Genomic DNA, 144,179 nt, shown 5'->3' on the forward strand with positions numbered 1-144,179 from the left:
TATTATTATTATTATTATTATTATTATTATTATTATTATTATTATTATTATTATTATTATTATTATTATTATTATTATTATTATTATTATTATTATTATTATTAATAATAATAATAATAATAATAATAATAATAATAATAATAATAATAATAATAATAATAATAATAATAATAATAATAATAATAATAATAATAATAATAATAATAATAATAATAATAATAATAATAATAATAATAATAATAATAATAAAAAACACCAGGCACAGTCAAAATTATAAAAACATTGACTTTTATTATATAACAGATACAAGTTTTAGCCAAAAACCTAAGTACTTGTAAAATATCAGCACAGTATGTATACTGTTCCTAAGATTGCTGCTTTTTTGTAGCTCTGATGGTGTGATTTCTGAGATCTGCAACAGCTTATAGTGCTGTTTGAAATTTCTTGATATTATTCCCAAAGCTCCAATGACTATGGGGACCACTGATCGGTATTTCATCTACAAGTGAGACATTACAATTGTCAGGTCTCTGTACTTTCTTTATTTTCAACTCTGACATCCCCTGGAATTGCAATGTCAATGATCCAGAGATTTCTTTGTTCTATCTCTACTATGTCTGGTGTGTTACGTTCAAGGTGTCTATCAGTTTGGATCTGGAAATCCCACAAGATCTTGACTTCCTCATTTTATGTCACCTTCTCTACCTGATGTTCGTATGGATTTTTTGAGGCTGTTGAGCTACATTTTTGCATAATGACACATAATGTCATTATGTGCACTAATTTTGCCACTGTGTGCAGAATTTTTTAGTCTACCGTATAACATAGTTATTAATCCAATATGGATTAATTCCATAAGTAGAGGGCCCACATAGTTGTTTAGGCACAATATATCACATAATTTTATTCATAGTGTCTTTTCTAAAATCTGTATTTCTGGCCTTAAAAGAACATGTAGATTTTTTGTCCATCATAAAGGACTCAAAGGTAGCCCACCTAGCATAGACTGAGCATCTAGTTAGTAGGCCTTGTAAAAGTTACCTTTGTACACAGCTCCCAGAAATCTCAGCTCACACAGTGGTTGTGTTGGGTGGTCATTCTGGGCATTACAGTCCCAGAAAGTAACTTTGGCAAGAAGCAAGGCAATATCTCTGACTCTTTGTTGCTGCTTCCTCACCATGACTATTCAATGGCATGCCATTTCTGAACATGGAGGGTCGATATAGATTTCTTAGTTAACAGACTTGAAAGGCCTATGGTGCATTAATTTCTCTCATCCTTTCTGAAAAGAAATGGAGCTAGATAGTGGCATATGCATTGTACCTAAATCATTCATCATCATGTTTGGTATCTTGGAAGAATCGCATCCTTCAGTCTCAAGAGACTGTGGTAATGTGCTCTGTATGGAGGACTTGGAGAGTGCCCTTTCCAGAGCACGAAGCCTGGGTAAAATAATGTGGAGGATAGGCTGCAAATCCCCCCTCTCCACATCACTGAAACAGTCCAATGGGAAGGCAAGAGCCAATACAACTGGTTCCAGCAACGTCGCAGTAGTTGCCAGAACGACACAAACTGCCTCTGGGACTCCGGCTCTGGATTTTGCCTTGAGGTTAACTCCTGAAGCCTTTTCCATCAGTGGATATAGACTCAAAGCAGTGGAGGTTTGAAAATGGAGTTTTCCTTCTTCTAGATGGGCTGCCTTCCAAGGCTGATGAGCCCCACCTACCCAGCCTGCTCCCTCAGGTCATGGATCTTGGAAGAACACTTATGATAAAAAACTCACAAAAATCTCCTTAAAACCATTACCATTGCCTCAGGCCCTGCCTCTCCCAAAACAGTTCCTATCCCAGCTATTCTAGGAATGCCTTAACTTGGCACCTAAGTTTCCTTGGCTTGTTTTTCTTGCCTGCCCATCTCCCTTCTCTTTTGTGTCTTGTCATTAGGTTGCAAACCCATGGCCAGGGCTGTTTTGTGTTGATCTGCAAGCCACTGTGGAGCCTTTTCATCTGAAGGGCAGGGACAAAAATGCTTCAAATAAATCAGCAGTGACTACTAGGTCCACCAGGAAATTATTTCTGGGTATAATCCACTTTACGTTGTTGTCCTTGGTTGTCCTGGGGATGTCCTGAGTCTAGTATTTTTTTACTTCAGATTTGAATAGATCATCATGGTGCTGGTTTCCCCACATGGGAAGTTGCTGGATGCACTGGGTCACTCTGGTCTCACTTGTCCACACACACCCAGAGTTCCTCTTGGGGGTTTCACTTGTGACACAGATTGCCATCTCCTTTGACCTATCTTCTTCTCTCTCTTCCCACTTGCTAGACACTCTCTCCACTTCACCTGCCTGAAATGCTTTCTAATTTTTTTAATTGGTGCAGAGGTTATAACAGAAGGAACAGAAGCTCAATAGGAGGAGCAGTAGTATCTATCTATCTATCTATCTATCTATCTATCTATCTATCTATCTATCTATCTATCTATCTATCTATCTATCTATCTATCTATCTATCTATCTATCTATCTATCTATCTATCTATCTATCTATCTATCTATCTATCTATCTATCTATCTATCTATCTATCTATCTATCTATCTATCTATCTATATCCCGCCTATCTGGTTGTTGTTGCAGTAGTGGGGTTGGAGGAGTGGAGACCGACCAGCAGAAACAAAGCTCCAAGGAAATGTCTTCAAATGACAAGACACACAAGGTGAGCCTTGCATCAAAGCTGGTGCGTGGATCCATGTGACCAGAAAGAGCACTGAAGCAAATTGGAGCCAAGGATAAATAAAAATACACTACCACTTATTGATGGTGTTGAGAAACTTGAAAACTGAAGTGGGGTAGTTTCATGCTTTGACTCTGTTGACTTTAGTTTCAGCCTTCTGGCGTGTTGGAATTAAAATGCGGTATTGGTATCATTTGTGGAAGGAAAGGAAATAAATGTTCAGTGCCGACCATCTGCTTAGTGATGAACAGAGCTTGAAACATTATTTTTAAAAACAATCACTTATAGAGATTTAACACCACCCAATATACCTATTATTTAGTGAAGCAACTGTTTACTTTCTAATTTATTGGAAGTAGCTAATTATTTTTAGCTAGGTTTTCATTCACCAACACATGGATCATTACAAACCAGCATTCAAACCATGCAATATTCAAACCACTCCCTTAACTGGAAAGGTAACTGAAACATTAGTTATACTTCGAAACATGTGAAGTTAGATATCATGTTAGCTTACATGCATATTGCAATATAACCTGGTTACTGGGTAAAGGAACTGATGACAAATAAAGATATGTTTACAACTATTTATTTCCAAGTGCTGGTAATTACTTTGTTGAGACGAAATTTAATTTGTATTATAACAATTTAATTGCATAACATGGAATGACTTACTAATTTCAACAAGTTTCCTGAAGAATACACAGACAAACACAGGAAAGAAACCAGCGTTTAAAAACCAGGTGTGAAGACTACAGAAGCACGTGTGTTCCCACATATCTCATGTGTCAAAGTTATGCTACATCAAAAAGATACCAGAGTCAGATGGAAGAGCTCAGACCTAAAAAGATGCGGCTTTAAGTGATTTCAAGAGAGTAGAGTTTCATGTACTGAATGAGGGAAGGGCCAGCTGGTATCACCTGTCTTTTCTGAAAAGAGTAATAAGATACCAATTAAATAGGGCAATTATTTTCCAAAGCAAAAGAAATAGAAAGTGGGACTGTGATGTGCTTTTGGAAGATGTCCTCTTGAGACTTTGCGAAGCTGTTTAATTAAAATTGTAAACCGCCCGGAGAGTGCTTGTAGCGCTGTGGGGCGGTATATAAGTCCAATAAATAAATAAATAAATAAATAAATAAGATTGAAGGAATATAAAAGAAGTGCTTTAAATAAGAAGATGAAATTAAACAAAGATGTTGGATTTTCTTTCACAATGGTAAAGTACATAATAGGGATTCTAGGTCCAGTCCATCTTCATAGATTGAATGGTGCTATGAGCATTCAGACTAGTGCTATAAAAATGGGAGAGTATTTCCTTTAAGGCAGAAAGTGGATTTGCCCATTGTTTGTATTCATGTTGATAGGAAGAACTGCTGGGTTTGGGTAGCTGGCTGTGGAGCTGGAGGTTGGAAGTTCAGTTCCCCACTGGGCCTCCTTGACAGGGGCTGAACTTGATGATCTGTAGCATCCCTCCCAGCTCTGCAGTTCTAAGATTTTTCAGCAGCCAGACTTGCAGATTAAACCTATATTAACATTCCATGCACCAATTACAAAAAAGTGCACTGAGTAACAATAACAACAATAATCTTAGAATTTTAGAGCTGGAAGGGGCCCTATGGATCATCAAGTCCAGCCCCTGTCAAGGAAGCACAGTGGAGAATCAAACTCCTAACCTCCCCAGTCGGATGCCTAAACCATTGAATTATCTAGCAGTTCTGGATACAATATAGTTGAACAATTAATATAACATGCTTACATATATATTTGCATGAATATAGTAGATTGTGACATGCCATATTTGTTATTTTGGGAAGTTGGGAACATTTGTGGTATAAAACAGATGACAAAAATGTTGCCATTCTGACCTGCAGGACTGTAGCACTACCCACTAACTAAATAGATAGTTGAATTTGAGGTGAAAGGGTTGCTGAAAGTAAGACAATTCTGGCAAGTGACGAGTTCACCAAGCCACACTGCAACCTGCATTTCTTCTCATGAGTATCATTTCTGAGCTGTGCTGCCTCAGCTTTTGTGTTTGCAGAAATGCAGGCCCGCTCTGCATGCATTGCTAGATGTAACCTTACAGCAGTACACCCACCAATGACTTATTCAGATTGTAATGCTCACCTTCTGTCTACGCTATTATAGCAGTCTGCTTCCACTATAATTGCCATGAGTCCATCCTATGGAATCGTCTGGTTTGTAGTATGTTGAGTTAGTTCGATTTATCTGCTTGAGAATTTAAATACACTCCCCTGAACCACTGCTTCAACCAGGTAGCAGAGACATGTTCAGTGGCTAACTGCAATGTAGAAATGGAGGTCTTGTCCAACAATAGATTTGTTTCTTTCCATGTGGACCAGCACTTCTACTTAAAAAAAAAACCACAAACTTATATGTGGAGAACTGTCAAGCATATCATCACTTGAAAGAAGCTTGCTGGCTTAGCTTCTGCATACAGAAATACTTTTGGCTTTTATTTATATTATATAGTGACCCTAACTTTCAAGGACTGGAGATTTTGCTTGCTCAGTAATGGATTGATGGTGGTATGGTTATATTATGCTGGCCATGCAGAATTAAAAGCATATCTAGCATGAGTGCATGGAACTATTGACCAATTTTCATGACACAGGGTTCTCCCTTGGACCATCAGTCAGTGACATGGTTTCAGTTGAAGAGGCAAAAACACATAATTTATTGCACTGCAGTTGCATCAGTTTATTGCTTAGTGAAGGGGTCCAGAGAAAGAAGTGTGAATTCAGCAATATTAAGAGCTCTTGAAAACTCAACAGTTCCCTTTCAGAAAAGGTGGCAAGTTAATGACAACTGCTCAGCCATGGGAATTTATAAATGTATGTGTACATACAGGAAAGATTGGCAGGAATTTGGCAGGAAAGATCTCGTTCTCTGCAAAGTGAGAGATCAAAGCCAAAGTTTGGCAAAGTTACTTTTTTTGATACATGATCCAGAATCCCCTAATCAGCAGGACCAGTGGGCATGTTGGTTGGGAATCTGGGGAGTTAGAGTCCGAAAAAGTAGAATTGCCAAGCAGCTATGAAGACTTAAGATAAAAATAGACAATAGCATTTTAAGACAGGAGACTGTCATAAATTGGTGTATAACTGCCGTGACGTACACATACATTTATTTTGTGGGCCTTTTAGTCCAGAGATTATATCTGGTATTACAGGTTTTGTAGTGTTGCAGACTGCTGCAAAACCTGTAAGCAGAGCTGGCTATGAGCGCACAGGAAGCAAAATCTCTCTGGCTTCTTTGATGTTACCTGCATATCCTTGACAGAGAAATCTATCAGAATACTAGAATAGTGATGTCAATGAGATCTTAGCTGTGAGGGTACTTAATGAAGCCAACAACATCTCATGTAAGGTTGTTCTCTCTTCCTACTGCCCCTTCCTCCAAGCTATATTGTCTTTTCCAAGAAGTTCTGCTTAGGACTTGAAAACCAACAGCTACAGCTTCCTTTAATGAAACTATCTGTCTCGTTTTAGGAAGCTGAGTCATGGCAACTGGACTTCTTACGTGTTAGGTTGTTAGGTTGAAACATTTCGCTACAAGCACCTTCATCAGTCTAAGGAGAGTTGATAGGAGACTCCTCCATGTTGGTTTCACTTCCCCCTGGTCTGAATAGGCTCATTAGAAGGACAAAGGATTGGGGGTGAGGGATAATCCCACTTCTCCACCCATTGTCATGGGTCATTGAGGGTTGTTAACTGTGATTGGATTCTGTACTCTCCTTGGGCAACCCCTCATTTTCGGCAGGAAATAAAACTGGAGACTTTTTATAACTTTCAAACTGTCACTTTTATTATTGTCACTCTCCTCCAACACATTATTTAACGGACTGAAACTTCTAAATTCTGGCAACAGGCCATAACTAGGAGAACCAAAACTCTTTCCATATTCCCAGGGGCTCAGTGGGGGGTTTGCCCACGCCATTCTCGGTACATCAGTCTTCAGGGATGAGTACTCCTTAGGGCACAAATCATCCCACAGCACAAGTATCTCACCCACCCCCGCTCATCCGGCCTATCATAGAAACGATTGTGAGCTCTCTCTCTCTCTCTCTCTCTCTCTTTTTCTCTGGAGCTCCAACTCACGCGGTGGGTTAAGAATTGATTTAGGAAGTGTTACTCAAAATAATAACACTTATGGTGGCAGTTTTTCATATTTGATTTATAGGAATTGTAATTTACAGGAGTTGTAAAAGCAATAGAAGTTTCCATTATAAATGTTCTGTATATTAAGTTCTTTAAACTTACTACACAAGCAGAAGTCAGTTGTTTATATTTGAAGGGAAATGTAAACATCTGAGAGAAATAAATACAACTGTCCCCTATATCCATGGGGGATCAGTTCCACGATCTACCATGGATGCCTGAAACTGTGGATACAAGGGAACCCTAAGACAAAGGCTACAAAAGGGTGGGACAAAGGTCAAAAGGGAACACCTTTATATGTTGTATACAGAGCTGTGGCAAGCCACGGATAAGTGGGACTGCTGACATCAATCCTGAGGATATGAGTCCTACTGTTTAGGAAGGCAAGAGACATATACATGCAATGTAACACTACTCAACATAGCACATCACACACATTGGATACCAACAACACTGATACCAGGGAGCTATGGCAGCAGCAGCTCAAAGCAGATGAGGACTACATGGATTTCCTCCACAGAGTCAAACTGGTTAGGCTGGGTGAGAACTTACAATTATTTTCTGCACACCTCTATTATAATATGCTTAAAGGCTAAACATTATTTAAAGCTATAATGCCTTCTAAATGATGTGTTTTAGAGTTCCATTATCTGCTCGTTAATTGTGCTTTTTAAGGCTATAAACTTCTGCATTTTTAGAATGTAATTAAAACATTCTTTTTAGTACTGTATTTTATTGTACTTTTTTGCTATTGTATTTTGGATTGAATTCTGATTTAAGTATTTGCCTGCAACTTGAGTTTAGTTTTCATATATTTTTAAGCATTTGTGCCTGCAGATTTTCCATAATTGTAAGACTTTTGGATGTTCTTAACAACTCTGAAGTATTTTTGTGCTTATGGAACAGACAGTAGAAGCAATGTAGATGAATAAAGCTTGTAGAAATAGACAAGATGATGTTGCCTGGAATCGTTGCAACCATGAAAAGACTTAAACCTCATACCCAGATGATTTTTGATATGATTGAAAATGGTTATCTGATTTCTTTTCTGGAATTAACCTTTTTTGGGGATAAATGCCAGCTGTGGTAAACATAGGTTTCTGATTTTTTTCCCCCACAGAGATCTATAAAGTTCTACAGCACTTTTAAGAGGATGTTCAAGTGTCCCGCTCTCTCACCTGACAGCTGCACCTTAGATGCCTTTTCTATTTTATAAAGAATATGTTTTCCCCATCTTTTCAAAAATCCATAGAAGTGGCTCTGACAAGATTCCAGGGATGGAAGAGAGAGAGAGCTGCACCTAACAATCATATTTATGAAAGAAACAATTAAAAAAAAACAACCCAGTGCCTCTATTTACTAAAGGTAGTAAATATACTATGCAACTGATCCCGTGGAAAGTCTCTAGCATGATGCAAAGAAGGGACTTGATTGCCACTGGGTTCATGGGCATGTAAAACAAATGGTGTGATGCTGAGGCCATCTGACGCACTATGCAACCATACAGTATGGGAGCAAAGCACTGCAAGGCGACTCCCACGGCCTGCCCTGCTGCTGTGGAACTTTGCTCTGATAGATTGGGACAAGTGACCCCTTGGAGAGAGACAGCTACAAATGGCTAAACAAGCACAAAGTTCAGGAAGCACAAAAACCTCCTCCAGCTTGCCAAAAAGGGTTACAAAACAGCAGTGTTCTTCAGAACAGCAAGTCTGGCCAGCTTGCTTGCAAGTGAGCTTCCGAAATGCTGAATGAGAGGAAAAATAATGTCCCAGGAAAAGGGCAACTCTGGCAGGGTTGTTTCTCCACAAGCTCCCCACAGAGACCGACTGTAGTTCCACTTGCTAAAACCTCAAGTTAGTTCTGGACAAGAACAGAGGATACCCACAGCCTGACTCTGGGAGGACAGGCCCCAGTGCACCGTGCTGGGAGCTGGCAAGATGATGTAATGTTTGATCCAGCATTTCACCAACTGATCAAAGGTGAAATCTAACACTTTCTGCTGTTATCTCAGGACACTAACCTCAGTGATCTGAGCTCTTGGAAAGTTGCATTTTGATTGCTTTTTGTTATCCATTAGAGTGCCTGGAGACTAAATGATTGCCACTACTTTTAGCATTAATAAGACATTGACACAAAATTTGGAAAACATCCAATCAAAAGTATCAAAAATGCTCTTAAGAAATATATTCCAAAAGGAACAAGAAAACATTACTCGTCCCACCTCTAGTGTAACTTCATTCCCTGTCACTGCATTATGTTTGATATGCTTGATATACCCTCCGTTACAAAAGACAGACAGCTACTGTCATTTCGGCGTTGTTGCTTAGTCGTGTCCTACTCTTCATGACCCCATGGACCAGAGCACGCCAGGCCCTCCTGTCTTCCACTGCCTCCCAGAGTTGTGTCAATTTTATGTTGGTTGCTTCGCAGACACTGTCCAGCCATCTCATCCTCTGTCATCCCCTTCTCCTCTTGCTGTCACACTTTCCAACATCAAGGTCTTTTCCAGGGAGTCTTCTCTTCTCATGAATGGCCAAAGTACTGGCACCTCAGCTTCAGGATCTGTCCTTCCAGTGAGCACTCAGGGTTGATTTCCTTTAGAATTGATAGGTTTGTTCTCCTTGCAGTCCAGGGGACTCTCAAGAGCCTCCTCCAGCACCACAATTCAAAGGCATCAATTCTTCGGCAGTCAGCTTTCTTTATGGTCCAGCTCTCACTTCCATACATCATGACAGGAAAAACCATAGCTTTGACTATGCGGACCTTCTTTTGGCATGGTGATGTCTCTGCTTTTTAAGATGCTGTCAAGGTTTGTCATCACTTTCCTCCCAAGAAGCAGGCATCTTTTAATTTCGTGGCTGCTGTCTCCATCTGCAGTGATCATGGAGCCCAAGAAAATAAAATCTGTCACTGCCTCCATATCTTCCCCTTCAATTTCCCAGGAGGTGATGGGACCAGTGGCCATGATCTTAGTTTTTTTGATGTTGAGCTTCAGACAATTTTTTCGCACTCTCCTCTTCCACCTTCATTAAGAGGTTCCTTAATTCCTCCTCACTTTCTGCCATCAGAGTGTTATCATCTGCATATCGGAGGTTGTTGATATTTCTTCTGCCAATCTTAATTCCGGCTTGGGATTCCTCCAGTCCAGCCTTTCGCATGATGCATTCTGCATGTAAGTTAAATAAGCCGGGGGACAATATACAGCCTTGTCATACTCCTTTCCCAATTTTGAACCAATCAGTTGTTCCATACTGTCCTTTATAAACCAATAATTCCAATTTCTAGTGATCCCCACCCTCCCTCCTTCTTTAACAGATGTGGGCAACCTCTGGAGGCCAGCATTCATGCAGCAGGTCATGATTCATGCCAAGGGGCTGAAAGTGCACACCTGTTTTACAGGGTGGGTGGTGGAACCCTTTGGGATTTGAGGGAAACAAGACATAGGGAGGGCTATGCCTTGCTCTGATGCAGAATCACAACAGCTTCCCCCATACCTCATTTGTATATGTGGCAGAGAGAGCATAATTACACAAAAGGAAGAATTTATGTATCCTCCCCAATTCCCTTCTGTAAGTAGAGAAATAATCTTGTTTCTTTTCCTTTAGAGAAGTGGTTCCTAAATTTAATCCCAGATGTTGCTGGAACAATACTCAGGTACATCACTGAGCAGAGCCAGAGGTTTTAGGATTTTAGGAACTGCAGTCAGCGAACACTGGGAACCCAAGATTGTGAACCACTGTTTTAGAGCAGCCATCCTAAGTTTTCTGCTAGAGGGTATCACAGGCATCTGAGAGAGGACAAGGGGGTGCTTGTCTCCCCCTCATCCTGAAATTATTAATGTATGCAAACAAACTACTCTATTTTATAGTGCCACATGCCATGAGTGCAAATTATACCAATGTACCACTACGCAACTTTGTTCTCAGCTTGGAAAAATTCCTTTGGATACTCTGTAAGAGCACCGGTTTGGGAGATCTGCTTTAAAGAGAATTGTGTGAAACTACTGGAGGGGAAGCCATCAGAGAGATCAGGCGAAGGAGTCTTGGACTAGACGCCCAAATGATTATGACAGAGGTCATACGATTGTCTTGGCTTCAGGATGCACTGCCTTTGACTTACATCTTGACATTCCCTGTTGTCGTCAACAGGAAAAAAAAGGCAAATATAGCCATGACAAGGTCATGACTGTTTCTAAATTTAAAAGAGAAGGGTGCTATTTCCTAACCTATTAGTCCTTCCTATAATAAGACTGATTTATATGCAGAGGAGCTCTTCCTGTATTGTTTTCTTTCAGTGACATTCCAGAATGTGCAGGCAGGCCAGAGTGCTTTTAAAACAAAATTGATTTAAATTATTAAATTACTTTTATTTAAATAATTAAAATATCCAATTTTTAAAATTTAAATCATTATTTAGATCAAATCTACCTCAAGGAAAATTTGTTTCAAATTCCTTGGTTTCTCAGTTCTGTCTTTCTCATGAAAAATCACCTATGAAATATCCAGTTTTAGGTGAACATGTGCCCATTTAGCCATTTGAATGGCCGTAGTGTGTTTCTTTAGGGAGGACAAGTGCTCTGTTTAAAGGACTCTTCAGAGTCTTACATTCCCATCCCACCCCCCACCCCCATGGTGGGATGACACGGACAAACAAGTACTCTTTACTGTATTTTTCCATGTGCAAGACACTACTTTTCCCTAAAATATTACACTAAAAATTGAGGGGCATCTTTTACACGGAAGTAAGCTGAGACAGCTGAGGAGAGACAAAACGGCCCATACCTTGCCTCTGTAAACAGGCTTCCTTCTATCATGAGGCTTAGCTTCCTACAGTCACAAGACTTAGCTTCCTCCAATCACAAGCCTTATAGAAGTGACGTCATCCAATTTATGATCATTGAAGAAGGTAGAGGCACAGTCTAAAATTTGGATATATCAACTAAGGAACATTTATTAAACCCTAGCAGATGCCTTTTCCAGCTCTTTATTAAAGACTTGTTTGAACATATTCTGTTCATTTGCCTCTTGACAACTGTTGCTTTCAACAGAAAATCTAACACAGCAGCTGTATCCACTATCGATTCACTTGGCTGCTGTTCACTCAGCACAAATGAACTTTGAATGAAATCACGGAGATAAGTTAGAGCAGGGGTGGGCAACTGTGGCCTTCTAGATGTTTTTATAACTCCTCCCTTAATCACCAGAAACCTTATGAAATGTTTACCAATAAGTATTTTAATAAGTGCTGTTGGAAGTTCCTGTATTCACCATATTTTGTATAAGGATCATGGGCTGATTATCTGTAATACCAATGCTTCTACCACTAAAATGTAAATTAAGATTATGCAATTTACTGAGCTATACTCATGATTTTGTTTTTAAAATAACTGTTTGGCATGATGAAGATTATCTGCAGATTTCAGAGCTTTGTGTTACTAGTAGTTCAAAGGTTGAGCTACTAGTAACAACATGAAGGTTGTTCATGACTTTGTGTACCTTGGCTCAACAATCTTTGGCACTCTCTCCCTAGATGTCGAGCTGGATAAATGCATTGGCAAAGCAGCTACCATGATCTGCAAGCGGGATCTGAAGGCCTTAGGAATGGACTTCAACAGATGGGAAACCCTGACATCTGAGCGCTCAGCCTGGAGGCAGGCGGTGCATCATGGCCCCTCCCAATTTGAAGAGACCCTTGTCCAGCAGGCTGAGGCAAAGAGGTAGTCCTGAAACCAGCAAAATCAGGGAGCTGGACAGAGGACAGATTGTATTTGTCTTCAATGTGGAAGGGATTGTCACTCTCGAACTGGCCTTCTCAGCCACACTAGATGCTGTTCCAAGTCCTCCATACAGAGCACGTTACCATAGTCTCTCGAGACTGAAGGATGCCTAAAAGCTCAATATGGTGGTCCAATAATAACATGTTTATATTGTTGTGTAGAAATGCAACAGGATGAGCACCTGAAGCCCTATATATTTGATGTCAAGAGTTAATGAAACAAAGCCGAAGCCAAGATTATTGCTTTATCTAGAGATCTGTCATCCATCAGATCTTTGATGGTAACATCAAAGGAATGTATGATGGTATCAAGCAGGCCTTAGGTCCATTACAGAAGAAATCTGCTCCCTTAAAGTCTACTACAGGTGTGATCATCCAGGACCGAGCACAGCAGATGGAACGCTGGGTGCAGCACTACTCCGAGCTATATTCCAGAAAGAATGTAGTAACCGAAGAAGCATTAAATAACATTGAGTGCCTGCCTGTCTTGGAAGAGCTGGACAGCGAACCAACCCTAGCAGAAATAAATGCGGCCTTGGATTCCCTCACCTCTGGCAAGGCACCTGGAAGGGACAACATCCCTGTTGAAGTGCTGAAATGCGGTAAGGAGATCATCATCACCGAACTGTATGAAATCTTTTGTCTCTGCTGGAGGGAAGGTGGAGTACCACAGGACATGAAGGACGCAAACATTGTCACGTTGTACAAGAACAAAGGTGACAGGGGTGACTGCAATAACTACCGTGGTATCTCTCTTCTTAGCGTTGTAGGGAAGCTGCTTGCCCGTGTTGTGCTGAAGAGGCTCCAGGTGCTTGCAGACAGAGTCTATCCGGAATCACAGTGTGGATTTCGAGCAAATAGATCCACCACTGACATGGTATTCTCCCTCCGACAGTTGCAGGAGAAATGCAGGGAACAACAACAGCCACTCTTAGTGGCCTTCATAGACCTTACAAAAGCATTTGACTTGGTTAGCAGGGATGGCCTTTTCAAAATACTTCCCAAGATTGGATGTCCACCTCGTCTCCTTAACATCATCAGGTCCTTCCACGATGGAATGAAAGGCACTGTAGTTTTTGACGGCTCAACATCAGATCCCTTTGACATCCGAAGCGGAGTGAAACAGGGCTGTGTCCTCGCACCAACACTTTTTGGGATCTTTTTTGCTGTCATGCTGAAGCATGCCTTTGGAACTGCAACAGAAGGTGTCTATCTCCGGACTAGATCAGATGGAAAGCTCTTTAATCTCTCTAGATTGAGAGCGAAGACCAAAGTCCAACTGAAATGCATGAGGGACTTCCTCTTTGCAGACGATGCAGCCATTGTTGCCCACTCTGCTGAAGACCTCCAACAACTCATGAACCGTTTCAGCAAGGCCTGCCAAGACTTTGGACTAACAATCAGCCTGAAGAAAACACAAGTCATGGGACAGGGTGTGGACTCACCTCCCTCTATTACCATCTCCACACAAGAATTGGAGGTTGTTCATGACTTTGTGTACCTTGGCTCAACCATCTCTGACACCCTCTCTCTAGATGTCGAGCTGGATAAACGCATTGGGAAAGCAGCCACCATGTTCTCTAGACTCACAAAGAGAGTATGGCTCAATAAGAAACTGACAACACATACCAAGATCCAGGTCTATAGAGCCTGTGTCCTGAGCACACTCCTGTACTGCAGCGAGTCCTGGACACTTTGTGCCCGGCAGGAGAGGAAGCTGAACACCTTCCATATGCGTTGCCTACGACGGATTTTTGGTATCACCTGGCAGGACAGAGTTCCAAATAGAGTAGTCCTAGAACGAGCTGGAATTTTCAGCATGCATACATTACTGAAACAGCGACGTCTACGCTGGCTTGGGCACGTTGTGAGAATGGCTGATGGTCGGATTCCAAAGGATCTCCTATATGGAGAATTAGTGCAGGGAAATCGCCCCAGAGGGAGACCACAGCTGCGATACAAGGACATCTGCAAGCGGGATCTGAAGGCCTTAGGAATAGACCTCAACAGATGGGAAACTCTGACATCTGATCGTTCAGCCTGGAGGCAGGCAGTACATCACGGCCTCTCCCAATTTGAAGAGACCCTTGTCCAGCAGGCTGAGGCAAAGAGGAAGTCACAAAGGAAGCAAAACCAGGGAGCTGGACAGGGGACAGATTGGATTTGTCTCCAGTGTGGAAGGGATTGTCACTCTCGAATTGGCCTCCTCAGCCACACTAGACGCTGTTCCAAGTCCTCCATACAGAGCACGATACCATAGTCTTTCGAGACTGAAGGATGCCTACTATGTCATCCATCTCAAGCAAAATCAGTATTGCACTGCATATCACAAACACACAATCTGTCTGTCAACTGTTTATCTCAGGGCATTGGATATATTTTTTTAAAGAAGAAGTCATTGCATTATTCTTTACTGTCAGACAGGGAGGTTGGAATTACCATCACTGTGGTCCAATATAAGAAAGCAATGTATTGCGTGTCTGTTATTATTGTGTTGTCTTACCAGTAGATCAGATAATCATAAGGGTTCTATGTGGTAGACTAAACAAACAAAAATACTTTCCCTTGAAGCTATTTTCTATCTTTCCCTGAATCTGTGCATTAAAAATAAAGGTAAGCAGTAATATAGATCCATGGCATGAAGCAAATAAATATCTCCTAGCAGGTATGATAGGTCCTATAGGTCCACCTTATTTATTTTCCCTTTAACCAGTATAAGCAACACATTTTTATCTCTTTGATCATATTCTTTGCCCCCCTTTTTTCACAGTAAGATTGTTTGATCATACCCTCCGCATGTACTTAGAAGCAGTGTTCCCTCAGGTGTGGAAAACTGCTTTTTGTCAAGGCACTTGATTTTTCTCACCTCTGTATCTTGGATTTAATTGAGCTTTGTTTTGTGATTGGTCATTAGATGGTAATCATGGTTCCAATTGTTGTGGCTATTATGTGGTGGGATTACTAGCTAACTGTAGAGATACTTTCTGCCTTGAGGTCTACTTTGTGACTGGCAGAAGCTTTTCAGGCGTCTGAGACAAGAGTTCTTCCCAGAGAGTGAACCTGGAACATATTGCAAACAGAGCAAGTGTTCTACTACTGAGCTGCAGCCCTATGCAGTGAAGAAGGATATCTGACAGGATATACAGAGTCCCTTATCACACAATAACTTTGGCCTCTCCATGAACACTCAAAAATTATGGATGAAGACTGGCTTGGCACTTCTGATTTCAGATATAAAATACTGCTCTTCCTTCCCTTGGCAATATTCAGAGGATGCAGTCCAAATACTTCTTTGAAAAGTTAATCAGGTTAGGATCAAGATTTTTGCAGGACCTCCTGCTTCTTCTGAACCTCCCCAACTTCTGAGATCTTCTTCAGAGGCCCTTCTACAGGAACTCTGTGTTTAGAGGCTGGGTGGGCAGAAACTGGGGGAAAGCGGGGTTTTTTTTTTCAAAGTTTGGCAATGTTGTTTCTCTGGATAACAATGCACAGAATCATGGATAACTTTTCCAAGCCCTCATCTTTTCTGTGGTGGCACTCCATTGGTGGAATATGTCTCCCTGGATTTTTACCTGGCACGAAGCTTGTTTGAAATAGCAGGTTTGCTCTGAATAATTTTGCTTTAGAAAATTTTGCTGCTGATACTAATTATATGCAGTTTTATATTGTTTACTTTAACTAATTAACTAACCAGCTTTCATGGTTTTAAAAACTAACAGAGAGACAATAAAAGTTCTTTCTGTGGGTTACTGATGGACTGCTTTTCAGCCAAGGCTCTCCTAGCACCCTAAAATAATAAAGCAAAAGCACAATATAAAGTAGGGCAAGATTTTAAAAAAATCTAGCCTAAATCCTACACAAATGAAAAGATTTACATGTGAAGATGGTACCTGGGGAAACTTCTCTGGAAAAAAAAATTCAAAATTCCGGGGTGCCAGAGTGGGGAAGACTCTCACAGGGATACTCATAGCTTGGGCAAGCCTGGAACTGTGCCTGTCTCCCAGGAACTTTGAGAAAAGAAACAAACTGTAAAGCCATCGCTACAAAAATGGTGCTAATGAAAAAAGCTGTGGGTTTACAGAAAGAGAGAGAGAGAAAAATGGTTTCACTAGAAATCTGTTTGCATTTCTCTTTCCTTTTCAAACCATGCTATTGCTAAGGCCCCTTTTGTTCTATATCTGCACAAAACATCTATATTTTTATATATATGTGTATTAAAACATCCAGCAGTACAGACACAAACGTTAACACTGCCAGCCTGGCTGTAATAGTAACTTGGGGAGTCATGCCAACTTTGAGCCAACTAGGCTTAATCTCACGAGGGACATTGTCACCCCAATGCTCGTTTCTCCTCTCATTGGTTGCTTTGGAATCACCTCATTGGCAACTGGGAGGAATCCAGCCGCCAAGGTTAGGGCACTGAACTAAACAAGCCAGAGGAATTCATAGTGGAAGATGGGGCAGGAAGAATCTAATGTCCTTTATTTCCAGATGAATAGAAAATGAGAAGCATACTCTGTACACAAGAGAAAAAGTGCAAGCTAAAGTTTCCTGCAATAAATTACATTTTAGGGGGGGGGGGGAGTTGCTGTTGGCTTCATTGGCTCATTTTAAGACCAGGAGTTCAAGCTCATTTACCAAACAAAATAATTCCAGATACATAGCTATACAACATATACTCTTGGATGGGATTCACACTTAAAAGTAACCTCACTGAAACTGGTAGTACTTCATACAGTTATGACTTAAAAAGGATCCACTCTATGACGTCTGGATCTCACCCATTCTGTATTGAGACCAATATACTTTGCATCTGTTTTAGGAACACAGGCAGAAATGAGTCATGTCTCCAAAGGGAATGGCTAGCGATCCCAAGCACTGCTTAGTCATACGCCAGGGTGTTAGTGGCCTTTTTGCTTTTTCCTTTAAACAGCTGATCAATCTACTCCCTACTATCACACAGCTTGGAAAAGTTAGTTTTTGAACTGTAATTCCCAGAAACCGCAAGCCACATCACCACTACTGTACTCCAAAAAACATTTAGTTTTTCCCAACTCTGCAACCATGTAGTATCACACTCTGTTGGAGTGTTCCTCTGTATTTAAAGTAGTTTGCCAATACGGCACTTGAGGCTGGCAGGCAGCAACTGAAGAGAGCCAAGTCTTGAGCTCAAAGAACTCCTGGCATGGTCTTTAGATCTTGGTCAGGTTCCACATTTCTTTGTTCAAATTCAGCTTTACCTCCACAACACAATGTCTCTTTTGCATGTCTTTTCCAAAACTGCACAAAAAAGACTATAAATATATATGTAAATAATAATGATGATGATGGTGGTGGTGATGATGATGTTCTGCTCCTTATTTATTGAATGTTTTCTGCCTTCTTCCTTTTTGGAGTCTGTAAATATGGGTTCTTAACAAAGTACTGCTTTCTATGCCAATAAACTTGTTGTTGTTGACAACAACAACAATAAGATGACGAGGAGGAGGAGCAGCAGCAGGAGCAGTAGTAGTAAGTAAAGGAATCAAGCACAACACTTACATGAGTTGCAAAATTGAACTAATACATTTTACTGACATGACTAGAGTCTATCTCCCCCACCTCACCCCGAGTGCTAAGCTCTACTCTGTATAGTGCTGTCACATTTTAGACATTAAAAAGAAAAAAAAGTGCTAAGCTTACAGTTGTGTTGTATTTCCTAATTGCTTATTTTGATATAATCTGTTTTGAGCAACCTTTTCCTGAAAGGCAGCATACAAATCTTGAAAGAATTAAAACGCATAATAAATAGCTGTCAGGCAGCTAGAACTTAAGTATAGTATGGACATTATGCATGCTACTAGGCCTCTTTGTTTGAAAACTGTCTTTGCCCCAAAGAAGCAAGGATTTATTACAACCACATACCTATTTCCTGGAGGTGGCAGTATTTGAAGAGGGAAGATTATGGATGAAGACTAATATAATTTTTGTTTAATGTTTTTCTTGCCTGAAAAACTAAATAAAACATAGGCAATACAATATTGTGTAGGTAAGCTTTAGACAATCATTTCCACAGCTGAAAGTATGTTTCTAAATGATTGAGAACTGTATTATTTCAGTGAGGCAACCCCAAGAGATAAGAGAACGCTGCCACCTTCTGTTCAAAGTCTGATAGATACAAAACTCAAGGACAGCCCTGTACAATAAATTCTGTAATTGATGTTGCAGTAATACTTTGATAAGGGCAATCCAAGATTGCACAAAAGTCTTTGTGGAGATTTTTGTGTCTTTATGGTGGCATAATCAAGATATTGCCACAACATGGATATGTTTCCTTTACTATTTTATGGTGCCTTATGTTCTAATCATGTGAGGATAGACCAAAAAGTCTTGCTTGTTGTTGTTTAGTCGTTAAGTTGGGTCCAACTCTTCGTGACCCCATGGACCAAAGTATGCCAGGCCCTCCTGCCTTCCACTGCCTCCTGGAGTTGGGTCAAATTCATGTTGGTAGCTTCAGTGACACTGTCCAGCCATCTCATCCTCTGTCGTCCCCTTCTCCTTTTGCCTTCACATTTTCCCAACATCAGGGTCTTTTCAGGAAGTCTTCTCCTCTCATGACATGGCTAAGGAGTCTTGCTACCTCCTAGAAAACCAGGATCAAAGGGACAGAAAAACCTCCAGAGGAGCTTCAGAGGCTCCTGGTATGTGATAGAATCTCCTTGCCTCAAGCAGATGTGCCTACCATCTGTACTGTTTTGAACAAAGTTTTTTTCTTCCCTCTCAAAAGATATATTTAAGTTAATGGCACAGGTCAATGGAGTGACAAACCAGAGAGCAGCCAATGTTAAAAGGGCTCCTGGATATAAAAAACTGGCAACATCTTCAAATAATTTCCTAAGTGTCCTCATAGTCATCGATATACTATCTTAAAGAAGAAGGAGGTGGAAAGGGTGCAAGGTGAATTTGATTTAAGTCATGATTTAGATTTTTTAAAAATCAGATTCTTCTTCCTGTTTAAATTTTTTAAAAATTAAAAATTTAAATCGTGATTGAAATCCTTTTTAAAAATTTGATTTTTATCCACCCTGGGTAGATTTGATTACGGATGTTCCTGGCCATGGAAATCTAGCACTTGTCTACATGGCAGAATTAAAATGATTTAATTCTTAATCCCCCTTTTCAAACTGCCTTTGAGATTGTAGTCCACTGGGGGTAGTAGTGACAGGTGAGGGCTAGATGCCTGGGTGACCACAGTGAAAGCTAAGGAGATAACCAGAGAGACAGTCTTCCTAATCTCCAAAGAACATACGTACCATAAAAAAGGGGGGGAGCAAAAACAAACAACTCAATGAATTCTGAGAGTATCTAAAATTTATGCCCCAAAGTAACAGTAATATGATATAAATAAACCAGTTGATGCATGGAGTAGAGTTTTTTTAACACAGCAGGAAGAAAAACAAGCATTGTGACAACTTAATAACTAGGATTTACTTTAGTGTGATACTTCAGGGATTAAAATTCACTTCTGCAGACATACTGAGTATAGCATATAGCTACAGGTTTATATATACCTGGTGCATGTAATGTGGCAACCAAGCAAAGAGAGACAGAAGCAGAGATAATGAATTTTGAAAGTGCCAAGTCATTATTACTCATAGTAGGCCTCAAGAAATAAATTCTGAAAACATGAAAGTTGTCACTTTGCATATATAGCTATTATTCGGGATCTATAAATAATTTTTAAAATCAACCAAGTTCACAAAGATATTCAAAAACTCCACCCCCAAATCCCTTTAGAACATGTTCAGAAACCCACTATCCACTGGCGTCTTGTTTGGATTCAAAGAGCTGACATTACCCATCTCACCCAGTTGTAAAAATATACCCCAGAAAACCAGCACAGAGCCATGCATCCAAGCAGAATATATAAACAAAATACGTCTTATGAACACATAATACATTCCAATGCAGGCCTCTCCCTTGAGTAGGTCCCCACCAATTCCCACAGCATCTTCCTGCTCAGCACCCAGCCCCACTTCTCCTCTCGATCAGATACAGATAGCATCTCTTCTGTTATTCTGTTCTCCTCTGCATTCTGTTCAGGATCTTAACTTGCTCTGTAAAAGGTAGCCAAAAAGCAGCAGTAGCCAAATGTGGCCTTCAAATGTCAGACTGCAACTTCCATCAGCTCTAGCCAGCACAATGATAAGAGATGAAGCATTGCAGTCCAGAGCTACACTTTGTCTAGCTCTGCATTGCTGCAATGCTAGCCTGCAACAGTAACAACACACATGAACAAGCAAGCAGTACCAGTAGATTAGCAACAGGTAACTCAGCCAATGGAAGCGCCTCAGAAAACAACTCTGGATTTTTGTGAGTGGGTTCTCTGTCTTTAAGGGGCTTTTCCTTACTTGGAGACACGAGAGAGGATTCAGAAGTATTTAACAAAACATTTTTATTAATAAGATTACTTGCCATTTCTTTGTTGCTAACATTTGAACCATGAACAGACAACGAGGGAGGAGAACTCTCCCAGAACCATAATAACGACTAATCTTCATCTAACCCTTTTAGTAGTAGGTTCTTATTTTCTCTTCCTCTTCTGAGGGTAGTCTCAGAAAACTGTTGCGAACAGCGCACAGGGTCCCGCAACAAGGGTGGCGGGCCCAATCCCCCTCTCTCGATATTTTCTTCTCCACTTCTGGGGGAATGTGATGCACCATCCGAGCAGGACCACGCTTCTTCGGGAAGACCAATACGGTCCATTCCTCGGGGCTCAGACCAGGAATGATTGGTCTTGTCGTGCCGGTCTTTCCCTCCTCACTTCCACCTTCTAACAGGGCTTGGGCAGATCTCTTTACCGGAACTGAGAAGGCTTGAACATCTTCAATTGACTTTCCAGACTCTCTCTCTGTGAATACAGACACCTTCTCCGTCTCTTTAGAGCTCTCCCTCTTCGGTAGTTAGGAAAACATCTATCTGCTCTCTTTCACGGTACACCTTGCTTCTTGCACCTTCTCTTTCCTCTCTCAACCGTCTCAACTGACTTTCTCCCGCGCACCTTTCCTCCTCTCCCACGCGCCTTTCCTCCTCTCGAGCTCTCTCTATTCTGCCCGTGCGACCTTCCTCTCTCTTCTCTGCTTGTTCTTTTATTTCTGGCTTCACTGATATCTCTGACTCCACAATAACTATCTGAGGGGACGGCTCACTACTTGCTATTTCTTTACTCTCCTCCTCACAATTCTGCATGTGGGCAGGAAACCCATAACAAACCATTGAAGGGAGGTTGAGTGTTGCTTAGTGCTGCCCTGTTCCCAGCCTCCCTGTTCCCTCTACTGAGTCAGAAGAACACACTGAGCCCATGCAGCTATTGCACATGCCCAATATTTTCCCAGCCAGTAACGAAAGTAGTGCATTTCATTTTGCTTCCCGCGTACTCTAAACCCAGTTCTGTTGGCTTTTGAGTTTAAAGTACAATGTTACTTAACTGTTTATCTGACTTTATTTATTCACCTAAGTTAAGGCTTTCTTTCCATTAGCGACGGAGGCAATGACTGGGAGTAAAATAACAAGACAAGGAAGCAAATATGGCAGACTGCCACGTTCATGTTAACATTTCCAGTTACAAATGAATTAGCATCTGAGTGGAAGAGATGGGGCGCCCCTTCCCTTACTGCACAGGGCTAAATTTGGATATACCAGTGTCAATAACATGGCACACAAGATGACTCAGAAATGGCAAAAGGTCACCCTGACTTATAGGAGCTTTCCAAATTTGTCTGCTGAGAGGGAATTTTTGCTCAGCAGATTGGCCTTAGTTTTCCTCGCCCACAATGTGAATTGACATAGGGTGGATGTGTCTCTCGAGACACCACTCCCATAAACAACTCTGTCAGATACAGAAGGGACATCGAGTTAATATATATGTCTGTAGCCACTTGTTCTACCTTGCCCTTCATTCATTTCTCAAATACCTGAAAGGCTTTTATTACAGTTAGCATTTCTAATTTGTTTACATGTAGGAGTTTGGGTTTTGGATCAATAAGCAGGAATATGGGAATTCTTAAAGCTCTTTTCCATCCTTACTCTGTTTATAAACAATTATTAGCCAGAAGTAAACAGTCAAATACTAATTTAGCTAACTTGTACCCTAGACAGAGAGTTTATTGCCAGAAATGTATCCCCTACTTCAGCTTTTAAGAGCCAGGTTATAAATGTCACTATATTAAGTAATTCAACACACTACTTGACTGACACGGCCAAAATCCTATTGTGTAAATATATGCCTGTGCAAACTGATGTCACCAGATGGAGACTTTTATCACTCATTAAAAGTTCTTATTCCGACTCTCCCCCAGGTTCTGAGGCTCCTTCAGGATCCCCTTTGACCTGAGAAAGCCTTGGGACAGATGGAGAGAAGCCTTTAATGCCTGGAAGTCACAAGCAATGGTCATCATGAGTGATAAAAGCAGGTGGCTGATCATCATCAGCTTGCACAGGCATACAATTACACAATAGGATTTCAGCTATTATTTTCACTAGAGAACTACTCACTAGCTAGCACTGAGAAAAATGGAAGCTACATTTAGCTAATGTCAAAGTTGTGTTGTAAGAACAGGAAATCTGTGTGAGACACTTTTGCATACAGTTGTGATTTTAATTGCTGCTAGGTTATGATTTTAGAGTGGGTGTGAATGAGCAATCATTCTACCAATGATCATGATGTTGTTTATTTACAAAGGAAGTACAAGTAAGTTAACTTGAAACTGAAGTAAGTTAACATTTGGGGGTTAACAGTAGACGCAACACTGAATAAAATATATCACCAATATCACACATACTTACACAAAGTTTATTAAAAATTTATATTTTTCACACACAGTTTTCAAAGTGCTACCAACATTATTCAGAAATAATTAAAGCAACCTTCCTCTTTATAAGAACTATGTTTTTTGATCTCTAGAATCATAGAACTATGTAGCTGCAAACTACTTCAAGGCTCCTTCCTGACGCAGACAATCCAGAACTTACCGGTAAGATCTGACAGATGGCCATCCAGTCTCTCCCTGCACCTACCTTACAAGGAAGTGCAGACCACTGTCAAACTGACCCTACTGTAAGGAAACATGTCTTTACATTGAACTGAAATCTTTTTTCTTGTAACTTGAACCAATTTGTGCAGGCACTACCCTTCACAGCAGTCCAAAACAAGTTTGCGCCATCATTTAGGCAAACCGAGTAACTGAAAATGGCTAGCAATTCAGCACACAATCCATCTTTTTCCAACTCCCTCAACTGTGTTTTTCCTGACTTTGTTTTTAGACTCCTTCAATATCTGTGGCATCTTTTCTACAAAGTTCAGTTACAGCCCAATAGTTTCAACTGAAGTAATTTTGAAGAACTAGACTGGGATCTTGTTCAGCTAAATCACTTGAGCAGTGACATAGCACAAGCAGTTTTATTTCTACAGGATTTGCAGAGGAAGTATCCAAGTCCTCTTTGTTTAAGCACTAATTTAGCTATTTGTAACAAGATCTCAGTTTCCACAAGGCCAATACTTGTGCTAGTGGGACCCCAAGCCATTACGTCAGCCTGCTTTATGGCACACGGTATAGCGAATGATGTATCTAAAACTGATGCTGCATCAAAAATGTGAACAGCTGTAAGTCCACTTTCTCCAGCCCTGTTTCAGTTCCATATCCAAATCTGGACTGAATCTGTAAGTTTATCCAGGTGTATAAACAACATGAAAAGTTATCAAGGCTTGAAAGTGAACACAATGAGGGGAAAAAGGAGAAATGCCACAAATTATCTTATCCAATGTTATAAAATAATTGAGACAGGAGTATGTTACATCACAACATTGTTTATTATGTGACTTTTTACAATACAAACAAAAATACAGAAATGCAGTATATGAATACAGCTAAATGCAAAATGGTGACTTTTCTCAAGAGGCCATGATTCTCATTTCTAGAAGACAGACTGCACACAGGTAGAAACAGCTTGGTAATTAACTCCACATTTCTCTAGAAATGACCTATAAATGCATTTTCCTGCTACTTACCATAAAATGTAAAAAGGGAGTTAAAGGAAAGTTTTATTCACTGGTTCCTATCGTATTGGAAAAAAAAACCTACATTCTATTTAGCAGGGCCAATATATGGAAAAATATCTAAATTATATGTTATTACAAAAATGAAGCAGTAATGAAACTCTTTTGGCTAAAGTAGTTACTAAATAAGAATAGCATATATTTAAAGAATCCAAAACAAAAAAAGGTTTGTTATAAAAAGCTTTTAGGTGCCCCATAAGCCTACTCATTTGTCTTTCCATGTGTACTTTTAAACAATGGAAGTGTCAAAAATAGGGTCAACTGTGTTAGACTAAATTACATTATTATATATGCTGCACTGAATCAATTTTTTTAATAATAGAAGCTTACTTCATATTATATTATGGCAATGTATCCTTATGGAAAACCTTCCCAACTCCTTGTATACTGAAATATCCTGTAAACAAATCAAACCACTAGAATATGATTGTACAACACTAAATGTTATTCTGCATAAAAAATGACTTCTGGTTTTGTTTTGCTTTTTAAAAGAGTACTTAGAACCGTTTTGTTTTCCCAAGTACACAACACTCTAAACAATTCAAGGCATCTCAATTGCCATCAAAATTAACATTTTTGTCATGCTGTTAAATCCATAGACATGGATACAACTGGTGCAAGATTGGTCAAACATATCCAACACACACGGATGTCCAGGCTGGAATATTGGCAACTAAAACATAAAAGGTGGTCAGTAAATATATTTAAAATATCTTCCCTTTCTTTTTGTTTTTTTCCAAAGTTCTGTAAAAGATAAAAATAAAAACAAGATTGAATCAGATGTATTTAGAGGTGTGATTTTGTTTTTAATTAGCATGACATAATACAGCAATCTGCTATACTTTTCAGTCACAATCTGATGTCATCTTAAAATATCTATAGAACAAATACGCACCTCTCTAAGCAGTTCAGTAGTCTGAGATAAGAGGAAAAAAATCTCGTGTCTCAAATCAAAGTTCTCAGATCCAAATGTGAGAAATATAGTGGCAAAATATATTTATAGTGTGAACTTTTCAGAGCAAATGCATAGAGAAGACAGTTATTTGTCAAGGCAAAATAAAGAACCCAACACAATATACTATTTTATCTAAATAGGGTAGTATCTATACAATATGTACAGATAATCAGATATTCAAGAAATTGTGAGCACCCCCCACATACATTTCACAAATTTCTTGTATTTTAAGACCTAGAACTCAAAAATACCAATACATCCAAGTATACTTAACAAATGTGATATTGTTTAAAAATTGTTGCCAAATGTTTTACACTGAGGTTTTCACAAAAACAGCTGCTTTTGTGCCAGAAAAATAGTGGTGCCTCGCTTAGCGATGTTGATTCGTTCCAAAAAATTGCTGCTAAGCGATTTCATCGCTAAGTGAAACACGGTTTGCCATTGAAATGCATTGAAAACCGGATAATCCGTTCAAATAGGAACGAATTGCTGTCCTTAAGTGAAAATCGCCATAGGAAACATCGCTAAGCGAAATGCGGTTCCCCAAATGAAATGCATTGAAACCTATTCAATGCATCTCAATGGGGGAAAAATACAACAACAAATTAAAGAAGTCAGAACAAAGTCAAATTTGGTTAACAAAGGGTGCACTTTATGATTTCAAACATTTTAAACAGTAAACTTTAACTTTATAAATAACAGAAAAACATTTAAAAAACAGCAAACATGAGGCTGTTTAAACCATCGTTAAGCGAAACAGGGGACCTAAAATTTAATCGCTATGAGAAGCATGGTCCCAACCATCGCTAAGCGAAAATCGCCCATAGGGACCATCGCTAAACGAAGCACAAAAACGCTCTGAAAAAGTCATCACTAAGCGATTTCGTTGCTAAACAGAGTGCCTGTTAAACGAAGCACCACTGTACTTTATTCATGAAATAAAGCCTGAAAGAGTACCTAGTTTAGAACTTTCAAACACATTTATGTGCCTTGCTTGGACAGGTAATGAAGCAGTGCATCTGATGCAAGCTGAACACCCTATGCAGCGTCTTTTCTTGATAAAATGTCACCAACATCCCCTATCGTATTTCCTACCACACACCTATTGTATTTCCTTTTTACTCCTGGTTCTTCTACAGAGCTTTCTGAATGCTGGTCATGACACTGACCATCTACTTAAAGCAGACAAACCTTCCGTACAAAATTTAAACGAACAATGTTATACTATTCAATATAATATCAATTCTTTTGTTTAACTAACTTCATGAAATAACCCCTATTCTAAACTGAACAGCAGTGAAGCTATAAGGACTGAACATGGCTGGCCAATAAAATGTGTTAGGAATTTGAATCCTTGGTAGGCAATTTGTGAAGATACATTTTGAAAGAGGAGTGACAATCCAATACATACATGGCAGATGTCACTGAAATGGAAATGGAAAGAGACCAAAGCCAGGAAGAGGGCGTCTCTAGTTAAACACCATCACAGCCAAATAGCATCTCTTTCAAACTAAATGTGGAAATATTTCTAAGGACTAGTTCTGACAACACTAATATGTTCACTGCTTAAAATGCAACCACACCATCTGTTTCAGACCGTGTTACAGTTACAGCACAGCTTTGAAAAGTCTATTTTGTCTACTACCCTGAGAATCCCTCGGCCAGCATGGCTGTGTGTGTGTGTGTAAGAGTCTGGGAATTACTGATAGCCATACTTCTCCAAACTCTGTAAATATCTAAAATCCAACATTCTGCCTAATAACGACATAGTAAATTCCCAGATAACATCGCAATGATCATGGGATTTTGGCCATACTACAAACATCTGCTGTGAGACCCCTCATTACCTTGAAGAATTTTGTTGCTCCAAAATACGCTGCTGGGCTTCCCAGTTTGTCTTTTCATCCTCAAATTGGCGGCGTTTTTCCTCTAGTTCTTTGTGCTGGGCCTCCAAGTTCTTTTTCATTTGCTCATGACGTCGCTGGAGCTAGGAAATAAGAATGTAGAACATGTTATAGTAGTCATCTATGAGGACAAGGATTCACCATTGTGCCAGCAACTGATAAAAAAAACAGTTGCATTACTACAGGCCCTTTAGTACTGGCACACACTTCTCTTACAAGAGAGATCTGCTTATCCTTTCATCTGACAGTGTTTGAGGTAACTTCTGAAGCTGAAAAGACAAGATATATTTTCATTTTTTGATGTAATAAATCAACACACTGTGTTGATGCAGACCAAGCTGGTTGCATTTAAATGTCGCTGAGTTCAATGGAAATCGGGACAAACCATAATTAACTTCCCACATTCATGTTAACCAGAAGTAAGCACATTTCTTTTTCTAGACTCAACCAATAGGAAGTGGTCCCACTCTAGATAGTGGGATGGAGGGTAGGGAAAAGTGGTTAATTGAAGGTGAAGACATCTGTAGATGGAGCCAGGGCTCAGGACAAGCCATGCTAGGCAGAGTAACTTCAATATTACATTGGACAGTTTTTAAAAAGAACTTGTTGACCTCTACTTCTTAGTCAATCAGTTAATAAAACTGAAGATAGCAAAACCTCTGTGTTCTTTAAAGCAACTGAAAGACACAGGGAGAGATACATCTGTAAATTTCCATTTCTCTCGGTATCCCACTTTCCCAATCTTATGGCTTTGGAGTCTTTTTTTTTTTTTTACAAGCCTGTACATACTGCTCCTAGTACTGTTGTGCAAAACACTGCCTCACATATGCTTTTTTGCTGATAATTTCCCCAATATAATGAATTACTGTACATTCTTTTCACTGAGGTAATGTTGCTTTTTAGTCGTTTAGTTGTGTCCAACTCTTCATGACCCCATGGACCAGAGCATGCCAGACCCTCCTGTCTTCTACTGCCTCCCGGAGTTTGGTCAAATTCATGTTGGTAGCTTCGATGACGCTGACCAACCATCTCATCCTCTGTTGCCCCCTTCTCCTGTTGCCATCACACTTTCCCAACATCAGGGTCTTTTCCAAGGAGTCTTCTCTTCTCATCAGATGGCCAAAGTACTGGAGCTTCAGTTTCAGGATCTGTCCTTCCAGTGAGCACTCAGGGTTGATTTCCTTCAGAATGGATAGGTTTGTTCTCCTTGCAGTCCAGGGGACTCTCAAGAGGTATACTTTACACTAATATAGGCACTTGCATTTTCTCGTAGAAAAGCACCACAGAATTCCAAAATATGTACATGTACATATAAAATTGTGTTTTAGTTCAGGAAGCATAAATCTGATACATTAGATTTATGAAATTGTGAAACAAATTTCTGGCGCCGACACTGATGACATTTTGGCGCCAGGTCAAAACCTTCCTGTTCCAGAAGGCTTTTAACTGAAATAACATCAACTGTGGGTCCTGATGGCAATTTTAGAGTATCTATTTTAATTGTATTTTAATCGTTTTATCTTTTATTGTATTTTAATTGTGTTTTACTTATTGTAAGCTGCCCAGATACCTTTGGGTAGAGTGGGCGGCATATAAGTTAAATAAATAAATAAATAAATAATAAATAGTATGAAGCCTACTGCTTACTAGTGCTGATTTAAGGACCCTACAAATTACCAAACTAAAAAATTTAGGTGACTGGTACAGAAATGAATGTGCTTTAACCAAAAATATATCATTCTTATTTAATTTGTACCCAGAACGCAATTCAAGAGGTTTCACAGTAATTCTGCAAATCTCAAGGCAATATGGGTGCATTCTTTTCAAAGAACAGCCTTTAGAGTCAGAGAGCAAACCTTTCTTGAGTTTCAAGCACAGCTTGCAAGATGGTTTTGAAAGGAGATCAGTTTTGAAATACTGAAAGACTAGTCGGCATTTAGAAGTCCTTGGGCATATCTCAGTGGGAATTGTCAGCACATAGGAATAGAGATTTATTGATTATTTCTTGGACTTCCTTACTATTCTATGATTCTATTTAAATTGGGATAAGCAAACTCTGTACTGTGGACTCTTTGTGACTCCCAAGTCATTTCTGTATCCCGAGGGTGGAAAAATAAACACAGCTGTGGTTTGGTGGTACAATATTTGGTAACAAACTGTAACCACTATTGTGGTCTGCTCTTTTAAAAGATTTTTTATTCCACTTGATTAATTAATTCTTTCATGATTATCTGCAATTTCATTTTTAAAAATGGAACTGGCTGTAGTGTGTCCTAATATTTGCTGATGGTTTATGATCAGGCGGGTTTCCCTTGTGTCGTGTCTGTACTATCTTGTCTATGCTCTGCTTTTTGATGCTAAAGAATAACTGTCTTCCAGCAACCTACGAAATGCAATATATTGTATCCTGCTGGAATTACTATCGTTCCTGCTGCCAGTAACTGGGAGCTTCTGCTGCCTCATAAATTATGCTGCAGTACAACCAATGAAAATGAATGTATGATAAATTAAAATAAATAATATTGATGGATTTTAAATAAATTAGTAATTCAGATGTTAACTAGACATTAATATAGGATTAGGTTTAACAGGATTTACTGGTGGAATTCACTACAATTATTAATTTATTATGGGAACAATGGAGATGAAAGATGAACTAAATTGTTTTCTTTAGTTAAAAAGCCCCATCCACTTCTGCTTAGGCCATATCCCTCAGTAGTGTTCCTGTCCAACAGTCTGCCAAACTTAAAAGTGGCCCTCTCCTCTTCAGAACATGGTTCATGGAGCATGCTAATATAAATATTAGATTAGGCATCCTTCAGTCTCGAGAGGGCAATGGTAACATGCTCTGTATGGAGGACTTGAAACAGTGTCGAGTGTGGCTGAGAAGGCCAATTCAAGAGTGACAAACCCTTCCACACTGAAGACAAATTGTACAATCTGTCCCCTGTCCAGCTCCCTGATTTTGGGACTGCCTCTTTGCCTCGGCCTCCTGGACTAGTGTCTTTTCAAAATGGGAGAGGCCGTGATACACCGCCTGCCTCCAGGCTGAACGCTCAGATGTCAGGGTTTCCCATCTGTTGAGGTCCATTCCTAAGGCCTTCAGATCCTGCTTGCAGATATCCTTGTATAGCAGCTGTGGTCTCCCTCTGGGGCGATTTCCCTGCACTAATTCTCCATACAGGAAATCTTTTGGAATCTGACCATCAGCCATTCTCACGACATGCCCAAGCCAATGTAGATTTCACTGTTTCAGTAATGTATACATGCTAAAAATTCTAGCTCGTTCTAGGACTACACTATTTGGAACTTTGTCCTGCCAGGTGATACCAAAAATCCGTCGAAGATAACGCATATGGAATGTATTCAGCTTCCTCTCCTGCCATGCACAAAGGGTCCAGGACTCACTGCAGTACAGGAGTGTGCTCAGGACACAGGCTCTTTAGACCTGGATCTTGGTACATGCCACCAACCTCTTATAACAAAATCTGATTGCACTGGAAATACATTTTGCAGGTAGTTATTTAATGAGTGACAGTTTCAAAGCACTCATGGACAATCTTCCACAGTACAAATATTCACATTTACAATCTTTTTTTTTGTTCAGATGTCAAAATTAGTATAAATATATTTATCTGTACCTCAGCTTCGGAGTCCTTCAATTTCTGAACTTTTTCTTTGACCTTCATTTCAAAGACTTGCTCCATTTCCATCTCCATTTTTTTCATCTTTGCCACATGCTCTCTCCGTTCTTCTTCCATTTGTGCCAGAGGGCTCCTGCCATAAACCAATAATGGTTGATTATTCCACTTTCTTTTGTAAATACAGTATTAGTAAAAAGTCAGCAGACAAAAACAAGAAGGAAGCAAGCAAGTGAAATAACCCTCAGGTAGCAGGTGCCTAACAAATTAATGATGTTGTTCAAAATCCCTTATCCTATTATTGCTTTTGTACATCCACAAAGAGGATAAAACCACAGGGGAAGGTTGATGTACCATTTACAGTGGCACAAATTCCAGGGAAAGGAACACTGTGAAGGAGAGAAACACCGCACTGACATAGCAAGCTTTTAATACCACAGATCTGTCTGGTGCATATCTGACAAATTCTGACATATTATGAACTTACTCATCCAAGTGTTACATAGTACATTTTTTTTTCAGTGAAGGTTGTTTGGGATACAATAACCTACATTTCTACTACTACCCTGTTTTCCCAAAAATAAGACCTAACCTGAAAATAAGCCCTAGTAGGATTTTTCAGGGTGCTCATAATATAGGCCCTACCCCCAAAAATAAGCCCTAGTTAAGTGAAACCCCGCCCTCCACCATTGTGCAGCAACCAGAAAAAGATGACATGACTGTATTTGTATAAATGTAGATTGTTGTACATGAAGAAAATAAAACATCCCCTGAAAATAAGCCCTAATGCATTTTTGGATCAAAAAAATAATATTAGACCCTATCTTATTTTCAGGAAAACAGGGTATAATAATGTTATTCTATTAATCTACACACTTTCATTTCTACATTGTGTTTGGTTTACTGTGCTGAATCTCTTGCACTTATTGACTGAACTGATGTGATGGCCTGGAATAGTGTGGAACTAATGAAACAAAGTAACTTACATTCAGAGTCTGTAAGAAAAAGGAAAGCTTCAATCTGGCAGGGATCAAAGCTTCATAGCAGTGGCAGGTTACATCCTCAAAAGAGGTCCGTGATTTACAGATGGTGAGAAAACATAGTTGAAGATCAAAGGGAAGATACAAAGGAGGCTAGACAGGAGAAGCCTCAGGAAGAGATATCTGAAGGAAAAGTAGGTACACTAGGCAGAGGACTAAAATGGTATATTTCTTGAGGAAAGAAACTGGGAGGAAGGAGAAGGTTATGAAATGGGGATCAGGCTGGGAAGAAGACACAATGCATTTTGTTAGGTATAAAGCCCAGGTTCAAGCTGGGGAAATCTCCCAGTTGTGGCTACAATGGGCAGCAGCAGCCCAAGGGATGCACGAGGACAATCGAAAATAAGATGTATTAATAGGAGCAAATGAATTAATTTTTGATTTGAACCAACCAGTCAGTCCTATGGGTGCAAGCTTCTACCAAACGAATCACATTACAAAATACTTTAAAAGTTTTCAACTGTCTCAGTGCAGTATTAGGATTCTGCGAGTTAACCCTAATTGTATACTTAAATAGACAGAGCTGTGGTATTCATCTGAGCCATTATACTGAGTGCAAATACTTAATTTTTTCTCTAGCTAACGCATCCAAATCATACATAGATTCAAACACCAGAATCTACTCTAGGTTACAACCTAAACATGCTATAATCTCATCACATCCATATTATTATTTGAGAAAAGGAAAACAAGGATATGTGCCCAGTAATACAAGTGCATTGAATACGTATAAATATCATAACTTGCCTGGATGTTCATGCAAATACAAAACACGAAAAATATGTGAACAAGTAACATCAATCAAATGAAATCCAACCTTCACTTACCAACCAGTATTACAATAAACAGATACTGATATTTCTTAAATATTTACACTTCAAAATTGTAATTACAGTAGAACCATAGGCCGTATGATTTCAATTAACCATTTTCACAATGTCTCAGTCATGTGGGGTAGAATTTACCCCATCACTAATGTCATCACATTAAGCAGCCAGAGGATGCCTTTGACATTTCCTCAACCACGCTGAGAAAGTACCCTCAGTTACATTGTATATATTGGTAGGAAACATCCGTTTCTCAACAATTCATCAATTTTGATACAAAAAAAAAAAAAAACAAAAACCAAAAAAAAACAGTTCCCATGGCCCTTGTCAAAAATACAAAATTAAAAAAACCTAGAAAGTGCAGAACAACTTTATATAAGACTCAATAAGCCATTCCACTGGGAAAGACCTTAACATTTTTGTCTGGTCATTTCAGATCATTGTATGAGGAACTGACTCCAGAGGGCTAGAAAGAAACAGCAAATGAGTTCAGAGTAGTTTAGAGAGGATGGAAGAAAGAACTGTACCTCATAAGCCTGAGGTTCTGCTATAACGATAGTAGTTATGTCAAACTAATATTTAATTGAATGAGTCTGTAATTTTTCCTAATGAATAAAAGGCTACAAAAATCAAAATGCCAATTAAAATAGGTCCTATTGCCAAAATTCCATATATAATGAGAAACACTCTATACTATTGTTTATTTTCATTGAGACTATATTTTGTTTATTTTAATAAAGAAAGAGCCTAATACATGGCTTCTTATTAATACATCTGTCACCATCAGTAGAACCTGACAAATATTTCAGTAAAATACGGTAAATTTTAACTCAGTATTGTAAGCTTGCATGTTTACATGTTTCTTCAGATAAAGCCCTTTAAAATGGAAACAAAGACAGAATCTACAGCATCTTTCACTACTTCAAAAAAAAAAGTGAAGTCAGATTTCGTCACTGTCTAGATTTCTTCAAAACAGACCTTTCAAGGGGGAATTTGGAAATTGATATTTAGAAATAATAATTCTGGAATGTTTATTAAAGTGAGTGGTACTCAGATTTGAAAGGCTTATTTGTGTGTTACCCTCTTGAGAGAACTCTGGTGAGAGTCTCCAGATCTTAGTTATTGGAAAAGAAATTTACAAATGAATAAGCCTGTGCTATTTTTGAATGTTGTGTTTTTCATATTCAAATACCCCAGTTTGTGCCCAGCGTATAGAAGGATGTTTAAATCTAGACAGCCAAGATGATGCCATGTTCAAACAAAATGTAAAACCTCCTAATTCACATAACTCCCTTGTCCAAATGGCGAGGGATAGGGTGTGTGCACCAAGTTGACACTCAGATCAGATCGGGTTGGCTGTTTTCTCTTGAACACAAATGCAAACAGAAAAAAAATCTCTGCAAGCTATTTACTGTACAAGGTATCTCTACTTCTTTTTGACTAATACTGTGACTAGATATTTCTAGCGCTTTATTCTTGTAACCAACTACAACACTAGAGGTGAAACATGAAATTTGAAGAGCATTCCATACACATTTCACCTGTAAGCACTAGAAAGCTGCAAAAAGTGGATTTTGATCTTTTACTCTCTTTGTGAATAAAGACTCACAAAATATTTGTCACTAAAAATATTTAACTTAAAGTTAGGAAGTTTAAGAATAGAACCTATTAAAGCAAAATAAATGTAAGAGCTGAAAATAAAGTTTGTGAAAATTACACTTCACATCCAAAGCCTTATTTGTTTAAAGCCTTTTGTCTTAAGTCTTGAAAAATTTAAATGACCACTTACATGCCTTCAACTGTGTCAAATCTAAAAAACAAAAAATACAGAAGCTTAGCATGCTTAAATTAAATGTCAAAAATAAAAGGCAATAATTTTAAAGGAAATTCAGTAAGGAATTGTAGCTATTTTTATTTATATGCTCCCCAGAAGCAAGATTTTCACTGTAAAGTGACAGATGGTTAATTAGTTAAATCTAGTTAAGCTTTGTTTTTCAATATTCTGTTAGTGAAGTACACTCAATTGATGCAGACTTAGTGTGCCAGTCTTCTGAGAATAGTTCACCAGTATTGGTAAGCAAAGAAAGCATACTTGCTTAAAATATATTTTGATATTTTAGTGACATTAGTTTACCCTCTCACAACAACATTAGTTCTATAACTACTATGGCATACATTAAAATTGAAATTTAGAATGAAATATATAATATTGCAGAAACTCCATTTAACTGGCTAGGAGGTCTCAAAAGGCTTTTTTTGGAAAAATATTATAACATGGCAAGTATTAACTCATCACACCTTCCTGCTTTATACAGATTCTTCCAGCTTTTTAAAACTATTTCACAAATTACTTCAAAGTCTGAAAATACTTTGAAAGTTTCTGAACTGAAAGAGGATCTAGGATTTCCCCCAAGACTACGATAACCAGATCAATTTAGAAGCTTTCTAGGCCCCATTTCTTATCTTGTATGCCTTCCTTTACTACTACAAATGAAAAATCCAAGAAATCATACTTAGGACACAGAAGTCCACTAAATAATGCCTGCCCACATATGGCTCACAGTTCCACAAGCAGAATGGGAATGATGCAGATAAGTTCCGCTGCATATTTACAACACAACTAGGTATTGTACCGCTGTTATGCTAGATGCAAGTGGCACAAAGGGTTGACATGTTTAGTGGAATTCTAACCTTTACATCAGAATCATTCCATTAGCACAGAACTGACTTTAAAAAAAGCAGAAGTACATCATTTTGAAACTTATATTCCATAATGTCCCATAGACCAGGAGGGCTTACAGCATCTATGATGCTGACCTCTAGATTTCAACAGTGCAATGTTTAACATACAAGGCTCTCCCGTACCAACTACTTTAGGAGACAGCTCCCATTCCTTAAGGCAGTAATTCCCAACTTTGGATAACCCAGGTGCTCTTTGGCTGCAATTCCCAGAAGCCTTCACCACCAGACAAGGGTTCTGGAAGTTGCAGTCCAAGAACCCCTGGGTTACCCATGGTTGGGAAATATTGCTCTATGGTATGCATCAGAGCACATGCTACTGGGTCTTAGAACACAACAATCGAATAGTTTGCCAGCATCATTTGAATGTGAAATGTTCATAGCTGAAAGCCAAGTAAAGCTACAGCAACAATAAAACCAGATATAGTCAGAGAATCATGTTCCTGACAGTTCCTAAAGTAGTGTCAGGGGAGAAAATACTAATGATAGTAGAGTTTATACGTTTTGTTGAACTTTTATCTTTGTTATGTTGATTTCACAATACTGATGAGTGGGTGCAGAACAGTAGTTATTTCAGCAGAATCATAGATTATTATTTTTATGTCCACAAGGTGTAAATACATTTTTAAATGCTTAGATCCAGAAGAGAATCAAACATAGAAAATGTAGGGGTACCTACCTAGATTATAGACTTTTGGAATACATTCACATTTCAACATCTGATACCTGAGGACAGTTAGGAACTAACTCATTACAAGTCTGTTATAATGTTCAAATGATTTACTTAGGAAAAGGAAATATTACATGAACAAGGTACAACTATTTCATATCACAACTACAACAAATGGGAGAGAACATCATTCCTTTTGGGATTAATTAATTCTATTTTTTACAATTACAGGGTATGAACTCATTAATTAGAGAAGGGGCAATATCCTATGATGCAAGAACTGGTTTGTGTTGTGTTCTATGGATGCTGAAGAAACAACTAGAATGAGTGGAGAATGGAAACCAGTAAAGAGAGCAGAAAGAAAAGCTAGTAAGTCAGACAGGGAAGACCAAAGAAAGGAGACAGTGGAATCTGCACTGAGACAGTGATGGACACAACTGGAGATGAGAAGCTGATGGTGTCTGTAGTGACTGGTAGGCTATGGAGCAAAGGTAGGTGAACTGAAAGCTAACATAACCAGGTGAAAATGAAGATAAGCGGGAAGGTAGTTACCCTCTCTTTCTCACACTATTACTGTTGACATTTTTAATTTTTCTTTTCCAACCACTCCAGGATTGGTGGTGGTTTACAGAAGTGCTTAGGAAAATATTTTTTCCTAAAATCATTATTTTAAATAAATAATTATTTCTAAAATTGTTAAGAATAGCAGTCAGTCTTGCCTTAATTTTATGAGGTGATCAAAACATTCCTGTGTGCATGTATGTGTGTGCATATTTCTTCCTCTTACATTCTATGGGTGGTGTATTCTGCATTTGCAAAGCTTCTCTGCTTGACCATGGAGACAGCTGCTGCTGCGGGGCTCTGCAAGCACAGGCAGCACTAGGAATATGACTTACAGGAAGGAAAAAAGAATTCCTAGTCCTATAATTTGGTGGGACTTCCCCCCACTGCCAAATGATGGAACTGGGAGTATTAAAATAGCAGGAGGTAGAGCAACCCCTTTACCTCCATGTCATTTCTGTGTGTCTTCTTCATGCTGAAAAGTGCCCAGTTGCACCTTTGTAAGTTGTGACCTAACATCAGATATTTTTAGTTCACCCATCAGAAGGAGCTGACAGAATGTCATTGGATTTGTTCAACATACACACACACGGAATAAGGTATTGTTTCTTGAGCTGTGCAAGAAAGTGAAATATAAAAAAAGTAAATTATTTTATCTTCCATCACCTATCCATTGACAATACATGTTCTATAAACTAGATAACAATTTCCTAATGCAAACCCAGGCACATTTTCTGTATACTTTTGTTGTTGTTTAGTCATTAAGTCGCGTCTGACTCTTCGTGACCCCATGGAACACAGCACGCCAGGGCCTCCTGTCTTCCACTGCCACCCAGAGTTGGGTCAAATTCATGTTGGTAGCTTCGATGACGCTGTCCAACCACCTCATCCTCTGTCATCCCCTTCTCCTCTTGCCCTCACATTTTCCTAACATCAAGGTCTTTTCCAAGGAGTCTTTTCTTTTTTCATGAGATGGCCAAGTATTGGAGCCTCAGCTTCAGGATCTGTCCTTCCAGTGAGCACTCAGGGTTGATTTCCCTCAGAATGGATTGGTTTGTTCTCTTTGCAGTCCAGGGGACTTTCAACAGTCTCCTCCAGCACCACAATTCAAAAGAATCAATTCTTCGGTGGTCAGCCTTCTTTAGGGTCCAGCTCTCACTTCCATACATCGCTACTGGAAAAACCATAGCTTTGACTATGCGAACCTTTGTTGGCAAGGTGGTATCTCTGCTTTTTAAGATGCTGTCTAGGTTTGTCATCGCTTTCCTCACAAGAAGCAAGCGTATTTTAATTTCATGGCTGCTGTCACCATCTGCGGTGATCATGGAGACCAAGAAAGTAAAATCTGTAATTGCCTCCATATCTTCCCCTTCAATTTTTCTGGAGGTGATGGGGCCAGTGGCCACGATCTTAGTTTTTTTTTTTTATGTTGAGCTTCAGACCATTTTTTGCGCTCTCCTTTTTCACCCTTATTAAGAGGTTCTTTAATTCCTCCTCACTTTCTGCCATCAGAGTGGTATCATCTGCATATCGGAGGTTGTTGATATTTCTTCCGGCAGTCTTAATTCTGGCTTGGGATTCCTCCAGTCCAGCCTTTTGCACTATGTATTCTGCATATAAGTTAAATAAGCAGGGATACAATATACAGCCTTGTCGTACTCCTTTCCCAATTTTGAACCAATCAGTTGTTCCATATCCAGTTTTAACTGTTGCTTCCTGTCCCACGTATAGATTTCTCAGAAGATAGATAAGGTGGTCATGCACTCCCATTTCTTTAAGGACTTGCCATAGTTTGCTGTGGTCCACACAATCAAAGGCTTTTGCATAGTCAATGAAGCAGAAGTAGATGTTTTTCTGGAACTCTTTGGCTTTCTCCATGATCCACCACATGTTAGCAATTTGGTCTTGAGTTCCTCTGTCCCTTCGAAATCTAGCTTATACTTCTGGGAGTTCTCGGTCCACATACTGCTGAAGCCTAACTTGGAGGATTTTGAACATAACCTTGCTAGCGTGTGAAATGAGTGCAATTGTATGATAATTGCTGCATTCTTTGGCACTGCCCTTCTTTGGGATAGGGATGTAGACTGATCTTTTCCAATCCTCTAGCCACTGCTGAGTTTTCCAAACTTGCTGGCATATTGAGTGTAGCACCTTAACAACGTCATCTTTTAAGATTTAAAATAGTTCACCTGGAATGCCATCACCTCCATTGGCTTTGTTGTTAGTCATCCTTTCTAAGGCCCACTTGACTTCACTCTCCAGGATGTCTGGCTCAAGGTCAGCAACCACAATATCTGGGTTGTCTGGGACATCCAGATCTTTCTGGTATAACTCCTCTGTATATTCTTGCCACCTTTTCTTGAAGTCTTCTGCTTCTGTGAGGTCCCTCCCATTTTTGTCCTTTATCATGTCCATCTTTGCACAAAATGTTCCTTTAATATTTCCAATTTTCCTGAACAGATCTCTGGTTCTTCCTATTCTGTTATTTTCCTCTATTTCTTTGCATTGTTCATTTAAGAAGGCCCTCTTGTCTCTCCTTGCTATTCTTTGGAAGTCTGCATTCAGTTTTCTGTAACTCTCCCTATCTCCCTTGCATCTTGTTTCCCTTCTCTGCTCTGCTATTTCTAAGGCCTCGTTGGACAGCCACTTTGCTTTCTTGCATTTCCTTTTCTTTGGGATGGTTTTTGTTGCTGCCTCCTGTACAATGTTTTGAGCCTCCATCCATAGTTCTTCTGGCACTCTGTCCATCAAATCTAGTTCCTTAAATCTGTTCTTTACTTCAGTATACTACGTAAATTTTAAATGGTGTTCCCTACATTATGAGATAAAACATGCGCCAGTAATGTATCACAGCATCTCATCTATGATGTCTCAATAAAGCAAATTATACTTTGTATTATTTACGTATAATATGACTTCTGTTAAAATAAGTGAATCCAACTTCAAGTCAGATAGCCTGAAGCTGTAAGAGATTGCGTTTTCCCCTCATTAGATGGCTAAAAAAATGTAAAAGTTGATTGTGATTTCTAGCAGTGTACCAAATATCAAAATGATTGATTTACAGCAGAAACAGATACATTTATATTCACTGTGACACCTGGGTGTTATATACTGCATCATTACTTTTGCTACCAACAGACAAATGACTGGCTTCTAGCTCAGTGACACCAATTTTGTTCTGAATCTCTTTTTAACTATTTTAAAAAGCACACAATATTACTTTGCAAAGGTGTTGGTTTTCTCCCTCTCAAGAATATGTACTTTTATACTCAAAAGGTTTTTGCCCCATTTTTGCAATCCCAAAAGGGCACTAACTGCTCACTGTGGAAAAGCATGAACACAGTGCACAAATTAAGCTCATTAACAAGAAGTGCACAAAACACTAACGCAAATCCCATGAAAACCAAAACAGTAAATGAACTTAAACAACAGAATCAAATACTTCTTTTAAATGTTTAAATGTTCTTAATCACAATTGATTATCTTCACCAGGAACTACAAGGAAGGTCATTTTTATAACTGCCACCAGAAAAGCTATTCAAAGAATTGGACTAAAACACCAAAAGGAAGACAGCCAGGACAAGATGCAAGTGAAACTGAGGTTTTTACAACTCTATCTTTTAAGTCTTGTATCAAAAAGGCCACTTTTTTCAAATATGGAAATGTGGGTACTTTCGCCGGTAAGACAAATAAACACTTCATCCCAGATTATTAACAAGACAATGTAAAGGAGATTATAAAGATGCACAGTAATAGCAAAATAATGTTATGCTATGGAAAAATAATATTAAACCATTACATACAATTACATACAATCATTACAAAAAACTATAATCTTGGCACTAGTTATTTCCATTTATTATCAGGAAATCCAACCTATTGACCATCATGTTTAGTTACTATTGGAAAAACTCCATACATTGATTTAGGATATGGAATCCTCATGGTAAAAGATTCTGATACAGTTATTTGGCAACATTTCAACCATTTCTCAATTAGAATTGAACATATTCAGATGCTGTAAGAAAATCCAAAGACTGGCATTTATGATTTTCACATGCTATTGAGGATGCTAGAAGTGCAGAATGCATCTGTTAAGCATGACTATGATTTAAGACAGAAATTCCCAGTTAGTCTTGCAGTTAACAGCTAACATCCAATGCAAGTCTACACAGGGCGGAATACGGAACAGCTGTAATTTCTCACATGCTTAGGCTGCAAGTCATTGTGTTCAGATGTTGCAATTTCAACTAAATTGTCTGTATTCTCAGTACTATCAGCAGGTGCAGTGGAAACTCCTAAACCCGTCATTTGCTACTTAAGAATGAGCAGCAGGAAAATGAATACGTGTTAATCTATGTAGTGATAATGAATTTGGACAAAAGGGTTGATGAAAAGCTGCTGAAATGATATTTAGTGTTTTGGGAAATCACTTCTGTAGATTATGCTTTGAGATGCTTCACACAACCCTTGGATTACTGTCCCTGGTTCCAAAAGATGTGTCAGCTGCAAGCTCCTAAGAAATAGCTCATCAATTACTACAAGAGCTATAATAAATGTGGACAATTCCCCAGCCACACTAAGCAAACATTCCCTTTCTTTGAAGAAGTCCGTATGAGTTATTGCTTGCTTTCCAAGTAGAGATATTTACATCCAAGAGCAATGATCTATAAAATTCAACAGAAATATAAGCAAAGAACACAATCTCCTTAAACTTAGAAAAAGTATGATTTTCTGTAAGAATACAATGATTTAGGGACAAGCCTCAGGTTTATACATTGTCTTTTCCTTTGACATATCCACAGGAAGATAGGGAGCTTCACCTTTATAGTAAATGTTTAATATAGCCTAGTCTAACGTATTTCCCTCTTTTTCCTATGGCATGGGTATAAGGAGACATTTGGTTAAGAGGGATTTGCAAAGTAGAGAGAATGCTCATTCATCCTTCACCAGTACCTCTCTCTCTCTCTCTCTCTCTCTCTGTAGGTTAAAATGTATTTTGGGGTGGGCCCATATTAACAAGGCTTTCATAGACTAATATAAAAGCACAAAAATCAATCCATACAACACAAGCTCGAAATCTTCTGTATATAAAATATGTATTTCCTTATCCACTATTAGAACAACTCATTGGTGAGAAAGGCAGCAAATATACATGGATTCTGAGCATATATTGAAAAGTAACAGAAACAAGTTGGAAGAACACTGTGGATGGCACTGTGATTGGAAATCAACTGGTAGCAGAACTCCATAGTGTTACATGCAACACTATAGGTACAGTGGTGCCTCGCTTAGCAATTTTAATTGGTGCAAAAAACACATTGCTATGGGAAAACATCGCTAAACGAAACGGGGGCGCTGGGGGGCGGGGGAGGTGGTGGGCCTGCCCCTGCCACCCCCACCCCCCACCCACCCCCACCCCGGCAAAGCGCCGTTTTCAGAGGCTTCCCCAATGCATTTCCACTGCCTATTTACCTGCTGGGGAAGCTTCTAAGAGCAGCACGGATCAGCTGTAAGGCGGGGAGGGGGAGGGGCTGGATCGGAGAAGATGGCTCCCGGCTCTTTTCTGGGATGATCGCTTCCCCCCCCATCGCAAACGCCCCATTTTCGCGCAGCTGATGGGGGGCCTTTGCTAAGATCGCTGGCCCCGCCGATCAGCTGTGCAAAAATGGGGTGTTTGCGATGATGGGGGGGGAGCCATCATCGCAAAGCGATTTCCCCCTATAGGGAACATCGCAATGCGATCGCTTTGGCGATCACAAAATTCACATTGCTATGCGGATTCGTCATTAAACGGGGCACCCGTTAAGCGAGGCACCACTGTATTCAATGCATTTCAATGGGGGGGAAATTACAACAAATTCAAAAAGTCAGAACAAAGTCAAATTAGTTTAACAAAGGGTTTATTAAGTGCACTTATGATTTCATGCATTCTAAACCTTTTAAAAACATTTTTAAACATTTAAAAAACAGCCAACACGAGGCTGTCAAAACCATCGTTAAGCGAAACAGGGGGATCCAAACTGTCATTGCTATGCGAAGCAAGGTCCCAAACATCACTATGCGAAAATCGTCCATAGGAAACATCGTTAAACGGAGCGCAAGATCGCTCCAGAAAACTAATCGTTAAGCGATTACATTGTTAAACGAAGCAATCGCTAAGCGAGGCACCACTGTATTCAGAAATATACAAAAAACCTCAGAGTGGCCTAATAAAATCAGCATGTGAATAACATTCTGGATGTGTACTGCTCATTACATGACTAGAATTGCTGAACCCACAAAAGAGGGTTAGAAGCTAAAACTAACCACGATACAAAAAGATCCAAAGCCCTTAGTCCGAACTCTAAAGCTTTAAAGTCATGGGAAATGATGAGCATATCAGGTATAGTCCTCTCCTCTTACGTTTTGCTCAAAACAGATCTTCAGTGGCATTTTTCTTCAACTGCTCAGACAACGTAAACTGTTGAGATCACAACTTTGCTCTACCATTTAAAAATTTGACTAGATGATATACATATACAGTGGTGCCTCGCTTAACATTACCTCGTTAAACAATGAATCCGCTTTACAATGAAGTTTTTGCAACCGCAAAACGATGTTTAGATAGGGAAATTTCGCTTGACGATGATCGGTTCAAAATGACTCCCCGCTGTGCTTTAGGACGGATTCCTCGCTTTACAGGCGAAAATGGCTGCCCCATGGAGGATCTTTGCTGGATGCTGAGGTATTTAGCACATTGGAACGCATTGAACCGGTTTCCAATGCATTTCAATGGGCTTTTTCATTTCGCTTGATGAAGATTTCGCTTAACAGCGATTTCAACGGAACGAATTATCCTCGTCAAGTGAGGCACCACTGTATACATCTTATGTGTATAAATAAAAAGAAATTTTCCATGACAGAAAAGTGCCATTTAAGCAATCACTTACTTTGTTAACTGTCCTTTGTTTTTGTTGTTGTCAACTCCATTGTATGTAACAGCTGCCAACTTCCTGCTTCTGTAGTTCTCATAATGAACATTATTAGTGACATCCTTCAGGTCTTGCATATGAGTTCTATTTAAGAAGAGGAAGAACCTGTCATTAGTGCTCCTTTCTTCAACAATATCAAATCACTATAACAGTAAAATTAAATAAGTGTCTTGACACAGTGCTTTAAAATACAAATGTTTTACAATCTCAAATCTGCCCTCCAATTTCTCTGGAGCAATTTTATAATTTAGTTATAAAGGTTTTTAAAGCAAAGCAAAGCGTGCTGCTTATATACCGCCCCACAGTGCTTCAAGCACTCTCTGGGTGGTTTACAAGTTAGTTATGCAGGCTACACATTGCCCCCCCCCCCGTGAGCTGGGTACTCATTTTACCGACCTCGGAAGGATAGAAGGTTGAGTCAACCTTGAGCCGCTACCTGGGATTGAAGCCCAGGTTGTGAGCACAGTTTTGGCTGCAGTACAGTGGTTTAACCACTGTGCCATTCACAAACTGTACGATAACTTTGCTATATTCAATAGGACTACTAGCAAATATCCATCTCTAGTCTCCTAATATAGTCCAACCATTTTAAAGAAACTCATCATTGAGTCAGCTTGTGTGAATATTGTTAGATGACTGAAGGAAGACAAAACTTTTCAAACACTTGAAAGGAGGAGGGGCAGGATCTGTTCTTGATCATCCCAGAGTGCAATGGGCTCAAGCTACAGGAAGCCAGATTTAGTCTGACTATCAAGAAAAATTTCTTGTTACAGCAGTACGACAATGGAACCAAATACAGTGGTGCTCCGCTTGACGACAATCCCGTTAGGTGACGAAATCGCTTTACAATGACTTTTTTCCAATCGCTTTAGTGATCGCAAAACAATGCCTCTATGGGGTTTTTTCACTTTACGTCATTTCGGTCCCTGCTTCGGGAACCGTTTTTCGCTGGACAACGATTAAAAACAGCTGATCGGCAGTTCGCAAAAGGGCTCCCCGCTGTTTTCTGGACCTATTTTCACAACACAGGGATTGTAAAATGGCCGTCCTATGGAGGATCTTCGCTGGACAATCAGGTACTTCCCCCAATGGAATGCATTAACCGGTTTTCAATGCATTCCAAGGGTTTTTTTTTTCACTTGACAATTTTGTTTAACAGCGATTTTCCTGGAACGGATTATCGTCGTCAAGCGGGGCCCCACTGTACCTTGAGAGGTGGTGAGTGCTCCAACATTGGAGGCATTCAAGAGAAAATTGGACAAACATTTGTCAGATCTGCTTTGATTTGGAGATTGGACTCAATGGCCTTATAGGCCCCTTCCAACTCTATTCCATTAAGAAACTTGTGGAATTAATGTTGCACATTAATCAAGGTTACCTTATCAACATGTTTCTTAGAATTGTGAAGTCGCAGTGTTCACCATTTTCAACTGTAAGAGAAAAATTCTTCATTTTATTCAGATGAGTGCTTACCACAGTACATGAAACTGTTTACCATAATTGCCAATATCACTGAACCAAAGAACAGGCGAGACAGATCTAGTCACCATGTCTATGTTCATTTATTAAGATGTCAGATGTAACTTATGTTAAAATAAAAGTACTCAAAGGTATTGAAATAAACAAACAAAAGTTGACAGCTCTCTTGACTGTGCAAATGAAAATGCACAACAGAAAAACAAATTAGCTACTGGCTTTTTTTTTTTTTTTTGCCATGGGTAGTGCTTCTTTTCCACCTGTAGCTTCCACCTAACCCTAACCCCATTCTAGAGTTTTCCCAGGCTGTGGGGTGGACACACCTGGGTTTATTTCTAGCTATACTAAAGTCTTTGATTTTGTCATCAATATATCACTTCTATGATGACAGACAATAATGGAGATCCACAGTTAATATGAAAAAAGTGCTTTAAATCTTTTCCATATTTAATCTAAAGCAGAAAAGGACAGGATGCTTTCAAAAATTGATCACTCCTTACTTCAAATTGGCAACAGCTTCCAGGTCTTTAAAAAAAGTCACCTCCTCTCCAGACAGATGCATTTAGATCTGGGAGGGATAGGTCCTGTACTGGCTCCTCTCTCCCTCAAATCTATTAACTTAATCCTGGAACCATTTCGACAATAGTACTGCCCCAAGGTGAAGTATTTCAAATATATAACTTAAAACACATGGAAAATTTGTGACCCCACAGGTATTTATTTGTCTATATTGCCACCATCCCCAACCAATATCTATACTGGATGGATCTGATGAAAGCTACTCCACTAACAGCTGGAGTGCCAAAAGTAATGCACTTACCTTCTGCAACGCCCCAAGGATACTGTCTTCCTCTAACTCTCTTGCCATTGACTTCAATTATAGTATTGCTACCTACTACAGCAAGAGGTAAACGGTCCTGTAAGAGAAAGGAGTATACTTGTTTTCATGTATAAAGTACTGACAATTGATCAATAAACATATTATTCCTTTGAATGGACAGAATATCCAAGTTACCATATTTTTCCATGTATAAGATGCTACTTTTTCCTAAAATCATTACATTAAAAATTGACTGGAGGAATCCCAAGCCAGAATTAAGTTTGCCAGAAGAAATATCAACAACCTCCAAAATGCAGATGATACCACTCTGATGGCAGAAAGTGAGGAGAAACTAAAGAACCGCTTAATGAGGGTGAAAGAGGAGAGCACAAAAATGGTCTGAAGCTCAACATAAAAAAAACTAAGATCATGGCCACTGGCCCCATCACCTCCTGAAAAATTGAAAGGGAAGATATGGAGGCAGTGACAGATTTTACTTTCTTGGGCTATATGATCACTGCAGATGGGAACAGCAGCCACAAAATTTAAAGACACCTGCTTCTTGGGAGGAAAGTGATGACAAACCTAGACAGCATCTTAAAAAGCAGAGACATCACCTTGCCGACAAAAGTCCGCATAGTCAAAGCTATGGTTTTTCCAGTAGCGATGTATGGAAGTGAGAACTGGACCCTAAAGAAGGCTGACCACCGAAGAATTGATTCTTTTGAATTGTGGTGCTGGAGGAGACTCTTGAGAGTCTCCTGGAGTGCAAAGAGAACAAACCAATCCATTTTGAAGGAAATCAACCCTGAGTGCTCACTAGAAGGACAGATCCTGAAGCTGAGGCTCCAATATTTTGGCGATCTCATAAGAAGAGAAGACTTCCTGGAAAAGCCCCTGATGTTGGGAAAGTGTGAAGGCAAGAGGAGAAGAGGATGTCAGAGGACAAGATGGTTGGACAGTGTCATCGAAGCTACCAAGGCAGTGGAAGACAGGAGAGCCTGGCGTGCTCTGGTCCATGGGGTCACGAAGAGTCAGACATGACTTAATGGCTAAACAACAAGCTAAGATAGCTGTGGAGAGAACAAAATGGCACATACTTTGCCTCTGTAAACAGGCTTCCTTCAGTCATGAGGCGTATCTTCCTACAGTCATGAGCCTTATGGAATTGACGTCAGCTGATGATGAACAAACCAACTAGAACACACCTCACTGGAGGTGGAGCCTGTAGGCTCAGATGTAATGTCCGACATTCTGAGCCCAGAGGTTGAATACTGAAAGCTAAGTTTTCTTAATTTGGGGGTTGGAAAGGGAGGCTTGTCATAAATGGGGTGTGTGTGTTATAAACAGAAAAATACGGTAAGTACCAACAAGAGAAGAAATTTCTGAAACATTATGTTTGAGGCAGCTTTGCATGTAAAATGTCTTAAGTTCAATCTATCTGCATGGATATAATTAGGACTTCTAGTTAAAAAGTATCACAAACAGCAGAGGAAAATATCTGCTTCAGACCTTTCAAAACTGTTGACAGTTAAAGAGCAGATAATCCTGGGCTTAATGCATTAATGATCACATGCCCTTTCTAAATTTTATTATTAGGATTTCCAAAACTTTTTACATTTGAATAATGCCCACAAGGCATTTATCCTATTATCACATAATAGAATAATTTACCACCACTATCCTAAGAACACACATATGCTTAGGATAGTGATGCACACATGCGCGAACGCGCGCGCGCACACACACAGATGCCTTCAAAACTAGTGAATGAGAGGATGTAGAAATAAGTTAAAGAATGGGAGGTTAAGTATCTTTGACTATTCATCTATATGAGGATTTCTGGAATCAGCCACCAGAGGGTGGTATTGGTTCTGATTTGACGAAGTATATTTTAATGTATTAATTAACAGAAATAAAATTGGAAAACACTGAATTATATTTTAGCTACGTATGGGCATTTTTTTGGTTTAATTCACATTAGGAACACAAATATAATGTACACAAACCTTTGGATATCAGAAATCAGGTATGAACTGTTTTTACTTCAAAGTTTATGTGAACATGTAATGTGCTGCTCGTTCATATAAAGAAAATTTTAAAAATTCTATTGCCTTTTTAGGTTAATGACCCTGAACTGGAGTTGATCTCAGTGGAAACAAGTTGGACAACAGACACTGTTTGAAATGTGCTTGTTTCAAGTAACCCTAATTAAGTCTAACCACAGTTTGTATTTGGTTAGCAACAAGAGTTGTGGTAAATCTTCAACAGAAGCAAACACTTTCAAACTTATCCCTGAAGCAGCAAGCTCCATTGGAAGGAGGGACAGTGAATGAGCCCAATGCTCACTGCTGATTGCTGACTGGCATTTTGTCCAAAGCTAATAATAATGTCATGAAGTTTAAGAGAAATAAATCTGTTTACCATATTACATACATCAATCCCAAAACATTTTGAAGTGGTCCTCTGAAATGTGCAAATATGCAAAATAAAAACCTTTTTCAGAAACGATAGGCACAGAAAAGTTTCACAGACATACAAACTTATTTTATTAGCCATATAACCCATTCAAAGTGCTAACCAAGTCACTTCTTTATTCTCCAAGAAAATAAATACCATTGTAAGAGTGTGAATGCTTCTTTTCTATTCAAGAAGATATAGAGGGGACTGCAAAGATGATTCGTTCCAAGAAATGCCACTGCTGCTATTCCATAACTTTCTACACTTAAGACACAGCAGTTTTGGCACACACAGGTACTTTATTAGATTATATTTCTGTATTTCCCACCAACTTCAAAACAGAGAGCTCTACATTCCTTTATGAAGGTCCCTTTCCACTGAAGTGAAAAAGGAAGCCCATTTTCATAGACTTCTGTGCTTCTTTCACTGACATCCATGAAGGTCTGGATACGAAGCTAGTTACATTCATTTGTGAACATTTTGCTTCAAGATACATTAGGTACCTTTATCTTTTTAACCAGCTTATTTTCTTCTTCATCATCTGTTTCTGGGAATTCATATATTTTAATTTTGTGCTCTTGGATTTCTTTCATTATCTGAAAATAAAAATATTGTTACTAGAAAACTAAAATAATTATTTAGGCATGCTTATGACGGAGGCTATTTGGTCTCTGTTTACACACATAAATCACACTAATCTCTGCCAATACTTGAAACAGAAGCACCACAAAATTAGTCAGAACAGGTATACAATTCATATGTGTTTCATTTACATGATCTTTTTAGAAACCTAGCATATAGAATAGAATCAAAGGGCCTATAAGTCCACTGAGCCCAACCGTCCATTCAATGCAAGAATACAAATCAAACAGATCTGTTTGTGTTTTTCACACTAACATGAATATCAACTTATCAGTAAAATTTCCTCAGTAATTTTTACACAAGGAATTCTTAACTATGCAGCATTTCCCCCTCCTAATCTATGCATTAGATCAGGCATTGGACAATCCATGGCCCATGAACTTGCATGAAGTCTTCAGAGGCCCTGCAGCACCCTAGTCTCCTCTCATTCTCTTCCGACCTCTCCTAACATACCTCTTTTCCTCCAGACACAAACTACCCATGTACAACATTTTAGAGAATTATACCCTATAGTTTCTCTGAAGAAAAGATCACAGAGAAAGGAACAAAAATATGGAGCAGCTTTTGCTGCTGGAATCCACTGTACTTCATAGCATCTATTTCAAAATTCAGGACAAATCATTAACTGAACTTAACACAAACAGTGTACAGTACATGAGAAGACAGGAGAAAACACCTCAGCATTATTCATTAACTGAACCTGCTTTTGCATTTTAGCAGAGAAAAAAATTAGCAACTTAGGTAGTAACATACCCATTCTGGTGTGATAGATGGCACACCAGAAGCCACTCATCAGGATAACCCTGATGTATACAAAGCAGATAATTTTAGTCTTTTAGTTCTTCATACAGGTTACAGTCTAAAAGAACACCGAGGCGGACATAATACACGAGCATTTCTGAAGCCCCCAATTTCATGCCAGGACAGCCTACATTTAAAAACAAAACACATTTTGTATACTTCCTGCCTAAATGGTTCAGAGTGCTGCTAGACAGCGTTCAGATGCTCCTTACGGCAGTAAGACAACTTTTATGATAGAGGAGCAAGTTCTATTTGCTAGAATTGATAGATTTTGGCTGAAATCCCATTCACTCAACTATGCTGCATAAGACTGATGACGGGTGGAAGCGTTTTTAATTTCTAAAAATTGCTGCAGCCAAGATGAGTTTGTGGTGGTAATTTTTGACAACTATGGAGTTCTCCTGACCCTAGTCCCCAAGGGCTTCCCATGACAATGGAGATTCTATGGAAGCATTGGGACAGTGGTGGGGAACCAGAATGTTTTTATTTGTAAAAAATTGCTCTGGCTAATGATTTACAGCATAGGATTTCAGCCTTTGTCTCTTTATACTGCATCCTCTTTGGGAAAATTCTCCAAAAGCTCACTGTTATTCAAGCATTAGGAGAGATTCAATTTGGATGCCTAATGAACTAATTTTATGCAGGGCTAAAAGAGGCAATTTACTTATAAAAGAATACATTAACATTGGGTGAACATAACAGAGGTACACAGGTAAAAACAGAGGCAAAGCCAACATTTCAGTCTGGAGTCAGTCTATAGTTTCCAATAAGCCTAATGCAGTCTCTGTACACATGCATCTCCTACAAAACTGGGACACTCAAAATGTGAGACAGAAAAAATGCTTGGATTTTCTCTACATTCTGACTGAATGCACTGTTCCAAACAGGAATATCATACTATTAACTGGGCAATGGGTGTAGCTTTAAATACAAGTACAGTGGTGCCTTGACTTATGAATGTCCCTACTTACGACCATTTCGAGTTACGACCAGCTCCGGCCGCAAAATTTTGCTTCTACTTGCGACCAGAGCTTCCACTTACGAACAGAAAAAGGCAAGGAAAAAAGGCAGGAAATTCTAATTTCTAACTGTAGGTGGCAACGAGGCTGCTTCTTTGTAGCTCTTTTGCCCCAGTAGTTAAGCATGTGTGCAATTAGGGAAGGCTGCCAGGTAAGGTAAGGTGCTGTTTTCTGCTTTTAAAAAACTGTTCTGGGTGTTTTTGCAGCGTGATTTTGGGCTGGGGGGGTTATATCCTGTGCTGTGATGGGTCTTCAGGGTTTTTGTTTTTTTGGGGTTCCCCCCATTTCCGATGGGTCTGGGGGGTTTGGTTGCTTTTTGGAGTGTTTTCTCCCATTTCTGATGGGTCTTGGGGGGTTTGTTTATTGGTTCCCCAACCCCATTTCCAATAGGTCTTGGGGAGTTTGGTTGCTTTGGGGGTTTTTCCCCCATTTCTGATGGGTCTTGCATGCTTCCCTTACTTTTTCCTTTGTTCTCTGTGCATTTCCAACCTGGTCCCTTTGTTCTCTGTGCATTTCCAACCTGGTCCCTTTGTTCTCTGTGCATTTCGGACCTGGTCCCTTTGTTTTCTGTGCATTTCCAATGGGTCTTGCACGCTTGATTGCTTTTATCCCCCCCCCTTCAGCCGGAAGGGATTAATTGCGTTTCCAATTAGTCTTGCAGTGATTTTTTTGGTGATTTTTTTTTCTCCTGCCAGAATGGATTAATTGCATTTCAATGGGAAATGGTGCTTCGACTTATGACCATTTTGACTTACGCCCATCTTCCTGAACCAATTACGTTTGTAAGTCAAGGCACCACTGCAAGATCAAAGGGTCATGATACCTCCCCGAAATATTAGAAAGTTGACAACTGCCAACATACTTCAATCAGCTAAGTTAAATCATGTTAACAGCACCAAACGAATACTATCCAGAAAAAAATATCCAAAATATCTGAAATGTGTGACTTGCCCTAGAACATTATTCTTTAACATCCAATGGAAACTATTAAGAAAAAACATAATTTTAAAATAGATAATAAATTCTCACTACATTAAGCTATAAAAGCCATCAATAGGCATTTTAGCTCAGCTAAGTTAGAGATAATACTACAGCATCATCCAAGTGCAAGCAATAACAGAAGCCACTGAAGTCCAAGCTTTATTAAATGACCATCCATCAACCTCAAAACACAGGACAAATCATTCATGAACAAATTGAAAAGATAAGAATGCAAACATAGTTCTATTTAAGCCTGCTTGTGGTCATCTCTATTCACCTTGCACAGTGTTGCTGGGGAATATGACGGTCTGCCTGTGGCTGGCTCAATGGCAATCTACCAGCTGTAAGGAGAACAGAATACTGAACTAGGTGGTCCTCTAGTTGAGGTTCAGGGTTTGTATTATGCCTCAATCCTAAATCCTCTAGCTTGACAAATCCTTTGTAACACAGCAGTGAAATGCTTGAGGGACCATGGAGAAAATGTGCCCCCTTCTGAATGCTTAAAATTGTCCCCATATAAGGGCGTGAACAGCAAAAAGTGTATAGCAATGAACACAAACATTTCTTTTAGGGGTGAGGATGCAGTGCTACAGATTGTTGCTGACCCCACTATTAGCAGTTTGACACTGGGAGAAGGGCACAGTTCAAATTGTGAAATGCTGATTATATTCTTCACAATGGTTTTTGAGGATCTGAAAAACACAACTTTCTACTTTCTCTTTATAAGGCAGAAGGCTAATAAATAATCAGTGCTTTCCATTTGTAATACAGACAGTTTAAGCCTTAATTGCAAGCTAAATTTAATTAAATTTAATTACTAAGTGCAAGCTAAAATATAATTACAATGGAAGCTAAATTTGGAGGCAAAGGGTGTACAGGTAATTCCATTTTCTGTCAGTGATAAGCAACTGATTTACACTTAATGCTTCCAACTTGTCTTACAGGTAGTGACAGACTTGCATGCACAAACCACAATCAAATGCACTGTTTGATTTTCAACAAGTACATCAGTTTACAGAGTAAACATTACAGTAGTGATCAACTATTACTAACTAGAAAAAAAGGACAGATAAGAATCACTAACTTCAACATCTCTGCACAAAAGCTGTAACATCTCAAGCATACTTTAGGTTGCTTTAGTTTGATAATGCTTTTTTCCTCCACTTGGCAAATGTTTGGCATTCATTTTTAAAACTTACATGGGAAGAATGAACATTTTCACTGTTGAGATAAGATCAGTGAACACACTTCCCTGTCAGGAATTACATTACGTTATTCATGCCTTTTGCCTTCAGGGAAGACGCTTTCTACCACCCTAAATACATATTCACATGCTGAAGTGTTATGAATTATTCTGAGGAATACGTGCTGAAGTTGCATTTTGGAACAAGAAAGTAGAATAATTATAAAGAAGAAAGCAATTTTATATAATATTAAAATTTCCATTCACCTGTTTTTTAAACTGTTGGCATTCTTCAGGTGTAAGTGTGTCTGCTTTGGCAATAAGTGGAATGATATTCACTTTTTCATGAAGCCGCTTCATAAACTCAATATCCAAAGGCTTAAGTCTAACAAAAGAAACAAGAAGTGTGATTCTACAAATAGGGCTTCCAAACAAAACAGTTAAAATAAGGTGTACAAAAGCTTTTCAAAGAAAATAACGAATATTCTGAACACCTAAACTGAAAAACCTGCATAACTTAATGTACACAATGAGACATCGGTGCCTAGTTAATGCTTGCTCTAAGTTGTTTCAAAAATCTCTTTTCAGGCTTTTTATACATCAATGTAAAAGGATTACTGTAATTTTGAATCCTTTCTTCAAAATGAAGAACTATATGTTACATTTCTAGCTACCCAAATTATATACACACAGCATATAGATTGGGATTTGAGGACAAATTTAAGGAAATAGTTTTCATTTTGATTTATATATAGGGATGACCTTGTAAACATTTAACTAGATGTTCAAAAAACCTTTGTTAAAGTTCTTCTTCAAAGTTAAACGGTTATGTAATAAGAAGAAAACTTGCTTTATAAAACAACACCTGAATAAAGAACTAAAGGCAAGAATCGATAGGCAGAACTGAAAAAAGCAACTCGGCTTCATACAACTCACAGAATTCAATGACCCAACGTTTACTGGCAGAGAACAACTAATAGATGAATATCTCATGAAAAGTGCTATGACAGCTATATTATGATAGCATGAGAGCCAGTGTGGTGTGTAGTATTTAAGAATGTCAAACTGGGGCTTGGAAAATTCAGGTTTGGATTCCCACTGAGTCACAAAATTCATTTGATGACTTTGGGGCAGCTGCTGTCTGACCTACCTTTAAGGGTTGATGAGAGGGTGAAGTGGAAAAATTAAGAACTATTTACTATATTCTACCTTGGGCTTATTGGAGGAAAGGAAAAATATGTCCATAATAAAGACTTATTAAATAAATAATGGGAGATTTAATATGTAAGCTTTAATTGTTGGGATGCTAATAGTGGTCAGGGGAAAACAAGCCTAACTACTGGGCTTCCTGCAAGCAAAGGGGAAAGATTTGCTGCCTTCGGTGAACCCCTTATATATGGTCATGTGGAAAAAAAATGTGCACCTTCTTGGAATTCTTTTTTTTTTTTTTACATTACAGTGGTGCCTCGCTTGACACGGATAATTCGTTCCGTTCAAATCGCTGTTAAGCGAAATCCTCATCAAGCGAAATGAAAAAACCCATTGAAATGCATTGAAAACCGGTTCAATGCGTTCCAATGGACGAAATACCTCAGCGTCCAGCGAAGATCCTCCATAGGGCGGCCATTTTCCGGTGCCTGTAATGCGAGGAATCCGTCCTAAAGCACAGCGGGGAGCCATTTTGCACAGTGAGCGGCCATTTTGAAACCCGACGATCAGCTGTTTTTGATCATCATTAAGCGAAAAATCGGTTCCCGAAGCAGGGAACAGATCAACATTAAGCGAAAAAAAGCCCATTCAGTCATCGTTTAGCGATCACAAAAAACTAATCATCAAGCGATTTCCTTGTCTAACAAGGTAATTGCCAAGTGAGGCACCACTGTACATATCAAGACATTAATAAAAATCATATGGTCCTTAGCAGATCTGAAAATTAGGTACATACTCAAATGCAACAACAACATGTGACATATTAACACCATGTCATGATTTATTTTACAAAAATAAAGCCAAAACAGAGAAGCCATGTGTAAAAAACTAAGCACATTCTTTCTGTTTTCATAGGAATTAAGAAGCTAAGTAGCAGCCAGGTGCTGCTAACCACATGCCCTTGAGTAATTGATCATTAGCAAGTGTGCCCACCTCTATAAAAGCCAAAGTTTTAGCAGTTTGCTGCTTGGGAGCATTCAGGTGTGTGTTAACACAATGCCAAGGAGGAAACACATCAGCAATTATTTTAGAGAAGCAATTGTTGCAGCCCATCAATGTGGGAAGAGTTATAACGCCATTTCCAAACAATTTAAAGTCCATCATTCTACAGTGAGGAAGATTATTCAGAAGTGGAAAGCATTCAATGCAGTTGCTAATCTTCTCAGGAGTGGACATCTAAACAAATTCACCACGCAAAGCTCAGGGAAATGGCAAAAACCTCAAAAGTTACATCTCAACAGGCCTCAGGATATGAAATGTTAAAGTTCATGACAATACAATTAGAAAAAGACTGAAGAAATATGGTTTGTTTGGAAGGGTTACGCCTCTTCTCTCTAAAAGAACACGTCAGCACAGCTTAGGTTTGCCAAGTTGCAAAGTATTCTAGAGTCAAATTTGAGACCATCTGCCTGACTACAGCTTGACCATAACTGGGTCATGCGACAGGACAATGATCCCAAGCACACCAGCAAATCTACACAGAATGGCTGAAAAAGAAAAGAATCAAGATGTTGCAATGGCCCAGTCAAAGTCCAGATTTCAAATCAACTGACATGCTATGGCGGGATCTTATGAAAGATGTGCACAAACAATTGCCCACAAACCTCAATGAACTGAAGCAACATTATAAAGACAATTAGGTCAAAATTCCTCCACAATGATATGAGAGACTGATAAAGTCATACAGAAAACAAGTTATCGCTGTTAAAGATGGTTCTACAAGCTATGGAATCATAAGATATACTTAGTTTTTCACACATGCCTTCTCCATTTGGCTTTATTTTTGTTAAATAAATCATGACACTGTGTAATATGTCATGTGTTGTTCATCCGAGGTTGTATTTACTTAATTTTCAGACCTGCTAAGGGACAGATGACTTTTATTATGTCCTGATACGTAAAACCATAGAATTCAAAGAGTGTACTTTCTTTTTTCATATGATTGTAATTTAGCCTAGAACTGAGATTTTTTTCTCTAAGCTATATTTAATATTAAACTGCAGACTATTTAAAAGGAGTGCTTAATTATTGCTGCTGAGAAAGTTGTTCTACCCAGTATTCACTGATAGTTGTTTTATTCTAAAATTAGGAATTGATTGACTAAGGAATGCGCAGCGATGATCTAAAATAAGTGGAAGCAGATTGCATAAAGCAAGCAAACAAACAAAATGGTTATAACAAGGTGCTAGCAGAGTACAAGTAATTCTCAAGTACCTGATGTATAGATCAGTACATGGAACATCTATGTTAAGAAAGTTACACCATTTCAGATCTAATTATTTATGTCCTAAACAATCAGCAAACTTCTGGAATACAATGTCATCTGTCTAATGCACTTACAAACATGGATTTCACCTCACACCCTCCCAGCCGGACTGGATGGTTGGCACTAACAGAGTGTTGTGCTTTTGTTTAAATCATGCATCTATGGAATCTCGCTTGAACCATCTTACCCATTTAACCCTTCTTTATTGGAGATAGGAAAGGGACAGTTCGATTTATTCTTGATTTCAAAATACTGTAATAATAAACAGAGGACAATGCAAAAATGGCTTTCTAAACTAAACAGATAAGAAAGTAATAAGATGGAATTTTTAATTAGAAGGCATTCAGAAATCCCACTGTTCTGAAATTTAAGAAAACAGTTTTATTCATCTGAGGAATCTGGATTGATTTCTGCAGCAAAGATTGTAATCCTGCCCTCTTATATGGAAATAAGTTCCAATGAACTCAGTTGGGTTATTCCTCACAAGAAATGACTGCCAGGCCCTATACTCCAATCCTGTAAGCATCCTATATTCTTATCCTGGCTAGCAAGTTACTTACAGCATCTAGTAAAATAGGAGAGTAGTAAGACTTTTTTCCTGATATTACTGGGTGTTTGACGTATTTTCTTTACTGTACTTTAAAATAGCTTTTCTTTGAAGCATTTGAAGTGGTATTCAATTGGTTTAAAATGTATCATTATGGAAGAGGATATATAAGATGTATAAACTATGTCAGATATCTACTTCAAAAAGTCTTAAGTTGGGTTATGTAATTTCCATCAATATCTGCCCTAAATTTACAACAAGACAGATTCAGGCAATTTCTTCATATTCCATATGAGTGGCCAGAAGCATTTGACAATGATTTCCAAACTAGAAAGTAAGACCAAACCCCACCCTTATGTTGCTTTCTAGTGTAAGCATATGTATCGTATAACTGCCCATCTCTCACACAAAAATGTGCTTCTGTGTATCAACTGCTGAGAACACAAAGAAATAGTGCACTGATATGCTGTTTGTAGGTGTTATAAACTGTAGACCATGTAAATATTATTTATTTACTGTATGTCATTTATATGCCTCCTTTCTCCCAGAACTGGGACCCATAAATTGATGAGACCTGAATTCCAGCAGCTGGATCACTAAATATATTCTACTCTTGGTTCCTTGAATTCTGAGCTTCTTCCTAAGGTCAGTTTCAAGCTACTTAGAATGCAGTACTGTATTTGCCGGCGTACAAGACAATTTTTTTGGCCAAAAAAAATGCCTCCAAGTGGGGGGGGGGGTCATCTGGTATGCCGGGTGCACTTCATTTGGGCCAGGAAGGAGCCGCCGCTGGGGAGGAAGGCAGGCGGGCAGTCGGTCGGGATGGAGGCAGTCGCTTGCCCGCCACCCGCCCGCTTCCACTCTTCCTCCTCCTCCTCCCACCACCCACCCAGCCTCTTCCTTGCCCTTTCGCTGCTTGAGCCAGCTGGCGTGCGTGCGCTCGACTGCCACCTGCCCGCTTCCCCTCCTCCTCCTCCTCCCACCACCCACCCAGCCTCTTCCCCTCTTCCTCGCCGTCTCGCTGTTTGAGCCAGCTGGCGCGCGCCCGCCACCCGCCCACTTCCCCTCTTCCTCCTCCTCCTCCTCCCCCCCACCGCCCACCCAGCCCCTTCCCCTCTTCACCCTCTCGCTGCTTGAGCCAGCTGGCGCGCGTACGCTGTTCCTCGCCCTCCTCCCCACCGGCCAGGAACTTCCAGGGCGGGCCTGGGCAGAGCCCTGGGCTGCCACCGCCGCAGCAGAGCCGTCCACTCTATATTTTGAGTGGAAATGTTGGGGGGGGGGGTCGTTTTATATGGCCAGTCGCCTTGTACGGCGGCAAATACGGTACTCTCATTTATTAGGAGAATCATAAAAAAACAAGGCCAAATGCAATGAAAACAATGCATCCAGGTAAAACAATTTCTTTCTTAAATCTAACCACCATCACCACACCATTACCATGAAAAAATGATCAAGTTCATGGTTAAGAGAGCAGATAAATCTTATCATAAAGAAGTATAACAGATGGATGTTTATATTTTGGCAGTGATTAGGCTACTATATAGCCTCTCTCTCAATCCCGCCACCTTCACAGATGCATTTAGTGAGTACATAGGAGACGGCCTTCTCTGTTGCTGATCCCGGACTTTGGAACTACCTCCCACAGGAGGCCAGATGGGTTCCATCTTTACTATTCTTCCGCAAGCAGGCAAAAACTTTTATCTTTAGGCAAGCTTTCCCTCAGCGACTGGCTGCCAGAGGGTTTTTTTAATAGATGCCTCTACGTTACTGTTTTGAATGTGTTTTCATGTTTCTTTTGTTTTGTTTTTTTTTAGCATGGTATTTGTATGAATTTTTTTAGTATTTAGTATACTCACTGTTAGCTTTAAATACTGTCTTTTAATGATGTACGCTGCCTTGGGTCCATTTTAAGGAGAAAGGTCATGCAAAAATATTTGTAAATAAATAAAAAAATCTTTAGTAATTATCAATAAAAATAGTATGATACATTTCCAAGAAAGGAAGATTTTGGTAAGCCAACTTTTAGATTGGAATTTGTGGATTTGACACAAGAGAAGCAAATGAAACTGAATCCAGATATGGCTGATAATGAAGACTGGCAGACACTGTGAGCTACGAATATATTCAGAAAACACTGAGTAACTACTGAGGTCAGCTCTCTGTCTCCAACTTCTTCCAAGTTGTCCTTTATTTCAGATTCAGAATTAGAGCTATCATTTTGAGTTCTAGGTGTCAGAATACAACCAGAGAAGTATTACAATCTTTAAACATTAGCAACAGTGAGACAAACAAGGAAAATTCAGCCAAAGGTGGAAGAAGTTTCTTCTGGCTGGTGCTAGTCAGGTAACCTTTTGCATGATCCATTACTGGAAATGCTGACTGAAATCTTCAGTTTAAACTTTAAGTCTATGCTCTTCTTGTTTAAATGTTGCATAAAGTTATGAATGAAAAACAATTACATCCAACTCTTGTTAATGTGTAGTGTATACGTATGTGAGAACTTGTTGATGATCTATCTGCTCATTTGCGTTGCTCACCAGTAAGTGTTACAGGCATAATTTTCATTGTCAGTAATCACTCTTCAGTGTTTTCTATGAATCTTTTTGTTATATAACTACAATCTAAAGATCACTTTTTCCTTCTTCATATACACTACAACAGACATTGATTCTTACCATATAATCAGATGTGAGAGATTCTATTTCAAATTCTAGTTATGATATTTAAGGCTCATGATCAACTACAACTCAATCCTTCCCACAAACAGAACCCTTATGAAGTTGATAGACAAAGAAAAGGAGCTCTTAACGGCACTGTGAAGTTCAGTATATGGTATTAATTACAAACTGAAGCGCTCAATCTTTCCTTCAACATGCAGTGGGGGAAAAAGGATGAATCTTTTGGAATACCTTCTGACAGAAATAAGGCTGCAAACCTAAGATAAGTGGTAAGTGGCACTAAGAGAACCAAGATGCTTATTCTAAATGTATTAATAATATCTAAAACACAATCTTTACATTCTCCTACTCCAGATTTAGGACACAGAACTTCTGCTAGAGTTTGACAGAGAAAGAACTTAGGAACTAAACCAAAGCAGCAATTCCTATTTAGATACACATCATAACTTGTAAGATTAATGTCTGTGCTTGAAGACTTTTAAAGAGAAGTAAGAGAATGGTAAGTTACATCCGCTACTGACCCATGTCCTGAGGGAGCAATGAAGTATAAGCAACACTGCACTCTGTTGTCTGGCATCTGACGTCTGTTCACACGTGATTCTGCATTTAGATAATCTTCAAATTTACTGTCAATGTAGTCAATAACTGGCTGCCAGCTAGAATATACAAATACACATTTTTAAAAATTATTCATTTAAGTTCAAACAACTACTGTACCTGAGCAAGCTGAAGGACAGAATTATATGATATGTGTCCAAATATTGCTGATATGCTGCTACAAGGATGATGAAAGGGATTATGTAGTATTTAACACTTAATGTTTGCCAGAACTGTAGCTAGCCTGATGACTATCATTTCCAGTTAACTGATTTTTGGCACTATCAGTAAATAAGAAGCATCACTACATCATACAATCTGCTACTCACCAGAGGACAGAATAGCTACTGGTCTCAAGTGAACTGGCAAAACTGTTCATACACTCCTCCTTCCTACACATTCCACTGAATTTCCTTCTCCTCTTAGCATATACTATTGCCTCACATCTACCCTTATTACAGCCATTGCTCTTCGAATGCAGATCAGTTCTAATGCTTGTACAAGAATGCACTCTCTCTTTCTCAGAGAAAATTTAAAAAATCATAGTTGAGGCAAGAACACAAATGACAACAGTAAGTAGAAAGTGATGGGACAAGCTAAGAAGATGTTCAGACTAAAAGCACAAGACATTTTCCCTAATTCCTTTACCTACTGGTAAAGATAAAAGATTATTTAATCTAAAAGATTAAAGAAACAACACTGTAGAAGAAGGAATCTTAATGCACAAATAAGGCAGACTGAGTGCAACTAACAGTAGTGAGGGAAAAACAACAACCCTTGGAGTAACCAAAGAAATACTCTTGACAAAGTAACAGATTTCATCTTATGACATCACTGTATTCTGGCAAACTGCTTCACACTTTATACTATAAACAGCCAAGTAATTGTTTACATCAAACCTAAGCAAAACAAATAAACAAAACTAAAGTCATTGTAGCCAAATTTGTGAAAATATCAGTATAATATCTGACACTTGTAATAGGGTCAAAGAAAACACAAAAAATAGAATTTAGTCAAAGAAATGTAGATGTTCTAAGTTAAAAGCCACTATTCCAATATTAGAACCTTCTTACCAATTGCTATTATCCACTGCATCGCCAAATCCTGGTGTGTCTACTATTGTTAGAAGCAGCTGGACACCACCTTCTTTAATTAGAACTTTAGACTGCTCTACCTGAAAAGCAAGAATGAAGAAGACATAGTCTATACATGTGAAATATCAAAGTGGTTTTTCTCTAAGTCAGGAAGGGTATCTGTAGCCTTTCAAGATTCTTTTTCTTTACAATTTTCTGCAGTCCTAATGTGCATAGTTGGTAACAAAGAGTTGTAGGACAGAAGCATTTGAAGGACTACAATTGCCTACCCCTTTTTTAAGTAAATAAAACTGAACAATAATTGCAACTTCCTGGATAGAGATAGGCACAAACCAGCAAGTCGGCAAACAAAGAACAATGAATTTCTGACGTTTTTCCTGGTGAATCATGAATTCGTTCATTGGTTAGTTGGCACAATTTTTTAAGCCAACCCAATGGCCTGTCTAAAAAACAAAGAAACAAATCCCACGCCGCACACTTCCACTGGCTTCATCAACTCCCTGCCTTTTCCTGTTGCCTCCGCCGCCACGGCCATCTTTGGAGACAGCTTCCCTCCCTTGGAGCCAGGCTTACCATCCCTGGGTATGCGCCTGCCTCTCAGCTGACAGACAGGCATATATGCAGAAGTAGCCAGTGAGGAGTCAGCTTCTCAAAACAAAAAACAATACCCCCCCAAAGAAAAAACACTGAGCTGGTCGGGCTCACTCTCTGTGTGTGTGTGTTCTTTTAAGAGTCCCTGGGGCTGTCTTGGAAGAAAAAAAAATACTCTGCCTCCCAGCTGAGCCAGGCTGGCTCCTTGCTAGGTGAGGCCTCTGCGCCTGCGTCGTCTTCTCAGCTGATAAGCTGGCAAATGCACACAGATGGATGGCTAGGTTCCCAGAGAGGAAACCAGGCTGCTGTCTCAAAAGGTGGTGGCAGCAGCTCAAGGACAACGTAGGGAAGTGATGGGAGGGAGGCAGGCTGGGGGGGGGGGGCAAAAAAGAGGAGTTTGGAAACCGCCTAAATTCATTGGTTTGGAAAAGTTTAAGTTTTCCAATTTGGACCAGTATGAACTGATCCGAATCAACAAGTTAATGATTTTTGATGAACTTCCTAATTAATTTTTACCTTTGTGCCCATCTCTAAACCTGTATACAGTTACTGGGGTCCTTTAATAGTACAAGAATACCAAGTTGTGTTCTCAGTTGTTTATTTTAATTTTACTTTCATGTATTTTTATATATGAGAGACTGTGCTGGATCAGAGCTTTTGTTCTTGCTATAATTGTCTTGGATCCTGAATCACTCTTCTTTGCATGAATGGATTTCTTCCACTCATGGAAATGACTCCAATCCAAGGAACCCTCTTGCTGGGAGAAGGGAAGAGAAACAATTTCTGTTAATTTCCTCCTTCCCTCTATAGCCTGAGTACAATCCCCCATTTTGTTTCAAAAGATATCTGATAAGTTTCAGTCCAGATGGAGAAGATCTATGAATGAGAAATTAAATAATTTGGGCCTCTCGAGAAGTGCTATTTTGTTAATGGGCCATACAAAAGCAAAACAGGAACTACACCAGCGCATCACAGACAATGAGCTGCAACACCATGTCAGCATAGCTATGACCCATCCTGGCTTTAGAGATTATGGTCAGGCATCTTTACCTGCAAGCTACCGTATTTTTCGCTCCATAAGACGCACCTTTCCATAAGACGCACCAATTTTTTAGGAGAAGAAAACAGGAAAATATAATCTGTTTTCTTCGCTCCATAAGACGCACAGACTTTCCACACCCCTGTTTTGTGGGAAAAAAGTGAGTCTTATGGTGCAAAAAATACAGTAATTGAATATTCTGACCCTTCCAAAATATAGAAAAGCTTTTACATTAGCAAAGTTTAATGTACTTCCTTCAGTCCTGCTGGAAGGCAGATACAAGAACATTCCCTATGAAGAGCGCTTATGTCCTTCTGAGGCTGGTGTGGTGGAGACGGTTGCCATGTTCTGTTGTATTGCTCCTTCTACATTGGTTCCCATGACACTTTTATTCGTCCAATTTTGCAAAGCATCCCCGGAAGAGATGATGAGTACTATACATGGTATCTGCTGGCAGACCAGTGTCCATCAGTAACGATTAAAGTGCCAGTTTCTGTGCAGCAGCACTAGTGTGCAGGTGAGAAATGGTGCCTTAATCCTCTATATATATACATGTATGTATGCATATATGAATATGTATCAATTGGGGGTAGGGGTATGCTCCTAACAATTATTTATGGAATTTGTTTCCCTAAGAGTCTGCCGCACATAATGTATATTACACTTGATCTTAGCCAAAAGGCCGAGAAGTGATACATAATGTATATTATAGTTGTATTGATTCTGTTTATTCTTGTGCAGTTGTTCTGTGTTATTCACATCTGATCTGTTGATCGTAATAAAGTATTAATTAATATCTCAAACTCTGGAAGAGATTTAGGAGGCACTGGGTAAACTGACAAAGGAACAGGAGCAATCTAAGAGCAAAGTTCTGATCATAGCAACTTTCATGTCTAACTTTGATTCTGCCCAGTTAAAAGCATTTTATAGTGCTGAATTACATTTGTGTGGCATGACTATTCATCTTGTAATGCACATTCTCTTTCCTGTAGATTAACTACCAAGTTAACAAAAGAGTTTTGTTGCACATCAAAAATTAACAAGTTTCATCTGTCATGAGTTTTAGTGGAGTGTAGCCCACTTCTTCAGATATGGCAAAGCCATTTTTGAATGCACCTGAAAAAAAAGGACTACACTCCATGCAGGCTGAATGTGTACCACAGTTCTGCAGACATGCTAAAAACTCACACAAATATGTACACATACAGTATCAAGACAGAGATGTGTTCACAGTAAAAAGGGAATGCTAGAAAGTCCATGCAGGCTGACTGCGAACCAGACAAGCAGATACTTAATTATAAATGGCTAGGACAGACTCTAGTGTTCTGCACAGCATCTTATTCCTTTCCATAAGAATAAAATTATTATTTTATGCAAATAAAATAGGTATGCAAAATTATATAGTCTCTGGTGCCCTCCAGTGGCCAGTACTGGTAATACACCTTGGAAATATGTATTTCTGGGCTTTTTAATTTAATATTTTCAGGTCGTGCATAAATGAAAATGTGGATACTGATCCCATGGATATGTCTGTCCTACTGTATTTGGATTACACTACATATGCACCTCTCATGAGATTGATGAGTCAATCTGAAATGGTCTTGGAAATTCTAGAGAATAACAGCAACTAATAGTACTGACAGTGATACAGTCTTCAACATCTAGACAGAAAAACTGAAGTAGCTTAACAGCAAAGTTCTAGCTCCAGCATTTTTGATTAAAATAAATAATCTTTAGCATAATCTTCTCTCCTTCTCACTTTTCCTTCATTCTCACAGTATAAATGCTCAGGAGGACAAAAAAAAAAGACCTTGCCCAAAGAACAGTGAGTTGGACAACGAGCTGAACACTGTTTTTGAACAGGCATGCAAGGATGCATACACTCTTTAAAAAGCCTCTTCTCAGAAGATATAGTATCTCTGGTGCATGTCAGACTTTGCCTGTTCCAAAGCATAAAGTGGACTGCTGACTGGTCAAGTGTTTTTCTTTCAGCTGTTGTGATCAAAACAAATTCTATCAACTGTACCATCAAAGAACATGAATAAGATGTCTCTAAGAGCACCTGCACAACTTATATTCATAAACAGCAATTTTGAATACCACAGTATGAATGATCGTGGCCCTAGTCTTCAACACATTCTTATACTTAAGTATAATTCCCAGTTACTTCATAGACATCCTTCCAAATTTCTATATTCTATTTAATTCTTGGCTGCAGTCCCCACTTTAATTGATGTTTGAACCAAGGTACAGAAAATCTATTTCACTATATTCATGGCCAACATTTATTTTATTTATTTATTTTACTTATACCCCACCCATCTAGTCATAGACTACTCTGGGCGGCTGCCAGCAAGTAAATAAAACAATTTAAAAGTAACAGTGATTTTCAATAACAATAAACAACCATTCAAAATGGAAAAGAAAGAGAAAAAAATAAATCAAGTAGTGCCTGGAGGGAAGGTCTGCCTAAACAGCCAAGTTTTCAATTGCTTTTCAAAAATACCCAGTGAGGGGGCCATACTGTAGGGAGGTTATTCCAAAGACGAGGAGCCATTGCCAAGAAAGCCCAGTTTCTTGTTTTTTCCTTCTGGGCCTCCCTCAGCGTTAGGCTCCTCAGTTGCACATCCTGACTAGATTGAGCGATACGGGTAGGTTTAGGTGGGAGGAAGCGTTCCGCCAGATATCGAGGCCCTAAACCGTTTAAGGCTTTATACATAATCATTAAAACTTTGAAATCGGCACGGAAATGAACGGGCAGCCAATGCAAAGCTTCACAAAAATAAAATTATGTAATTCTTAGGTAGTTATTACTTTTGTCTTCCTAATGTCTAGCTACAATTCTGCTTAAGCATTTTTTTCTTCAACCTTTTTTCTTCACCAATCTGCAGTTGGCCCTATTTGGTGCATATTTGTCTCTTCACTCAGGCCCTTACTCTTCACACAGCCAGCCAGCCAGGTATTGAATTTGGCACCACTCAACTTGAATAGAAACAATACGCTTTTATTAAAATAACAGTGTTAAAAGAATGTTGGCATGAGGAGTGGTGAATGACTCCTTCCCAGCATGCTTAAAGGAGGTAATAGCAAGACCATTGTGGAAAAAGCCCTCCTTAGATCCCACAATCATTACTGACTTGTCTCTAATATTCCATTCTTGGGCAAGGTGCTGGAGTGGGTTGTGGCATCTCAGTTTCAGAGGTTCCTGGATGATATGAAGTATCTAGCTCCATTTCAATATACCTTTGGGCCTGGTTATGGGACAGAGACTACCTTGGTGGATGACCTACACTGGAAACTGGACAAGGGGAGTGTGTCCTTGTTGGCTGTGCTGGACATCTCAGCAGCTTTGATTATCATCAGCCATGGTATCCTTCTGGATCATCTCTCTGCGATGGGACTTAAGAGGCACTGTTTTACAGTGACTCTGGTTGTTCCTAGAGGAGAGAACTCACCGATTGTGGGAATCCTGTTCAACACCCCAACTGCTGGCCTGTGGGGTCCCTTAGGGTTCTGTTTTCTTTCCTCTGTTATTTGACATCTACCCAAAACTGATGTGAGACGTCCAAAATTTGGGGGTTTGGTGTCACCAGTACACAGATGATATCCAATTCTATCTTTCCTTGCCATCTGAGGGCAAATAAACAAACTTAATTTAGACAATATGGAGGTGTTCCTTGTCAGTGAAAAAGCAGATTAAGGAATAGTGATGCAGCCTGTGCTAGATGGGGTAGCACTCCCTCTAAAAATAGTGACACACACCTTGGGGTGATCCTAGATTTGTCTCTGAATCTGGATGCCCAGGTTTTGGAAGTGGCCAGGAGTGTCTTTGCACGGGTAAAACTAGTGCACCAGTTGTACTTGTTCTGAAGAGATCTGATCTAGCCACAATGACACATGCCTTAATTGCATCATGGCTGAATTGCTGTAACATGCTCTATGTAGGGCTACCTCTGGAAAAAGTGTTCAGAAACTCCAGAGGGTCCAAAACATGGCTGCCAGATTGTTGATTGGGGCTGGTCACAGGGATCACATATTCCCCCCCCCCCAACCTGGTTACAACATCTTGATTGGTTGCCAATCCATTTCTGGGCACAATTCAAAGTACTGGTTCTAACCTAAAAGTCCTAAATGGCTTGGTTCAAAGCTATCTCAAGGTCTGTGAATCCTACCATGAGCCTGCCCAAGTGTTAAGATCATCAGGAGAGGTCTTTCTCTTGGCCCCCCCACCTTCACAGGTGTATTTGGCAGGGACACAGGAGTGGCCCTTCTCTGTCGCTGCTCCTAGACTTTGGAACAACCTTCCACAGGAGGCCAGGCTAGCCCCATCTTTGCTGTCCTTCCACAAACAGGCAACAACCTTTCTCTTCACACAAACTTTCTCTTAGTGACTGCCTGCCTGAGTTTTTAAATGGGAAAAAAGCAAGTTCCTTGCTGCTTTGAATGTGTTTTCGGTTTTGCTTTTGTTTACTGTCTTTTAATGGTGGTATCTGTTTCAGTTTTTAAAGTATTTATATACTTACTGTTTTTAGCTATAAATATTGTCTTTTAATGATGAGGCCTTGGGTCCTTTTTAAGGAGAAGGCAGGGTAAAAATATTTTTAAACAAACAAACAATTCCTTATTCTCCCCTGTATCTGACTGCTCTCTTCAACTACTCTTTCAGACCCCTAGACTCCAAAACCACCCTCTTCCCACCTCTCCACACCAGGCTGTTCTCTATATCAGACTTAAGACTCTACTCACAAACACACTCCCACTCCTTATCTAGTTTCACTCACAGCCAATCAGAACCATTCTTTCCAACATTCCATACTCCTTAGTCACCCACACCTATCACATACTTCCAAAACCATATAAACAATACATTTAAATATAACCAGGCATCACAGCTACCTTTCTCAGTGTGAAATTCAAAAATAAACATTTTATTTAATTGGATAAAAAATACTTTTTCATTACGTAAACCACTCAGTCTCATGCCTTGTAAATTTTTCATTCAGGCGCATGAGACATCAATTTGGGAACCCATGATGTAGAAAGTGTGACTGATCAGTCCTCCTAATAGAGGTCAGTATTTTATTGAGTTTCGCCTGAATGGAAATTCCTTTCAGTGTAGTAATGCAGGACTGCACTGCTTGCATAAATGTTGCTGTATTTTTGCAGTGCCTCTGTAAGTACACGATCTCATACAATTGCAATGGCAGGGTTTTCTGCTCTAAAGAGGATGCTGGCTGCTAACCTCAGGTATAAGGTGAAACCTCTATCTGATGCAACTAGCTTGCAATCTCTACTGTGGGACATTACTTCAATTCAGATCCCAAAATATACAGTCAGGATTATTTTTGGATTATTTTGCTTCTTTCCTCACTCCCTCAAGCTCTGCAATGCCCAGCCAGACGAAGGATGCCAATGAAATCAAAAGCTTGTTTTTTAATCTTTCAGAGATCGATAAACGTATTACCAGCTCCTGATTTTGGAATTTGTCTCCAGGTAGGCAGAACATGCAATTAAGATATTTAAAATCTCTACCTGCCTGTTTATGATATAATACTTCCCCTGTACATACGGGATACTACGCCAGCTATGTTGTACTATATCAGTAAGATATCTCATCAAGAAACTAAACAGCATATTCTCAGGGTCTATATTGAGGCAGAAATTCTCAAAGTTCTTTTTTAGACTCTTGACTTAACACTTTTGGGCACAAGATGAACTAGAACTCAAGTTCCAAGATATTGAGAGTGATAGATGTACGAAAAAAAGGGGAGGGGCTTGGTGACTTTTAAAAAGTGTTCCCTATGATGATAATAACCACACCAAGCTCCCATTAGAATTTCAAGCATCTGTGTAAGAACTGCACGCTGCATAGAACAGGTTATTAAGAACAAATCTAACTAGGAGACAACAATTAACATCTTATTTTGACCCTTCATTAAAAGGCAACACTGCAGTGTTTGTGCTCTCATCTCTTTGTTAACAACTCTAGTTTAAAAACTGTTGGCTTCCTTAGTGTTTATGGAACTACCTTTTTTCCAGTTATACACTGGTTACCTATTTAGTAATTAGTACAAACACACCTTTTTATCATAATTTAGAACAGTGGTTCTTAACCTTTTTGAAAGAAACGCCCCATTGAGCCATTGAAGAAGTTATCATCGCCCCCTCCCCACGGTGATGATATCTTATTTATTTATTTATTTATTTATTTATTTATTTATTTATTTATGAATGACACTTAAGCTGAAAACAAAATTCAATTCCAAGAAAATGAAATGCTCCCAAAAAGTAACATTTAATTATTTAGTTATAAGCGAATTTTAAGACGCAAAAAGAAATATAAAAAGGGCATAAAAACAAACCGCAATGCAGGAACTAAAAATTTCAAGACAAAAACTCTGAAACTAAATTAAGATTGGAGGAAAATATATATTCATGCACACTGTAAAAAGGCTGCAGCCATCTTCACAGGTTTAGCTTGCTCCACCGCCCCCCTACTGCCCCCCTTCTGCTCCAGCGCCCCCACACCACCCCTTTTCGTTCTACTGCCCCCCTGAAAAAGGAAATCGCCCCCTGGGGGGCATTATCGCCCACGTTAAGAACCACTGATTTAGAAGATCACACATTATATACAAAATAGTAAGTTATAAAACAGGAAGCTAATTTAGCTTTTGATCTAACACAGAAATATTCCTTTCACACTGGCAAGAGTCATGACCAATGTTCCCTTTAATTTTCCGCTAGCACTGGGCTAGGGCTCCACCCCAAACATTGGGTTCCGGCTGTGACCAGACGCAAGTGGGCATAAACACTGGCTCTGATGCACAGCTCTGATGCAGTGCTGCACTCCCGCGCAGCTTAGAAGGAACATCAGTCCTTATTGACACCACACTCAAATGCAGACATTCCCAACTGCTAGACTTTCAAGGGCCAATTAGTATGTTAGAGGTCTCTACAGAGATGTTTCAATCCAAAAGAGTAAAAAGCAGATTTTGGGTCACTGATTTCAATGGTCTCAGGTATGCTATAGAATTGTGGACTGTGCTAAGGCCCCCAATTCAATCCAGCGTACAAAAGTTGTGAAGCAGGATAAATACATACGTTACATTATACATAGTTTTCCACTACAGAAATATTTCTTCAAGAAGTGAAGTCTATGAAGTAACTTTTGTTCTCCACAGAGCTACAATTTCAAATGTATCTAAAAATCTAAACTGCTCACTTCTACAGCCAGCATTTACAATTTATCATTTCTAATACTTAATGTCAAGATCTTGTGCTCCTGACATATTTAGTTTATATTCTAATACAATACAGTATACAGTACAAAGTTCCAAGCAGAGTTCATCACCATGAACATTCCTGTTGGTCAGTTTAGCTTTTTCTTTATTAAAATGTTTATCCATACATGGTCAAATTCTCTCAAAACAGTGCCATCTGGAAAAGATCCAGAAAACAACTGTAAACTGTGTCAATCTCCACTAGGAGTCTAAATTAATCCTATCTAGTTTTAGACGTATTCCCCAGGGATTTGGAGAAAATAAATTAGCTCCAGTCCTGGAATTTAAAACTTCCCTTGACAAATTCATTCCAAATGGTTATTTTCCCATGCACTTACGCAGGTCACATTACATTCACAGTGCTACACTAGATTTTGGAGAATTAAAGTTTGTTGTCTATAGCCATCTCCTAAAGAGTGATTCATTCTGTAGTCATCTCTTTTTACATTTCTAATGTCTACTGAACCAGAGGCTTCTTAATTTGAGTCCTAGATGTTCTGACCACTAGCTATGCTAGCTACAGATTTTGGGAACTATAATCCAAGAACATCTGATATGCCAAGTTAAACAGCCACTCATTTACACTATGAAGTCAATTCAACCCATACAGGAATCTGAAGAACTGTAAAGCACAGAGAATTATCATGTTTTTTGGAATTATGAAGCCATAAAGGTTTCTACACCTCCCCTATCTCAGCATGGAAATAAACACTTCACATTTATTGCAGATTTCTGTATTAATGAGCATTTGCTCTTTGAAGTGGTTTCCTCAAAAACTGCAGATTATTTGGATGCATTACCTTCTCTGCTATTATAATTAACCTTATGAAGGCAAACCTATATCCTCTGGATCAATCCCAATTGCTTTCTCTTGTTTACTCATTCTCTGATGTTTCAAGTATTTATTTATTTATTTATTTAATTTATATCCCGCCTATCTGATCGGGTCAGGACCACTCTAGTAGGTTGTCCCCCATTCTCATCTTTTAATTTCATCAACCATTTGTTTAAACATTTTTGATACTCTTCAGGAACTATTCAGAGAGGAAAGAATGTTAACAATGTTGAACACAAGAACTATCCAATAATCACTGTGCGGTCTGGCTGCTCCCAAAAACCAGAACTGGGCTTCCCAAGCCTATCTGAAGCAAGAGGACTATACATTTACTTAAACAAATGCTCTTTCACAGTCAGCTCACTGCAGTACTTCTCTACAGAGATTCTGGGCAAAGTGGAGTAGAAGACACACTCATCTACTGTGTATTTGAATTGCAAAGTGCATCAATATTGTATTTTTACCATCCTATCTGGAAAAAATAATCCTTATTGAGAATAATATGTTGTCCCAAAGCAGAGGTGGGGAAGATTTTTTTAGGCAGAAAATGGAGTTAGTTACTGCTAACCATGTTGTGGTAACATATGAGTAGTAAACAGGGCTACTGCTGGCATAAGGCTTCACTGTGAGTACGTAGACTCCATTACATACAACATTCTCCTTCTATACTACAATTATTTTTTTTAATCTTCCACTGAAACCAGTGTATGCCTTCTACAAGCTTAATAGCAGTATGTCTGGAATGAACAGAAATGCTTTTATTTCTGATGAATCCCATCCTGACTAAACTGATTGGCCAGACGGGCAATATCAGGTCTCTGGGCCAAAGGTTTCCTATACCTAACTGAGAATAGACACAATAGTGGCATTGACCACCACACAGCCAAACAAATCAAAAAGACGAATGATCTCACACCCTCTTGGCTGCTTTCTTTTGTATTTTAGAAAACCTGATCTAGTGCGAGTACGAGGGGGTTCTGAAGTATTGAGCCTTTCCCAGAAAAAATTGAGCTAGGAAGCTGTAACTGCCACAGTATTCTACATTTTCCCCCAGAAAGTCAATGCGCTTGTGACATCTGTCCTGCAGCTTCTTAAGTCCCTGTCAATAAAATTCTTCCAACTGCTGGTGTAACCACTAACGTGCAGCATTAGTTGCCTCCAGAACACTCCCAAATCATTGTCCCTTTAGGTGTTTTTTGAGTTTGGGGAACAGATAATGGTCAGAAGGAGCCAGGTCGGGAGAATAGGGTGGATGGTACATCACTTGAAAGCCTAAAGAAGTCAGTTTTGCCATTGTTTCACCTGCAGTGTGTGACGAGGCGTTGTCATGCAACAGGATGACACCTCTGGAGAGCTTTCCTCAACATTTTTCTTTGATGTTTTGCCTCAACTTCATCAATAAAGCACAGTAATATTTTGCATTGATGGTTGAACCCTGTTGGAGGTAGTTCACCAGAACTCCCTTCTTATCCCAAAAAACGGTTGCCATTTGCTTCTGCACTGACCTTTGCACTCGGAACTTCTTTGGCCTGGGGGAACCACTGTGCCTCCATTCCTTAGACTGTTCCTTTGTCTCAGGATCATAACAGTAGATCCATGTCTCATCACCAGTTACCAGTTTGCCCAAGAAATCTGACTCATTTCTTGCAAAATGTTCCAAAACAGCCACCGATGACTCCACACATTTCCTCTTTTGTTTGGTTGTCAAAAGTTTGGGGATCCACTTTGCTGCCAGCTTTCTCATTTCCAAGTCGCTGTGGATAATGGCACCAACTCTCCCACGGGATATTCGCAGATATATAGTAATAATTTTGGCTGATATATGGCGGTCCTCCATGATCATATCATGGATGGCTTTCACATTTGCAGGCACAGAGACAGAAACAGGCCTTCCACTGGGTTTCTCAATTTCAACCCTGAAATGGCCAATTAAAAAATTGACAACCCAACTTTTAACTGTTGCATATGAAGGGCCAATGTCACCCATAGTTTGTGACATTTCTTCATGGATCTGCTTTGCACCTTTCCCTTGGAAAAACAGGAAATTGATTATGGTCCTATGCTCTTCCACACTGAACTTTTCTGGAGGTGACGCCATGTTCACTTTGGACCGGAAAATGAAAGCTAAGTTAAAATCATATGTAGTTGATTTTTGCACCGTTGAATATAGACAAATTGGCCAATACACCCTGCAATTTATAGCTCAATTTATTCTGGGTAAGGCTCAATACTTCTTAGCACCCCCTCATATAATCAAATGCTTTCACAAATTGCTGGATTGGGGGTGGAGGGAATAGCTTTTGCACTTCACAGCTTTCAGAACACAAATCCAATCTAGACTTTAGATTAGGCATTTTTAAGTCTTCAGAGACCATGGTAATGTGCTCTGAATAGAGGACTTGGAACAGCATCCAGAGTGGCTGAGAAGGCCAATTCAAGAGTGACAATCCCTTCCACACGGAAGACAATCTGTCCCCTGTCCAGCTCTAATCTACACTTTCCATTAAAAAGGCCCTTCCTCCCTTGTGGCTTCTTTGCTCGGTTATTCTAAAAGGCATCAACATTGTATAATGTATTTTCAATATTGCCTTTCTTACTCTACCTGATTTCAAATCTTGAGGAAGGGTTTGAGAGAAGAATGTTCATTTCATTGCTTTTGCTCAACCCAACTAGGAAATGAGTGATAATGTTTGGAGAAAGGAAGTTCCCCTCAACAATTTTATGGAAGCAACTGCCCCAACACAATGACATGAACTTACTCCAAAATGTATTGACGTACTGACAAAGAATAAATCAGAATCGATTCACTTTCAAATTATGCTTCCTACAATCCTGTAATGAATGCAACTTCAAGTACACATTTCCTTGTCATTATATACCTACACTTTTTTCATAGTAGTGACAGGATTAATAGCTCAAGAGGGAAACAACAGAATTACTGAAACTGTAGAACCAACTGTCAAACATTCAAAAGCAAACAGTTTCACATCTCAGTCTTCTAGTTAAAAGAATCCTCTCTAAGAACAAGAAAGAACATCAAATATCAGCATTACCTATTTATTACATTTTAAAATAACAAGTGATGCTAAGAACTGTATGCTGTATTACACTGGTTCCCAATCTTGCGTAACCAAGGCATTCTTGAACTGCAACTCCCAGAAATCCTGGCCAACACGGTTGGTGGTGAAAGCTTCAGAGAATTACAGTCCAAGAATAGCTGGGTTACCCAAAGTTGGGAATCACTGCTGTATTAAAATCACATAGCATTGTATTACTTTTATTCTGTGCAACTCAATGTATATTTGTTGTCTAGAATCCGAATAATAACTGCTAAGATGCCAGTATCCAATTCGACGCATGTCTGATTGTGCAAACAAGACACAGCACAGCATCTATTAATTAGCCATAGCAAAGTATGCAAACTTTCAGCAAACACCATTAGGATTCCAGATATCTACTTAATGTTCAGTAAGATGGCTATTACCTCAATATTCTTTCACATTAAGTGAGGCAGACTGTGACCAAACATGAAGTGGGGGTGCCCCAACCTGAGTTTTCTCCCTAGATATCTAAACATTCTCTCATGCCTGGCTGAAACCTTTTTTCACCCCAACTTATTTGGTTTTAAATCTTTTAAAAGTCACTCAGGGCAGCTCATTTACATTAAGTTGCAGAAATAAGCTTAAACATAATAATAAACCTGCTTTGGATTTATTATTATGGTTTAGATTAAATACTGGCTTAAATCCTATTCATTTAAGTTATGTGGCATCAGCCAGGGCAATTTCTTGAAAATTAAACATTTCCCCTTCCTATTCTGATGCCCCAAGAGGTCCTGAGTAATCCCCCATTACTGCAAGGAACTCATGGGGGACTAAGGGACAGAAGAGGGAAGTTGTTAATTACTGAAAATCACGGCTGGCAGCAACTTTTGGTAATTAAAAACGTCTCCCTCCTGTCCCTTGGCTCCACAGGCTTCTGACAATGAAAGTGATTCCCTGGGACCCAGGAAGAGGAAGGCCTTGGAAGAGGAGGGGGAATGTTTCAATTCTCAAAAAGTTGTCCTGGCTGTGGAAATTACATGAACAGGATTTCAGGCACTGTAATTTAGAAATAACAAGGATGCTCCTTTTGGGGATTTGAACAGTGGGTCTTTTTCAGTAACATTGTCAAGAAACTACTTAGTTTTTTGTAGCGTTAAAATGTCACACAGACAAGACTCATCCTTTTTCAAGAGGCTTCATTTTATATTTCTGATACTAATTATAATATGTGTTGCAACACAAAAAAATTAAAATTGTTTGGAATAAAAGGATGTGGCAAGCGAACACATATTTTAAGAAATGAAGCTACCACAATGTTATCTAATCTCGACATTTTAAATAGACTTCCTATCAAGAGATACACAATCTTCAGCAATCATAAAAAGTTAAACAAGGAGCTCAGAAGGCATTTGTTCAGGTGTACCAAACAATTATTTAACAGCAAAATAATAGTAAACATCCACATATATAGTTATTCAGATAAGTGAGATCAACCATATGACATTAGTCATCTGACGGGAAATTTCCATTTGCAGATTAGAATATTAAAAAAAACCAAAAGCTATATTGTTCTATGCAAACCTGTACTGTCTTCTTAATTCTATGTGAAGGTCCTGGATATTCTGGAGAATACAAGTCTGTCAGGAATAATGAGTTGATTAGTGTTGATTTCCCCAATCCAGATTCACCTGTGTAAAGAATAAATATGAGTACAATCAGAGCGATCACAATATTGTTTGACATGATACATTCTCCAAAGCAAATTGTAAAACATTAAATATTCTAGAAGAAACAGACACTGGTTACTGTGAAAACTGCAAATTAAGACTAGTCTCTGCTTTCCAGTGTCAAAATTAAAATATAGCATATACATAATTTTTCCCCACATACAACCAGCTTTATGTTTTTCCCACTAAATGTACCAATCACAAGCCCTGCATCTGTATTAAGGAAAAGGCTGACTTAGGCATGGTTCATATATGGACCATGCTGGAATGACTCTATCTTGCTTAATGAGCAAAAAATGTATCTCATACAAGGGCAATTTACTGTCTCCTCTTCCTCTCTGCAATACCCCACATGTCCTTAAAAATTACTGGCAAAGTTCAAAAAGTCCTCTGGAAGTGGTAAACAACTCGCCTTATGTCCTTGAACCAATGCTTCTCTGGATCCAATCCAATGCTTACAGCACACCCATATGTGTTGCATGATATATTTTTGAACCCCCCCCCCGAAGCTCATTAGTTTTATTTTTAAAAGTAAAGATTAGTTTTTTTTAAATAAGCAAAGATAGATACAGAGAAGAAAGGCATCCAGCATATCCAGGTTTTGTCAAATGAGAGGCAAAATAGAAGTTAGTTTCAAAATAGAACACTAGTATGAACAAGGTACAGTAATTGTTTTAAAAAATTATCAGGTCTTGGAAACAGTCTCTTTTCTGCGTAGTCAGGCTTCCTAGAAATTTAATTTAAAAAAACACAACAGGAATATCTGTTTACTAGAAGCAACAGCAGGATGATTGCATTCTTAACAGCAACACTCTTTCACACTGCATTTACCAAACAGTCCTCTCACTTCATAGTGAACATTGTGTCACAGATCAGTGTTACAAATAGTATTGCATCAATTCATTGTTAATATATACAGATAGTATATATTAACAATGAATTAGTTTTAACACCCTGAAAAGCAGTTAACCCCCATGGTAAATTTTTTAAATTACTCTATTAAAACAAAATGAGAAGTACATAAACTGTAGCAAATCTAATATTGTAGGAAATGCCAATATATAAATCTTGCCTATCATTTATCTTCATGATTTGTAGACAGTTTCAGGCATGCACAAAGTAGAACCTCTCTTCACCTTCAAATATTAATATTAATTTGAAGATACACACACAGAGAGAGAGAGAGAGAGAGAGAGAGAGAGATTTTCTTAATACAACATGTAGCATTCCATGACAAAGGTTCTTATAACTTAACTTCCCCCATTCTGTGGCTCCCAAAGATTTCCCCAGGAACAAAGGGATCCCTAGGGACCCCCAAACCTGGGAGAGGGAATAGGAAACTTTTAATTCCCCCAGAACAGCTGCAATTGGTAACATCATCACAGTTGCAATACAATAACAATCCAGCCAGAATTATTTAGATTCTAAAATGAAAAACTTCAATGTATCAAAATAAGACAAATATACAGTGGTGCCTCACTTTACGATCGCTCCGTTTAACGATGAAACAGCATTACGACGAACTTTACAATGTTTCCTATGGGGGAATTTCGCTTTGCAATGATCGGTTCCCTGCTTCAGGAACCGATTCTTCGCAAAACGATGACTTTCTAACAGTTGATCGGCGGTTTCAAAATGGCCGCCGGGTAAACAAAATGGCTTTCGCTGTTTTCTGGAACGGATTCCTCACTGCACAGGCAGCGAAAATGGCCACCCTATGGAGGATCTTCGCTGGACAGTGAGTTTCCAGCCCATTGGAAGGCATTAAACAGGTTTTAATGCATTTCTATGGGCTTTTTAATTTCGCTTTACGACGTTTTCATTCTACAGCGATTTCTCTGGAACGAATTAATATCGTAATGCGAGGCACCACTGTAGTTGCTTATATAGTTTTACTAAGTGCAGTTATCGGAGAGATGCAAGCTGGCAACAGATGCTTAAAAAGTTACTTTTTAAAATTACAATTTCCAGAAATTATACTCCAAGATCTGGAAAAAAAGGTGAAGAAAGGAATTCTATAATGTAAAATAATCTCTCTCTGCTGCTGCTGCTCTTACTCCTCACCCTAAATATTTGCCCTGTCTAAGCAATATCACTTGGAAAGATAACAACCCATAGTGTAAATGGAACAAACTGCTTATTCCAGTATGGCTAATGCACACTGAAAGAACAATAACTGAAGTTATTGGCTCTCACAGAAAATCAATCTGCAGTGGAAAATGGTTGAGGGCTACATATAGATGAAGGCAGCTTATGGTAAACCACTATATAACTCTCACAACATAATCAATGGGCTCAGAATAACCTTTCCAAAGATGAAGAGACTATAACATAACAAATTGCTCAACGCTTGCTCTTTCCTGTCACTGCATAAGCAGGGATCTATAAATTTTGGCTGCCTTTAGCAGTCAATTGGTATGTTCTACTAGGCTAACTGTGAAATCTAATTCTTCAAAAAGCTTTATCTTGTTCTCTTCTTATACCAAGATTTCTTCATTTGTAGCCTAAAATCCCTGCAGGCTCTGATTACTGAAGATGACAGGAACCTCCCAAAACAAGCAATTTGTTCAGCTCTTTGAATCTGCCCACTTTAGAACAGTAAACAGTGAATAATTGCAGCCTTTCAGTTATCAGAGAAAACGGAAAACACACTTGCCAGAGCTGGGAAGAGGAGAGGACATGGGATCCATGGTAAGTGCTTTCTCAATTTAATGGAAGCAGAACGAAGCACCAAGTTTTATTCAGTTTTAGAAGAAGTAGCCATGTTAGTCTGGGCAAGTATATCCATCAGGCCAAAATTTTATTTATACGTTTACCCTCCTTCTACCATTTGTACATAAAACATTCTGGGAAAAGGGACCTTTGTCAGGCTTGCCCCTGTAGTAGGATCTCCACATCTGCAGGGGATTGGTTCCAAGACTCCCCACAGATGCTGAAAAATGTGGATTATATCAAATGCTATTTTAAGAATGAATGCTATACATAGCATGGTCTCTGGCTCCATAAGTTCTGGTAACTTCATCTTTAGAAATATACGTTCCTAGGATTTTTTTAACATTTATATTTTCAGACTGTGGATAGGTGAATCACTGGATACTAATGCCACAGATAAGGGGTCCTACTTTAAAATGTTATTTTTCATTTGCCTGACTAAGTTCTCTCAATTTCCCTGACCACTGTTCAAATATAACCACAAGTTAAAACATTAATATGCCATACTGCATTAACTAAAAGATTATAAAATGTTCTACTCTAAGTTTCAAATGTAAAAATATTTGCCAAGATATTTAATATGTGCTTCATTAAATGTTATGTCCCAAAGCATCTAATTTTTTTAAAAAAATTATATGCAATCTTTCTCCTAAAGGATCCAAGGCCACAGTATTAAAAGAAAGTTAAAAGCTAAATAAGAAATTATTATGTCCGTTTTGAAACTACACTAAAATTGCACCAATTTATAGAAACTTCAATTCTATTTTTGTTCTTGCATCAAAGTTATACTAAAATTATATTTTAAAAAGTTCCAGCAAATGCTCTATCCAAAATGGTAACTAAAGCCAGATTATGAAACTGATAGTTTTGAAATCACGTTAAAAATTTGAGCACAAGTATTTTTTTTTTAAAAAAAATAAGATCTGAGAAAGTGGTGTTTATCCACAAAAGCTCACATTAAAATATCACTCACAGTTAGTCTTTAAGGTACCACCACATTTTTATAATTTTATTGTTCCTTTTCTTTTTGCCTGATATGCTTACATAGACTAACACAGCGATCTCTTCTAGGATATAAAGTACCACTTCTACAATTTTCTTTTTTCTTTTGCAACTCTTCTAGTGTTTGATTAATTGCTTCCGCTTCCATTTTGACTTCTTTTATTAGTGTGTATATATATCTTGCCGACATCAAAATCTTAAACAGGGTTATGAAAACAGAAAGGAAACAGAAAAGAAAGAAGCACTTCCTGGCTGAGACCATATTATGCTGGCAATCGATATCCAAACCTTTAAATCATGGCTGAACTCCTGTTTCATAACACTGGATTCCCACAGGAGTCTTAGGTAGAGGATGGAATCGGAGACGTCTTCTTTCCAAAAAATCGTGGCTGACAACATTATCCCTAAAGTATCATTAATTCCTCAGAAAGGCTAACAGTAACTAATTCTGGTTGATAAGTCTCAAAGAAAGCATACACACAGTAAGTTTATTCAACAGTTTGGAACAGTTTGTTGTGATTAACTTGGTATCTCAACTGAATCATGGCCATCTTCCACAGCTATCAGATTTAATACTATCAGTATTAAATCTGACATGCCATGTCCAAACCTCTCAATATTACTACTAGAGGAAGAACAAACTGTACTCAATATTGTCTGACCAATTCCATTTAGTCTTTATTGCTTCTTTTCACTTTCATCCTTTAAATTAGTTGTTCCCAACCTTGGGTCCCCAGATGCCCAGATGTTCTTGGACAAAAACTCCCAAAAGTCTTCACCATTAGCTGTGCTGGGCAGGATTTCTGGGACTTGTAGTCCAACAACAACTGGGGACCCAAGGTTAAGAAACACTGCTCTAAATAATCACTGTAGCTTGTCTTGATCATTTCCCATCATAATCATATACTAATAAATTGAATACTAAATGTATTCAAACTGTTTGGGAAAAGGTAATGGGAGCAGAGCCTGTCAGCATCAGAAAGACTACAGTTTGAAAACTATCAACCATCTCAAGTTCTGAGAATTCCAATTTCAGACTCATTCAGAGTAGAGATCGGAGTATTTGTATATACGAATTAACAAGGGTCCCGCCTCCCTGGGGGCTGAACCATCCACTCACATGTCTGACACTGCCACCGGCCCCACTCTTCCTTCCAACTGCTCTGGAGCTCATGGTCGGCTAGCCACTCCTGGCAGAAGGAGGGAAGATGAGTCTCCCTGCAAGGCTGCTGAGTGACTAGCCGACAAGGCGCTCCGGAGTGATTAAAAAGAAGAGCAGGGCTCCTGCCGTCGGAAGATGCATGAGTGGACGGTCTGGCTCCAGGGACTGGACCCTCGTTAACTCCAGCTGTGCAGGGGTATTTGTATTCAATGAGGTAAAGAAAAGTTCTATGTTATGAGGCAACAGTAAGTTTCATAATTACAGCTAAATAGTTTGCCACCGCCTCGGTGAGGGGAGCACAGCGATCACTCAAAAAAATAGGGAGGAGGTCAGGGAAAAGGTCCGAAAAGGGAATCAACCAAAGATCTAAAAGGAGTTTCCGAAGGGTATAATGACCACTTGTTGATTTCATTCTTCATCTGCAAAAAGCTATGGTGACCAGACATCTCTATGACTGCTGTTCATTAGATAAGATCGTTTTCATTTTCTATGGCCCACCGAGACTCCGTAACACCAGAAGCCGAGGTTTCGTGGAAGACTGATTTTGCAGCTACAAGTGCAAATCCTCAAAGGCAGCTCCTGTACTTCTAATTTGTCAGCCAATGCAAACAGAATTGCTGCTGTACAGAAACAGTAAGTTTTTTTAATTATTACATCCAGTCTGATAACATGTTTTAGTGTGGTATATGTAATTATGTGGCAAGACTAACCGCACTAATTACACAGCTACTCCTCAAGCTAAACTATATTTTGCAGGATACTGTACAACTTTCTACTATCTGTACCTTGTAAGAAAAAACATTTAATTATCTGTTTCCTGAAAAATAATGGAACTAATAGTGTTCAGATTTTAACAATATAAAGCAAACCGGTACACAATTTATAAAATGTAACAAACTAGACTGTACACTGAATACTATCTTTGCTTTTGGTTTTCTATTACATTTACTAAACCTAAACAAGACACATATGTTGTCCAGTTACATTATAAATTGTATACAGTTCTAGCTGTAGGTATTCTTACACATTACATGTGTTTCATTAATGTTTACATTTTGAATGTATTAACATAAGAACATAAGAGGAGGCCTGCAGGATCAGGCCAAGGGCCCATCTAGACCAGCTTCCTGTATCTCACAATGGCCCCACCAGATGCCTCTGGGAGCCCTGATACCTCTCCCTTGCATCTGGCATATTGTAGTATTACTTATGATATGTTTAGTACTACCATGGCTACTGAGGTCAACATGCCTCCCTCAGACTCAGCATCAGTCATAAGCATTTAACTGATGGTGTTTGCAGCACTAGCCTTTTATTTAAATTCATTTCATCAGTTGCCATAACAGGAGTCAGCTTACTAACAAAAGATTCCAAATTATTAACCAGGAAGGAAATTGATTTACTTTTCTGTAAATCTACCAGTCCACCCATTAGATCAATTTAAGTGACAATACCTATCAAATCAGTCCGACTGACACCAAAAACTCCCAGAATATGGGTGTGCCATTCAGGGTAGGTCTGGGGGAGGGTAGACTTTAGCTACTAGAATTCTCCAAGAATTTGCCAGGCAGATTTCAGGGAGTTTGATTCATTTCACTCACCTGCAAAAGGCTGAGGACACCAAGGCTATATAGCAGTGGTTCTCAACCATGGGTCCCCAGATGTTCTTAAACTACAACTCCCAGAAATCCTGACCAGCACAGCTAGTGGTGAAGGCTTCTGAGAGTTTTAGCCCAAGAACTTCTGGGGACCCAAGGTTGGGAACAAATGCTGTATAGCATTCAATACCTTGTTTTTGTTGCAAGTCTTTTTGGGAGGAAGTTACTACAAGGCTTCCTAGGTATTGATGTCCTGCTGCCCTTTAGCTATTTAAATGCATATTTTGGGGGGTTTTATTAAGTAATTTCAAGCAGTGGTTAAGTGACTCAGGGGATACTGATCCCATGGACGAGGAGGTCCTAATGTACTTGCAGAAAGTAGCCTAGGTCATTGATTGATAAGGAATTAGGCAAAGTGTGGCACAACTATGTCTACATCTAGACTTTTCAGAACATAGAAAGTGTTACACTCTACCACACTGAACCCCCTTTCAAAATAGTCTTCATCAGCCACCATCTCAGCCAACTTGAGTCAAACACAGAGAGTTTTAGGTGCTTCCGGTGTTTGGGCACTATGTACATGTAATAAATCACATAGCCGTTACTTAATATTTCTGGAGCCAATTTAGTTCAGTTGGAAACTATGTTTTGCATGAAAAAGATGGAAAGGTTTTAGTTCCTGGCATTCTAGTTCAAAGGGTTAAATAATAGACAACTGGAAAGACCTCTGCTGGAAGGCTACTGAACAATGGTGGAAAATCCGGGCAAAACAGACCAAACTGGCTGTGAAGCCAGAGACCTGGGACGAGAGGTCCTCTTGGGAGTGCCGTCTCTCCCCAAGGCATCTAGAGGGATGCAGACCACCCCATCACCAACCCCACCTAAAGTAGTACACCAGGGTTTAGATACCCGGGAGTTGGAGGACAGTCTGAGGAGATCGAGACTGGTACATCAAGGCGTAGATACCTGGGATTTGGAAGTGGACATGCGGGGGTTAAGTGTGGCAACTCAAACAGAACCCATTTTAGCAGGAAAGAAGGGGAGTGGATGGTTGATGGTGGAGGCGGGAGCAGGGGATATAAAGGCAGACTGGGACAACATACCGGGGGGGTTGGGGTTGGGAATTAATATGGCTTGAAGGCCCATGGACGGGACAGTGGGAACGGGTAAAGGTTCCCAAAGAGGAAGCTGATTACAGACACCGCAAGGGATTGCCCCAGCGCCCATCCTACTGGGGGGAATCCGAAGCCCGTGAGTGGAGGCGACGTCTGAAGGAGGAAAAGGAGGCAGTGGCAAGAGAAGCCAAGGAGCTCCGGAAGATGGGGTGCTACCTGGACCGTGGGATACCCATGAAGGAGAGGGATCCTCACTATGGGGATGGTCGGGGGATGAGGAAACCCTCCCGTTACTGATACCTGAGGGAACTGAGGCAGAAGCCCAAGAGTTTGAACAGATTTTGGCGGGACCTTGGGAGTTTAAGTCTTTGAATCCATTTGAAACTGATACGTGGTTGCCCTTGCAAGACCTGTTGATCTTGCAAGAGAGGTTCTCTACAAAGCCTATTGATGTTTTACAGTTTCCTGAATTAATAAATAGAAACAATATGTTTGATTCAAAAATGGATCATGATTTATTTCAAGATAAAGGGACCCAAACATCTGAACCCTCACACTGGCACAAAGGTGGCAATCTATGTTCGTATGGTGCTGATGCTATGTAACAATTCTTGAAGTAAGCTGCAGAATTTTTTGAGATCTTATGTTCATGCTATTTTCAAGCAAATATACTTTTTCAGACTTGTCAGCTCTTGCTTGCTTGCTTGCCTGCCTGCCTGCTTGCTTATCTTTTCTCCAAAGAAACCCAGAATGGGTCACAACACATAATAAAATATTCCATATAAATGATTACATATGATGAAACCTTTATTCTTGCACAGAAAATGTTATGTCCAACTTAAGAATTTTCGAAAGGCTGAAGAGCAAATGCTACAAATTCTAGAAAGGTCTACATTACATCTCATCCTATGAAGCAGACAGCATATTATGTTTATGAAATTAATCAGAATCAGGGTGTTTTCCTTGTAGTGTGGCATTGTATGCATAACAGAAACACTACACTAAATACACCACAGAATGGTTCAATACATATTTCTTTCCTAATTCCTAACTTTGCATCCAGTGTGATTCAGTAAGGACAGGAGTAGCAAAGGGAGAACAAATGAACTGGTGCACATTAGCATTCAAACCCTTTTACCTGCATTGTTCAGTCACCTCAAGAGTTTCCTATGCCAGCTTTAATATTAAAAATTGACTTCAAAGAACTTCATTGGCAAAATAACTGGGAGTAGTTAACAAATACCCAGAGTAAATTAATAAATGGAGATCAGAGAGCATGCCTGATGACATGTAGCTTTTCATTGTAAAAACGTGAATCATTTTGTTCCTCTATACTATAACTCTTCCTGCAGACATATATTTTATTTGACCATTGCCTACCTCTCTCATTGTTCTATTCAGAGAAACAGAAATGCAGGAATTTCACACCCCTAACAGAGAAGCCTAACGAAATGAGCCAAATAAAACAACTTCTGAATGAATTTGAATTAACATTTTTTTAAAGAAAATAAATGCAGCTACCCAGGCAACAAACAATGAGAGCAGTAAAATTGGCAGAGATTCATTGTTGACAATTTTGCCCTCAACACTTTTTGCATTTTTAATGCATGGACAAGTGCCAGTCAGGTCAGGGAACATATTCATGCATCAAACAGAACCAATTTTAGGGGGGAAACTGGTTTAACACTTGCTACTGTAGTTTATAGCAAGACAAGTACGTGGATATTTAGTGATGTGGTTGGTTGTTCACCACCACTGACAAGTGCTATATTTATAAATCCTGGTAGAAAGTTTTAAGTACAATCTCAGAGATGTCCAGAATAATGCTCCCTCATGCCATTCTGTGGCTTTTAAATCCTGCACGCACTGAGTCTTTGCTGAGAGCAGTGACTGACATCTTATGCCATTGGAGGACATACTGAAATGTTCCTCATATAGTTATTCAAGATATGAAGAGAAGAGGAAGGAAAACTATTATAAGCCATTATTTTCCTTGCCTTTGAATCTATCTGAGATATGATTAATTTTTGTTCATTTGAGACCACTGGAGGCGGAGAAGCAATCTAAAATTACGTCCAGTGCACAACCCCAAAAGTGACTAGAACTACACTTCCAAATTGAAAGATGAGAATTCCGTATTAATAATGACTATTATATGTAAACAAGAGGAAAGAGAAAAAATGATGTTTAAAGGTGGCTAACTATATAGTTTATATCTGAGTAGTCAGTCAATATACCTTTATATTACTGGCTACATATGGCAGTCTCTCTGGATTAATGATAAAGGAGAAATCATGGAATTTTGTTTGCTATTTGAAGGGAATGGGTTGTTAGCAAAAAAATCTCACTCCTTTCTGTGCTGTATAGAAACTCCTTTCTGTGCTGTATGGTAATCATTAGCAGTCAGTTGGGCTACCCAGTTTGCTTTTTACTTTACAGTATTTTTAAAGGCACTGGGATGAATAAAAATTATGTGGAGAGACATGGGCCCCTCATTACTGGCATATTGCAATGCATAGCCTGCAAAGGTTAGCTGCATTCTGTTTAGCATATTGATAACTTTCCTTACACAAAACTGAGGCAATTATGTTTTTAAATTTCAAAATTATGCCAAATGATACCATTTCATGCACTAATTGTGTTATGAAATATTTATGTTGCTAATGCAGTAAAATAAGTTTAGGTTTGATATAAAAGTACTGTATATACTTCAAACTTCCTTAAAACTGTTGTCTGACCCTAAAAAAACCTTTCTCTTGATAGAAAATGTTATCACTCAGCAAAGTGACACTTTTTTTCAGAAGGAACAGAATTTGGTCTGTAAACTGGAAAAGGACGGTGTTGGATCGGCTACAACTCCATGGGAAGGTGTTCTATGAAACTTACATCATTACCAAGAAATCCTCCTTAACTAGCTTCCTGTCAAACTTCTATCAGTACCAACCCCTGGAACAGGGCTCTATATGCTGAACAAAAATTACTGCAGGGTATGGAAGAATAATTACATTACAATAAATAAATCATGGGTAGAAGATTTGGTTAGCCACTCCTACTAGCAGAAAAATCAGGGTGGGAGTGATTGGCAACTTATACTGGCATGACTACTTGATCCCAATAACCAAGGATTCTCTAGTACACAAATTATGACATATAAATGAGCCTGTGTGAAATAACTACATTCTACAATCTTTAGGCAAAGCTGTTGTCAGAAGTATACTTCAAATGCCAAAATTGGGAGTAGCACTGAAAAAGATATACCCTGAATGACTTTTATCACTTGCTAGATGAATCAGGAGCAAGAATTTCTATTTCTTGCAAAAGGTACCATCACAAACCTCTGTGTCAGTAATGGCGAACCTATGGCACACGTGCCACAGCTGGCACACAAAGCCCTTTCTTCTGCCATGCGACAAACCTTTTGAAGTGGCTGCAGCTGGGATTTCCCCATTCTCTTCCTGTTCTGGGTCCTTTAGCTTCCTGTCCATCCCCATGATTCCCCCTTTAACTTCCTGTCTGTCCCCATGATCCCCCCTGAAACTGCCACTTCCTGTTCCGGTTCTGGTATTCCGGGCGGCATGGCAGCCACTGGTTTCTTTCCCACCCCCTCATTTTGGGCACTAGAGCCGAAAAAGGTTTGCCTCCACTGCTCTATGTCACAGTAACCTAGGCTTTCGAACTCTTACAGAACATAATGGATCACATAAGAATCACAAATAGACATCAATTCATGACTTAAAAAAAAAAATACAAGGTTCCATTTGAAAAAAAGATTTGTGATATTCCTTTAAAAAACTTACCTACTACCATGAGTGTGAATTCAAACCCTCTTTTCACAGACTTTCGATAAACTTGATTGGGGAGATTTGCAAACCCCACATATCCCTCAAGATTCTTCTGTTGCTATGATAAAAATAAGAATATTATTTTGTGAAATAAAAACTCACATTCAAATACAATATTAGTTTGATATTTCTTCTGAAAACATATAAGTTGCTTAAATTTTGTTTTTCTCCTACATCTGCCTCTATCTCTTGTAAAGATTTATTATAATCAACCTTATGATTTTTAATTACCTAAGTATTCAGCGCCAGAACTCAATACTCCTGCGCTTTCTGTTCACTTCAACTTCCAACTCATCTACAGAGTTTTTGACCATAATTGCAAAACAGCATTTGTGTAGAAAGTGCAATGCATTTGCTAAAAGAATACTTCCAGAGAGGGCTGCCATCTGCAATAGGTACTGGACTTCTGCCATCTGGAAAACATTTAAGCATTTGACTGGCCCTGGCAAACATTTCAGAAAAAGCATAACAACTGCCCAGTGGCAGATGATCTGCTCCAACTGTTTATTTTGAGTCAGATCTAATTTTAAGGAAACCAAGGAGAAGTCTCAGTTCTGTAGTTTAAAAACTAATATGTGGAAGTGCTGCATCCTCGTAATGTCTACTTAAATGCAAACGCTGTATTGTCATCTTATGAATTTAGACTAGAGAAGAGCAGAAAGTCTTTCTAGATTGGTGGACGATATTACAATTAGACTTGAGGTATGTAAAAGATAAAACAATGGTCTTTCATGAAGCACAAATGCCATTTGATAAACTATTGCTAGGCACAAGTGATAAAATAATTAAAAGAATGTATGAATATCTCTTAAACATGAAAATGGAAGATGAAGTGGTGAAAGACTGTATAACAAAATGGGCACAAAATATTGGTCATAATATTGATTTTAGGACATTGGACACAAATTTGGCAGAATAAATATTACACTTACAAAATGAGTAAATTTCAAAGAAAATATATGTAAGATGTTTGATAGATGGCAAATGACTCCAGCAAAACTTTCAAAAATGTATACAATTGTTTCCAACAAGTGTTGGAAATGTAAAATATAGGAGGGTACTTTCTATCATATTTGGTAGACATGTAGGGAAGCAAAAATTACTGGAGATTAGTACATGAAATGTTACAAAAACTGTAACTTGTACGATACAATTTAAACTGGAATTGTTTCTACTGAATATTATTTCTGAGATTGTAGATAAAGAAATGAGATTTTTGGTAATACAAGTAATTACTGCAGCTAGGATACTATTTGGGAAATATTGGAAGAAAGCAGTAATACTGTCTCTAGAGGAGTTGACAGAGAAGATACTGGAAGTGGCGGAGATGGATGTACTAGCAGAAGCAGTAAATGAAAGGTTATCTCAAAAAGGACTCAAAAACTGGAAATGATTTTATAGCTGGACTTGAAATATGGATTCGAAAGCATAGATAAAAGAAGAATGTGAAGGTCCAGCTAGGGAACGGAGAATTTAGTAACTAAAAAAACTCTTGTAAAACTTGTTAAATTGGTTTTTTTTAAAATCATCCTCTTTTAGCATAATTGTATAAGTAAATGTAAAAGTACTCCCTTGCTCTCTAGCACATTTTACGTTTATCTAACAGAGAGGAGGAACATATGTGCTCCAGAGTTTGAGGAGCAGTGTAAAGCCTTCAAAGAGCAGAGAAAGTGTTTAAAAGAAGCTGAGAACCATGTGGGCAATGTGTGACCCAGATATCGTTGGATTGCAACCTCTACCACCCTTCACCACTCATTACATTGCCTAGTACTACAGGCAGTAATTTCCAGAGAGAGGCAGACAGAGAGCTCCCATCTGTGCTAGGCACCGGACTTCAGCCATTTATAAAAACTCACAGCTTAGGGCAACAAATAATTCACTCCCTGCATGTAATGTCAGGAAGTGTAGTATGGAGGACTTTTTATTGGAAGACTTTTAAGTGGATACTTATACAAAGTAAAAATATGCTCAGACATAATAAGTCTTGCAAACTAGAAGATACCTACCGTGTTTTTCGCTCCATAAGACGCACCTTTCCATAAGATGCACCAATTTTTTAGGAGAAGAAAACAGGAAAATATAATCTGTTTTCTTCGCTCCATAAGACGCACAGACTTTCCACCCCCCCTGTTTTGTGGGGGAAAAGTGCGTCTTATGGTGCGAAAAATACGGTAATCTCCTCCAAGTAATCAAACATACAAATTATATGTACAGGTATGTGTATACAGTAATGGGTTTCCAGTGCGGAGCAGTAGATAGATGGATTAGGACTCTAGAGAACAGGATTCAACTCCCCACTCAACCAAGGAAACTGACTAGAGGGGTGGAACTGGCAAAACCACTCCTTAAATATCTCACTTACCATGAAACTTGTTTGGGTTGCTATATGTCAGTTCTGATTTGACAGCATATAACAACAATGTATACAATAACCTGTGGAACTGACTGCACAGCGTTGACAGACTTGCAGTGTAGTTTAATGAATGCTTACTCAAAAGCAATTTTGAGGAACATTTTCCAGTGTTCAGCCAATGGGGGCCATATGCCCCCTGGGGGGCCCTGGCACATTTGAAGAAGGCCACAGACTGAATTTTTTTTTTATTTTTCTGTTCATCAGTTTGTGTTGTATCCTTGTTTGACAGGGGGCATGGAACCTGAGAAGAGCTCCTAAAAGGGTCATGGCCAAAAAAAACGTTGAGAATGCCTAAAAGAATCACAAGATAGGAATGGCAAAATAATGTCATAACTCAATGTAGTGTCACTGATACTAGCCAAAAGATGCCCACTGAGCTACTACTTCATTCTATATAACACTTATAATAAAATACATACTGGAAGAGTAATGACAAAAGAATGTTTACCCAGAGGCAGATGTAGTGCCAACAGTTTCAAGGGAAATATGCTTACATGGAATAGCTACTTTCAGAAAAGCCGTTTTCATCCACTGCAACAAACCTATATATACAGAAGAAAATACAGTTCTCCAGAAAAGTCAACAATACTTACTGCTACTTTGAAAATAACATGTGTCCATCATTTCAATGATCCATGCGTAGACACACCACCACCAAAAATCACAGTGAAGAATTCCAGTATTTCAGCAAACCAAGCAGATCCAGCATTCCCAAGGAAGAAAAGAAGGGAGAAAAAAAAAGAGTTACTTGCGTTTGTTCAGACCACAAAAACATCTGCAATCTGTTTTTATGAGTGTAATATCTGTTACCTGCACTATTGGTCTGGTGAGTTATTTCTTGTTTCTAAACAAAGCCTTTTCTGAAAACAGAAAGGCTCTAAGGATGACATTACATTTAAAGAACAAACTGTGCCACTCTCTTAAGATTCTGACTTGCCATTTTAACAACGTAATTATTTTCCTCCAGGGTATATGAGTGGGCATCAAGCGCACTTCAAAAACATTCCCAACTGTTCAATGCCACAGTCCAGAACCAGTGACCCAAAGACACCTTGATAAAGCACAAGTATAAATTTCCTTTTGACTAAGACAATGTGGCAGGAAAAGGGTTTACCAGCCTTGTACTATACATTGCTGGACTCAGCATAACCTTCTATAGGCAACATTGTACTACTAAACTGTGGTTCAGGACTTCCCAACCATATATTCCACAGTAAATATTTTATTTCAAGTAAAATGACACTTTAAGTACAGTACATTCCTACTTCTATTTATTTAAGTAATTTGTATACTGTCTGATTTAGTGCAAAGCACTACTTGGGGCAGTTGACAATAATGTAAATAATCCTCCCAGCTGAAATGGATAGCTCAGTTGTTTAGGCGTCTGGTTGAGGAGTCAGAGGTTGGGAGTTTGATTCTCCATCGGGCCTTCTTGATGACAGCTGGACTTGATGTTCCATAGGGTCCATTCCAGCTCTGCAGTTCTAAGATGATGACAACGACAATATACTAAACCTGGATTAACTGCCCCACTACCCCAAATCAAATCAAACCCAGATCCAAGAAACAAACATACCACACTGATGGCCAACAGGTAAAACCATGCTCATAATTAATGCAGGAGGAGATTCTCTCTAAAGGCTTCTTTGAAGAGACTGGTCTTTAACAGCTTCTTGAAGGCCAGAAGGGAGGGGGTCTGATGAGTCTCCGCAGAAATGTGGAGCCACTACCGATAAGGCTTGGTTCCTCATGGAAACTTGCCTCCCTCAGAGAGGTTATCTATAGGAGACTGGCCTGGGTGGATTGAGTGCCATGGGCTGATGTTCTTTGAGGGAGGTGCTCTAATAGATAATGGGTCCCAAACTGTTAAGGGCTTTATATGTTAGTACCAACACCTTGAATCTGGCTCGGAAAGGTGCAGGAAGCCAGTGCAGCCAAGCTAGAACTGGGGAAATATGATCAAATTTCACTACCTCAGTGATTAACCCAGCTGTCGCATTATGCACTTGTCACCTTCAAGGGGAGCTCCACATACAGTGTACTGCAATAGTTGATCCTTGAGATCACCAGTGCATGGACCAGTTTCGTATAGGACCCCATTCCCCATCAAGTTAGCAGCATAACTTGGCAAGCAGACAAAAGTGGCTGAAGGCTGGCCGCCCCAGGGCTACTATTTGATATTTCCAGGAAACGCCAGGTCTAAAATCACCCCCAAGTTAGGCACTCAGCCCTTAAGAGGAAGAGTGATTCCATCCAACTTAGGGAAATAACACTCTAATTTGTCCAAATTTGTTGCCCCAACCAACAAGATTTCCATCTTATCTGTGTTAGGTTTCAGCCTATTTGCACTGGTCTGTTCCAAGGTCAAACAATACTTCAGCACACAGACAACATCCACTATAGAAGATGTAAAGGAGAAATAGAGTTGTGTGTCACCAGCACTTCAAAACTCTGGATGACCTTCTCCCACAGATATAAAATAACACTGGGGACAAAGGCAAGCCCTGAGGAACTCCACAAGTGAGAGTCTCCCCCAGCTGAAGTCTCGGGACACCATATCCAAGAAAAAATTGGAACAAGCTAAGAGCCAGCCCTCTGATCCCCAGTGCCAATGGCCTGCCCAGGAGGATACCATGATCAATGGTATCAAAAGCTACTGAGAGATCAAGGAAAATCAATAGGATCATTCCTCCCCTACTGGCTTCCCTTTAAAGGTAACTGTGCAACATGACCAGCTTTGTCTCAGTGCCATACTGTGGCCTGCACATGGGCCTCCCATAATGACAAGTTTATCACATGTATAGCCCATTCCATTGTAATATCACTGGTCAATTTTAATAGCCAGAATGAGCAAGGACTGAGAGTTAAGGTGGTAGGTTTACAAGTTGCAATCACCCTGGCCATGCCCTCTGATTTAACAGAGTGAAAGTGATTTAGCAAAATTGGAGAAGACAGTGTGCTGAAAGTTTCAACATGATCAACCACGCTGCTGGTAGAGTCTAGACCACATGAGATGGCCCCTTACTTTTGCCATAAGTCAGGATGTGCAAATTGTACCTCATGGGCATCCAAAGATCCATGAGAGTTGCTCCTCCAATAAAACAAACAAACCAAAGCTAGTGATTCTTTGCTCTGGGAAGCTACAACTCCTGAAGTAGGAGTTAATTTGTCTTGAACCCAAGGGATGGGTCCCTTCAGGTTCCCTACCAACCACAGAATTTCCCTTTTGGGCAATTCTTGTTTACTATTTTAATGTACCTAAAATGGCAACTTCCAGATCATGAATGGACCATGAGAGGCCTGAGACATAAATATGGTCCCCCAAGCCTCAAGAGTTTGACCACCCATTACAAAGGAGAAACTGAATAAGCGGTTTTATTATTTTGATGTCCTATAATATGCCAATTTATCTTTTAGAATTAGTGCTACTGCTGCTCCTTAACAATGGCCACCTTAAGCAAACTATGTCTTCTGTATCTGGACAGCTGCCTCAATCTTATTTTATGTACGTATGTACGTTTTTATTTATTTATTTATTTATTTATTTATTTATTGTATTTATACCCTGCCTATCTAGTCATTTCGACCACTCTAGGCGGCTTAATCTTCAAGCAGCTGTAATAAGAAGTAAGAAAGATCAGAAATCAGAATATCAGTTTAAGGAACAGGACACCAGAATGGTCAACAAAAGTAAAATCACAATGGTACCGGTATCGTGGAAATACTACAAAAAAAAAGAGAGAGAGAGAGAGAACAAAAACACCACCAAAAGTAATGCTACCATGTTAGTTTCTGAAATTCAGCACTGGTGAAGATTCTATTGCTGCTGAAGTTAATGATTTGTGACTGTGGGCCAGTGCTGAACCAGTGAAAGATTTGTTTCACTGAACCAGTAAAAGCTTTGTAAGTCAGTTATAAGCAAGCAAGGTACCACTCTAGTTCCAGAAAACATGGTTATAAGAAACAAGAGAGAGAGAGAGAGAGAGAGAGAGAGAAGGGTCCATTTTTGAGTCAATGGAGAATGGGAAAACAGGGAACCACTATTCTGTACACACATACGTGAGCAGAGATACCATGGGATCAGTATGGTAAGACTATTTATAGGCTATGACAAAATCCAAGATGGCAAAATGGTGGAGCTGCTGCTCCTACTTTGGCTCTCTCCACAATGTGTTGTGACTGTTGAAGGACCTGCTGGAAGCAGCTATGTATTATTCCACAAGGTTTGATTCCTTGCAGCAGACGGTTAAGGAATTTGACTGTTGTGAGGGATTTCGTTTAGATTATACCTGACTAGCCCAGTGGTTTGTCCTACTTTCTCCAGTTTAAGCTTGAATTTTGCTATAAGAAGCTGATGATCAGAGCCACAATCAGCTCCAGGTCTTGTTTTTGCTGACTGTATAGAGCTTCCCAATCTTTGGCTGCAGAGAATATAAACAATCTGATTTTGGTATTGCCCGTTTGGTGATGTCCATGTTTAGAGTCGCCTCTTGTGTTGTTGGAAAAGAGTGTTTGTGATGACCAGCTTGTTCTCGACAAAACTCTATTAGCCTTTGCCCTGCTTCGTTGTGAACTCCAAGGCCAAACGTACCTGTTCCCTTTATCTCTTGACTCTGCTTTAGCATTCCAGTCCCCTAGAATGAGAAGAACATCTTTCTTTGGTGTCAGTTCTAGAAGGTGTTGTAAATCTTCATAGAATTGGTCAGTTTCATTCTCTTCAGCATTGGTGGTTGGTGCAAAAACTTAGATTACTGTGATGTTGAAAGGTCTGCCTTGGATTAGTATTGAAATCATTCTATCATTTTTGAGATTATATCCCAGTAAGGCTTTTCTCATTCTTTTGTTGACTATGAGGGCTACTCCATTTCTTCTACGGGATTCTTGCCCACAATAGTAGATATGATAATCGTCTGAATTAAATTCACCCATTAGCCTTTTGTTTCTGTCCATGGGGTTTTCTTGGCAAAGATACTGGAGTGGCTTGCCAGTTCCTGCTCCAGGTGGATCGCATTTAGTTCGAACTCTCCACTGTGACCTGTCCATCTTGTCATAGCCCATAGCTTTTCTGAATTACTCAAGCCCCTTCGCCACAACAAGGCAACAATCTGTGAAGGGGTTTTTGTTTAATAGGTCATATTTAAATGATTTTAAGGTAATAAATGCTTGCATATTTCTGACATTTTAAGGTCACAGAAATCCTTGCCTTAATAAATAATGAAACTGCTATTTTCATAGCTGTGTTTGATACAGTTTCCATTTAAACCACAGCTGTTACATTGCAATGGAAGATATCTACTGAAAAATCTTTCTTTTATGGGCTTATAATCATTATTAAAGTAGAGCACTTTTCAGCAAAACTGCATGTATCAAGTGACTGAAACAGTCTAATATAATGTTGACTGAGCAACATTATAAGTAAAAGTTGGACCATGGTTTTATGATAAATAAATCAAAATATGTAAGCCATAACATAAAACCCCTAGCTTGCTGTCTGCTTCGCAGAGGATTTTGTGTTCAGATGCAACACTAAGGAAGTCAGGGACAAAAGTTAACTCATTCAAAATGTGTTATTGGAGGAGAGCCATATAGATACCAAAGACAGCCAAAAAAAAAAAAAAAAACCAACCAGAAAAGTGGGTTGTGATGGAACCCTCACCTATTTTACCCAGCAACAACAGAAAGAAAGAGATTGGTTGGAAGAAGTCAGAAAGAAGAGCCAATCCAGAGGAGCCAGCAGGTGATATCTAAAGAGCAGAAGAGGAAGGAGCAGAGAGGCAGTTAAATTGTATCTAAGGAAAGGAGTTTGGTCTTGAGTGGGCTGTATAAGATAGTTACTTTGTAGCAGGGATAACTAGTTCTGGACTGGGAAAGATAACACTTGCAGTTCATGTAACCTCAAGCTTATGAAAGTGCAGTTTAACCCTTGTGATATTTCAATAAAGAAATTATTTTTATGTTTCAATTTAAAAACCGCTTGACTCTTATGATTTGGGCTTAAGACTAGCCCAGCAAAAGTGAATGGCAGTTTAAAGGACCAAGAGTGGTCACATGAGCACTCAATCAAGTCAAACCTGAACTCTCACTACAGTAAAACTGAGGTTATTCTCCTGTGCACATATAATGCAAATGCAGAACTGACAAAGGACAATATTGCAGGGAAATGTGGGGTGGAGCAGTAGGAAAAGAGAAAGACCTAACATGAGATGGGTTGACTCAACAGAGGAAACCACAGCTCTTAGTTTGCAAGACCTGAGCAGAACTTACTGGAAAAGACAACACTGCTGGGGTGGGAGTAGGAAAAGAGACCAATGTACCCTCTAATTTTCAGCCCCACTGGGCAGGACTCCGCCTCTCACATGCACACCTTCACCCCTGTGTATGTGTCCAACTCCGCCCCCTCCCACGCACTCACAGTTCTGTTGTGACCAGAACCAAAGGAGCTGACCATGATCACTTCATGGAGGAGGATGAGAGCTGCGCAGAGGGAGGTGGAGTCAACCACGCCCAGCTTAGAGGGAACCTTAGCTCTAACAACCTAACGTGAGACGTTGGAGGTTTGCAGGAGCTGGGACAGGACATTGTCGAAGTCAAGTAACTCATACAGACACCACATATCAGAAGTGACATAATGGCATATAGGATCTTTTCTGTTTTTTTTTTTCTTAATTACCAAACAATTGTACAGTGATGAGATGAGTGGAATAGGCCCCAAATCTCTTAACACTGAATAAAACTGTCCCAAGCCACAAGTGAGCTGATGAATATTTGTTCTCTGGTCATGTTTATATCTTTAAAAATATTTGAGAACCAGAACTCTGTTTTATTGTCAGTTTTGGCCAGGACAGCGTTCAAAAATTCTACTCCTAACAGTCATTTATTTGGTCCTGATTGACAGGGTCAAAAGTTTAGTTCTCCCTTCTCCCCCCCCCTTACAATCTGCAACAACTTTTCTAACTTTGGAATCTTGCAATTTGTAAGGCAGTTTATAAGAAAGTCACAGTTGTACCCTTTGGAAAGGCCTTTTTTGACCATCAGTTTTTCATCCCCTGCAGCCTAGATTCCTTCCAAACTGGGGGCAGGGCAGGGGAAGCAGCTGGGAACACATTCTCTTTCAAGATAAGCAAAATGGGTATTTTCAGTTTATTTGATCTGTTTTAAATTTGCAGACAAAAATATTGCTTCTGTCTGCAGAGGGGACGACATTTTTACATTTTAAAAAAATCATAACTTCAAAATTCTTGCCCAAACTATCCCAAATTTGGCACAAAGAACAGACTGTCTGCTACATCTTTGCCAAATTGGTACTGATTCAAAGTCTTCTAGAGCTGCCCTGTACAATGTTGATTTGCTGTGCTGCACAATCACTTACTGTATTATTTTTTTCAATAATAAATGGCCTAGTAATACACAGCTCATTCACACCTGGCCAGGAATCTTATCATTGACAAGGAATTATAATCAGCCAATAAATATACCTTAGTGGTTTAGATATCTGGCCGCAGTTCAATTCCTCACTGTGCCTCCTGTAACTAGAACCAGCCTATGTGGCCTTGGGCAAGCTGCATGGTCCCAGGCACCCCGAGAAGGGAATAATACACCACTTCTGAGTATTCTCTACCTAGAAAACTCTTTAAAAAGGGTCACGATAAATCAGAATTGACTTGATGCAACCATCATCACTCGAAAATGAGTTCATTCCAAAATATCAGTGACCCAAAACCTGACCTGGCAATCAGGTAAGCACTCAAAGAAAAACGTGCCCTTGTGAAAAAGTTAACATCTCAACAGTACTATACTTAAGTAAGCTAGCAACCAAAATAGCAGAGGATGAGCAGCACAATAAATATCATTATTTTGGTGCCTCAAACACAGCAAACTATTCATACTGTTCAAACTCAAATGCTGTGCTTTTTGTTGCTACTGTTGTAGCTTCTTATTAGTCTATATTACTAGATATAGCATTTTTAAAATTAATTGAAAATTAAGTGTTAAGCCACTCCTGCCAATAGGAATATACAGCCTTTACAAACATCTTTGTTTTTAAGATGTTAAATTCAACTTAATTTTGCAGCCTATATCAGTTATCATCTTGTTGCTGTTGTTGTTTTGCTTTATATTTGCACCCCACAGTGCAAAAGCACTTTCTGGGTGGTTGACGACATAATTATGCAAACAACATATTCTCCCCCCACCCTGCACCTGGGTATTTATTTTAATGAACTTGGAGGGTATTTATTTTAATGAACTTGTAGGGATGGAATGCTGAGTCAACCATGAGCCAACTACCTGAATTCATCTGAATTGAACTCAGGCCATGAGCAGAGGAGGTTTGACTGCAGTTTAACCACTGTACTGTACCACACTGTACTACACTGCACCACAGGGTTCTTCACCTTATGTGATCTTCATGCTGAAATCCACAAGATACTTCTCAATACTAAACTGCCAAAAACAGTTTCCTTTCCCCCCCCCCCATTAAAGCTTACATGAAGGATAGAATAAAAATAAAATGCACCAATCACACTAAAGCTTGGTACCGATCAGTGACCTATGCCTGATTTGTTCTAAGATGAGATATTGGCTGGAAGCCTGTTGACTGAACTGCATGGGCATGTATAGAGATGATATTATCAGCCACCAATATTATTTTTTAAATTTAAATAAATATATTTAAAACTTCCTAGCCTCTCACCTAAAGGTTCTGAGCTCCCTTGTAACGGGATTCATCTTTAGCCAGGGGCGCACTGGTGGTAAAGGTGGGAAAAAGAGTCGGGAGGCTGATCAGAACCTTTAACAATGACTTCTTTATTTTTAATCGCGCTCAATACAACGGAGTCAAATGGGTCTAATAAATTCAGTTTCGGCAACACTTTGTATTTCTTTACTTTAACATTGGGTAACATCTTTCTTCAAAAGGGAGCCAGGCCAAAACGTTCCCGATCGGTCAGCGGCCTCAGGGGGGCACTCCGCACCACACATACCGTGCCACAGCATGGGTGGCAGGCCCAATCCCCCTCCGGAGGGTTCTGTTGGAAAGCGGGACCAGGTCGTATCACTCTCCTCCCCCCAGGGTGGTTGCGGGGATAAACGACCACCGTCCATTCTAATGGATCTAATCCTCTTCCTTTTATATTAGGAATAGAAGGATCTGGCAATAACCCTCCTCCCCACTGCAGATTAGGCAAGGTCTGCCAGATCCCGGCAGCAGCACCGTGATTGAGCATGGGATCAGTTTGTACCCCCCGACTCACCGTCTCTCCTGCCGCTCCATCTCCAATCCAACTAAAAACGCGTGCTTCTTCACCCCCTTTTTTCTCTTCCCAAAGTATCAAATCCAGCTCCTCCCCTCCTTCGTCCACCAAGCATACTTCCGCGGGCCGACCAGGTATTACTTCCTCTGGCTCTATGTCTATTAATATGCCCTCCGCACATCCACTCTCTGTCACGGTGTCCTGTGACTCTGAGGACGGCACACTTGTCTTCTCCACTTCACATCCCTAGAGGTCAATCTGGGGAAGACTTTGAGAACCTCAAGACTTGGGACACAGGGGCAGCTTTAATATCTGACAATTGTTGATGCCAGTCAAAAGGGTTCACTAGGGAGCCTTGGAACCTGAAAGGGTGGGAATAGGATGCTGTATATTAAATTAAATAGTAATGTCACTGGCTGGTAACATTATTGCCATTTATGCCCAGACTTATATAACAGGATTTCAGTCAGTGTCAGATAATCGAGATGTTACACAAAGAGGTCTTTATCAATATTTCAGTGTGTTTAATTTCACAGAAGTCCACACAGTTTAACCAGTGAGAAATGCCAGTGAGCTAAACAAAGGAGGCTGGACCCTAAATAGCAGCACATTTAGTACTACTCACTCATGCACAAACATTCATTGAACACCTCCAAAACACTCAGTTCAGGCCCTCAAAGCATGAATCACATAAAACCGACAATTGCAGGGGTAGGCAGCGAGTTGGAATTCAACTCCCAGCACTCCTCATTAGCTATGCCGGCTAGGACTGATGGTTACTGCAACACAACATCTGGAGGACAGATCTTTGCCCACCATTGTACTACCAACACCATCTACTGGAAATGCAGTTTAGCAAACAAAGGAAAGGAAAGCACCCAGGCCATTCTGGGGGCGGGGGGGGGGGGGGACACGACCCTATTCTGATAGAAACATTCTTTCCTTTTTTATTTGTGTTAGAATTTCCAAAATGACAATCTTAAGCATGCTTATTAAGGAGCATTGAACTCAGTAGGATTTGCTTCTGAATAAACATATTAAAGATCATGTTGCATGCTTGATAGAAATAAACAACATCTGCAGAAAGGCACCCAAACAAAAACAGGTCCACTATATTGTCAAGAAAAAAATGAAGCCATTTGGGTTATTTGAAGATGCTCCAGGAAAACAATGAGACCAATTTATTAATGACATTGAAAATTCAAGTGTCAACATCCAGAAACGAATATCCTTTCATTTATATGTTCAACAGAATAAATTCCATACTGTCTTGAACACATTTTATTAGAGGAAACTCCCATATTGCTCTACATTAGAAGCTAAACCTTCAAATGTTAAGATTTGGCCATAATGCTGGAACCTAGAGGGCTACGTAGACATACCATGGATAAGATGATGCTACAGTCTTATCACCTAAAATAAGCGCTCTGGCTTGGCTCACATAAGAGAAGGTAGTTTTACAGATAACAAGTACACGTCTATTAAACTAACAGGCAACATCCAAGTATGTATATACTTCATGTCTTTTTCCCAGTGCAGGGATGCAACAGATGGTTAGCAAATTCTGGTAACACGGATCAACAAGGCAACAATTTAAGAAAATCTGATGATAAATATCCAATTAAAATATCCTGCACAAATAAACAAGGATGGAGTACTGGTGTAATGATAATACAACTGCAGTCATCAAAATTTCCTGCATTTCAAAAAAAGAGAGAGACGTTGATCCCATGGTGCTAACAAGACAGGATTTAAATAGGGTTAGAAAAACCATAGCTTAAATTCTAATGGGATTAAAAATTAGTATCTGTTTGCCCATGGCCAGCTTTGAAGAAGCAATACCACACATTTTCATGCTTCTATTCTTAGATTAAACTGTCAAAGACCACAAATATCAATATATGACACTTCTGAACATGACAGGTTAGTAGGTTTGGGTAAATTGTATGTAAAGCTGTAGTATTAAAAGTACATTTCAGACATATTCTATACACATCCATTCATCTTCCCAGTCTTGTTTTGTTAATAGCAAAAGTGCTCTGCAAGAAAAGCACATCTTACACAGAATATGTAACTTGATTTGGTGTGCCAGTCTAAAAAAAGCAAAAAAGTTTGCTATTTCCAGAAAATAGTGCAACTCCTATCTTGCAATGGATTATGTCCACTGAACTTCTAATTTCTATGCAAGCGATTCATTATGCAAATATGACTTTATTTTATTGCACACACATGACCATATTTTTTAATTAACTGTAGGACACGAGTTGCCAGAGCTAACATAGAACAGAAGTAATATTTTAAACAAGATCTGTACCTTCTCAATTACTGCTACAACAGTCATTTTTTGGTTGGAAAGGGAGCCAAAGATGGTAGCCTATTCCAACAGCAATCTCCCAAGCCAAATTCAACTCTTGTAGCAAAAATAAACAGCTTTGGTTACTTATTCCTGCTCCAAATGTGGACTCTGGTGAGAACAATCCAAGAACATTCTAACCCAACAGCTTCCAAACCTGTCTCCCCTCAGTAGGAGTAGTCTGTACAGTCCCTGGATAATCTTCAGGGCAGAAAATTGGCCCTCAAATCCCCTGAGGTTGACTGCTTCTCTGCTATGCCATTACAGCCAACTGCTCATAACATTAAAATGTTATACATAGCTGGATAATTCCTAGTAAACTCAACAGAACTGTATGGTCACAATTATCCTTTCTAGAAGTGAGACAAGGTTAATTACTTAATGACAGCAAATTAGATCCATCCTTAGTTCAGCCTAGAGTAGACCCAATGAAATCAGTGGTAAATGGGATAGTTTTATTTAACAAATTTCATGAGTTTCTTTTGAGTCTACTTTGGATGGGGTTTAACACTGGACAGCCTTAGAGCAACAAGCCTTGTTTTGTTAAAAAAAATAATCCAGCTAACTAACATGCTTTCAGATCAACTTTGTGTCCTACACCATTAAAACAGCAGTTTTATCTTTGACAATAAGTGAAGGCAGCACACTAAACTAAAAAGCAGACATTGGGGAAATAACACCTCTTCCATAATATACATAAAAAGACATCTAATGGCAAGATTCAGACTTAATTTTACTTGGAGACTGAATGATTTCAGTTACTCTACTCCAAGTATAGGTTATGTCTTGATGAAACTCACTTAAGTATTAGACTACTGATGCACAGAATCAGAATTTGCACCTTAATAAAGTACAAGGGTTCTAACCAGCCAGCCTTATTGTAGTGATTTGCAGGTACAGTGGACCCTCTACTTACGGAATTAATCCGTATTGGAACGGTGGCTGCAGGTCGAAAAGTCTGTTGGTCGAGTCTCCATTGATCTACAATGCATTGAAAACAGATTAATCCCGTAACCGGCAGTTTTTGTTCCATTTTGGTTTATTTCTGGTCTGTAGATCGATTATCTGGCTGCAAGACGAACCTAAATTTTGCGGCCAGAGAAGTCTGTAACTCGAGCTGTCTGTAAGTCGAGGGTCCACTGTAACCTTTAAGGCATCATCTTCACATATAAGCTGAGCAATGACTTAAGTATCAAATACAGGTTTTTCTTACTTTAAATACATATGCCATAGTTATATCAGCTGTATCACAACCCTATAAAAAACAATGCTGATGACATGTGAAAATTTACATGCCATTATACAAGAAAAAGAGGATTTAACTACAATTCCCATGAAACAACAATGATATTCTGTTTGAATATGGGGTAGTTATTTTTCAGTTCCACATAGAGATCTTTTTAAAAAAGAGAACTGACATATTTACATCTTACAAAAGGCCTTGAAAAGGAAGAACAAACGAATCAACCACACCTAGGAGATGAAATAAACTAACACTTTTTCAGTCATTTTAAATATGTAACCTGGTTACACCCAGACATAAAGATATCTTCAGAGTGCTTTTCAGGGTGTGACCAAACGAGGACGAAATCACATTGCCTATCTTAAATACATTTCAAGAACATCGCTCCTAAAAGAAAGCTTTCCAAATTATAACAGCTTTTACTTGGAGAGGCCTGCGAGTAACAAGCCAGAGAACAAACTGCCGTGTGTCCCATCCCCGGCTACGACCAAATAGACAGTACCTTCCTTTTTGCCCTTCCTTTTTCTTCCCTCTCCTGGGCTTTCGCCTGCCCACCCGCTTGCCTCTCTCGCGCAGTTTCAACGTCTCAAGCAAGCCCGAGTCATCCACCATTCGGGGAGAGGTAGCAAAATCGAATGAGAGGAAGGAGGGAGGGAAGGAGGGAAGGGAAGAGAAAGTAGCCCGGAGAGCTTTCCATTTCCAGCGTTTTGGGTTCTGCTGCATTTTTTAAAAAAAAGTGAGGGAGGGCGAGCGGCAAAGCGAGGCGCGCTGGAACATAAGACGCAGGAAATGGGGAGCGCGCGCGCGCGCCACCGGGGAAACGGCGGGGCTGGAGCCGAAAGCCCTCGTCAGGAGAGGAAGGCGAGAGAGAGAGAGCGAGAGAAAGATGATGGGTGGAGAGCTTAGATAATAAATGCCTTCGAGGCGCAAAAGGCTGGCGCGCAGGGAGAAGGGGGGGGACACACACATAGCGATTTTCCTCTAGGAAAGAAAAGGAGCTTCAACCCTGGAGTTATTCGGAGTTCAAGGGTGGGGGTGACGGATCCGGGGTGAGGGTGGGGATTGTCTCCCCCGTGAGGCTTAAGACCCAAGATCGCGCCCCCCCCTCGACATTACAGAGGGAGGGGCGCTACAGGCGCGGTTGCAACTCCCTCCTGCCTGGGCGTGAGGCGGGCGGCGCGCAACCCTCCGCGAAGGGGCGAGCAGGAAACGAGGGCCGACGGTGGCACGGCCACTGGTATACCTTCGGCGGGCACGGACGCCCGCTCGAAGGAGCAGAGAGCCTGAAGGCGCCTAAGAGGCGACCAGGGACCCCGGCCCCTCCAGCTGTCACGGCACCCCCCCCCCCCCGCTAGCTCCTCATTCCACGCTGGAGGAACCCGGGATGGAGACTCACCCATGGTGCAGGCGCTGGCGGCGGCGGCTGTGAACTGTGTGACGTTCCTCCTCCTCCGCTGCGGCGGCACGGAGCGAGATACCCCCTCCCTCCTCCTCCTCCTCCTCCTCCTCCTCCGGCTGGTGGTAGCCCTGCTGCCTCTGCTACTACCGCCGCCCTACCGATTCTCCAAAGCCCCTACGCCGACTTCCCAGCGTAACCACCGAGCAGCCCAGCAACGCCTACGCAGACGTACAGATGAGAGCCCGAAAGGGCGGGTGCGCTCCCCGCCCTCAGCTTCTTCCGGCCTCGTCCGAGATGTCGCGAGAATTCTTCTCACTCGCTTTTTAAACCCCCCTCCCCTTTTTAAATCCTGCCCGCCACCGCCTTATTTTCGCCCTCCTCGCCATCTTTCCTATTTTTTAAAGCGGTTTCCGCCATTTTTGTTCCTGGAATGATCTTCCACCCGGAAAAGATATAACGTCATTCTGCAAAAGCAAGCAAGTGCATGCTTGTGGGTTTGTTTCATGTACGTTTTAGTTGCTAGTCTTTAGCAAGCTTTTTGAAACGGCTTCTGGCGCTTACAACGAATGGCAATTGTAAAAAAAAAAAACCCGATCATGTTGCCCAAACCAAAGATGGCTGGCAAGGCTAGTGCGTAAATCTACGGCGAACGAGCTATTCTTGTAGTAGAGTATCGTTTTGCCCGTAGCCTAACGCAAATTGCGCGTGGGAGCGATTGACTACTAGCGGGTGAATAGGAAAACGTGCGGGCCGTTTTTAGTAAAGAACTGACGAACGGAGGTGGATACGGGAGGCTGAATGGCCAACGGCGGGGCCGTAGGCAGTGAGGGTGGGAGCTTCAGAAAATTGGAACATGTTGTCACGTAAGAACGTCCCGGGAAGGGGTCTGGCCAAGTGATAGGGCTCGGTAGTGGACTCCGTGCTTCGGCGTTGCATGTGTGTGGCTGAAGTGCACGCTGTGTAATTCAAAAGAGCATGCCCTCAAATGTTTCTGTTCAGTAACTGTAGCCGACTGGGGTTATTGCCATGCACACGCTCAAAGAACCTGAGCTGAACATTAATTAGCGTCCAAGGACACATGCTTAGCTCTTAGACCAATGTGGATGGCAAGCATCATTGCATAAGATCTGCAGCCTGGGTCGTTTAAAAAAATCTTATGTCATTTCAGCAATGGCTCCGCTGGCTGGGGCATTCTTGGACCTGTAACAGGAGCAACTAACTTCTCCAAGATCAGTTCCTGAGGAAAGAAGACATAGAAATACTGTATTCTGCTGGCAAAGTTTTAAGGGTGCCAGCAGTTTTGTACTCTGTTAAGTGACGTGACCTCTGGGTTCATCGGAAGAGGTGAGCTCCAGCAGGTGAAAGCTGAAAAATAAAAACTTGTTCATGTTATGGGTATTACATGACTATTTCAGATTTCTGTATCAAAATTTCCTGTCAGTTTTTTCAACATGAAGTCTTTCCTACCATTTTGTTGTTGTTGTTTAGTCGTGTCTCACTCTTTGTGACCCCATGGACCAGAGCACACCGGGCCCTCCTGTCTTCCACTGCCTCCTGGATTTGGGTCAAATTCATGTTGGTCGCTTCAATGACACTGTCCAACCATCTCGTCCTCTGTTGTCCCCTTCTTCTCTAGCCTTCACAGTTTCCCAACATCAGGATCTTTGCCAGGGAGTCTTCTCTTCTCATCAGATGGCCAAAGTATTGGTGCCTCAGCTTCAGGATCTGTCCTTCCAGTGAGCACTCAGGGTTGATTTCCTTCAAAATGGATAGGTTTAAAATGTTTTTGTTTAAAACTGTTTTAAGGTTCAGTGTCTTTTTAAAACCACAAAGAACAACTTCCAGGCCTCTTGAGTCACTACTAAAAAGAGGTCAGTGAGAAGGCCATCTCTAGCAGATTTTGAAGCACAAATAGGCTTGTACAGATGGGCCCATCTTTGCAATAGCCTGGACCCAGGTTGTGTAGGCCCTTTCTTAAAAGATTTAGTCCATATAGATAGAGTGGTACCTCGATTTAAGAACTTAATCCATACTGGGACTGTGTTCTTAAGTCAAAATGTTCTTAAGTTGAAGCACCATTTCCCATTGTAATGCATTTAAAAAAAACCAAAATAAAAATAAACAGAGCAAGTCCCACATTGGAACTACAAAAAAAAATCCAAAAACAAAACACACAAACATAAACCCCTCAGTCCAAACCCACCCTCCAAAACCCACCCAAAATAGGTTTTCAAAAAGGATTTACCAGTCCGAAGCCTCTGGACGCTCCGCTGCCTCCACCGGGGGCGAGTGTCCAAGTGCCCGGCCAGCTCAAGCCTCCCGGCACTTTGCTGCTTCCGCCGCGGCCAGGAATGAGCAGCCAAGCAGCCGACCAGCTTCAGCCTCCTGGCGCTCTGCTGCTGGGGGCAAGCATCCAGCCAGCTCAAGCCTCCCGGCACTGGGTGACCGCTGCCTCCAATTGCGGTGGTGGGGCACCCCCAGGAGGTCTCCGATGGCAGCAGGGAAGCTCCCAGGGCTTCTACACCATCATCGGAGACCTCCCGGGGGTCCACCACCACCACAATCGGCGCCTTCAAGCTTTCTCGGGGAGTAGACCGGGCCTACATGGGGATGCCCTCCCCTGGTAGGCCCGGTCTACCAGGCTTTCCCAGGGATTAGACCAGGTCTACTGGTGGAAGCCCTCCTGAGAGCTTTCCCCGATAGGCCCGATCTACTCCCCGGGAAAGCCTGAAGGCGTTGATAGTGGTGGCAGGGGACCTCCAGGAGGTCTCCGATGGCGGAGGAGAAGCCCTGGGAGCTTCCTCGCCACCATGGGAGACCTCCCGGGGGTCCCCCACCGCTACAACCAGTTCCTCCGGAGGTCTCAAAGGGCTTTCCCCCATGACAGAGGAAGCCCTTTGAGACCTCTTAAGGCAAAAAGGCAGGGGGAAAGGGCGGGAAATGTGAATTTCCAGCCCTGTCCCCCTGTCTTTTTGCCTTAAGAGGTCTCAAAGGGCTTCTTCTGATGTCGGAGGGGAAAGCCCTTTGAGACCTTCGGAGGCGCCAATCGCAGTGGCGAGGACCCCCTGGGAAGTCTCCCATGGTGGTGGGAAAGCCCTGGGAGACCTCCCTGGGGGTCCCCACGGTGGCGATCAGCGCCTTCTGAGGGCTTCAAGGGCTTTCCCCCCGACATCGGAGGAAGCCCTTTGGGATGTCTGAAGGCAAAAAGGCAGAGGGAAAGGGCAGGTAATTCAAATTCCCCCCCTTTCCCCCTGCCTTTTTTGTTCGTAGGTCGAGGCTCTGTTCGCAAGTCGATGCCAATTTTTGCAAACGGAGCCTTTCATAAGTTGAAAAGTTTGTAAATTGAGGTCCCACTGTACCATGTTTTCCTGAAAATAAGGCAGGGTCTTATATTAAATTTTGCTCCAAAAAACATATTGGGGCTGGTTTTGAGGGGATGTCTTATTTTTTCTTGTACAACAATCTATATTCAAACACAGTCATGTCATTTTCTGGTTGCTACACAATGATGGAGGGTGGGGTTTCACTTTACTTGGGCTTATTTTTGGGGTAGGGCTTATATTACGAGCATCCTGCAAAATCATACTAGGGTTTATTTTCAGGTTAGGCCTTATTTTCGGGAAAACAGGGTAGGTCCCAAACTTATACCCAGTGTGGTGTAGTGCAGTGGTCCCTGACCTTTTCCCAACTGCAGACTGGGGGGGGGGCGTGTTGTGCTCATGTGCATGTGTGAGAGGGGCGTGTTGTGCTTACAGGGGCAGTGTGTGCTCGTGCACATGGCGCATGGGGGGGCAGGAGATCTGTGTCTGTGGCCCAGTCCTGCCTAGGCCACAGACCGGAAGTTGGGGACCTCTGGTGTAGTGGATATAGTGGCAGACTAGGATGCTGAGTGATGGATTATGACCCTGTTTTTAGTTCAAATCCCCACTTGGCCATGGAAACTCATTGGAAGTGTGGAACTGGTAAAACCACTTCTTAAATATCTTTCTTACCTTGAACGCCCTGTTGAGGTCATTATAAGTTGGTTCCAACTTGACAGCACAGAACATACACACAGGTACTGCAGTGCTTGCACAAAATGGATCATCAACCATATTATTTATTCATTTATTCATTTATTTATTTATTTATTTTATTTCTATCCCGCCTATCTGGTCATACTAGACCACTCTAGGCGGCTTACAGTCGGAGCAACAATAAAATTATTAAAAACATTACAAATAGACAGAAATAGAAATCAAAGAATATAAAAGAAAAATCGTCAGGGATTAACTTCTATGCAGCCCACACTACCCAAAGGTCTCTGGGCGGCTTACCATCTAGGAGCAAATTTTACCAGCACAGAAGGGAAGAGCTCTCAAGCCCATTTGTAGTTAATGTGAGGACTGATAATAGGAACTGCCTGACCTGTTAAACATGTATACTAAATCATAAGGAAAAGTATATCAGCCTTAAGGAGGTCCATCTGGTGTTCTTGACAGTAGCACATTGATTTCAATATGAATTACACTTTGCTTTTGTTATTGTTGTTATTTTCATGAATATTATATTTGTAATCTAAAGCTCACTTTGTTATGTTTTCAGGCTGAAGTCCTGTCTACATTTATTTTGGAGTAAGCTCCATGAACCCCAATAGGGGATTTTCAGCATAAGCATTTACATCATCAGGATGCAGACCTATATGAAATGCATGTCTTATAATAAGATTAAAACATTTAGAAACCAGTTTTGCCCAAAATGAAAACTGAGTTCAGATCTGGTTCTCGTTAAATAACCTTTATGGCCATTGTCACTGTCACAGATGTAGGCTCTTGGCTCTAATTGTCACCCTTAATACAGTATTATTCTCCTAGTGGACACATTTGTGTCACGGCCTAATAGGCTTGCCTGACATTTTTACAGTGAAGCCTTGAGTTATGTTTACAAGTGCTTTGTGTGATCATGTTCTCAAACTGAGGAGAGATAAAAATGAGTAAAAAACACTATGTCATTTTGGTGCTAGATAATACAAATTCTCAAAACTGAGTATAAAACAAAACCAGTAAAGAACATGGGTTGTCGAGTCCTTCCTCTCTTCACAAATATAAACATCAACACAATTTGCACTGCACAACTGTATTGGAAAAGCCCAGCTGCTCTTGTTCTGTAGTATGTTTACTGTATTTCATTGGTATACATTCATTGCCTCAATTGTCTAAAGAAAGAGGCTTTGATAGATTGCAACCCAATGATGTGATCTTCGTGAGAGGCACATACATACACTTATTGTCTGAAAAGGAAAAAGGGTCTTTTGTTGAAGCTGTAGTGCTGTATTAGTGGGAAAACTCTCCTCTCTCCATAGAAAGGGACTGTGTAACTCCTTAGTTGTGACTTTGTACACATAGAGATTATGTGATTAAACAAAGTTCTGTTAGGATTTAGAGCAGAGGTGGACCACTGTGGGTCTCCAGATGTTTCTGGATTGCCACTCCCATCATTCTTCACCATACTAGAACTTGTGAGAATTGTAGACCAAAAACTTCTGAAGACCCAGAGTTCCTGTCCCTGTATTAGAGATACAATAGTTGAAATCCTGTTGCTTAGTGCAGTGTCACAAGTACAGTAGACCCACTGAATTAGTGGGGAATTTGTGACTCAACTCCTCTGTAAGTTCTATTGATTCAATGGGCCTCAACTAGCTTTAGCTTACTTCAATAAGTAAGAGGATTTCAGCTGGTGCTATACTTTAAATTATTAGTGACAATGTGCCTTCAAGTTGATTCTGAGGTATGGCAATGCTTTCCAGAATTTTCTGCATATCGAATACTCTGGAGACAGTGCAGGATTGTGCAGCTTACCCAAGTGTGCGAGATTGCCTCTTCTCCCAGAAGGCATAGTGGATAAGCAAACTCATATCGTAACTCCTAAGTCCTGGTTCCACAACCAGGTATTCAAGCTCATTGGTACTTCAGCCAGCTTTATGCACAATCAAAAATGGCCTTCCAGATGTTTCAGACTACAAAACCCATACAGTAATTACTTTCATTTGGCTACGCTGGGTGAGACCTAGGAGAGGTGAATTCCAAAATAGATACAGAGGCAAACATTCCAGGACCTTAGACTAATCTACTGATTATTTTGTTGAGTGTGTATTATGTAACAGGCGGATTTTGGCAGTATGACTTTCTTGATTTGGAGGCATATTGTTTCAGTTCTTCTATACCTTGCCATTTAGGCATAATAGATTATTCTAATCTTTACAATGTATAGTATTCACTGTGACTGGTATTTGCGGGCTACAAGACTCTGAAATTGGTTGAAAAGCAATCCATTTGACCAGCAGATTCTACAGAGGGGCATAATTTTCCTGCTTCAAGTCTCCATTGAGACAGTATCAAGTAGCATTGAGCTAAGCATTATTTTTATACTTTTCATCAAGTGTGAATATATCTGAGACAGGAACTGCACAGTTAGCTTCCTTTAGTGAGCATACAAAGAAAGAACGCTAGCTTTTCCCAACATGTTTCCTATATTCTTGGTTATATGATTGAATGGTTAACTTCATCATTCTGGGCTCTTGGTCAGGCTGTGCCCATGGTGTTCTGATATTTCATTCATTCATTCATTCATTCATTCATTCATTCATTCATTCATTCATTCATTCATTCATTCATTCATTCAATTTATACCCTGCCCCCTAGACAGTGTCTACGTCTACAGCGTCTACAAATTTTGCTCATATGATTTTTTTATTAATTTGTGATGTGCACACCCACTACTTTTTTTTTATTTTTTGGGGGGGGCATGGATTTATCCCTAAGTGTTTATTTTGCAATGTTCGTATTCTATACCTCAAAAAAACTGTAAACTTAAGGAGGTAGGTGGTATAAAGGTTAAGGTTTCTGAGAGTTCCGAGTGTAATAGTTAATCCTGCAGAGACCTAGAACAAGATATATACAATTGAACATTGAAGTCTTTGTGGAGTCATGACTGTACAGTAATTATTGGGATGAGAGGAAAGCAGAGGAAAGGGGGCCAAATGCATAGGTAGAGCTTTTGCAGAATCAGTTCAAGACTTAGGATATCCTGGATTAAATCCAATGTTAGTTCCAACAGGAGTGGAACTGTTGAAATGGATGGGATTTGTTAGTAGCAAGCAAAGAATGTTTCCATTGATTTCTGTAGTTCTGCTTTTGTTGGAACTGACATTAGATTTAGTACATTATATTTACCTACATTTTAATTGGGATTTTATTCTTGTTGTTGTTTAGTTGTTAAGTTGTGTCCGACTCTTTGTGACCCCCATGGACCAAAGCATGCCAGGCCCTCCTGTCTTCCACTGCCTCCCAGAATCTGGTCAAATTCATGTTGGTAGCTTCATTGACACTGTCCAACCATCTCATCCTCTGTCGTCCCCTTCTCCTCTTGCCATCACACTTTCCCAACATCAGGGTCTTTTCCAGGGAGTCTTCTCTTCTCATGAGATGGCCAAAGTACTGGAGCCTCAGCTTCAAGTTCTGTCCTTCCAGTGAGCACTCAGGGTTGATTTCCTTCAGAATGGAAACATTTATACATGTGTATAAATAAATCTTGGTACTGCATGAGAAATCTAAATAGAAACTATATAAACTGAAAGATGAACAGATAGATCAAAATCTTGTTTCAACTACAGTAGTTACAGTTCAGAAAGTTACTTTTAAGAAACATGAATATAATGGCATGGTGGAGTCATCCACAGGGAAAAGTAAGAGAAGGAAGATTTGGAACCCAGAGGATTTTCCTACCACTGGTGAGTTTTGGATGGCCTGAGCAGGTAACTAAGCAGTGGACTTTTGGATTTCTTGAACTTTGTTTTGCCAGAATTCTCCATTTACTCAGTTTGAATTCTGCAAGCTTTGGCCAGGAAATTAAATTCCTCACAGGAATTTTGAGTTGCACACAGGTGGAGAAGTAAGGCTTTGTCAGCCATTTTATTCCTGTGAAGAAGACAGAGGAAATGAGTTGGGTGAGAGACCTAAACTCTATAGGATCGCAAGGGATTAGGGGACTGTTAGTCTCTCTGGCCATTATTCACAGTAAGAGTGTCTCTCAAAAAATAAGTAGTACTGTAATTCTCTGCAGCTCCCACAGAACTTAGGCCCTCACACTCATTTCCTGTGTTTTCATATGAACAAAATAGCTGACAATACCTTCATTCCTCGCCTGTAAGTAAGTGAAAACTGTAGTGGGGACTTTAATTTCTTGACCTTCCCCCCCCCCCATTTCTGGCTGGAGCATTCTGGAGGATGATGTCCAAGAAATTTGAAAGCGCTATGCCTCCATGTAATTATGATCATTTTTCTTCCATTCTATGGGTAGTTCATCATTTGTACTGTACACATTATATACAACTCATCATTTGTACTGAATGCAAATCTTGAATCGTGTAGAAATTGTTCAATCAATAGATCCAGATTTTGGAAAGTTCCTTTTAAAAGTAATTTGCTGCAGTAGACCTCAAAGCCCTCAATAGTTACTTTACAAAAGTTATCATTCAAAAGGCATTGAAACCATCTTACTATTACCAGCCACTGGCCTATGATATAAAACAAATTCCCTTCATTATCTTTGTCTCATTGCCTCAACATCCACAGTAGAACATGAGCCAGTCACAGCATAGACTAACAATGGAACCATGAAATATTCCTTCTCCATCATTTAGATAGGCCAAACCCCAGAATTACAATGTTGACAAAACTGAACATTATAGTGAAAAAAGGAGCAAACTTAGCTTTCTTTAAGTTACGATGCAATGTAATTTTATCATCCTTTCTTACAAAGGAATTGCAAGCATCTATTTGTAGCTAGTTACTACCAACCTTTGATTAGCTCTTATGTCAATAGCCAAGCACACATCTGCATGAGCAATGTAAACAAAGCTACTTAGATGCATGCATTTCCCATGCTAGACTGGATGAATGCTTCTGCTGCATGGCGTGTAGAGTCTATAATTTTCTGCTTCAGGGACTCAAAAATTAATTTTCCAGCCTCTGTGCTGTTTTTGAGAGCTGAGTTGATTCAACTGTATGCATTAGGAAATGAATAGTCTAATGCAGTGGTTGGGGAACAGGGGTAAATTACTCCAAATAGGATAAATGAAAATCCTGGGGTTAATGAGCAGAGCGCTACCCACCCCCACCCCCCTGCAGCCGAACCTCAAACTGTAAGTCACCTATCCCTGCTACCTTCCTTGGTTGCGGCACTTGTAAATCACTTCTTTTAGAGATCAGAGATAAGGCAGCTTTATTGTTTTCTGGTATATCCAGCTTGTGAATGACTACTTCCGCCCAGAGGTGACTGCAAGCAGGAGGGAAAGCTCCAATTAAGCAGGAAGGAAGGTGCGAGAGAGGGACGCGTGGAGTCATTCAACTTGTTAAATGTATGTAGAAAGCTGAGGGAGTGTTTGTGTGTGTGTGTGTGTCTGTGTGTGTGTGTGTGTGTGTGTGAGAGAGAGAGAATTGACTCTTTCATAAAACCATGAAAAAAGGAATCTTCCAAAGTTAATCTCCACTGCATTTAGCTCTGCAGTTTCTGCTGAGAACAGCAGAAGTCTAAAGCGTGTAGCAATCGTGTTTCTCTATTTCTCATCCCCAAAGCAGGCAAGAGTATCATAGTTTATTCCCAAAATCTAAATCCCAGTCTTTCTGCTCCTGGTCCTACTTTGACTGCAGCACCAAACAAAAGACTGTGGGTTTCTTTACTGAGTCAATCCATCTCATGTGCAGTCTTCGTCTTTTCCTACTGCATTGCACTTTTTTCTGCATTGCTGCCTTTTCCAGTGAGCTTGTCTTCTTACGATGCCACTGTAGTACAGTACCCTTTGTTTGGTTATTTTAGCTTGTAGTGAAAGTCCACACTTAATTTGCTTTACTTATCTTTCTGACAAGTCATGATATCTTTAAAACCCGTCTCCAACACTAAATTTCAAATAAGTTAAATGTGGGTATACATTTTATGTACTGTACAAATGTGTATACAATGTGTATTAAAAGTCTGCACTCCTATATACAGCTGCTTTTCTGAGGGTGGTTTACTTTGGAGGAAACGAGTCCAGGATTTCAATGTACTTAATAAGCTTTATAAATGTTGTTGTTGTTTAGTCGTTAAGTCGTGTCTGACTCTTCGTGACCCTATGGACCAAAGCACACCAGGCCCTCCTGTCTTCCACTGCCTCCCAGAGTTGGGTCAAAATCATGTTGGTACCTTTGTTGACACTGTCTAACCATCTTGTCCTCTGTCGTCCCCTTCCCCTCTTGCCTTCACATTTTCCCAACATCAGAGTCTTTTTCAGGGAGTCTTCTCTTCTCATCAGATGGCCAAAGTACTGGAGCTTTAGCTTCAGGATCTGTCCTTCCAGTGAGCACTCAAGGTTGATTTCCTTCAAAATCGATAGGTTTGATCTCCTTGCAGTCCAAGGGACTCTCAAGAGTCCCCTCCAGCAGCACAATTCAAAAGCATCAATTCTTCGGCAGTCACCTTTCTTTATGGTCCAGCTCTCATTTCCATGCATCACTACTGGAAAAACCATAGGTTTGACTATGCGAACCTTTGTCGGCAAGGTGATGTCTCTGCTTTTTAAAATGCTGTCTAGGTTTGTCATTGCTTTCCTCCCAAGAAGCAAGTGTCTTTTAATTTTGTGGCTGCTGTCCCCATCTGCAGTGATCATGGAGCCCAAGAAAGTATAGTAAAATTTGTCACTGCCTCCATAGCTTCCCCTTCTATTTGCCAGGAGGTGATGGGACCAGTGGCCATGATCTTAGTTTTTTTGCTGTTGAGCTTCAGACCATTTTTGGCACTCTCCTCTTTCACCCTCATTAAGAGGTTCTTTAATTCCTCCTCACTTTCTGCCATGCTTTTGCTTAGTCAATGAAGCAGAAGTAGATTTCTGGAACTCTCTGGCTTTCTCCATAATCCAGCACATGTTAGCAATTTGGTCTCTAGTTCCTCTTCCCCCTTTCCAGCCAGGGGAAAAACATCACCAAAAAAACCCCAAACAAACCACTGCAAGGCCCATCAGAACACGCTGGGGCTGGGAAAAACACACACCAGAAAACAAAACAACACTGCAAGCTCCATTGGAACATGTTCGAGCCGGAAAAAACAACAACACCAAAAAACAAAACACTGCAAGCCCCATCGGAACGTGATGGTGCAAAAAAAAAAAAAAACCACACACCAAAAAACACCAAAAAACAAACAAAAAAACCACAGCACAGAAACATAACCCCCCCCCCAGCCCAAACTCATGCTGCAAAACCCTGCATGTACTTACTCAGAAGCAGAAAGCAGAACCTTACCAGGCAGTCCGAAGCCTCTCTGCAAAGGCACACACTCTAACCGTTGGGGCAAAAGAGCTACAAAGAAGCAGCCTCTTCGCTGACCAACAATTACTCGAATTGGTTGTACGTTGGGACGGTCGTAAGTTGAAGCACCACTGTGTCATTGAAATAAGCTCAGGCACCAGCAGTGCTTGGAAAACGAAGATTGAGTTTAGGTACCAAAAATTCTGTCCAAAAAATAAAATAACCACTATTGTTGAAGTTGCTTAAGCAACTTATATATGGTTTTAATGTTTACAAATAATGGAGATGGAAGTGCTAGGAAGTTAACAGTGGTTTTATCATAAGGCAGAGTGAGGAAACAATCTTAAATGACAGATACTGAGATAGCAATGGCAGCCGCTCAGCTGTCCCTCCTGAATTTCCTGGCCATTGCATTCAACTAGATTCAATTACCAGTATATTTGGCTTCTTTTAGGATGGATAAAAATCAATTATTTTTTTAAATTGATTTAAAATTGAATTTAAATGTTAAAAAAATATTTTTAAATTTTTAATTTTAAAAAAATCTGTTTTTTTATTTAAATTGTGATTAAAATCAATTTAATTTAAAAGAAATCCACCTCACTTCTATATATGGAATAAAGGGAAGGTAATTTGTCTTTTACTTAAGGCAGCAAAATGTTTTTGGCCAGTGCTGAATCCCAAGCAGGATAAGGGAAACACATGTGTCCTGTTATTAAGGTAATCCCGCTGAAGCACAGAGACAGAACTCAAATATGGAGACCCCTAAGCCAAATCTGTTCACTGTAGGAATCATACCACTCCCTCATTATGCATACAGAAATATGTGGCAAGATTATTATGAGTGATAAACTGAAAAGTCAGACCACTTTCTGATTTGGTTGTTGAGGGTCCATCCTGCCTCACTAACAAGAGACAAATAAACAGGAGTTTGCACTTTCAAAATGGTGAAATCAGCCATTGTGTACAAGGTGTAACACATCTAGCAGAACTTAGTGCATTTTAGTGAAGGATCTTGAGACTCCTTGAAATCAATAGGATTTGTTCATTGTCTTTTCTAAGAATGAGTAAATTTGGATTCCGCTATAAGTCTGTGATTCCTCTGTTCTGCCTTAAGAATCTGACCATGCAGATTTCATCAGTTGTTACCAAGCTTTTATTCATTATTATTTTGTCTTTTTGCCCCACTTCATCTCTTCCATTCACCCCTTTTCCTTGTGACAACTTGGTTAATTAAAAGATATAGAGGTCCTGAAAGATTGTCCACCATTTTGTAAACATTTTGTTGTCTTAACGAAGGCATTGCTCAGAGCTTGGAAGGAATGCCCTAAGGTAATAAAACACATTGTTTCTGTAGATCTTTTCCCTTGTAACTTACTTTGTTGTATGTGTCGTGTTTCAAAGTACTGTAATCCCTCAGAAGTCTTCATTATTAACCAGAGCATTACTGGAAGAGATAAGGATATTAATAAAATATTCTTTAAACCAAATTTCTATCTGCCAGCTTAAGGGAGTTTTAAACAAGTCTGACAAAGGGAATATTATAAAGGAGTGAATTCACTGACATTTTAAATAATTATATGATCCGGTCGTATAGAAACAAAAGCGACAGAACTTCATGATTTAGTGTCTGCCAAAATGACAATAGTAATTTTCAGGACAGAGCTGTTTAGAATTACAGGTTCAAATTGCTTTGGCAATATACAGAATTGCCAGGGTACTGAAAAAGATGTCTGTTCAACTTACTGTCTTGTGTGGAACCATTTGCTTGTGATGTCACATTGGATAAATGCATGATTTTGCAAAATTGGCCCAGTTTAAAACACAGGAGCTTTAATCTCATACGATGGGAGGGCAGTGTCTTACACAGCTCTTGCTGCTGAGATAGTCAAGCAATTAAAGAAAACAAACCCAAACCAGGTACAAAATGCAACAACATAGCTGTGTCTGGAACACAAAGCACCTAGTGAGACAACACCCCACATTGTATGACTGTTCCCTGATGAAACATTTGTTACCTTTGTTTAGGAGAACACCCTCCATGCATGCGAGGATTCTTGTCTGCCTTTTTAGGCATCCGTATTCACACACGCTCTGGCACCCCTGGAGCCATTTCCTTTTGAACTCCTTCCCTTTCCACTCTCCGCATTTCCCAGCTGCATTCTTTTGCTGTGGCTCTCATGAGAATTCATCATAGCTCACAGCAGTTTTCGGTTTACTTGTGCAGCTCAGTATCATGCAAAAATTGCTGTATCTATGCCCACTGTTTCTTCCTCTCCTACGCCCCAATCAAATAATACAGACTCACCCAGTCAGCATTTGGAGATCCTGCTCCTCTTTCCACACCACAGTTCACATTCCCAAAGGGTCCCCCTCCCAACCATCTGGGTAGTATTTTCAGAGGATTGCCGGTTTCCTTAGGAGGTTTTTGTTTTGTTTTGTTTTGTTTTTGGCAGGGAGAGGAAATTTCGTTTGCATCAACTGGGTATATATGTACAGATATCATTGTCCTTCCTGCCATCACTGTTGGTTAAATGATTACTGTTATGATAATCATTTATGTTTGTAGCTTTTGCATTTCTGTCCTCCTCCTATCCAAGGATTTGCATAATTATTTACCTGCCCAGGTAATTTTTATATTACTACTTAAAAATAAATAAATACATTTTAATGTTTTCTTATTGTTTATATGTACTTATATTAGATGCCAAGCACTATTTTATGAGTGGTTTAGTTTCTGTTTCTTTGTATGGCTTGATTGGCTATGAAAAAAATTAAGTATTCATATTTGTATTCACCTGCTTAGGTCATATTTGTTGAATGTGACAAATTAGTCCCCTGCCCATAGAATCTTATGCCAGATGAAGCTTGTTGAAGGGACTAAGAAACTCTTACTTAGTTCTGCTGCAACTAACTGTGGTTATTCTCAAATCTTACTGTCATAGAAATGCATATACGATTGCAGCCTCATTATAGTTACATGGTAGTGTTTCTATGTTATTGTGCAGCATAGCAATTTGACATTCTACAAGGCACTTCTAAAATTGGGGGCAGCCCAGATAAAACATTATAACTTTGAAACTGAACTTTGGCACAGATGCAGCAGATGGTCTCCCCTTGAGCAGTACTAAATATAGGGAAGTTTCAGCAAAGGGCTTTCAAGTTATGATTTTTTTAAAAAGTAAAACTGTTTCTCCCCCTTTGTTTTGGAAAAGGAATTCTGTGTCTGTAAAAATGTTTACAAGATATTTTTAAAAATAGAGAACAAATATTCAGAAGCTCACACAAAGCTGGAAAATCACTCCCCCGCCCCCTTTATGGCTGGGGATAGTCTTACTCAATGTTATCAGAACTTTGGTACCTATATCCTGTCACAGTTTCAATCATTCCATCCATCTTGTCACTGTACAGTTATCTGATGATTAAGAAATAAACTCTAAAGTTGTTTTGTGCTATCAAGTTACTTCTGATGTGAGGTGACTATATGTGTTAATGACCTAAAAATGTCATATCCTTAACAGCTCTGCTCAGATATTGCATCTCACGTTACACAGTTGTTCCTTCTTCCTACTTTCCCCTCCCACTTTCATAAATTGTAGTGGCATTACATCCAACATAAATGGTGTGACACAACATTCCTGTGAAAGTTTTACACTCTGGCACAATTGTCAATCTTATAACACCACATTACTATGCTTTTAATTAGCTGTTTTCTTTCTCTCTCTTTTTAAAATGTTTTTAATTTTTTTTCTTTCATCAACAATGAAACTGCATTGACTTTATTTGCTAGCAAATCCAGCATGCCTCATAATGTAATGATTTTTGCCACTGGTCAATAAATGTTGTCCTGAGTTCAGTGTTAAGGTTGAAACTGAACAAATAAATGAGACTAAATAAATAAGGTTCCTGATTTTATATTGAAAGCCACACAGCTATGAAAAGCTGCTCACATAGAGCTCTCCACAGAATCATAATTTCAAGTGCTCCTTCAGATGCATAACCCTAAGGGCACAGCTTGTATTTTTCATTTATGTTAAGAGCGGCAGCGGCCAAGTACTAGCTTTGGGGTATGGCTATAATGGAAGTAGATTCTTATCCAGTCCCTCTTTTTGACTGTGCCTGGTTTCATTGAAAGCATGCCTTCAGAACAAGCTCAAAATGATGCAAAAGTCTGTATACTTGATCATTTTGTTGGAAAATTATCAGTGTGATCGTGACATCCTTTAGTCGTCTAAAAAACCCCAATCTATTATTTTCTTGTAAATCTTCATTTTCAGCTAAAAGAGCAGATGTGCATGTGTAGTAACCAAAGAGAGAGAAAAAGGCTGAGGCTTCATTCAATAATGGCTAAGCACTCGTAACCTCAATCAAATTCTGCTAAGCACGAAACTTTCACAGGAATGTTGTGTTGTTCCATTTATGTTGGATGCATTCCAGCCCCACTTATGAAAAGGCATGTTATGTTGACCAGTAAAGGATGATGATGATGATTGTCATAATTGTTGTCATCATGATATTGTCAGCAAGCCATAGGAAATCACAGTATTTCATCATAAATACATGAGAAAAAAATAAGGAAACAAAGTCAGAGATAAATTATGATAGTGGTAGCTGGTGATTCTAATTTTAAGAATCCACTCTGAGTTTTAATCTGCACGTTACAAGCCTTATCCAGAATGTTAGACCTATTTGAGGGATAGCCCTTGGAGAGTTTCTGTAAAGTTTACAACAAAACCTAAAATGGCTTTGCAGCACCTTTAAATGAGAACTCCCAGTTATCATCGAACTATGGAAAGAAAGTTTCTCTTCAGTTCACAAAGATGGCTAGAACAAGAAGAGGAAGTGGTGCATGGCCTCCATTCAGTCATACGTTTTTAACCACATGGTCACATGAGTCGTTGGGCTCATTTGATTAGGCTTGTTGGCGCTAGCATAAAGGTTACTTTATATGAAACTTTGTTGCTTTCTCACTTCTCAGTGAGAAGTAAAACAAACATCTGAGTGTTTTTATAAATACTGTATATTATTTTTAAAAAATCTCTAGTTCCTATACTCTTCCTCATTGCCTACAGAGCCTGGGGCACAGTATGAACAAGTATATTAAGCATGTGATATTGCTCCTTCACTATTTAATGATGCCATATCCTCATAACAATAATGTAACTAAAGCTGCACAGACAAAGAGTTGTCCTTCATTATGTTACAATCAAAAGGTAACATAGTTATACTTTTGTTACTAGAAAAAGAAATTCAACTACAAAGAACTAACCAGTTACTTCTAAACCATGGGGTTCTCTTTTTTTTTCTGTTTAGTTATTATCCAGATTCAAGGATTGGGGAAGAAGCTTTTTGGAACCAATCCACTAAAGACCTGACCAGAGTCTAGGGAAGTTGCATACATTCAAATATGAATTCATAAACTCTCTTGGGAAGTTATACAATAGTATATCTAATGCTTGTACATAATTTCTAAATGATAAATTTATATCCTGCATGTATGCATGTTCTTTATAGCTTTAAAATGTATTGCCTGGATTGTTTAGTCAGAGTTTAGATCAGTAAGATTAATATTGTAGCTAAAATCCTTTTTTTTTTTTTTTTTTTTTTTTTTTTGCATAAGGCCTGCATGATTTGCTGTGGCTTGGCTGCACAATTGGGCATGTTACCAAGCACACATTCAAGATATGCCCTAATGCTTCGTCAGCTAACTACAACTGGCTGTAGCATGTTTGCAAACCTTGTGTGAGCACCAGTAGGATTTTTATCAATTTTTAACTTAATCAGAATGCTTTACTATGAATATTTCAAGCAGGTTGGAAAAAATAATAGGCAGCAGCATCCCTTTTTGGTAATTAGTTGTTAAGAAATATTGGGAGGATGGTTCATGCAATGAACTAGTGAAGGTTACTTTTACATAAAGTGTGACACAAAAGAGAGTGACATGCTCAAAGTGTCCACAAAGTTTTTTATAACTCATCTATTAGATTATTATTAATTACAACACTATAAATGAGTATTAATTTATAGAAAACAGTAGACTAATATTTAATGCCATTTCTGATTTATCAGAAGCACCAAAGCTTTAAGAAACAGAATTTTGCCAGAGTTTTGAAGAAAAGCTAGCACAGTAAATGAGATCACCAACGTCTGTGATTACATGTTCATCCAGTAACTATCTGATTGCTTCAGGGTACATACTCTTGGTCTTGTTCCAAATGCCTCTTCAGTTTAAGCAAATAGCAAATACATAGCTTGTGGGAATTAGTTGCATGAAGGCAATCAGATACTGTTCTGGCTGCTGCATGTAATCCTGCAAAGCAATTCTGAAAGATGGTTACTATCCAACAAAAAGCAAAAGAGCATGAACAGAGTTTCTACTCCAGTCCTCTGAAGATGCTGGCCACAGAGACTGGCGAAACATCAGGAAGAACAACCTTCAGAACACGGCCAAAGAGCCCGAAAAACCCACAACAAACATCAATGGTTACATCTATTTTTTGTTTATTATATATTTCATTTGGACAAGAAGTCAAATTTCACATGCACACATTTTCTTATATGAGACATTCTAAAAGTTTGTTTTGAAATTATCCCTATTATTCCCATTGATATACAGTATTCGTTAATAGAGCATGCCTTAACGGGTCAATCAACTGTTAGGGTTCCCAGGCGTTAGAGTGTCACCTGAAGTTGAAAGGAATTATGATTCTCTAGGTCTCCATACAAGAGAAATTTCAGGGTGAGTTGCTTTAGGAGGAGAAAATTGTGCATGTGTGAAATACAGAGGGAGAGATTGCGAGCGATGACATGAAAGTGCAGGGCCTCCATCTCTATTCATTCCCTGCTGGTGTCAGGGCTTCTTGGCTCAGTAGAAAGGTGTATGAATATGTGTTGCACCTTCCAATGTTGGCACCCCTCATGCTAAGAGAATGGCATCGAGGAGAGAGCTAACGATACTTGTACTTGGTCCCATTGTACCATTTGAAGTTAGATAGGGTGCAGAGTGCTAGAATTTTGACTCATGAGATTTCTTGGTGCACAAGCCTTCACAGTAGCAATCAAGGCCTGAGGGGTAAGGTCCTGTGGGGTAAAACCCTGTGCACTAGTGATAAGCCTTAGTTGCAGGAAAAGTAGAGGTTATAGAAATCTCCCAGTGTGTCATATCTGGTGTAGATGTAAAACTTAGCAAGAATAGCAGCAACTCTTTCTGTTGACGGGTATATTTTGCCAGTTGACTGGGTGCAAACACACTCATTTATTTCCTGGTTCTGGCTTGAGGCATTACTCGTTAACCGGGTTCTGCAGGGATTTGGGGTTCATTTATCAAGATTACATTCATGCTGTTGTCTGAGAAGCCATTTTTCTCCTTTCTACCAATCCTTCCCTGTCTTGCCTCTGTGATATCATGAGGCACCATGGTGTTTTGTAGGACCATTGACAATGTGGCCATGCTGTAGCCCTGCCACAAAAACAGTTTCTCCCAGAAGGGAAATTGGGGCTTTTCTCGCTGCAGGATGTGTAGGGAGTTCATTAGAATCACTAGTTTTAGTAATTTCCCAATTCCAGTGGCTATCCTTACATGTCCTACAGCCAAAGATACTCTGGTATGCCATGTTTTTGAGTGTGAAGATACAGTGTGGCCATATTGTGGCTGTGAAAAACTGTCTGGTGTTCGCTGCAGAGAAATTACTATTCTCCAGTCCATCCCCAGTGATGGGACAAGAGCACTATTTTTTTCTGACTTCAGCAGGGGGGGCAGTGAAAGGGAAAACGAAATCAAAATGAATTTGGAAATTAAGAGACTGATGGGAACAAGAGAAAGATAGGAAGAGGAAAGAAAAAGATAATCTTGCTTTCATAACTGAGGAGCTGAGAACCCACTCACTGATTACAACTATGAGTTCTTCATGAAGTAGTAAGTATAATAAGTTCTAAAGCTATCACATCGTAGAGGCTCCCCACAAGATTCCAACTCAATGTTATCCTTTAACTTTAGCTGCATATCTGCCATGATAGATAAATATCTCTCAAGGATAGGAATCTCCCAGAGATATTGTTATTATGGACTGCCTGCACTGGCAAATGGATTGGATGAGATGATCTTGGAGATCCTTATGATCCTAGGTGCAGTGCACAGGAGATCCTGGTTCTTTTTTTAAAATCAGATGTTCATTGTAACATCAAAATAATGTTGTGAACAAATTCACTATGTGCTAGCAGAGAGTCTTTTAAAAGGCACTTTATCATAAGGGAAGGAGGCTCTGAATTAGGACACCAAAAAAATTACATTAAATTGGTATCTCATTGACTACTCTAAAAAGGTGCACATAGCACACATATATTTAGATTTATATAACTCGTCGTTCATTAGATGTACAATACTCTCCTTGCTGAAGCTCAGTTTGCAAGGCCGTGTTGTCTAGGTTGGATTGGGTTGGAGACTGATCTCACTCAGAACTGCTTTCAGAGATGCTGAAGCTCAGTCACGTAATGTGGGTGCCCCCCTCCCCCCCAATTCTGCAGTTCCAAAGGGTGTGGAACAAAACTAATGCTATCAAACAGGAATAACAATGCCCTAAAAGGAACATAGGAATTGCAAGGTAAAAGTAAAGGTTCCCCTTGACATTTGGTCCAGTCATGTCTGACTCTAGGGGGCGGTGCTCATCCCCGTCTCCAAGCTGTAGAACCAGCGTTTGTCCAAAGACACTCTTCCGTGGTCACATGGCCAGCACGACTAGACACTGAATGCCATGTAGGACCTCTGTGTCCAGGAGTTGTAGCTTTTTAAAAAAGAGAGACCTGTGGCTTTTATTGTCTCTGCTAGTGTACTTGAGATGAAGGAAAACAGTGAGAGTTGTAAATATGGTAATAGACCTGTCTTGTGTTGAGCTAACTGCTGAGAGAGACTTAGAACATGCTGGACTAACCAGATTACCTTATGCTGAAAGTCTGAAAAAGAAGTTGTTAGTTGAATTGTAGCTGCCAGAGAATTGAGACAGTTGCCAGACCACAGTTCATTAGAGTGGAGCACAGAGTCTTCATTAAACGACTTTGGAAATGATATCTTATTATTGATTAGGAATAGTTTCTGCATGTACGTATTGATATGTTTCTGTATGTAAGGATACATTAAGACTGAAAGGAGGGGGGAAAGCACTGTTATTTTGCTTTTTTTAAAAATACAGTTGGTCAGTCCATGAGTTTTTTATCTCTTGTGTATAGCCTTCCTACCTAAAATTTTCTGTTTGTATCATCCATTCTACCATTTATTTTAAAAAAATCATTGATTTTTAAAAATTCTGTATCAAAATGGTAGAATAAATGATAGTCCTGACTGATAGTGCAAGACTAGGTGCTCTGAAGTGCATCGTTACTTACTACACCTTTGCTAGCTGAATTACCCAGTGTAGTACTTGCTGATATACAATTAACACATATAGTCTCATCTGCACACTGATGCAAATGTGCTTCCTTCTGTACAAAGAATGCTGTCAATCAGCATTCCTGTCAACGATCAGGAGGAAACTGGGACACTCACCCTTGTGTTGGAGACACTGAAAGCACTACGTCAGCTACATCTGATGAAAGTGTCAGGTGTTCTGGAAGCAGTTGCCAATTTAGTCTACACCCTTGAATATTTTCATCAAAATGTTGGGCACTGTGTTAGCTGCAGGGCATGTTTCAGCTCCCTGACATGATAAAATTGTTTTTGAACATTACTTAAGTGCCCCCCAATTGCAGAAGAATGTAGAAATGTTTACAAGAATGAGCAAATACACACACACACTGAAAGCATTAAAACCCTCTGTCAAACCTGACACCTGTCAAAGCATCATAGATGTCTTCTTTGAGAAAAGCAATATTCAATGAAATAAAATGAAAAACTGGCAATGACCAATGAAAAACTGGCAGCAAACGTTTTTATCCTTGTGCACAACTGTGAAAATGTGAAGTTATGGCTGTAACTACATAGTCAAATACCACAGGATTTGTGCCATTTATAAAACAGGGAAATTTGAAGTACTGTATTTTTTAAACTGGTCTATAATTTTTTTTAAGTTATCTGCTTCAGAGATAAAATGTGCTATTTATTTTGTATTTTGATTTGCTGAATTCAAAAATGACAATTAAAACAACTGATTGGCTATTGTTTCCAAGATATTTTTTACATTTTGCATCTACATATATTGTGTAGATAGTAGAATTTTTATCAAAAATTGTAAACCTGGGCCTTTTAATGTATTTATGGTTGCTTTACATGATAATATTTCAAGTGTCCTGTTTATGTAACTTTAAAAATCAGCAAAAGGATTATACTGTATAAATAAAATGTATTATGAAACAAAAGGCAAAAAACTATCATGTACATACTACAGTGCCTACTTGGCATTTCTTAGTTTGTCTCTTGTATTGATTAAACAGAGCATCTCTTGTCACTGTCCAGCAATAGTCTGCAAGCATTCATGAACGGGCTGTATTTGCCCATCGTTTGACCATCATTGCTCCATCGCTGCAATGTCTTGGTGAAATTGCCCACTGTGCTCGTCACTTAGTGGTCTGCATTTCAGTGGGGAAAAATCTAGATGAGAGTGCAAAAAATGTAACTTTACTGACATGTTGCAACCAAAGCTTCTGTGTGCCTTGAGGAGGTTTTTCCACCAACAACCTGTAGTTGTCTGCCTTGTGGTTTACGAGAAAATATATCGCCACTAACTGGAAAGTTTTCCATGCCACCTTTTCCTTGTCATGCAGTGCATAGTCAAATGAATAATCTCGAAGAAGTTCACGAATCTGAGGACCAACACCTTCCTTTATCTTAGCTTCACTTAATCTTGGAAATTTTCTATGGAAGTACTTGAAAGCTGCTTGTGTTTTGTCCATGGCCTTGGCAAAGCTCTTTATCAGACTCAGCTTGATGTGTAAGGATGGCAACAAAATTTTCCTTGATTCAGTAAGTGGTTGGATGTGCAACATGTTTCCTCCCAGGCTCCAATGACTGTTGGAGTGGCCATTCTATCTAAATGTAGTGGGAATCTCTTGCATAACTATCCAATTCACAGAGAAAACAGCAGTATTTTGTGTATTCATTCTGCAGACCAAGCAAGAGAGCAGCTACATTGCCACAAAGCTGCCACTGATGTCATAGTTTATGCACCTCAAAAGTTGTTTGATGTTATACACTTCCTTCATATGGACTGCATGACCAACTGGAATTGATGGCAAAACATTGTTATTATGCAGCAAAACAGCTTTAAGTCTCTTCTTTGATGAATCAATGAACAGTTTCCACTCATCTGGATTGTGAACAATGTTGAGTGCTGCCATCACACCATCAATGCGGTTGCAGGCTAAAATTGTTCTTCCTAAAAAGCAAGTACTGTCCAAACCCAATCGCAGATTTATTCATAGATCCAGTCAAAGATGTATTTTAGTAATTTCTAATTAAAATTGAGATCCCTTCCCTTTATAACTCACTTAATCAGCAGAGGTAGGAATAGAGGAAGGAAAAAAGGGGGGCTGTGGGCTGGAATGCAGTTCACATCACATCCAGGATGAAGGGGGAACTCCCACATCAATCTGCAGCCCCTGTGTGAGAACTGGCTGCAAACTCAAATTGCATCCTGCAAATAGTTGTAAGTTGGCATCTGCTGGATCAGCACTTTGATGTTAATGCTGATCTGCTGATAATTATGATGCCAAAGCCATTTGCTCCTCTACAGTTGTATACCTAAATAAACTTTTATTTTGTTGAGTTCGATATGAGTTAATTTATATTTTTGACAAATCAAATGGGTGGTTCCAATAATATATTATTTAATGTAGACAAAGAAGTAACAATATTCATTTTACTCTTCTATTTATCTTTGCCTCATCTACTGTTCTGAAAATAAATACAGTATTATTTATGGACACATTTTGTGCACCAGGGAAATAAAATGTGCAAGAGTATATAGGTTTCTATGCAGTTGGCAGTATAATCATTCCTCTTTAAAGGTTATACTGCCAACTACATAGAAACCTATTTCCTCTTGCACATTTTATTCCCTGGTGCACAAAATGTGTCCATCTGCATGTTAGAATAGTGACTGCTCTACCAGTTCCCAGCTTGCACTTGGTCTCATTGGCTTAACATAAAGGTGTTAATATATATACGATGCTTACACAATAAGGATCTAGTTTGTTGAAACACAGCTGCTTTCATTTCTTGACTCCTGCAGGCCTGGCCAGAAGAATTGTCATTATGAGCTCCTGCACTTCAAAATGTAATACCACAACACTGAACTTTACTAGCAGATATGATGGTGTAGGTATTTTTTCAGCATGGGTCCCAGTGTCTGATATGACAATGTGATACAGTGGTGCCTGGTTTGGCGATGTTAATTCGTTCCAGCGAAACTGCTGTAGAATGAAAACATCGTCAAACAAAACGAAAAAACCTATTGAAACGCATTGAAAACCGTTCAGTGTGTTCCAATGGGCTGAATACCTGCTCGTCCAGCAAAGATCTTCCATACGGCGGCCATTTTCGGTGCCTGTAAAGCGAGAAATCCGTCCTAGAAAACAGCGGGGGGCCATTTTCTTCAGCCGGTGGCCATTTTGAAACCCGATGATCAGCTGTTTGCTGATCGTCGTAAAGCAAAAATTGGTTCCCAAAGCAGGGAACCGATCATCGTTAAATGAAAAAAACTCATTTAAACCATCATTTTGCGATCGCAAAACCTAATCGTATAGCGATTTCCTCGTTAAGTGACGCAATTGTTAAGCGAGGCACGACTGTATATCTAATGCAGAATGGAGACATGTAGTACCTATAATGGCTGTTGTATTATAAAAGGCAATAGATGATATTTTCAAACTAAGCATGGGCAAACCTCCAGATGGCAAGAGGCCTAGTCCGGCTAATTTAGCCATAATTAAGCTACAGTCCGACATACCACAAGCAGGCAGTCCTTGCTGCTGGTTCTTGCTGTCACTGCAGTAGCTGCACCACAGCAGCAGTATTTCAGCACCATCTCAGCACAAAGTGCCCTAGCGATGATAAAAGGCCTGCTTTGCTTTTAGAAAAACTCATCTACATACTCACAGGGTGAGCAGGGAATATACACCTTGTCTAAGAACCAGTTGGTATGTTTGAGAGGTTTGTCAAGTGCTGACTAGTTCCTCTCACTGGCTGAAATCTAGCAGTAAGTCACAATTGGAGTAGGCCCACTGAATCAGTGGAACTTACTGATGAGGTGATTCACCATATACTCAAGGGGCTTACTCTAGTTGCAACTTAGTACTGGATTTCAGCCACTGTATTTGAATGGAGTTAAAAATGGAGTTTGTAACCACTGCTGTCATACCACTGAGAAAAAAAATGTGTGAGGAAAGGAACTGCTCACCACAATACACATAAAAATGATACCAAGGGAATGCCTGCAACATTTATGCTGCCACCATGCTTCATACCGTGACTGCAATCACAAGGATTAAGTTAAGAGAAAACTACATTTTCCCAGTTAAAAAGCATTACACCTTGAATGCAAAACTTAAAATCCCATGACACTCACTTTCCTTTCAATGAAGAGGCTGGACTGCCTGTGTGGCAGTGGGACAATCTACATATGCTAAGTGGGCTGCTTGTGCTGTGAGGTCTCCATAGCTAGCACAGCCCTTCCTCTCAGACCCAGTTGGCAGTGCTTGTCCTGCACAATCCATCATGCTGGGGAAGGGAGGGGAGAGCTGCACAAACGTCTAATAAAGTCACACAGTGTCCTGGCCTGATAAACAGGACAAGCAGGATTTTGGCCCAGTAAGTAACATGCATATTCATAGCAAAAATGATGGTGCAGCAAAGCCTCCTATTTTCTACTACAAGAGTGCCAAGTCTGAGGTTTGGAAATACTTCTGCTGTGCTGCTTTCTGGGTGTGCCCTTGGGAATCCTTCAAGCTAGAGTTGAGGAAACCTGTGGCATTTGTTTATACATTGACCAAATACCGGGATTCCCCTGGGCTATAGTGAAGGTATTTATGGCTTTCCCCAAATTCCTTTTGCATCTTTTTGCAAATTAGAAAGATAATCCTCATTTCTTACAAATAACTTTTGGAATATGTCTGACATCAAGCAGAAAAGAAATAGAACTGAAGGCTAAACAGATTTTGAACGCCTTCTTTAATATTTATCAGATATGCCATGTATCATTAATCATATCCATTCTTTCTGCCCTAAACATTCAGTAGACTTTAATCAAAACTAGGCTATCATTAGCTATTTGAAAAAAGAAAATCTAAATATGCAAAAGCAACCCCTTATTTCTAAGTACACTAGTATTTTTTTATTATGTTTAGATATCATAGCATTATCTAATTGACATTGTTACCTACTTTCACCCTTCATAATGTGAAGCCAGAAACCTACCAAAATAAAGAATGTGTGTTCTGAGAAGATATTAGGTGACAAGTCTTTGTGGAGTATAGAAAACAGACTGAAATTTTGTAGGATAGTTCTGCGTGATACATAAAAAAACAGAGGATTTGGTTACTTTTTTTGATGAACCTAAAAATGTTGATGACTAATTTTTTTTGGGGGGGATTAAGCTTCCTGGGTATAAAAGCTGGCATTATAAGCACAGAAACCCAGATCCACATTCCACAGTCTATTACAGCTCTGTTTGAACCTGGCTCATAAAAATTGTGTTATCTCATATCAAGAGCTGTAAGTTTAGTCTTGATCACTGAGGATTGTTCAAGTTACTTTTCTACTAGTATCCTTACCAGGTTATTCATTTGGAAAAGAGCTAAAAAGATTTTATGTTAAGACAGGGATAGGGAAATGTGGCATTCAAGTGGTTGTTGGACCGCAGATGTGATCACCCCTTTAATATAGGCCTTGAAACTGTGGCATAACATCTGGAAGGTCACACATTCCATTTCCCATGACTAAGATAAGATGTGATGTCAAGATGATTCAAGTGTTGCTGATTAATTTATAAACAAAAACCACTTGTTAATGCAGGGTTAGGGAATAAATCCCATTGTATTATTAAACTGTTGTCGGCCATGTGTAGTATTTCTATGCCTATACATATTCAATTAAACAATAGCAAAGCTGTGCAAAAGTATGAATGGCTCTTTCGTTAGCAATTGTCCAAGTGCTGAAAAAGGGAAGAAAATAATCTGATGGGAGATTTGCCATAATTCATGAATAAGAAATGATGAAAGAGGCTGTGTTGGAATGGAATGCAAGGTGCCATTGTAGAGTTTCTTTCTTAAAATTAATTCTTAGGATGCAATCAGGTGAAGACTTCCTGTGATGTGGCTTCCATGCATGTTGCTTTTTCAAAGGGAAAAAAAGCCTAAAATAAAGCCGAAAAACTTTCCCTAAGAACTAATCCGGTTACACTGGGGAGGGGGGAAGGACATATGTCCCTCTAGGTGTTGCTGTAATGCAAGTCCCATCACAGTAGCTAGTGTAGGTGATGGTGAGGGATGATGGGAATTGTGGCACACCAAAATTGGTAGGCTTTCCATTCCTGATTTAAGGCCACAGAAAGAACTGTCCTGGATCAGACCAATAGCCTATTTTAGCAACTTTGTTCCACAATAGGCAATCACACTGATATTCTAGTTATGTTCCTCAACAACTGGCATTGAGAGGCATTCAGCCTCCAAGCATGGATGTACACCTGAACAAGCAGCATTATCCTCCATGAATGTGTCTTTGCCTCCTTTAAATCTCTAAGGCAGGGGGTTTCCAAACTTTTTACAGTGAGCGATACACCAGATATTTTCAAAGTTTTTGAGGGCCAAAGGAACAGGAATGTGTGTGCGCGAGCGCGTGTACAAGCACACACTCACACCACCTGCCTGCACAGACGGATGCCTGCCCGCCTGCACCCCCACCCCCGCACGGACACACCCCCCCTGCATGCACGCACCCCTGCCCACCCACCCTCATGTGTGCACGAGCTGAAGGGAACAGGTCAGACAAAAGGGTAAAGTTGGGCTGGATGTGGCCTGTGGGATCATGAAGGAAGACAGACAACTTTTTTATCTACCAGTTCCCTCCTTCAGACTCTTACTCTCCAGCTGCTTTTATCCTTCTCTGTAGGAAGAAATGTGACCTTACTCTCTATGGGGTTGAAAGTAGTCAGATGCTAGATGATTTGAAGCTGGGAAACAACTGAGACAAAAGTGTTAAGATGACTAACTTCAGTTGCGGCACTGGAGCCTGGAGCCTAGATAGCAGAGCTTGAGAATAATTCATAATCACCATCATTTTAGAACTGCAGAGCTAGAAGGGACGCGATGGATCATAAGGGTCCAGCCTTTGTCAAGGAGACACAGTGGGGAATCAAACTCCCAACCTCTAGCTCCACAGCAGATACCTAAACCATTGAATTATCCAGCAGTTAGTAGCAGAGTTACCTGTAACTATTTGCTTTCTGCAACATGGGAGTAACTAGGTTACATTTCAGAAATAATAAATTTGAAAAAAATATTATTTTTTTTGTTTGTGAGTAACAGTTTTAGAGGCATTTTGCAGGAATATTCAGGTTTTATGTCAATCTCTAACCAATACAGTTTTGTTCAAATATATTTTGGTATTTCCATGATGCAATATCAGGAGTGACTACTAGGGCGTGATCACATAAGGCAATTGTTCCCTAATTATACTCATTAGATTGTTGTAGAAATTTCTAATCCGATCACATGACACATGACCATTGATTGAATCATAGACCCAGCCAGCATTGTAACTGTGATTTATTTCCCCCTTGCTGGGAGGCTTCTATTATTTTGTTCTGATGGTGTTGCAGTTCCTTAGTGGTATGACATGTGTGCACAAACCTATCTATTCTTTTCCAGAGCCATGTCACCAGGGTAGGTGGCTGCCATTACTGCCATGTGGCTACCCTGCTATAATTTTTTTTTAAAAGTCAGATCTGGTATGTCAATATGTAATTAAATTTATGTCAATCAACAGGTATTACAGGACATTGGTAGGTGTTGCATCATTGGTAGGTGTTGCATCAGTCCGCCTACTGTCTGGCAAGCGACACAGCTCTGGATGGGGGTGCCGGGTCCATTGAGTGCAATGAAGTCCTTCTAGAGGCAGCGGTGCAACAGAGACAATTTTACTGAACAGAAACCTCTACCCTATATATTGTTGTATAGTTAATTAAAAGGGGGGGGCTGCAGCACCCCAGAAAACAAGACAGAAAATAAATAAGTACCACAGTATAGCTGACCATAACTATTCAAATAGGAGTAAATGAATCAGTAACATTAAAACACATTGGGATGTTCACTCAGGTATGCATACCACATGATTGCAATTCAGTACAACAAAGATATGGAAAGTGTTGTTAAAACAGTGGGACATTTCCCTGATGTGACTGCGACTCTAGATGGAACCAGATGGTAATTCCTTGTGTTGTTGTTTTTCCCCCTGGAATGCAGCATGTTAATATGACACAACATGTTTTCCAGACAAAACAATGAAAATGACAACAAAACTGGGTGCTTCCATCCAATATGTAACGCGAGAAGTTCTAATTTACAGAGGAAAACATTTTTAAAAATGTTTCAAGTTCTGGGTGAGTATTATTGGTGAAAGAAGGGAACTAAGAAAATGGCTTTTTACAAGTCCACGAACATGAGTGTAGCGATCACCCTGCCTTGACTCATGTATAAGGATATTTGCATTCACCAATGGGAGTTGTTGGGAGGCGGAGCCAGAGAAACTAGAAGGGAGGGGTGAGGCAAATAAGAACAGTTGGTCAGTTAGTGTTAGATAGTCAGAGGAGAGTGTGAAGTGAGAAGGCAGTTAGAGAGTCAGAGAGGAGAGTTCGTCTGTGAGGAGTTAAGGGAGGCAGTTGAGAGTGTGGAACTTATACAGAGTTAAGCGTTAAACAGATTGCAAAACTACTGAGTACTTTAAAGTCTTTGAAGAACCGGTTTATGTGAACTGTATCCAACAAACCTGTTTTGTTAAACTTTATATGCAGTATGGACCTCCATGTTTCTAAATAAATATTTTGACAGAGATCAACTGGTAGCAGCGTAAAAGGGAACGTGGCATGGGTCTTAGGTTAGTAAAATAATCTGGGGACATGCGAGAGGCACGTCACAACGAGTAATTAGGAATGTGCTCTTTCATGCCATTGGACTTCAGTTTCCACAATTCTGCAAGAATTCCAGGTATTGTAGCCCAGAAACGTACATCAGCACAACTATAGGTTTTGCTTCCCTCCTCCCAGGAAGGATTTTCTCTTTTTTTAAAAGTATTTTTATTATTATATGACACATCAACAAACAACCATCACAAAGTACAACAACAGGGAAGGAAAAGGGGGTAAAACAAAACAAAAGAAACCATAAACACAGGGAAGTATTTGCTTTCATTCAATATCTAATATACTCTTGACTTCATGACTGTGATACAATACTAGAATCCATAATCTATAATATATTCTCTACTCATATCTGTTTCTGGGCCCAATCATAAATCATTTTCCAGCTTTCTTTAACAATATTCTCGGGTTGTCACGTAATGTCTCTGACAGTCTATCCATTTCTGCAATATCTAGTAATTTTTAAGTTGCTCCTCTTTCTTCGGGTTTTCCTGAGTTTTCCACCTTTGGGCCCAGATCAGCCTTGTAGCCGTAAATATGTGCAGCAACATATATTTAAATTTTTATCAACAATTTCTGGCATTATATTCAACAAAAACATTTCTGGTTTAAAAACTATTCCAAGAAGGACTTTCAAATGACTTACCTGCACCATTGGGTCCTCTATCCTTCAATGTTTCCTGTTGCTTCCTTATGCCGATTTTTTTAATTGGAAAGCTCTCACAGTACTTCCTGGTAGTCATAGTTATTTGTGAGATGCCCTCTATAGAACCCAATGGGTAGCAAGATCATGACTCCCAAGAAACACTACAACATCTTTTTTAAAATTAACAATAGGAAGCAACAAGAAACAAGAAATTGGTTGTGCATTCCAATATATGTCCTTTCTTGTGTACCTGAAACATTCCAGTGTTATCAATAACACTGGGAATTTGTTTAGCCAAGAAATATATTTCTGTTGGCTTGAGTGTTTTTCTTCTTGTGCCAGACATAATAGCTTTCGTTCAGCTTCTGCAAAATCTGTGTTGTCAAACTGTGCAGTATAGTCTGGCAGTGGAATGCAAATAACTTCAGTTGCCTTTTTTTTTTCCACAGCTAACCTTTGTAGTCCTGCAACATGGCCATAGAATCATGTATCACCTTGTAATCTAGAGTGATGATATTTGCTTATGGACTGAAGAAACTGCATCTGTATGATGAGATATTTGAAGTTGCCCTTTCTCTTTTGCATCTGCCTATAGTTACGCTGCCCTGAAGATGCTCAGTCTGCAGCCCTACAGGTGCTAAGGGACTGCAACTATTATGAGCTGCATTGAGCATAGGCAATGGTAAGGATGATGGCGGTTGCAGCCCAGCACTATCTGGAGGGCCCCAAGTTGTCTGTACAAGGCCTAGAAACCTGAAACTCCCTAAAAAAGGAATACTGTATAGACCTTTTCAGTTGTACTCTTCTATGGTTGCCAATGAAAGAGAATTACAGAAGGTCATGCCAACTGTTTGAGACCTTTTCCATAGGAATTTGCAATACAGTCCTTCCTTTCCTCTCTTCTGTTAAAAAATTCCCACTATCCTGAAGGTTTGTCTCACATTAAATGGGTGGTATAAAAGTGGAAGAAATAAATAAAATAAAACATGAATGTAATAATTGTCTTTGTAGACCAGATTCACCATTTTTCCTAACTTACCTTTTTGTGTGGCCCTTTTTTAACTGGACAACTCTGCATTTCCTCATAGTTTAGAATTCAGAATTAAAAATATGCTTGACTATAAGGGAAATGTTTTTTTTGGGGGGGGGCAGCATTTTCAACATAGAAGGTAAATATCTAAAGGATTAAGCACACTCCTTCCACAGGCTATTTCTAAAACTGCTTTCACATTTGCATTAATTTAACCTGTGTGGGTTTGGGATTATATGTTCACCAAGCAACTATGATGTTCTGTTGCATCTGATTGTAAGAAGGGACTGGATGTAATCAAGTTGACTTGAACTCCCTGATATGCCAGAACTAAGGTGACCAAAAACAAAAAGTACACAATGTTGTTATTTTGCAGAGCTCTGTAGAGAGGTGTGTAGTGGACGCCACAATGGCTGAAATGCCCTTTTCTATGCAACCACTGCCTTTTCTATTTTGCATCTGGCCATAATTGTGTTGCTCAACCAAAGATGTGCAACCTGTGGCCCTACAAGTGCTGAGGGACTGCAGCTGCCATGAAGCCCATCCAGCAAAGGCAATGGTAAAGATCATGGGAGTTGCTGTCCAGCAAGAGCTGGAGGGCCACAAGTTCCCTGTATTATGCCTTAACACCTGAAACTCCTTGATAAATGGATGTTTGAAATTTGCAATGCTAAAGCAGACAGCCAACAGCTAGATATTTATTTATGTTAGGGAGTGGACAAAATGGCCCCATGCCATGTAATCCCTATGTTGCTTCCTATCCAGTGGTACTGCCATTAATTGCATCATTCAAAATATGCATTCAGGTTTCTCAGTTTAGTTTGGTGCCAAAAACCACACCAAATTATTTAGATATTTTATTAGTGCTTTCCCTCAGATCTTCTGGTCTGCTGCTTATAATTTGTGATAGTGTGTGATTATGTGAATTGTTTTCTGTTCCTCAACCTCAGACCTCTCCTTTCACATGTGTTGCTCCTCCTTCCAAATCCCTTCTGTAATTAAACATTAAACATAGGTACGATCAACTTGTCTTCTCAAGTCATTTAAGACTTAAGACATTTAAGAGTTTTGTGGTGGCTTTAAACAAGTCTGTTACATGGCAAAACTTTCTGGTCTCTGCTTTTGACAAGCTGATAATTCATTGTGTTAATCTTACTTATGGGTTTTTGAATGGTTAGAACACCTGGATATGGAGAGAAATGACAGCAGTGGATTCTGTTATACTACAGTGGCTAAAATCCTGTTGCTTAGTGTACTTATATGTGGCAGCTGGACTCCCAAGTGAACCAATGGAATTTATAGATGAGTTGACTAACCAAATCCCACGGATTTTCAATGGGCCTACTCTAATGTGGCTTACCATGCTAAGCCACAGGATTTCAGCCAATAAATAGGAGATTATGATTTTGATCCATGTTCTACTGTTACTTCAATCATGTTTTTATATAGGAGCTTCTCTTGCTTCCAGGTTAGCACTTCTATACAGTTGAAATCCTCCCTTCTCCAAGAAATTCATGATGAGAAATGGGACTGAAATCTCATCTCATAAATTCTTGGACAACTGTATTTCTCTCACTATTTTCAAACCTGAATAAGGGAATCTTATGCTGAAACATGTAATAAAGGCAGGCTGGTTTGAAAACATTTTGCTGCCAAAGGCAAAAACAACAATAACTGAGATGCTGCCTCCTCAATTCCATGCTCAGAAGCAAACCAGGCTTGTTTTTTTCAGCAAATCCAAGGAACCAATAGTATAGTTACTGTTAGTTACTGTTATTATATAGCTATTGTTATCTTGATTGGTTACTTAATTATGTTTTAATTACTTGTATTACTTTATCATGTATTTATTTTTGCCCACCATAGACATTTTATATGGAAAGGTGGGGGTAGACACTGAATAAATCAATAAAATATAGTATATCATGCTGGAAGTCATTGTTATGTATTTGCCTAGTGTTCTGATTTCACTGGTTTACTGTGGCACTATTTAAAAAGCACTAACTGCTTTCAGTGTTGTGTTCTCTGTATAGTAATTTAATTTCAAACTAAGTTAAAATGGCAATCCTATAGACAAGGGTTCCCAGTCTTGGGTAACCCCTGTATTCCTGGACTGCAACTCCCAGAAGCCTTCACTGCTAGCTCTGCTGTCTGGGGTTTCTGTCAGTTGCAGTCCAAGAATATCTGGGTTACCTCAGTGCAGAAAGGGCCCCCTCAGCCACACCTTCTCCAGGCAGTATTCAAGGTTGCAAAAAACTCCAACAAGAATCTGTAAGGTAGATAATGTGGAGAGAGACAGTGATTGATTGACAGGACCAAGATCACCAGAACATTTTTTTCTGAGGAAGTGGAGTTGATCCACAAATGCACACATTACAATATAACAGTCTTTAATGTGCCACCATATTTTTGTCTTTTACTCTTTTTAAAAAACATGTTTGTCTTTATCCACCATACCACACTACCATCTGGTCACTATTTCTCACACTACTTAGCAAAAATACACTTTCAAGAGTAATGCTGACATGGATTCCACTCTCTTCCTGTAATCTGTTTATTGTGTTAATTACACCATGGCTGATTTTGTGTGTGTGTGTGGGTTTTTTTTTTTTTTTTGTCCCTTTAGGAAACTGAAAGTACAGGAATTTGTGTTTGCAACCAATTTATAGTAATCCCAATAAGGCTTTCAAAGTAAGTGTAAGGAGTGGCTTTAACAGTCCCATACCTCCAGTGAATTTCCACTGCTGAGAGTTGATTTAAATCATAGTTCATCACTCCATCGACTGCACCACACTGGGTATCTTATTAATTTTAGGGTACAATAAATTGTGGGGAAGCTATTTATAGGCCACTTTCCTAGTTTACAATACTCCATCAAATGAGCCATGTTGGGTGTACTTATTTCCTCCCCCCTCCTCATACAAAAGAAAACAAGGAAAAAGAATGAAGCAAAATTGACAAAAAAGCTTGTCTGACTAAAGTTATTTTATAATCAAGCATTTTTAAAGAGAAAAAAAATAAAAAAACAGTGAAGTCTCTGAACCCACACATATAGTGGTCATATCGACCAGATAGGCAGGATATAAATAGAATAAATAAATAAAATAAATAGTATACACCCACATCCACACACAAAACATGCATAGGAGAGAATGAGGATATTTTGCTCTTTACGATTTTTTTTAAAAGAAGTATTATGCTGATTTGTTCACTGTCCAATTAGTATGGATGTTCTTCCCGAGTCTTCCGAGTGTTTGCTCTCTTTGGTTGTGCATCTGATGTATTTATTTTGCTATTCTCTCTGCATGTGTAACACTGAACCTCTTTGTTCTTTTCATTCACAATTTAATGCATATTTAATTTTCCTCCTTGGAATTCTCTCTAAATGTGTTTAAAATGCTGATGGTGCAGCTGTTCTTCCTTTAGGTTCATGCTGTTTTGGGAGAAGTTAGGAAGGAAAGAAGAAAACCTGTGAGTTAATTCAGGCAGGAGATGCTCCTAAAATGGAACAATAATTGAAGCCCTCAGCATGTACTGATTGTTACACTTCAGGTCCCAGCTTTTAGCCTGAGGGGCTGGTGGGCTGAAAGGTTTAGATACGTCTGCTGGTTTAACTTAGATTTAGATTGACCTGGCCATGACACATATATACAGAAATATTTGTCATTTTCATTTAAAATCAAGAATATCGTTAGACTGCATTTCCTATCATACCTCATTATTGGTTATGTTATCTAAAGCTGGCCAGGTTTGCAGGCTGACATTTGGAAAACCACATGCTTCCTCCCTGCTTTATAGCTAGTGCTCTCTCTCTCTCAGCTGTCTGCCTTTCTCCAACCAGCACAAGATGCACGAAATTAGATATGCGCACTGTCTTCAGACAAATGTGCAAAAATGAACCGAATCAGGGGTATTTGTGCAATTCCGGGTAGAATACAGGACAGAGCAAGGATCTGTTGTTCAGCCACAGTTCACCACAATAGATTCTTCAGCATTCATGGGACTGAAAAGGTGGTCAACTGTTTGAATTGAGGAAAAGAGGGGGGGAAAGGGAATACAGTAGACGGAGCTGCTTGAACCAGATAGCTGAATGTCTCACTAAAACCCAAAATCTCCACTGGAAACTATAATCACTTAGGAAGCATGTTTTTGATTGCAAAGTGTGGTATTTTATGCAGCCACAAGAAGGTCATTCACTTTAAATTGCTTTTGAAATTGATTTTGTTGAATCGTGTTTTCTTTTACATATGTGAATGCCTCTGTCAGTATGAATTGTGTCTGTTGGGTTTGTCAAGTAACATATGCCAGGATCCCGGGCTACAGGTTGCAGGAAAACCTTGCAGTCCAACCTGAAAAGAGAGTAAGCCGAGAGATCAGTGTTGGGTGGAGGAAAGCGCTTCCTCCTACACAAACCTAAAAGCTGCTGATAGTCTCAGTTTGATCAGTTTCTCTTTGCCATTCACTATTCTGCTTTTCCTCTTACCAGCCCTGACTGTTGGCTCTTTGGCTCCCTCTCCTTCTCTACTCCCTCTCTCCCTCTCTCTCTCTCTCTCTCTGTGTCTGTGTGTGTGCGTGTGTGTGCGCGCGTGTGTGCATGTGTGTCTGTCTGTCTGTCTCCCTGCACATGTGTCAGGCTGCAGGGAAAGCTTCCAGTCCAATGAGTTTTAGGTTTTTTTCTACCTGGCATACTGCACTAGTACTATGCCAGATTGCAAGGAATAAAAAAGTGAATAAATTAATGGTTGTTGTGGATTTTTCGGGTTCTTTGGCCATGTTTTGAAGGTTGTTCTTCCTAACGCTTTGCCAGTCTCTGTGGCCGGTATCTTCAGAAGACAGCACTCTGTGCTCTGGTGTAGTTTGTTTGGAAGTTGAGTATTTATGGTGGTGAGATCAGCCTTTGTCCTTTTTCAGGAGATAGCTGATTAGTGTGTCTTGTTCTGGGTGTATGTCTCCCTGCACATGTGTCAAGCTGCAGGGAAAGCTTGCAGTCCAATGTGTTTTAGTTTTTTTTCTAACTGGCATACTGCACTGGTACTATGCCAGATTGCAAGGAATAAAAAAGTGAATAACGTATGAAATGTCTTGAGTCTTTGATGTAGGATGAGGTTTGCCCAATGTGGGTCTGTAGGAGGGTCACTAGGTATGTGGCTGATTCATATGTTGGGGAGCTGATGGCACTTACAATGGGCCTGAGTGGGATTCAGTCCTTGTGGATTTTGAGGACCGGCACCTACACAAAAACTCCAACCACCACCCACAGCAAAAAAGAGGCATAATCAAAACACTGGTAGACCGTGCAAATTGGAACTGTAAAGCTCAGTTTCTCAGCACTGAACTCAACCATCTGAATTGGGCCCTACAGGCAAATGGCTACTCCAAAAATGAAATCACAAGAGCCATCAAACCAAGAAAACAACACCAAACTGAAGAAGAAAAACAGCCACCCACAAATAAAATATTTCTGCCATACATCAAAGGGATGTATGGCAGGTCCCCATGGACCGCCTGGGGGAACTTTTGAAAAAACACAACCTACAAACAGTATTCAAGCCCTCCACAAAAATACAACAAATGTTATGGTCAGCAAAGGACAGAAGGGACCCCATCACCACTGTAGGAGTATACCAGATACCTTGCAGTTGTGGCCAGGTATATATCGGAACCACAAAACGAAACATCCACACCAGAATCAAAGAACATGAGAGGCACTGCAGACTAAAACAACCAAAAAATTGGCAGTAGCTGAACATGCCCTAAAACAAGCTGGATATGAAATTCTATTTCAAAATACTGAAATACTGGACAACACCAGTAATCATTATGTTAGATTGCACAGGGAAGCCATTGAAATCCACAAGCACCAGCAGAACTTCAACAAAAAAGAGGAAAGTTTGAAACTCAACAAAACTTGGCTCCCACCTCTGAAAAATACAGCGTGTAAAAGGTCAACAAACTCTACCCAGCCACAAGGACCAGGGATCACTACACACAAAAGACCAGCTAATGACACCCATCAATCACAGTGACAGATAATCTCTCCTCCTTATCAGAACAATACACCCACAACAAGACACACTAATCACCCATCTCCTGAAAAAGGATAAAAGCTGCTCACACAGCCATAAATACTCAACTTCCAAACAAACTACACCAGAGCACAGAGTGCTGGTGAAGGCTTTTTGGAATTGGAGTCCTTGGTCACCCAAAACAGGCAACCGCTGTCCTAGTTTAAGCGGTTGGTAACCAGCAGAGTGTACGGAGATGGATTCAACATATTTAAATGAAGTAGCTTGGAAAGGCATGTAGTAGATAAAATATTCCAGGATAAGAAGGAAGGGATCAATTTCACCTTTTAAATTAATACACAATATTTGGTGGATTACACTTGCAGTGATATAATAGAAAATGAAGTGACTTGAAACTGGTTGTACAAAAGCATTAAGTGGCCTTGGCTGACAGATAGGGAGCAAACAAACAAACAAACAAACAAACAAACCATTCTACTTTTTGTTTAACCAGCATATGAACTATGCCTCGTTTTGTGATACTTATCATTGTATTGGTATCCATTCTATACTTGCTAGGTTTGTTCATTTCCTCTTTGCATGCCTCCCCACCTGCCTGCCCACCTATCAGAGCAGAGCACAATGAAATATAGGTAAGTCCAATTTTACCTATATGAAATATAGGTAAAATTAAAACAAATTATTTTTTTAAAAAAATATTTTTTTAAATAATTAGACAATTTTTGACCAGAAGCATTATCAGTGAAAAAGGTTATGTGTAGTTGAAACACAGTTCCAGTGCATTGCTTGCTCTGAAGTAGGAAGCACTGTGTAAAGTGGGGCCAACTTACTCATAGAGGACTGAAAAATCCTCTGGACGTTGTTGGACTCTAGCTCCCATCATCCCCACCAGCCTGTCCCAAGCTGAGGGATGAGGGGATGATAGTTCATTGGCATCTTTAGCATCACAGATTCCATACCTGTGCCCTTTTAATTGCGGCAACATTGGGCAGTTTTATTTTTCTGTCCTGCTGCTATGTAAATTATAGCACACAATGAAAAAAAGAGATCTCCTCTGCACTAAGCACCTTTTGTAGCAGTTGGAGATGTGTCTTTACCTCACTTTGTGCCACCGATTTTTTTTAACTAACCAGAATTGGAAAATGCCCTGCCTCATTCCCAGAACAGAGGGTCTAAGTATAATTGTCTCTGATTTGTAACTTTGTTTTCTTCCTTCTTCTTCCTGTCTTTTTTCATACTGGAGGAAAAGACAGAATGAAAGAGGGAAATTCATATTATCTGTACATGATCTTCTGACTGGCAGTGTTAAAAGTCTTCCCTCAGCAAGTACCACCAGTATCATTATCCTGTGGTAATATTACATCATAAAAGTACCACAGACTATATGGCAATCACCTTATTCAATCACAAAATAAGAATTAATGAGTGACTAATGGGTGGCAGACTGTTTCCTTGTATGACCACGGTTCTACAACATGATCCCTTTGCTATAGTTTGAGATTGAGTCTGGGTTTAGCTTCAGCTTCTCTCTCCTAAGCCTTGAAAGGAGCTCAGGATAAGTCCTTTCCACATCTGCCACTTCTAATATGAGCTTGGCAATCTGAGATAAAGGTCCTGGCCGGAAGGTCATCAAAAGGCCTGTTGTCTGGAGGCAACAACTGAGCTTTCCCTTCAGGGGATGGCATATATCTCTATTAGCAGGATGGTTGAATTTCACATTTGAGAAGCTAATTTCTAGGGATTTTCTCCTATGAATAAAATCATAGCTTAGGAATGGACAGGCAGACTGGTGAGCTGGTGCAGAGTCTGATGGATTTAGAGGTGGAGTGAACACAGAATTTGGATATGAATTTGTGCACCCTCTGAGATCAGCTAGTGAGGTACTAACCCTACCTTTTGGCACAGTGAGGCAGTGGTCTCAGGTAAAAGGTGCTGGGGAGCAATAGCAGAGCCCTGAATATTCTTCCTGTGCCCCTTGACATTCTCTTCTGTTGGAGTTTGGGACCACATGCCTTCTTTTAGGGAGGACAGTCCTCCATTTCAAGGCTGTCACAGGGCAATCTTTTAGATGTTGTAGTTTACTTGAAGGGCTCTCTAGTCCAAATCTAACTCAAAGAACTGTAAGGAAGTTGATCAGGGACATTGAAGTTGCCATCTGCTCTGAATATCACCTGGACAGCAGACTCAGTGGGTATACAATGCACTTGATCACTATCTTGGCCACACATGTGAGATGCATTGTTTTTGTTGTTGTTTTTTAAGTCGTGTCTGACTCTTCATGACCCCATGGACCAGAGCATGGCAGGCCCTCCTGTCTTCCGCTGCCTCCCAGAGTTGGGTCAAATTCATGTTGGTAGCTTCGATGAGACTGTCCAACCATCTCATCCTCTGTCGTCCCCTTCTCCACTTGCCTTCACTCTTTCCCAACATCAGGGTCTTTTCCAAGGAGTCTTCTCTTCTCATGAGATGGCCAAAGTATTGGAGCCTTAGCTTCAGGATCTGTCCTTCCTGTGAGCACGCAGGGTTGATTTCCTTCAGAATTGATAGGTTTGATCTTCTTGCATT

General features: G+C 39.7%; 1 protein-coding gene and 3 long non-coding RNA genes across 8 annotated transcripts in view; 1 reads left to right on the forward strand and 3 right to left on the reverse strand.

The window, feature by feature from the left end:
• Positions 1-24,513: 24,513 nt before the first annotated feature.
• SEPTIN7 (septin 7) lies at positions 24,514-104,507 on the reverse strand. Of its 4 annotated transcripts, XM_078377486.1 has the most exons (15): positions 104,470-104,507; positions 90,721-90,824; positions 87,769-87,871; positions 76,237-76,343; positions 61,846-61,946; positions 60,697-60,831; positions 53,743-53,860; positions 49,353-49,445; positions 46,390-46,486; positions 45,472-45,523; positions 44,052-44,177; positions 34,939-34,959; positions 31,283-31,418; positions 27,585-27,724; positions 24,514-25,526 (listed from the first exon to the last, which is right to left on the reverse strand). In XM_078377486.1, exons 3-15 carry the CDS (start codon positions 87,776-87,778, stop codon positions 25,487-25,489), a joined length of 1,176 nt encoding a protein of 391 aa, XP_078233612.1. In that variant the 5' UTR covers positions 87,779-87,871; positions 90,721-90,824; positions 104,470-104,507; the 3' UTR covers positions 24,514-25,486. The 4 variants fall into 4 exon arrangements, with proteins under 4 accessions (XP_078233612.1, XP_078233613.1, XP_072859886.2 ...); XM_078377487.1 differs by lacking the exon at positions 34,939-34,959; XM_073003785.2 differs by lacking the exons at positions 90,721-90,824; positions 104,470-104,507 and adding an exon at positions 94,002-94,025.
• A 314-nt stretch (positions 104,508-104,821) lies between these two features.
• On the forward strand, positions 104,822-105,870 carry LOC140708339 (uncharacterized). The gene is made up of 2 exons (XR_012088451.2): positions 104,822-104,977; positions 105,641-105,870. It is a non-coding gene; the product is annotated as an uncharacterized LOC140708339 (long non-coding RNA).
• A 2,683-nt stretch (positions 105,871-108,553) lies between these two features.
• LOC110076190 (uncharacterized) lies at positions 108,554-118,212 on the reverse strand. Of its 2 annotated transcripts, none has more exons than XR_012088449.2 (3): positions 117,812-118,010; positions 117,172-117,240; positions 108,554-112,001 (listed from the first exon to the last, which is right to left on the reverse strand). It is a non-coding gene; the product is annotated as an uncharacterized LOC110076190 (long non-coding RNA). The 2 variants fall into 2 exon arrangements; XR_012088450.2 differs by lacking the exon at positions 117,812-118,010 and adding an exon at positions 118,102-118,212 and having other exon boundaries at positions 111,261-112,001.
• Positions 118,213-134,083: 15,871 nt separating this feature from the next.
• The window catches only part of LOC144583548 (uncharacterized), a 12,376-nt gene continuing 2,280 nt past the window's right edge, over positions 134,084-144,179 (reverse strand). Inside the window, exon 2 of the long non-coding RNA XR_013537374.1 lies at positions 134,084-139,937. This is a non-coding gene — a long non-coding RNA (uncharacterized LOC144583548). The remainder of the gene's footprint in view (positions 139,938-144,179) is intronic.

The sequence above is a fragment of the Pogona vitticeps genome, chromosome 6, assembly GCF_051106095.1.
Source record: "Pogona vitticeps strain Pit_001003342236 chromosome 6, PviZW2.1, whole genome shotgun sequence".
In the NCBI taxonomy this organism is placed as follows: domain Eukaryota; kingdom Metazoa; phylum Chordata; class Lepidosauria; order Squamata; family Agamidae; genus Pogona; species Pogona vitticeps.

What these genes read in the sequence shown, in the direction of transcription:
- SEPTIN7 (XM_073003785.2), bottom strand. An exon ending in CTAAGAAACATGTTGATAAG is followed by an intron (nt 44,178 to 45,471) that starts GTAACCTTGATT and finishes CTTCTTAAATAG; the next exon opens with AACTCATATGCAAGACCTGA. An exon ending in GAGCAACAAAATTCTTCAAG is followed by an intron (nt 25,527 to 27,584) that starts GTAATGAGGGGT and finishes TATCTTTTACAG; the next exon opens with AACTTTGGAAAAAAACAAAA.